This window comes from Eschrichtius robustus, chromosome 20 (genome assembly GCF_028021215.1).
Source record: "Eschrichtius robustus isolate mEscRob2 chromosome 20, mEscRob2.pri, whole genome shotgun sequence".
In the NCBI taxonomy this organism is placed as follows: Eukaryota; Metazoa; Chordata; class Mammalia; order Artiodactyla; family Eschrichtiidae; genus Eschrichtius; species Eschrichtius robustus.
In genome coordinates this window covers 60126779-60270957 of record NC_090843.1, presented here as the reverse complement: position 1 = coordinate 60270957, position 144179 = coordinate 60126779, and the positions used below count along the sequence as shown (strand labels likewise).

At 41.0% G+C, this 144179-nt stretch overlaps 2 protein-coding genes across 3 annotated transcripts; both read left to right on the top strand.

The window, feature by feature from the left end:
• Nucleotides 1-64519: 64519 nt before the first annotated feature.
• On the top strand, nucleotides 64520-90479 carry LOC137755054 (myosin-2). 2 transcript variants are annotated; one of them, XM_068531011.1, is made up of 40 exons: nucleotides 64520-64533; nucleotides 64765-64807; nucleotides 66271-66494; nucleotides 66584-66727; nucleotides 68270-68426; nucleotides 69200-69227; nucleotides 69311-69419; nucleotides 69503-69595; nucleotides 70007-70070; nucleotides 70190-70288; nucleotides 70742-70845; nucleotides 71373-71511; nucleotides 72177-72295; nucleotides 72384-72533; nucleotides 73648-73818; nucleotides 73947-74256; nucleotides 74725-74804; nucleotides 76044-76131; nucleotides 76226-76343; nucleotides 76995-77118; nucleotides 77207-77343; nucleotides 79165-79420; nucleotides 80989-81231; nucleotides 81346-81522; nucleotides 81605-81750; nucleotides 81834-81924; nucleotides 82010-82399; nucleotides 83560-83686; nucleotides 84379-84497; nucleotides 84640-84836; nucleotides 85554-85737; nucleotides 85819-85984; nucleotides 86086-86210; nucleotides 86378-86686; nucleotides 86774-86977; nucleotides 87530-87655; nucleotides 87746-87916; nucleotides 88000-88104; nucleotides 88224-88319; nucleotides 90187-90479. In XM_068531011.1, the coding sequence occupies exons 3-40, from the start codon at nucleotides 66291-66293 to the stop codon at nucleotides 90337-90339; spliced, it is 5823 nt and encodes a 1940-aa protein (XP_068387112.1). In that variant the 5' UTR covers nucleotides 64520-64533; nucleotides 64765-64807; nucleotides 66271-66290; the 3' UTR covers nucleotides 90340-90479. The 2 variants fall into 2 exon arrangements, with proteins under 2 accessions (XP_068387112.1, XP_068387111.1); XM_068531010.1 differs by lacking the exon at nucleotides 64520-64533 and adding an exon at nucleotides 64555-64641.
• A 5576-nt stretch (nucleotides 90480-96055) lies between these two features.
• Nucleotides 96056-116236, top strand: LOC137755056 (myosin-1-like). The gene is given in 39 exon segments (XM_068531012.1): nucleotides 96056-96259; nucleotides 96359-96502; nucleotides 96616-96760; nucleotides 97851-97890; nucleotides 98682-98796; nucleotides 98883-98975; nucleotides 99114-99177; nucleotides 99833-99931; nucleotides 100005-100108; nucleotides 100262-100400; nucleotides 100604-100722; nucleotides 100813-100962; nucleotides 101081-101251; nucleotides 102047-102353; nucleotides 102448-102518; nucleotides 103586-103673; nucleotides 103754-103862; nucleotides 104161-104293; nucleotides 104382-104518; nucleotides 104614-104830; nucleotides 104832-104867; nucleotides 107011-107253; nucleotides 107346-107522; nucleotides 107605-107750; nucleotides 108002-108092; nucleotides 108179-108568; nucleotides 109177-109303; nucleotides 111105-111223; nucleotides 111386-111582; nucleotides 112333-112516; nucleotides 112799-112964; nucleotides 113057-113181; nucleotides 113583-113891; nucleotides 113979-114182; nucleotides 114518-114643; nucleotides 114734-114904; nucleotides 114989-115089; nucleotides 115190-115289; nucleotides 116084-116236. Coding segments are annotated over 39 exon segments (5814 nt in total).
• Nucleotides 116237-144179: the final 27943 nt, after the last annotated feature.

Here is a 144179-nt window from a genome sequence, read left to right as displayed (position 1 = left end):
AAACGAAGGCCCAACACAGCCAAAAATAGATAAATAAATAAAGGAGTTCCTTTAAAAAAAAAAAAAAAAAGTTAGCTAAACGTAAAATACAAGTGCCCCCAGCCACTCCATTCCCCTGTCATTCCTGTGCTGGGGGCAGGGCGGGGGTGGGGGGTGGGGGGTGTGGCTACCATTGTTCAGAGGTTGGAAGCACCCATAACTGAAGGTCATATACTTGCAGCAAGAGTGAGACCTCCTCTTTAGCCTCGGTTTATTCATCTGTAACATGTGAATAATTAGAGCACCCTTCCTAGAGATTACAAACTAGTATGACACAAGTAAAGGGCCGAGCACAATGCCTGTAAACACATACTAAGTGTTTACTAAGTGGGAGCTCTTCAGGGCTAACTGAATTATCTCAGACCATTGGTGGAACCAGACAGGCATGAAGTACATTATTTCTCCTGATTATTATACTCACATCACAGCGGGATTGGGTTCATGTAGGTTAGTAAAATAAGTGCCAAAGCCCATATGCTGAGAGCATCCACTCAGAGGTTGTAAATAAAAGAGGCTCCCAAAGGAATCTTTTTAAGCCAGTGTGCGTTTGATGGCGTTTACTGCCAGAGGGCAGTGCTGGGTGACTTATGGAGGGATTGCTTCCTGGTCCGTCAAATGCTAACCCACCAAGCACAGCGGCCTGGGGAGTGCCTGGATTCTGCTTCTCTTGGGTTGAGCCGGCGTGTCCTCTCTGTCCAGGTCTGAGATCAGCAGAGTACCCTGCTATCAGATCATCCAGAGCTGGATGCACCCAGACTCCGTTCTGGTGGCCACCCCGCAATTCAGGGTCACCTCAGTGCTTTCAAGCTTGGATTCTGTTCTTCCCACACTAGGACTTAACACGCACATTTACTTCTCTCCATTTGCTCATCTGCACCCCTGGCAGATCAGTCCTAAATTACAGCATTTCCCACCAAACCTAGCCTGAAGATATTTCTCAGCATCTCATGTCAGAAAGTCGCTACCAACTGCTCAGACTTGACACCTGAGGCTCGGTCATTCAGCAGATATTTCCTGAGTCTGTTCTGTGCCAGGCACTCTTCTACTTGTCATCCTTTCCCTGCCCAAGCCAGGCCCGATGAAAGGTTGGTTTCCCTGACATAGACTGAATTTTCTTGGGTCTCCAGATTCACTGTGACTCAGAACTGCTGTCAGCAAGGGTGCCCCAAACTTCTGGGCATATCCTGACAATGAGCAAAAGATAAGAAGCCACGAAATCTCAAATTCCTGTGACATACTCCTGGTCAGACTGTCATGCTCCTCTGGTTAAATTCAGAATGGTGACAACTCCCTCCCTGCCACCCTGACTCAAGCCCCAAACAGCCCTGTTAAGAGTCTGACCCAGACCAGAAACAGTGCCCCAAGTTGAACTCCCCCTCCTCATGCCATCCTACTGAAAGATAAAGAAAATACTTACAGAGACTCTACTGCCCAGGACAGTTCAGATGTCAAATATCCTCTCTCCCTGTCAAACATGCAAATGCTCTTGGACTTGGCAGACATGTGCCCCATTGACTTAGGGGCTGCTCTGCCCCACCCTGCCTGGAGGTTTGCGTTCAAGAATGTTTTGATTATGCACGCTCTTAAGGGAAATAAAGGAAGGTGTTCTTTTACAATTAGGCAATTTTAGAGAAAGGGAAGTGGATAAAGTCCTTGACATGAGGGCTACAGGCTATTTGAAGAAAAGGGAGAGGAAAGATACAAGGAATCAAAGGGTTTAACACCGCTGAAACCAGAGAGATCATAAAATACTTGTGGGGGATTTACTGCTAAGGTGGAATTTAGCTGACTGAATGATACAAGATGCTCAAGATAGCAGTGAAAGGAGGGAAGATGTCAGCCTGTTTAATCACTCCAGAAGAAGGAGAGAAGCACACCAGAGAGGTTCACATTGGAGTTATGTTATAAGCCCGGGTCAAGAGAAGGCATGAGACTTTGGGTCTCATCTAGTTTTAGGTACTAATGGTCCAACTTTGCAAAAATGGGAGAATCAGAAATGATGGTTAAAACAAGAGTTAAAAGTCACAAGACAAGGTATTCAAGAAGTCGCCTAATGGCCTGGGCAACAGAGAGAGTCATGTACATCTTAATGGGCCATGGAATGCAAAGGCAAGCAGCCTCCCTGCCTCGGTATTTCTTGAGGTCATCGTAAGCATACTGTCAATGACAATAAGCCTAAATTATCAGGAAAAGGTAAAATACTGTTAACTCTGCTCAGTTTAAGAGGACAGGAACAAAAGACCACATATTATGTGATTTCACTTATGTGAAATGTCCAATAGGCAAATCCATAGAGACAGAACTAGATTAGCAGGAGCTTAATGGGTATGGAGTTTCTTTCTGGGGTGTTGAAATGTTCTAAAATTAGACTGTGGTGATGGTTGCACATCTCTGTGAATATGCTAAATACCACTGAACTTTTAACGTTCAGTGAATGTTGTGGTATGTGAAATGTATCTCAATAAAGCTGTTTAAAAAGAGTATAGGGAGGTATGTAATACAACTTATAAATATTCCATTAGTAATTGCTCCAAACTTCAACAATATAAAGGAATTAGAACCGTTTACCAGGAGAATTCACAGTGTGGAAAATTTCATTCTCAGGCAATGCTGGAAAAATGAGGTATTTCTATGTAGGCAACAGAATTGAATTCAGTAAAGAGACTGGAGAAAGAAAGTACAAAATTTACCCTCTAAGAGGATTAAGACTCTTAGAGGAGGGACTCAGGAGATCATACGATCATTCAGATACAATGTCTTATTTAATGAATAAAGAAGTCTAAAATAGGACAAAATGTTAAAAATAAAAAATGATATCTCTTCCTACCCCAGTTCATCAGTACTCTTCCCTGAAGTAATCACTGCTTCCAGTTTCTTACCTATCCTTCCGTAAATGTTCTATTCATGTGCAAGTACCTACACACACACACACCCCCCACACCACACACGCACACCCTATAGTGCAATTAGACTGTGAGTGCAGGAAGAAAAATGGAAATTAATTTTAAGAAAGAGCTTCCTTAATACAAGAGCAAGTCCTTAAAGTTACTCTACCATGTCTGTGTGGTGGAAGCACTTGCTTTCATTCAAGCACACTAACAACCAGGGGCGGCCAGTGGTGGAGCCTGACAGATACGTGCCTGAAATCCAGGATTGGCAACTGACCGGCATGTGAGTGACTCTGAGTGACACTCACACAGCTCGTCAAACTGAAACCGAGCAGGACCCTGCGGGGCCTTCCCAGGGACAGACTCCCCCATGTCCCCCACCTCTTGTTTGTAGAAAAGCTTTAGCCTCCTAGACCTTCCCTGACTCTGAAAGAATAAATTTAATCAGAGAAGTGAAAAGAGCAGAAACAAAGGAAAGCAGTCAAGCAAGACAAAACAATAATAGTTTAGCCATATAACAAAGCCAAGGACCTTTAGTTCCTCCTCAAGGGCTGTAGATAACATCCTGAGCCGTGTCCCTGAGCTGTTTTGCAGATACTGAAACCCCCACCAGGTGGAAGAAGTTCACCGCGTGCCGACCACCAGCACGTAGACCCCAGACCGGCTGCAACCAGAAGACTGAGATTCCCAAAACATCTTCCTGTTACCTCATCATCAACCAGTGAGAGAATTATGCACAAGCCGGTCACACACCTGCAACCCTCTCCCCCACACTGTCTTTAAAAACCCTTCCGTGAAAGCCTTCGGGGAGCTCGGGTCTTTTGAGCGTGAGCTGCCCATTCTCCTTGCTCGGCACCCTGCACTTTCCTTCAGCACAACCCAGTGTCAGTAGACTGGCTTTGCTGCATGTCAGGAGAGCAGACCCAAGTTCTTTTCAGTAACAGGATCAAAGGCAAACAAACATGTGTAAACATACCCAGAGTTCAGTTTGGACCTGCAGCAGCATGTTTCATACTTTTCTCTAGAAAATTCCGGCACCTATGAACACAAATACATCTTTGTTCTTCTGGAAGCTCCCAAATTATACTATTGGTGGTGGGAGAGGGAGGTGGCATGTAGGGGACCATGGCTGACACACATGTATGGAAGCTCACATTTGTGTGAGAAAAATGAAGCCTTGGCATGAGGCACAGGGAAGGTGGCTAATTCTGCATATTGAGGCCAAATGGTGGTACTACAGCAATCAAGAACATCACAGCAACATGACTATTGGGTACATTTGTAGGGAAAAGGCAAAATGATCAGAAAGCTCAGTGTAAAGGCTGGCCTACAATCAACTATCACCTGAAATATTGGTCTAGCAGGTAATATGCAGCTTAGCACAGTAACAAGGCTATTGCCTTATAATTTGGCATCAAGATACAAGGAGGACAGGCCAGGTTGCAAAGTTCCCTTGAAGACTCTTCACCCTTAAAAGTATTTTTAGTCGTGGTAATTGTAGGAGGTGGATGAAGCACTGCAGTCCTCAAACTAAGACAGCTCTCAAAACGTAAGGTCAGCAGATGCCACCCCCGTAAATCAAGCCTGCGAGAAGGACGGGATTAGCTGTCTCAGGACAGCTTTCCAGAAGTAACCTGTCTTGCAGAGTGATCTGAGCAACCTTACTGAGGAGATTAGAGAGCCTGTCCCAAGTATGTCATGAGCAAGCAGCCCAACTCAACGCAAAACAATCCGACCCTCGGGAGATGGTGTTGTGGTAACGAACGAGTGTAAACGGCGGGGTGGGGGGCTCTGCGTGAGTATTCGAAAAGGGAAAATAGAAGAAGAAAACCTATCAGTGTGTCACCAGCAGGTCCAACAGGCACTCTGATTCTGGATGATTGATCCTGACCCTTTACATAAAAATAGCCTTAAAGAAATGGAGGCCAGGCCATTGGATCATCAGAACTGGATAGAAAAGGCACATAAGAAGGTCCAACTTTTGTTCTGTGCTCACCAAGTAACCTTCTGATCCCATTCACCAGGAAGAGACCACACTGGGACCAAGACTGGTTCCACTTCTTGGATCCAGGAGAGATCCCTTGAGAAACTGATAAACTGGAATTCTGGTACAAAAATCATCTCTTGTGAGTTTGGTTACTCATCTCTGACCATGTGATTAATCCTAGATGCCCTGATAAAGTCACGTTCCTGAACCTCGATTTGTCACTCCTTCATACAACATCTACTAACCACCTCCTCCACACCAACTGCTGTGGTAGGAACTGGTGAAACCCAGAGAAAGGAAAGAAAAGAAAGCAGCATTGCCCTGCTCTCAGGGACCTTCCAGCCCAGTGGTGACCCAGGCCTGGACAGCGGTTAAAAATCACTCTTGAAAAAAAAAAAAAAAAAAAAATCACTCTTGTTGTGGCTGAGCCTGAGGGGACAATGAGCGCCCTCTACTGTTACTGAATCAGCACTTACTCTGCATTTATTTTCTATCCATGGGATCAGAAAATCAATTAATCCTAGACCTGGGAGGAACCTCATACATCATCATATGTAGTGGGTCTCAGTCTTGCCTGCCTACAACTACCTGGAGAACCTCATAGACAACACTGAGCTAGAGATGCTAACTGAGTGGGTCTGGAGAGGACGCCAGGATCAGTGCTCAAAAAATCTGCCCAGGGGTTTCAAAGGTAAAGACCGGGCTGAGAATCACAAATTAGTCCAACCCCCATATTTTCCTGCTGGGTAAAAAGAGACTCAAAGAACTGAAGAGACAGGCCCAAATCAACACGCACACGAGTGTGATGCCCATGGAAATTCAGGGGCTTATAGCCCTTACTCCAGACTACTATTTGGCCAGGCGATGTCTCTTAAATCTAGTTACCTGTGTATGCTCTGCACAGCATTTGCGACAGACACGTGCACTTTTATGTACTTAATATTTTTCTTTAAAACTAACGATTTTTAAATTTAAATGCTTATTTTAGCCTTGTCCTCAGCAATAAAATTTGTGAAATATGCCTGGAAATTAATAATTATAATGCAACATATTTAGCCATAGGCCACCTGAGTCCACGCTGCAGCACACCTAGGGCAGGTGGCACTCTTTGGGACCCAGAGGGCTGAGGTATTGGCGGCACTGGGAAGCCTCGGGAAGGTCTGGAACAGGTGCTGTACACCTTCACAGCAGGTGCTCACACGGGGTGGGGGCTGAAGAAACCTCAGGTGAGCAAAGGTACCAGGCAGCAGCTGGTCCTCGTGGGTCTGTCAGCCCTTGGTGCACTCAGATTGGGAGGCCTGATTCATGACAAGGTTGGTATGAGGCAGGAAGGGGGCAACGACCAGAGGATTTATTTTACCTCTCCTGGAAAGGCCACAGGTCACTTGGAACCAACAGGCTATTAAAATGAAGCTGCCTATCCATCACCTGGAATCTGCTGATGCCCACACTCTGAAATTGATCTAGAAGGAGGGGAAAATACCATCATGGGATGCCAGTCAAGTAACAGCACAGGGCCATCCTTCAGTCTGGTTCATAACAACTCAGGATTTTAAATTCATCATCCTACTTACCAAGACTTATCTTCCTTTTGAATAAGCTCATTGATCTTGGTGTCTTGTTTAATATATTCCAAATTGATGTGCAATAGTCTGGGAGAAAAGAAAGAAAAAGTAACTTATTCACCAGTCTCCTCTTCAGTTCAGCTTCAGGATGAGTTAGTTATTTGAGGTTTTTGTTTTTCGTTTTTGGGGGTTTTGTTGGCCACATGGCTTGTGGGATCTTAGCTCCCTGACCAGGGATTGAACCCAGGCCCTCGGCAGTGAGACAGCGTGTAGTCCTAACCACTGGACCACCAGGGAATTCCCAGTTCTTTGAGTTCTGACTGACATATTGTTCATAATCAGGACTTTGATATAGAGGTTTCCCAGTTTTCAAATTTGGGAGAGAAGTGGTGAATGGAAGTGGAGAATTCATCCTCAGCTGAGATGAGATGACCCATAATCATTATTAAAACCAACCTTCCAGAAGAAAACCTAAGACTTTGCACATTTCTCTCTTTGTCTCTCCCTCTTAAATTCTGAAAGGCGTTTCAAGGACCCATCGGTTCCACAGCTAGGACAACCCAGGGATGCACTCTGATTCAAGTGCACAAGAAGACACAGACAAGGATGTTCATTGCAGCATTTTTTACAATGGGAAAAATCAGAAATGTCTTGAATCAATAAGAAAATGGACAAATAAATTGCAGTAGTCATACAATGGAATAGCTATACAGCAATGAAAGTGAAGGAACCATATATTAACTTGGACAAATCTGAAAAAAAAAGTTGATGAAAAACAGCAGAAAGTAATTATGTATACAGCACCAAAATATTTTGGTTTAATTTTAAAATATAAAATAATGGTGCATATTGTTTATGGATACACACATAAAATAAAAGTTTAAAACACTGGACAGGAAGATACAGACCAACTTCAGGGAAATAGCTGCTGCTGAGATGAAGGCAGGGGATAAATAACTGTAGTATTTTTTTATTATTATTACTGTAATTTTTTTTTGGCTGCATTGGGTCTTCGTTGCTGTGCACAGGCTTTCTCTAATTGTGGCGAGCAGGGGCTACTCTTCGCTATGGTGCGCGTGCTTCTCATTGCGGTGGCTTCTCTTGCTGCGGGGCACGGTCTCTAGGTGTGCGGGCTTCAGTAGTTGCGGCACACGGGCTCAGTAATTGTGGCTCTCGGGCTCTGGAGCGCAGGCTCAGTAGTTGTGGCACACGGGCTTAGCTGCTCCACGGCATGTGGGACCTTCCCAGACCAGGGATCTAACTCGTGTCCCCGGCACTGGCAGGCAGATTCCCAACCACTACACCAGCAGGGAAGTCCCCACTGTAATTATTTTTAAGGATCTGAAGGAAATATGGAAAGATATTTGTTAAATCTAAATGATGGATCATGGATATTTGTTATTTTCCAGACTTTTCTGTCAGCTTGAAACTTCATAGTTGAAAAAAAGTTATTTAAGCTATTGAAGCTCTGAAGTAAATGCACACATATGAATTCATACAGTGAACATCTGCTCATGAAAGAAAGGCCTATATGGCCCATAGAAGGGACAAATGCCAAACTCAAGTTTTGTCAGGGGGGCTGACATATAAAATTGGCAGAAAGGGGTCTCCCTGGTGGCGCAGTGGTTAAGAATCCGCCTGCCAATGCAGGGGACACGAGTTCGAGCCCTGGTCCGGGAAGATCCCACATGCCGCGGAGCAACTAAGCCCGTGCGCCACAACTACTGAACCTGCGCTCTAGAGCCCGAGAGCCACAACTGCTGAGCCCACGTGCCACAACTACTGAAGCCCCCACACGTAGATCCCGTGCTCCGCAACGAGAGAAGCCACCGCAATGAGAAGCCCGCGCACCACAACAAAGAGTAGCCCCTGCTTGCCGCAACTAAAGAAAGCCCGCGCGCAGCAACGAAGACCCAACGCAGCCAAAAATAAATAAAGTAAATAAATTTATAAAAAAAAAAAAAATTGGCCGAAAGGATTTGCTAAATAGTTAAGAAAATACCATTTAATTAACAAAATGTTATACAGTTAAAAAGAGTGAGTGAATTAAAAGGTTTTCACTTAATGAAGCAGGCTTTTAAAAAAAAAACACATGGCAAAATTTTTAAAATTATTTTGAGTTTACTTTAAAAAAAATGACAAAAGTAATATACACTCATTTTAACAGGTCGACCGATATAGAGACAGTTTAAAAAGTTGGTAAGTCCCATCTCTTTTTCCAATTCCACCTCCGTCTCACACATTAACCAAGGTTAAAATTTTGATTTATCGCCCCTTTCTCTATAAAACCTTACAAATTATTTTGTGAATTTTTTCAAACCAATTCAACGTTTATAATGGGAAATAATTAATTTTTATCACTGCCAATGCCATCCATAATCATTTTAGAAGAATACAGGAAGTGCAAAAGACCAGAAATGAGGTAAAATAAAAACATTGAAATGGGTGTGCATTTTAACTCACTGCTTGAAAAAATCTTAATACATCTTTAAATTCTGAATCAAAGGTTTAGGACAAACTCCACTTGCCAGCTCAAAGATGGCCAGCTTCGTTTACAATAGTCGCTTGCCATGAGGGGACCTTAATGATGACGGCCAGAGTGGTTTCCACTTCAGGCATTGATTTGGGTTGGTAAACCACCAGTCATACCCTCAGATTCAAGGCAGGGCACCACCCTTGTCCCCCGAAGTCCAGCAGGGGGTGTGGTAAGAGGACGTTTCACTCTCCTCCCCCAGGCTGCTTGACCGCCGTGGCTCAGCTGGCCCTGCTTCCCTCCTCCTTCCTCGCTCCCACCCTCTTGCCACTGCCCTTCTTTCTCCTCTGTCCTCCTCTCCACCAGCTCCCTTGCCCTACTCCTTCCCTTTCTCCAACTGCCCAAGTGTCCATGTCACTCACGTCTTGGGTAACTGGAGCCCTTCAGCTGTCTAGGTCCCTGTTTGGAAGGACATCTCAGTGTTGCCCGGGGCTCCGGGGGCAGCCAACTTCCCACAGAGTTTCATGTCAGTGCAGGAGGCTGACTTAGATTTCCTTATAAGAACTTTACAAGAGCAATTAAAATAAGTTATCTTAGGTGCTGGAAAAAACTCTGCAGAATTGCCCCAGTCCATTTCTGAGCCTTCTATTTCAAAATAAAACTTTCCCCTTTCACAGTTTGGGGGCCTCATCATGGAGTCCTGGAGGATGTGCAGGAAAAAGCTCCAAGGAAAAGATTCAAAGGTACAATTCTCTCTCCAAGAAGAGGAAGGCCCAAAGACACTGTGAGATGGTAGACACAGATTTAGGAAACAGGGGAAAAGTATGGACATTTTAGGTAAGAACAATCATTAACCTCTGTTGGTGATGAGCGTCAGAGATTGGGGGTGGGACTTGCCTGGGTAAGTGGAAGGTCCTTTCTCTTCTCTCTCTTTCCTTCCTTCCATAATATCTTTCTTTCTTTTCTACTTCTACTCAATCTTAAATGTTCTTCTCCAAAACGGGTTATCTGAAAATAGACTGGCATCACCAGCCTTGCCCCAAGTGACTGGAATAGGCTTTCCTGGGACAATTTCTGGGGTAAAAAGTCAACAACTCCCATAGAAGGTATAACACCAAGAGTGAACCCTAAAGTAAACTATGGAATCTGGGTGATAATGACATGTCACTGTAGGTTCACTGACTGTCACAAAGGTACCCTCTAGTGGGGCGGCTGTGTGTGTTTGAGGGGTAGGGAGTATATGGGCATTCTCTGTGCTTTCTGCCCAATTTGCTATGAACATAAAATTGCTCCAAAAAAAAGTCTATTAAAAAATTGTTTAAGGTAACAATCACTGCCAGGAAGCAGAAATGCATCCCGTACCCCACTGTACAACACAGCTGATTAAACAAACAAAGAAGAAAGGGGAGAGAAACAAGGGTGTTTTCAAGAGAGTCCCCAGGGTCTAATATCCGCAGGCACCTAGTTATCGTGTAGGGTCAAGGAGCCGTGGAGGGAGGACACATTCCCTTGCTTGGTGCCAGGCACCCTTGGCATTATCATTTTACACAGGGAGAGGCAAGAATGTCTTCATAATCCAAGGCTTGGGCTCCCCCTCCTTGATCCCCACAGGGAGAGAAATCTGAGGACACAATGAGCCTGCTCAGTGTCGTCCTGACACTGCAAGTCTGGCTGAGAGATGGGGCCGAAGCTGTAAATCCCCGTGGGGTTCTTCTCAGAAACCAAGTGGTGGGGTCATCTAACTTCAATTGATCTACCCGACCCCAGGCTTCTGTACTGACCCGATCAAGGAAACGTTATCATCAATCATGTGTTACTCACCAGGTAGTATATTAATCTTGGATTATCATGAACTCAACATTTGCTGAGTACACACAGTGCCCCAGTCAACGACATTTGTTGATCGTGTCACATATATTCTCTAACTCGCTCCTTATGTTCCTTGTTAAGAAGGTGCTTCTCTTACCCCTCTTTTACAGATAATGAAACTGAGGTTTAGGGAGCGTTAACAGTTTTCTAAAACCACAGTTATAGTGAGTTTTGGAGCCAAGAAGAAAAAAAACTCGTCTGACACACACCAAAGCCCATGCTCTTACCTCTTCAGTCCTGCTCTCTGGGTCTCAGTAATATTATGGGTAAAAATGTGTGGGAGATCCCTTCAGGTTTTACTAGCAGTTTACCTGTTTCATAGTGTCCAGAACTGGACTAAGTGAAGACCCTTTGTCTTTCGCCTCTACATGGTAGATCCAGTGCTACCGTGTTTCTGTCTAAGGTCAAACTGTACCCCAGGCATTGTCCTCTTAGATAGTAATTGTGAGGTGGTAAAAGGGACCCTGCCATTCTATCCTGTCTCTTCTTCCCACCCTCATCAGTTATATATTAGTATACATACAATATGAAACTCTGACCACTATACCAGGTCAGCGTTGGACCTGACATTTCAAGTTGAATGGTGAAAACAACTAGGTTGTGGGCTGAGAAATACTCAGCCCAGGTCATCTGTTGCTGTGCAAAAATAAAGCTGAGCCCTGAGTTTAGCTTGGCTCGTGAATCACAGGATAGGCTGTGAGCCTACAGATGGCCTCTGCACTTGTATTCAGGTCTGGCCGGCCATCGGCAGTGGTAGTAGCAGCAGAATGGGTTTGCAAACAGGATTGGGCTAAGAATTTTTTCTAAAAAATATCACTCCAAAGGTACCTACTTTTGCTGTTTAGAAAACATTTGACCCCTTGGTAGGGTGAACTGGTGTGTCTTCATACATTGGAAGAAAAGCATCAAAGTGCTTCACCCACTTCCCTATTTGAACAAGTGGCCACTATTTCTACTATTTTATAATCCTATACAATAATACTGAAAAGTAGAACACTGAAAGAATAAATTACACTTAGCATTTCAAAGATGTTTAGAGTAGTTTACACTCCTTACCCTTACACCGAATGCTGACGTAGGCCTATAGTTTCAACTGTTGTGGTTGCTACTGTTGTTTGAGAGAGAAGGTATCGTGGAGGCTCATTATTAACAAAGCTTTTGATTATATTCTTTATTAGACCAGATGCTCTTGGAAACTGATCTTACTACAGTATTGCTTCTATGAACGGATGGTCTCCTCAATATGCTAAAAACAACACTCCACTAGGGATTACTTTGAATGACTGTAGCAGAGGCTTCTCCTTGAGAGAATGCAAGACAAGGGCCAGAAAGGAGCCTTGGAATGACTACAACAATAAACTGAGCAGCATGGAAGGTAAGAGTGCCCTGCTAACATGATGGAATGCTTTATGCACATTCCAAAATCTTAAAAGAGGTGCCAGCTTTGGAATCCTACAGGGGCGAGTGCAGGGACTGGTCACAGCACACTCCCACTGCCACTGGGGTAAAACTTCATATATGGTGACTTCTGGCTGCGCACCGGCTGAGCCATACTGTAGGAATCGCCTGAATTTACTGAGCAGCTTCCAAAAGTCCCAAACATTTGGTGGATGAGATCTCACTCATGCGGACAATGTTCCTCCAAAAAGGAAGTAAGTGCCCTGTTCTTATTTCACTGAGTGCACAGTGACACTAAACCACCCAGACATCTTTAGCTAAAGAGAGATGGCTCAGCACGGACCCACATTTAGGAGTGAAGGAGATCTTTGGTCCATTCTGGCTTTGATGCAAAGTTGCCATCAGACCAGAGATAAGTCATTCAGTTACTCAATGAGCAGCCATCCATTCCTCCATCAGTTTGAGTGTGTGGTATGTGCCAATCGCTGTCCTGGTCATGGAAAGTGAGACAGGTGTGGAATCTACCCTCATGGAGATGACAGTCTAGCAGCTGATTGCCTTACTATGTGCTAGATGTTGCAGGGAAATGCAGTCCTCTTATAAAAGTCCTTTTTTTAAAAGGAAACCTATGATCACCCACATGCTAAGCTCCTTCCTGCCTCAAGGCCTTGGCACCTACTGTTCCTTCAACCTAACACCCTTTCTCTGGTTCTTGCATGGCTGGTACCTTTGATCATGCAGACTTCAACTCAAATGCTTTCTCCTCACAGAAACCCTCCCAAGCATCTTACCGAACAACACACATTTGTCAAGCAGCAGCTACAACACAACAAACATTCCACAGAGAAGCCCCTTGTGAGTAGAAAAGAGGAAGTTTTGTAAACACTCAAAGGAGAATGAGAATGGTCATCTGGGTTCATCTGCAAACGCTCCCTGAAAAACTTAGATTGGGATCTGGGTAACGATGAGTAAAGAAAAGATAGACGTGTCTGGGGCCATATGAGGGCGGGTCAGAAGGCCATGAGCAAAGACTCAGAAGCAGGAAGGGGTTTTTTAAAGAGTGGCTGGCTGCGCTCTAGAGCCCACGAGCCACAACTACTGAAGCCCATGCTCCGCAACAAGAGAAGCCACTGCAATGAGAAGCCCGCACACCGCAACGAAGCGTAGCCCCTGCTCACCGCAACTAGAGAAAGCCCGCGCGCAGCAACGAAGACCCAATGCAGCCAAAAATAAAGTAAATTTAAAAAAGAAAAAGAAAAACAAACAAACAAACTAACTCACTCATATAAAAAGAGATCAGGGGCTTCCCTGGTGGTGCAGTGGTTGAGAATCTGCCTGCCAATGCAGGGGACACGGGTTCGAGCCCTGGTCTGGGAAGATCCCACATGCCGCGGAGCGACTAGGCCCGTGAGCCACAACTACTGAGCCTGCGCGTCCGGAGCCTGTGCTCCGCAACAAGAGAGGCCGTGATAGTGAGAGGCCCGTGCACTGCGATGAAGAGCGGCCCCCGCTTGCCACAACTAGAGAAAGCCCTCGCACAGAAACGAAGACCCAACACAGCCAAAAATAAATAAATAAATAAATAAATAAATAATAATTAAAAAAAAAGAAAAGAAAAAGAGATCAGATTTGTGGTTCCCAGAGGCAGAGGTTGGAGGAAGGGGCAATTGGATGAAGGCAGTCAAAAGGCACAAACTTCCAGGTATAAGATAAATAAGTACTAGAGATGTAAAGTACAACATGATAAATATAATCCATGCTGCTGTATGTTATATATGAAAGTTGTTAAGAGAGTAAATCCTAAGAGTTCTCCACAAGAAAAAGAATTTCTTTCTGTTTATTTCATTTTGCATCTATATGAGATGATGTTCACTAAACTTATTGTGATAATCACTTCATGATGTATATACATCAAATCATTATGCTGTACTCCTTAAACTTATACAGTACTGTATGTCAATTATATCTCAATAAAAGTGAAAGAAAAAATAAAGCAAAAAAAAAAAAAAAAAAGACTGGCTGGACCCAAGAGTTCATGGAAACAAGCAGCGAGCCTGAGAAGACAGGTCAGACCAGCCCATGGAGAGGCTTCAATGCCAGGTGCAGAAAACATTCTCCAAGAGGAGAAGGGACTCAAGAATATTCAGCTGCATCCCTACTGAATAAAGCCCACAGTGCGTTGCTGTTGTTGTTGTTGTCGTTTTAAAGGAGTGACCTTTAAAAAGTCACATTTCTTAGAGAAGTCTACACAGTGTTTAGGCCTCTCGTTTCCTACTTAGAATGCAGGTAAATCAATGAGAAGCTAAGGAAAGGATGAATAAATCCAGCCACAGCTGGCTTCTCCAGGGCTCTCCCGAACCTGCCGCAGTGTGTGGAGCGGTAGGGATCTGCGCTGAGCAAAGAGAATGTTCAAAGTGCTTCCCCAGAGAACCCATGTGGAAGGCATTCATGGTAAAGGCACATTTAGGGTCAGACTCAGTACATAAGGACTCTAAACCTACCGGCAGCTCCTGGACTTAACAAGAAGTAGGAGACCAGGGAGCTTTCTTATCTGAGAACTGACTCTGCCATTTAACACAGTTTAAAGGACACTAAAAAAAGGGCAAATAAAAACCTTCTTTCTGAGAGGAACCAAGATGGCGGAGTAGACGGATGTGCTCTCACTCCCTCTTGTGAGAACACCAGAATCACAACTAGCTGCTGGACAATCAACGACAGGAAGACACCGGAACTCACCAAAAAAGATAACCCACATACAAAGACAAAGGAGAAGCCACAATGAGACGGTAGGAGGGGCGCAATCACAGTAAAATCAAATCCCATAACCGCTGGGTGGGTGACTCACAGATTGGAGAACACTTACACCACAGAAGTCCACCACTGGAGTGAAGGTTCTGAGACCCACGTCAGGCTTCCCAACCTGGGGATCCAGCAACGGGAGGAGGAATTCCTAGAGAATCAGACATAGAAGCCTAGTGGGAATTGACTGCAGGACTTCGACACGACTGGGAGAAACAGAGACTCCACTCTTGGAGGGCACACACAAAGTAGTGTGCGCAGCGGGACCCAGGGGAAGGAGCAGTGACCCCAGGGCAGACTGAACCAGACGAACCTGCTAGTGTTGGAGGGTCTCCTGCAGAGGCGGGGGCGGGGGGGCTGTGGCTCACCGTGGGGACAAGGACACTGAAAGCAGAAGTTCTGGGAAGTACTCCTTGGCACGAGCCCTCCCAGAGTCTGTCATTAGCCCCACCAAAGAGCCCAGGTAGGCTCCAGTGTTGGGTCACCTCAGGCCAGCCAACCAACAGTGAGGGAACCCAGCCCCACCCATCAGCAGACAAGCGGATTAAAGTTTTACTGAGCTCTGCCCACCAGAGCAACAGCCAGCTCTACCCACCACCAGTCCCGCCCATCAGGCCTCTTAGATAGCCTCATCCACCAGAGGGCAGAGAGCAGAAGCAAGAAGAACTACAATCCTGCAGCCTGTGGAACAAAACCACAGTCACAGAAAGATAGAGAAGGTGAAAAGGCAGAGGGCTATGTACCAGATGAAGGAACAAGATAAAACCCCAGAAAAACAACTAAATGAAGTGGAGATAGGCAACCTTCCAGAAAAAGAATTCAGAATAATGATAGTGAAGATGATCCAGGACCTCGGAAAAAGAACGGAGGCAAAGATCGAGAAGATGCAAGAAATGTTTAACAAAGACCTAGAAGAATTAAAGAACAAACAAACAGAGATGAACAAGACAATAACTGAAATGAAAACTACACTAGAAGGAATCAATAGCAGAATAACTGAGGCAGAAGAACGGATAAGTGACCTAGAAGACGGAATGGTGGAATTCACTGCTGCGGAACAGAATAAAGAAAAAAGAATGAGAAGAAATGAAGACAGCCTAAGAGACCTTTGGGACAACATTAAATGCAACAACATTCGCATTATAGGGGTCCCAGAAGGAGAAGAGAGAGAGAAGGGACCAGAGAAAATATCTGAAGAGATTATAGTCGAAAACTTCCCTAACATGGGAAAGGAAATAGCCACCCAAGTCCAGGAAGCGCAGAGAGTCCCATACAGGATAAACCCAAGGAGCAACACGCCGAGACACATAGTAATCAAATTGGCAAAAATTAAAGACAAAGAAAAATTATTGAAAGCAGCAAGGGAAAAACGACAAATAACATACAAGGGAACTCCCATAAGGTTAACAGCTGATTTCTCAGCAGAAACTCTGCAAGCCAGAAGGGAGTGGCATGATATACTTAAAGTGATGAAAGGGAAGAACCTACAACCAAGATTACTCTACCCGGCAAGGATCTCATTCAGATTCGATGGAGAAATCAAAAGCTTTACAGACAAGCAAAAGCTAAGAGAATTCAGCACCACCAAACCAGCTCTACCACAAATGCTAAAGGAACTTCTCTAAGTGGGAAACACAAGAGAAGAAAAGGACCTACAAAAACAAACCTAAAACAATTAAGAAAATGGTCATAGGAACATACATATCAATAATTACCTTAAATGTGAATGGATTAAATGCTCCAACCAAAAGACACAGGCTTGCTGAATGGACACAAAAACGAGACCCATATATATGCTGTCTACAAGAGACCCACTTCAGACTTAGGGACACATACAGACTGAAAGTGAGGGGATGGAAAAAGACATTCCATGCAAATGGAAATCAAAAGAAAGCTGGAGTAGCAATACTCATATCAGATAAAATAGACTTTAAAATAAAGAATGTTACAAGAGACAAGGAAGGACACTACATAATGATCAAGGGATCAATCCAAGAAGAAGATATAAGAATTATAAATATATATGCACCCAACATAGGAGCACCTCGATACATAAGGCAACTGCTAACAGCTATAAAAGAGGAAATCGACAGTAACACAAAAATAGTGGGGGACTTTAACACCTCACTTACACCAATGGACAGATCATCCAAACAGAAAATTATTAAGGAAACAGAAGCTTTAAATGACACAATAGACCAGATAGATTTAATTGATATTTATAGGACATTCCATCCAAAAACAGCAGATTACACGTTCTTCTCAAGTGCGCACGGAACATTCTCCAGGATAGATCACATCTTGGGTGACAAATCAAGCCTCAGTAAATTTAAGAAAATTGAGATCATATCAAGCATCTTTTCTGACCACAATGCTATGAGATTAGAAATCAATTACAGGGAAAAAAACGTAAAAAACACAAACACATGGAGGCCAAACAATACGTTACTAAATAACCGAGATCACTGAAGAAATCAAAGAGGAAATCAAAAAATACCTAGAGACAAATGACAATGAAAACACGACGATCCAAAACCTATGGGATGCAGCAAAAGCAGTTCTAAGAGGGAAGTTTATAGCAATACAAGCCTACCTCAAGAAACAAGAAAAATCTCAAATAAACAATCTAACCTTACACCTAAAGGAACTAGAGAAAGAAGAACAAACAAAACCCAAAGTTAGTAGAAGGAAAGAAATCATAAAGATCAGAGCAGAAATAAATGAAATAGAAACAAAGAAAACAATAGCAAAGATCAATAAAACTAAAAGCTGGTTCTTTGAGAAGATAAACAAAATTGATAAACCATTAGCCAGGCTCATCAAGAAAAAGAGGGAGAGGACTCAAATCAGTAAAATTAGAAATGAAAAAGGAGAAGTTACAACAGACACTGCAGAAATGCAAAGCATCCTAAGAGACTACTACAAACAACTCTATGACAATAAAATGGACAACCTGGGAGAAATGGACAAATTCTTAGAAAGGTATAACCTTCCAAGACTGAACCAGGAAGAAATAGAAAATATGAACAGACCAATCACAAGTAATGAAATTGATACTGTAATTAAAAATCTTCCAACAAACAAAAGTCCGGGACCAGATGGCTTCACAGGTGAATTCTATCAAACATTTAGAGAAGAGCTAACACCTATCCTTCTCAAACTCTTCCAAAAAACTGCAGAGGAAGGAACACTCCCAAACTCATTTTATGAGGCCACCATCACCCTGATACCAAAACCAGACAAAGATACTACAAAAAAAGAAAATTACAGACCAATATCACTGATGAATATAGACGCAAAAATCCTCAACAAAATACTAGCAAACAGAATCCAACAACACATTCAAAGGATCATACACCATGATCAAGTGGGATTTATCCCAGGGATGCAAGGATTCTTCAATATACGCAAATCAATCAATGTGATACACCATATTAACAAATTGAAGAATAAAAACTATATGACCATCTCAATAGATGCAGAAAAAGCTTTTGACAAAATTCAACACCCATTTATGATAAAAAAAACTCTCCAGAAAGTGGGCACAGAGGGAACCTACCTCAACATAATAAACGCCATATACGACAAACCCACAGCAAACATCATTCTCAATGGTGAAAAACTGAAAGCATTTCCTCTAAGATCAGGAACGAGACAAGGATGTCCACTCTCACCAGTATTATTCAACATAGTTTTGGAAGTCCTAGCCACGGCAATCAGAGAAGAAAAAGAAATAAAAAGAATCCAGATTGGAAAAGAAGAAGTAAAACTGTCACTGTTTGCAGATGACATGATACTATATGTAGAGAGTCCTAAAGATGCCACCAGAAAACTACTAGAGCTAATCAATGAATTTGGTAAAGTTGCAGGATACAAAATTAATGCACAGAAATCTCTTGCATTCCTATACACTAATGATGAAAAATCTGAAAGAGAAATTAAGGATACACTCCCATTTACCATTGTAACAAAAACAGTAAAATACCTAGGAATAAACCTACCTAGGGAAACAAAAGACCTGTATGCAGAAAACTATAAGACACTGATGAAAGAAATTAAAGATGATACCAACAGATGGAGAGATATATCATGTTCTTGGACTGGAAGAATCAATATTGTGAAAATGACTATACTACCCAAAGCAATCTACAGATTCAATGCAATCCCTATCAAATTACCAATGGCATTTTTTATGGAACTAGAACAAATCATCTTAAAATTTGTATGGAGACAGAAAAGACCCCGAATAGCCAAAGCAGTCTTGAGGGAAAAAAAACAGAGCTGGAGGAATCAGACTCCCTGACTTCAGACTCTACTACAAAGCTACAGTAATCAAGACAATATGGTACTGGCACAGAAACAGAAACATAGATCAATGGGACAAGATAGAAAGCCCAGAGATAAACCCACACACCTATGGTCAACTAATCTATGACAAAGGAGGCAAAGATAAACAATGGAGAAAAGACAGTCTCCTCAATAAGTGGTGCTGGGAAAACTGGACAGCTACATGTAAAAGAATGAAATTAGAACACTCCCTAACACCATACACAAAAATAAACTCAAAATGGATTCGAGACCTAAATGTAAGACTGGACACTATAAAACTCTTAGAGGAAAACATAGGAAGAACACTCTTTGACATAAATCACAGCAAGATCTTTTTTGATCCACCTTCTAGAGTAATGGAAATAAAAACAAAAATAAACAAATGGGACCTAATGAAACTTCAAAGCTTTTGCACAGCAAAGGAAACCATAAACAAGACGAAAAGACAACCCTCAGAACGGGAGAAAATATTTGCAAATGAATCAACGGACAAAGGATTAATCTCCATAATATATAAACAGCTCATGCAGTTCAATATTAAAGAAACAAACACCCCAATCCAAAAATGGGCAGAAGACCTAAATAGACATTTCTCCAAAGAAGACATAGAGATGGCCAAGAAGCACATGAAAAGCTGCTCAACATCACTAATCATTAGAGAAATGCAAATCAAAACTACAATGAGGTATCACCTCACACCACTTAGAATAGGCATCATCAGAAAATCTACAAACAACAAATGCTGGAGAGGGTGTAGAGAAAAGGGAACCCTCTTGCACAATGTAAATTGACACAGCCACTACGGAGAACAGTATGGAGGTTCCTTAACAAACTAAAAATAGAATTACCATATGATCCAGCAATCCCACTACTGGGCATATACCCAAAGAAAACCATAATTCAAAAAGACACATGCACCCCGATGTTCATTGCAGCACTATTTACAATAGCCAGGTCATGGAAGCAATCTAAATGCCCATCGACAGACGAATGGATAAAGAAGATGTGGTACATATATACAATGGAGTATTACTCAGCCATAAAAAAGAACGAAATTGAGTCATTTGTTGAGACGTGGATGGATCTAGAGACTGTCATACAGAGTGAAGTAAGTCAGAAAGAGAAAAACAAATATCGTATATTAACACATGTATGTGGAACCTAGAAAAATGGTACAGATGAACCGGTTTGCAGGGCAGAAGTTGAGACACAGATGTAGAGAACAAACGTATGGACACCACGGGGGCAAAACCACGGTGGGGTGGGGATGGTGGTGTGCTGAATTGGGCGATAGGGATTGACATGTATACAGTGATGTGTATAAAATTGATGACTAATAAGAACCTGCAGTATAAACAAACAAACAAAAAAAAACAACTAATACTAAACTTTCTTTGGGTTATTTGTATGGAAATATGTTAATATAAATGTTTCAGACATTATATGAAATTTCTAAAAATCTTATATGTTCTGGTATAATGTTATAAGTCATAATTCTAGTTATTACTTCAAAATGTATATCTCAGGGACTTCCCTGGTGGCGCAGTGGTTAAGAATCCACCTGCCAATGCAGGGGACACCGTTCGAGCCCTGATCCCACATGCCGTGGAGCAACTAAGCCCATGCACCACAACTACTGAGCCTGCGCTCTAGAGTCCGCGAGCCACAACTACTGAGGCCGTGCGCCACAACTACTGAAGCCCGCGTGCCTAGAGCCCATGCTCCGCAACAAGAGAAGCCACCGCAATGAGAAGCCCGCGCACCGCAACGAAGAGTAACCCCTGCTCGCCGCAACCAGAGAAAGTCCGCGCGCAGCAACGAAGACCCAATGCAGCCAAAAATAAATTAATTAATTAATTTAAAAAAATGTATATCTCAGAAATGACTAAAAAAAAAAAAAAAACCTTCCTTCTGCAACCATTTTGAAATAGTGGAAGGAAAACTGATTAAAATTTTAGAAAGAGTGAAAAGATACCCTTTTCCCGACCCTTTCTCCTTTTAAAGCATTGAAGCAAAAAACAAAATCTATTTTTACAGGCAAGTGGAAAACACTGTAAAAGGGTCTGTGTGCATGTAATGGCAGAATGACACGGCAGGACTTATAAAAAGAACCTGATGATCTAAAAGAGCAAATGCAGAGCACTTGAAGCTTCCCTGACACAGATCAGCTTCTGTCTGTGGCTCGGCAAACCATATGCTATATCCACTCACTCCTCAAGGATCACCTGCTCCTTTCCAACTATTAAGACGTCAGCGAAAATCTACCTTCTGGGGAAATTTAATCTGCCGAAGAAGGGCTGCTGACACTCATAAAAATAGCTGTCAGATGTTATGACTCCTCTGGGACACGGATGCCAAAGAGGGGTCATGGAGCCCAGAGCAGAAAGCAAAGTAGGATCCTCAAAGATCATGCAGGCCAGAAACCCTCAGCCTGAGGTCCAGAAGGCCTGAGCGGTCTATGAGTGGGCTTCAGGGTATCTAGAAATTCCCTGAAATTAAACAAAAACTTTTGTACCTTTGTGGAAGTCAGGGGGAAAACTTTCATCAAATTCTCAGAAGTCATGACCAAAAAAGATTAAGAACCCCAAATTAGTATATTATTGCCACAGATATTTTTTTCACTCTCAAAAATTTTGGGGGCTTCCCTGGTGGCGCAGTGGTTGAGAATCTGCCTGCCAATGCAGGGGACACGGGTTCGAGCCCCGGTCTGGGAAGATCCCACATGCCGCGGAGGAACTAGGCCCGTGAGCCACAATTACTGGGCCCGCGCGTCTGGAGCCTGTGCTCCGCAACAGGAGAGGCCGCGATAATGAGAGGCCCGCACACCGCGATGAAGAGTGGCCCCCACTTGCCGCAACTAGAGAAAGCCCTTGCACAGAAACGAAGACCCAACACAGCCATGAATAAATGGATAAATAAATAAATAAATAAAAATTTTTTTAAAAAATTGTTTTTCATTGGTCAAGAAACATTTGCATACATAAATCTTAAAAGAAATTTTCTTTTTAATATATTATTTTATTTATTTATTTTTGGCTGTGTTGGGTCTTCGTTGCTGCGCGCGGGCTTTCTCTAGTTTCAGCGAGCAGGGGCTTCTCATTGCGATGGCTTCTCTTGTTGCAGACCACAGGCTCTAGGTGCGCGGGCTTCAGCAGTTGTGGTATGCAGTCTCAGTAGTTGTGGCTCACAGGCTCTAGAGTGCAGGCTCAGTAGTTGTGGCGCACAGGCTTAGTTGCTCCATGGCGTGTGGGATCTTCCAGGACCAGGGCTCGAACCCGTGTCCCCTGCACTGGCAGGCCATTCTTAACCACTGTGCCACCACGGAAGCCCAGAAATTTTAAAATTACAGATAAGTTGGAAGTCTCTTTCACACTTCCATTCTAGATCTGTTCCCCTTACTTTTGCCCCCTACGGAGGAAATAACTGTCCTACTTTTCTATGCACTTTCGTAATTATGCACTCACAGAGTAGATTTAGAGCATGTGGGTATGTTTTTCCTAACTTAAATGGTACCATATTTTATATATATTTCTGCAACTTGCCTTTGTGTTTCACAATGTCTCAGGGTGAGTTCCACATGTGTACATACAGAGCCACCCCATTCTTTTTACCTGCTGCATAGTATTCCACAGTAGCTGTGCTGGGGTACTTAGACATTCCTCTACTGATGAAAGTTTAAGTTGTTTCCAGCTTTCTCCCATTGCCAGCAACAGCACTATGAATATCTTTGTATGTGTCTGTTTATGCACTGATTCAAGTGTTTCTCTAGCAGAGAGGCTGGGAAGAGGAATTGCTTGGTCGTGAGATACGCATATTTTAAGTTTTAAATTCAACTGCCAACCCCCCTCCCAAATATGTTATATTGGTTTATGCTTCTAGTGGAATATGAGAATATGTTTCCTGGCTCCTACTGCCACACTAGATTTTTATCAATATTTTAAATTTTTACTAATTTGAAAGACAAAAAGTGTATCTCCTTGTTGTTTTCATTTCTACTTCCCTAATTGTGAGGTTGAGTGCTTTTTCATTTGTTTATTCACTATACGTATTTCCTTTTCAGTGAAACGTCTGTTGCAAGGGCAGTGGTTCTCACATCTTACTATACATCAGAATCATGCGGAGGGTTTAAAACACGATTGCCCCACCCCAGAGTTTCTGATTCAGTGAGTCTGGGGTGGGGCCTGTGAATGTGCATTTCTAAGACGTTCCCAGGTGATGCTAATGCTGCTGGTCTGGGGACCAGACTTTAAAATCATCAAACTAGAGAAACTGCCTGGGCCTTGTACTTCTCTTTTGTTCAGTCTCAACCCTGGTTGCACATTAGAATCATCTGGAAAGCTTTATAAAAGTCCTGGCTCCTGAGTCCCACTCCAGACTACTTAGGTTAGAATGGTCTCCCCATCTGTTTTTTCTTTTTTTGTTGTTGTTTTTTTAAAAATTATTTATTTGTTTGTTTATTTATTTATTGGCCATACCACGCAGCTTGCAGGATGCTCCCTGACCAGGGATCGAACCTGGGCCTCGGCAGTGTAAGCCTGGAGTCCTAACCTTTAGGCCACCAGGGAACTCGCCCATCTGTATTTTTTAAAGATTGCCAGGCAGGTCTGATGTTCAGCCAGGAGTGAGGACCACTGCTGGCTGACACTAGTGCTCTGAAGGAGGACAAGGTCCTTCATTCTATTTCTCCGCAAAGAGCATAGATCCTAGTGATACAATGCTTTGCCTGAGGCCGTCTCAAAACGTTCTTGCCCTGTGTGGCAGTGAACTCTAAGGGGTTCCAGAAAGGAAAAGAGAAAGATCTCTTTGGGTGGGGTGATCAGGAAACTCATCAAAGACTTTGAAGGAAAAGCAGAGTGTTGCTAGGTAGAGGGGACAGAAGTGTTTCTGCTAAGTACGGAGTGAGCAACGGCAAAGTCACTGAAGTACTGAGCAATGAGTAGACCAGATGGATGACCTGCGACATTCATGAAGGGGGTGATGAGAAGCAGAGCTGGGAAGGCAGAGCATGGGAGTGGCTTATGCAGGGCCTTGAAGACTGGGGAGGGAGTTTGAGTGATTGGATTTTCGGTAGGAGTTGCTTTGTTTCCTGAAATCGAAGAGAAAAATGATTAAACTGTATTGTTTTCATTTTATTATTTGCTTTTTAAATGTTTTAATTTAGTTTTTTGATGGGCATAATTATAGGGCACAAAATACAAAAGGTATTGCAGTAAAAAGTCTCCTCCCATCAGTGTCCCCCAGCTGCCTGGCTTTGCTTTCTGGAGCACTCACTCAGTGCTACTAGCTGCTTTGCCTATCCTTCAAGTGAACATATATATATATATATATATATATATATATACATGCAGTTCATTCTCATCATTCGTGGTAGTTATGTACTAAAAAGTTGCTGCTGTGAACACTGAATTAGTGAATACTGAATGATTGCTCCCAGGGGAAATACAGGGTTTTGTTCCTGCAAGCTTCTGGTCACATTTTCATCAACTGATCAATACATAGCATTGTTTTATGCGTGTTTTTGTTTAAAGACACCTTATCTAATATACACTGTTGATTCATTAACCTTGAAATCACAGCTAAGAGCTCTACAACTGATGCCTGAAGGAAGCTTATCTAACATACATATTTTCTCCATAAGGCACATCACAGCCTTCTTGCACTTTGGAACATGACACAGAATGCTATCATTATGCTTGGGGGCCATTTTAAACAGCAAAATCACCAACAAAGCCGTAAAAATGCAAAAACTATGTCACCAAATAGACCCTGAAAAAGACACTTACTTACAGTATGAGCTGAAGCAAGAAAGCAGGGCATCACCTTGCTCTCCTCCCTCAGCTGAGAATGTGCAAGTTTGGTGACTCAAATTTTTCACTACCCTGAGCATGTCCACAAATGACCACAAAAGTTCATGAGTACTGATTTGGGGGGTGGGGTACAAATAAATTTTAGCAACTGGGCAAACTAGCAAATATAGAATCATCAAAAAATGAGGACCAACCGTACATACCATCCATTAGAGGGATGTAATTTTTCCCTATTTTCACGCAAATGATGAAAGCCACAATTTAAAAAGACGGATAAGTGCGGCGAGGGTGAAGAGACGCGGTTGGGAGCAGTCCGCAACTTCGAGGCACAGAGCTCTGGGAAGGAAGACAATGACATTAGTGTTCACAGCTGGGGCACCAGGAGGCTTGGCCATACAACCAGGATGGGAGGATGGGGCAGTGGTGGTCACAGGGTCTCCTTCCACACAAGCAGCTTGGGAAGGAGTGGGAGTGGGATCTTGGAGAAATGAAAACCAAGATGGGTCTTGGGCAGATGGCAGGCAAGGAGCAAAAGCAGCAGGCAGGTAAATAAAGTAGGGAGTAGCTGTGAACCTGGAAGAACTGGAGGGGTCTGGGGTGGAACAAAGGGACTAGAGGGATGATCTTTGTGACCCAACTAACATCGAAGAAGAAAGCCAGGGCTGGTGAGAAGACAACAGAAGAAACTGCCTCTGAGTCGTCACTTACGTGAATTCCAGTGGCCAGCGCAGCTCTGTTTTAAGAAGGCCAAAGTCCTAGAGGCCATTTTAGGGGCTGTTGCTATTACCAGCCGACCCTACAGCTCTGTCAAAGAGAGGATATTTGGACTGGACATAGAATCTTAGAGTCGGGGAGGATTTTAGAATAATGATTGAGTTCAATTCTAATCCACCACAGTGCTCTTTCTACATTAAAAACAGCTGGGAATGAGTTAGCTCTCTGACTTTATCTCCCTGTAGAGACTGAATATTTGTACCCCCTCCAAAATTCTTATGTTGAAAACTAATCCCCTTGTGATAAAACGTGATAGTATTTGGAGGAAGGGCCTTTGGGGGGTGAGTAGGTCATGAGGGTGGAACCCTCATGAATGGGATTAGTGCCCTAATAAGAGAGACCCCAGAGAGCTTTCTCACCCCCTCTGCCATGTGAGGCCACAGAGAGAAGACAGCTGTCTATGAGCCAGGCAATGGGTTCTCACCAGACACTGAATCTGCTGGTGATTTGATCTTGGACCTCTAGCCTCCAGAGCTATGAGAAATAAATTTCTGTTGTCTATAAGCCACCTGTTTATGGTGTTTTGTTATGGCAGCCTGAACTAAGAAATTATGAGGGTTACCAGGAGTCCAGGGCTATGGTCAAGGAGGACGAGACCAAGGGTTACCATGCTTGTAAAGCTCTGAAAGAGTCACCATTCTGCTCTTGAGAATCACTTGCTCTGCATATCCAAGCAATGCCCTGACCTGGTTTACAGCTGTCTCCCAGAATCTCCAAATTCCAAAGGCTGTAGAGGTTCCCACAGATCTTCTGCAAGAAACTGCTATACAGACTATACCTGCATGTCAAACGTAGAAAGAACATCCATGAACGCTGATGTTATCAGATTGCAAGCCTATTAGCTAAGTGACCTCATCCTCCGAATTCAACCTTCCGGATATTTCCGGGAATTATGCAGAAGCCTCACTGTCTGATACACTGTGGCTATGATCTCAGCAGAACTCTTAAGAACAGACACTACCTTTGTTGTGAATATTTACCTTGGCATAGAGCAGCGGTTCTCAACTGGGGGCGATTTTGCCCCCCCAGGGGACATTTGGAAATGGCTGGGGACATTTTTGGCTGTCACATCTCAGAAGAGGGTAAATGCTACTGGTATCTAGTGGGAGAAAGGCCAGGGAGGCTGCTGAACGTACTACAGTGCACACACAGGTGTGCCTCCACAACAAAGAGTGACCGTGTCAACAGGGCAGAGGCTGAGAAACCCTGGAGTACGGAGATCAAAGTTGCTTTCTTTATCCCACCTTAGCATCTTGTTCAAAATACACTTAAGATATTGAAATGTATTTCACGTGTTACTTCAAGTCAATCGGCTGACAACCCATCAAACGCATGACTTCCAGCTCAGGGTTTGATATGTGATTGACAATCAAAAATTCAGACATAAGAATTAATTTTAGAGATTCATACTCCCTGTTATGCTGTATAGCATTTCATTTTTGAGGCTTGCACTGCTGACTCAATAGATTTCCTTATTTTATCACTGTGTCCTCAAAATTGTCATTTAACAATGACACTGAATGAAGATGACTTCAGCTTATTTGATGTAATCTGCAATTTCATAGGCTATCCCTCTGCCCCAAAGCCCTGCAGAGACAAGACTGGCTCCTACTCTTACATGTTTAATCTCAGGACAGCTTCAGGTGGATAAGTAAAAGGGTATAAGGTATACATTAATATGTGTATATAAGAAATAGTATGTTAGGAGATAAAACCATTGTAGAAAATCCCATTCTTATTTCCTCATGAGACTCCAGAATTTGGGGAATGATTTTCTGTGCCCTAACTGTGAACTGGGTGAACATCCTACTATGCATCCTGGACGTTGGGCTAGGAAGCACACTTTACTGTGCATGTGAATCACCTGGGGACCTTGCTAAAATGCAGATTCTGATTCAGCAGGGCCAAAAGCATGTCTAACAAGCTCCCAGGTGATGTGGATACTGCTGGTCTGTGGACCACCTTTGAGTAGCACCAGAATATAGAGGATTCTAAGTAGCACTTTAATAGAATCTATCACTATTTAAAAGCCACAAGATCATCACTTCTAGTGTTTAGAAATTATTTCTATGGGCTTCCCTGGTGGCGCAGTGGTTAAGAATCCGCCTGCCAATGCAGGGGACACGGGTTCGAGCCCTGGTCCGGGAAGATCCCACATGCCATGGAGCAACTAAGCCCGGGCGCTGCAACTACTGAGCCTGCGCTCTAGAGCCCGTGAGCCACAACTACTGAGCCCGAGTGCCACAACTACTGAAGCCCATGTGCCTAGAGCCCGTGCTAGGCAACAAAAGAAGCCACTGCAATGAGAGGTCCGCGCACCGCAACGAAGCTCGCCGCAACCAGAGAAAAGCCCGGGCGCAGCAACGAAGACCCAACACAGCCAAAAATAAAACAAATAAAATAAAAATAAATAAATTTATTAAAAAAAAAAAGAAAAGAAATTATTTCTATTCACTCACTTCCTTCATTATGCAATGAGATCGAAATCTTTGGGTCTTTGCTACTTTGAGGGTCTAGAAAAAGGGAACTTTTGTATCAACTGAAAAGTAATAGAGAATGGTTGTAGATAATCATTAGGCACCTACTCTGACTTGAAAGATGGTCCTTGTTCAAAATTAATGTCAAATATTTACTCTTTAAGATATACTATTCATAGAAAAAGAGATCAGATTTGTGGTTACCAGAGGCAGGGGAGGGGGAATGGAATGAAGGTGGTCAAAAACTACAAATTCCAGTTATAAGATAAATAAGTACTAGGGATGTAATGTACAACATGATGAATAAAATTAACACTGCAGTGTGTTATATATGAAATTTGTTAGGAGAGCAAATTCTAAGAGTTCTCATCACAAGGAAAAATTTCTTTTTCTTTTTTTTGTCTCTATATGAGAGGATGGATGTGCACGAAAGTTACTGTGGTAACCACTTCATGGTGTATGTAAGTCAAGTCATTATATTGTGCACCTAAAACTTATACAGTGCTGTATGTCAATTATACCTCAGTAAAACTGGAAGGAAAAAAAAAGAAGATGCAATAGCATTCTATAGCTGAACAGTGAAAGCCCACTGGATCAAGAATCAGTAGAACCAGGTACCAATCCTGTCGCTGGAGAGTCAGGAAGCCTCTGTAGATCCCAACGTGACATGTGTGAGGTCCTTCTACATAGTGAAAGACCACAACTTCAATGTAAAGAAAACTTATTATTATTATTTAAACTATGCATATACCTTGTATATGCTTTTATATGTATGATACGCTTCATCTTACTAACAATTATTTAAACAGTTAAATGGTGTCACTGTTGGTAAGTTAGAAGTTGGTGTTCTGTTTTTAGGTTAATATCTTATTTAATCTGTATATAGGGCCAGTCACAATTTCCTAAAGAACAAGGATGTTGATGTCTGCCAAATAAGCACCTCATGGCATGAACCCCTAAAGAGGCTTTTAATTACCAGTATAAATATATATATTAAAAATAAGGCAAATTGTGTGCTTGTAAATGTAGAATACAAATCATAATCTGCTGGAGACATGGAATCAAAGATTTCATAGCAGAACTGAAAGGAATTCCAGTCTTCCTTAGTAGTTATACCTCTGTGGGGTCCCAAGGTAGTATATAGATCAGTCTGACACCCAGAATTTTTGGAAACTTTTCTTGCAATGTGACACTGCTGACATCCTGGGAACAGGCGATGGACGTCTCAAGTACACATTGAAGGAGTAAATTTCGACGGAGGCTTATATAGGTTTTGAGGCAGCTCGTCATTGCACAAGCCATTCCCAGTGATATCTTCTCCCGTCACCACAGCAGACCACTTCCTACAACAAAGAGCTCAGGGGTGCTAGAAGAGAAAGAGACGCTGAGCGTGCAAATGCAGCCCCCCCCACCCCCCGTTCCTGGTTTGGAAGTGCTCATCTTTGGGTTCCTATATGATGACTCTCTTCTTGAATTCTTGGTACCCTGTTGCTTGTGGCTCCTGCCTTTGAGCACGGAGAGGTCTCATCTCTCCAGTACACAGCATTAGGCAAGTATCACAGGTCAATGAAGGTTAAGAATTGCAAATCTCTTTCCCCAGTCACAACAGGGAGCCTATTATTAGAGGAAACCCTGGGTGTTAGTATGATGAAAACACTACCCAGGAGACTACAGGGAAAGGGAACACGGACAAAGGTGAGCTTGAAACGGTGGCAGAACTCAGACCTCCACCCCCTTAACTGGAAGCCAGGATAGGCCATTGCATTTCCACTGGAGAATTCCTCATTGGATGCTTCTTGCCATCAGGCAAGTTTTGCTTGGGGTGGGGGGTGGTGTAGCTAGGAAAGAGCTAAATTTGTCCATCCTTATGATCATACTTGAGGTACTCACGCTCAAACAGATATTATCGAAAACTACCGAGTCCTAACCATATGTGGAATGCCTTGGTACAGCTGCTTTTAGTTAAAACTAAGGGTGATGGTGGGTAGAAGAAGAGGATAAATGTTGATCACATGGCCACTTTAAGAAGTCAGACAGAAACGAAAGAGTCATAAACCACTGGGAAGTGACTTCTTTCCTATCATTGTGAGATTAAAAACATTCACACTTCTCTGTGAGTTTCATGTCAAAAAGAAACTGATTTACCCAACTGACTTGAAAACTTATGTCCACACAAAAGCCTGCACATAAATGTTTATAAGAGCTGTATGAAATCACCAAAAAACTGGAAGCAGCCAAATTGTCTTTCAATAAGTGAATGGATAAACAAACTGTGTGGTACATCCATGAAATGGAATAATATTGAGTGATAAAAACAAATGAGCTATCAAACCACAAAGACATGAAGGAACCTTAAATGCATATTGCTATGGGAAAAAAAAAAGTTCGAAAAGGCTACATACTGTAAGATTCCAATTACGTATATGGAATTCTGTAAAAGGCAAAACTATAGAAACAGTAAAAAGATCAGTGGTTGCCAGGAGCTCAGGGAAAGGGAGAATCATGAGTAGGTGAATCACAGGGGATGTTTAAGCCAGTGAAACAATTCTTCTTTTCCCACAGTATCTGTTATATACTTTTTTTTTTTAGTTTTACTTCAAGAGTTTTTATTTACAGTTATTACAAAATATTAGCTATATTCCCTGTGCTGCATAATACATCCTTGTAGCCTATTTTACACCCAATAGTTTGTATGTCCCACTCTCCCACCTCTATATTGGCCCCCCTCCCCACTGGTAACCACTAGTTTGTTCTCTGTATCTGTGACTCTGCTTCTTTTTTGCTATATTCACTGGTTTGTTGCAATTTTTAGATTCATATAAGTGATATCATACAATATTTGTCTTTCTCTGTCTGACTTATTCAGTGAAACTATTCTTTATGATACTCTACTTGTTCGACATTATGCATGTGTCAGAACCCATAGAACTTATAGCACAAAGAGTGAACTTTGATGTATGCAATTTGAAAAAAAACATTTAGGAGGTCAGGGGATCCCAGTAAGGAATGCAGACTGTAAGAGGCTATAACTATATTTCAAATGTATGAAACAATCTCACTGAAGGGAGTCAGGCTAAAAAATGCTGACCTAAGTAACTTGGAAATGAATGGAGTCTACAAGACCAAAAGCAAAAGGACCCGAACATAAGCACAGTGCTCTAGTTGATACAATTGTTTCATGGGGGTACAGGGTGATAATTCTGATACTGCTATACATGTACATGGAAGTTGAACAATTAGGTAAATGGCCAATGTTGGAAGCCAGGTTTCTCCGCTTGGATTGACAGTTTACAGATAAGCAAAGGAAGGAGGCTAGAATGAGCCCTGTGGTAAAGTTCATCAGGATGAACTCATGTTTAGCTCAATAGTTGGATGGTTACATATAGATATGTGTATATGCACAGGTTAGTAGTTACACATATATTTCCTTGCTCTCTCAGCTGCAAAGGCCTAAAAGAAATGACACCCTAGTAGCAACAAGCACACCTTAAGCCTACATATTTGATTCTAATACCATTCTCCAATAAAAGGAACCAGGATTTATCGGGGAAAGAGCAGAATGAAGAATTAGGAGGGAAATACAGGATGAGCCTGGAGCATCTCGTGGTGCTAAAAAGTAAAGAAGTGATAAAACAAACAAATAAAACACACACACACACACACACACACACACACACTACACCCACACACATACACAATAATGGGAATATGTCAAAGGTACACAGAAGACAACTAAAAGAGCTCCCAATGGCCAAATTTGGAACAATATGACCAAAAGGAAAGTATAATTGGATTATAACTCAAGGTGTAAAATAAGTATCTATGAATCTATATTGATATAAATAGATGATTGATTAAATTAATAAAGGGGGAGAAGAGGCAGATTTCCTAAGCAGAAGAATTCCAAGTAAATTATAATAGATACTCTGCCCTCAAGAAGGGGGAGTATAACTCCCCACTCCTTGAGCGTGGGTTGCCCGTGGTGACTTCTTTCCAAAGAATACAGCACAGAAAGGGAAAAAAAAGAGTAAGTTTAGAGTGAAGAACCTGGCTAATACTATCTAAGTCAGGTGATCAAAGTCAATGTTCACAGAAAATGGCATTCTACCTCTGTGATCGTAATCCCCAAACCAATAACCCACCTAATCATAGAAAAACACCAGACACTAGAGGACTATCCTATAAAACACCAGAACAGTACTCCTCAAAACTGTCAAGGTCATCAAAAGCAAGGGAAGTCTGAGAAACTGCCACAGCCAAGAGGAGCCTGAAGAGTCATGGGCAACTCAATGAAATGTGGTGTGCTGGATGGGATCCTGGAACAGGAAAGGAATATTAGGTGAAAAAATAAAATCCGTTAGATATTTTAAAGACATAAAAAGTTGGGGGGGGGAGGGGGCGGAAAAGGAACTGTTACCATAGAATAAACTGACAATGGGGCCTTCGGCTCCATTTATATGAGTCCAAATTTCCAATACATTTCTTCACATTCCTCCTTTAGTCCATTAGAAAGGTGTAGAGATGGAAGCAGGATTTAGCTAATTGTAAGCAGTGAAGTGGCTAATCTCCTTCAATCCTGTCTCCCCAAACGAGAAGGCTGTAGAAGGCAATACCATGGTCCTGACAGGCCTAGAGCTGCCAATCCAAAGCTGTATTCTTCTAAGTTTCTAAGTTGGACTACATGAGAGTCATATGAGTCTCAGTGGCCACGACAGGCTGCCAAGACTGGCTTATCCACTGCAGTGAGGGTGCTGAGGGAGTGCATTTGTAAACCCAGCACCCAGCATCTCAGCAAGTTTTATGATGATGTCAAGTTTCCACATTTTCAGCAATTCTTTTGAAATAAGTCCTTAAATTTTCTCATGAACACGCAAAGGAAAACGAGCGGCAGTTTTATTTTCTGTAACATGTATCTTTAACCAACAGGTGTGGCTATATTTATTAGGCTTTATGATTTCTTCTATAAAGGACTTGGGAGTGTGGCCCTATACATTTCAAATTCCTGTAAGAGTATATCCCCAGGTGTTTTATTGAAATGGACAGAATAGAAAATAAAAATGAACATGAGGCAAAGGACTAAAATAGCAAAGGGGAAGGAAATCATGCTTTCCAACCTTTCAAAATAAGTAACAATTGGGTTCATGGCAGGATTTTTTTTTTTTTTTTAATTTTATTTATTTATTTATTTATGGCTGTGTTGGGTCTTCGTTTCTGCGCGAGGGCTTTCCCCAGCTGCGGCAAGCGGGGGCCCCTCTTCATCGCAGTGCGCGGGCCTCTCACTATCGTGGCCTCATCCCGTTGCGGAGCACAGGCTCCAGACGCGCAGGCTCAGCAATTGTGGCTCACGGGCTCAGTCGCTCCGCGGCACGTGGGATCCTCCCAGACCAGGGCTCGAACCCGTGTCCCCTGCATTGGCAGGCAGATTCTCAACCACTGCGCCACCAGGGAAGCCTCATGGCAGGATTTTTAAGTCTCTTACATTATTAATTCAGGAAAAGAACATTTTAAATGTTCTTTTCACTAAGTATGTGTCTTCATTAAAAAACAAAATTCAACCAAGTAAATTTAAAGATCTAATTGGCTTTATTCAAGAGTCCTGAATAGGGTAGCACCCCATCTAACAAAGAGAAGGGTACTCCAGGAGCTGTACAAAATGGAAGCCTTTTATAGGCCGAAGGAAGGAGGGACAAAGAGATTAAAGGCAAGGTCATCTTCCCTTAGGGGAAGGCAGGGGGTGTTCTCTAGCAGATTACCTCACTAGTGTTGATCAGGAAATTCCAGGTTGACTGGTTTAAAATTCTACTCCTGGCTGAAACTGCAATTATTATAGGTTAGGTATTAAGTCTTGGTGGGGCTTAGCGTGACTCCATTTGGGGCCTGATGCTTCTTTTTAACACTTCAAACTCCTTGACACGAAACTTCATCATGCTCATTGCAAAAATATATTCTTTTGAAATATTTTGTCTCATTTAAGGAGTGAACTTTGCTGAGTTTGTGTTAAAACTAACAAGGAATCAAGTAAAATGTTTTTAAATGGAACAGCTGGCAATTTCTTTGCTATTCAGTTTTCGAGCATAGTTAAAAGCCACCTGTGGCCATAAGCATCTTGTTTGTGGAACACTCTGAATGGTGAACAGTGTTTGCATGGCTCTTCAACGGTTCTTTCCCTGTCTACAACCCCAGGGGTTGTCAGCGGCATTTGGGATGAAGCCTAAATCACTACTAAACAAAACCCTCTACTCTTCAAGGCTAGAGTAGTGTAAAATAGTCACACCTCCTGCAATTACAACTGGAAAAGTCCAAGGATCCAATTGTGAAATGCCCTGGGAACTACAGAGCGCTCTTTGGGCATTTATAACAGGTATCTTTAAACTCATTCTAAAACTCATCCATCATTCCTTTAGTCACTTAAAAAAAATTACAAGCACCTATTATGTTCCGGGTACTGTTTTAAGGGCTGGAGGGGAACAAGACAAAAATATATGCCTTCACAGAGGTAAGAAGACTTATAAATTTATCTTATACTTTTTAACACTGATTAGTATTTCATTGAATGGGTATTCATGACATAATCATTCAGTCTGCCATTGATAGGTATATAGGTTTTTTCCACTTTTTTTTTTTTTTTTTTTTCTGTTACAAACATTGCTACAATGAGTCTTGGGTGTGTATATATTGATGCACCTGTATGACTAAGCATACAAGTTAAATTTCTAGAAGCAGAACTGCTTGGCCAAAGGATTTGTGCATTTTAAGTGTTAATAGATACTCCCAAGTTGCCCTCTTAGAGATACCGCCCCAGTTTATACCACCAGCAACACGAGTTGAGAACCCCTCACCACAGGCATATTTAAAAGGCAGAAGAATGGGCCACAGAGGACTAGAGCTGCACCAAGACCAGCAAGATCACCTAATCCAACCCCTCAGCAAATGAAAATGCTTTTTCTGGGTGAGCAGCCACCCTGTTTATTTCAAGGTTGCTCTGTGACAAATGTATCCCCAGCTCAAATTTACAAGTTCCAGATGAAGGTGGCTTGTCTTTCAACACGAGTCATCTTTCATTGGGTTGATCATGAACCTCCCAAGGGCAACATGCTACTTAGCACTCTAGGCTCTGGATGTGCCTGGGCATCATAAAGCCCCAGAAGAAATAAGGACAGATAGTATTTCATTATTAGCAGACATATTTCATGTCTTATATTGAGGCATTTCTCCCGCATATGAACATATTTCATTCTTTCAGGGAGGTAACAGTGGGGACATTTCATATCTTAATTCTTTGGCTAAACACTTTTATTTTGAGGAATTGATTAATAAAGAAGAAATCTCTGCATAAGGCATGGTTATTTCTATTAAGGTAGGTGTCTGACACAATTATTACTAGATGTTAGCAAACTATTTAATACCAATATTCTTACGTGCTACTTCTGGAACACTTGACAAATGAAAAGATTTCTTTAAGCTGATCAAAAAAAAAAAAAAAAATAGACTCACTTTGCTTTGGATGAGATAGAGTCCCTTAATTTTTCTTAATAGAGTAAATGTTTATTCACAAGTCAGGAAGTCAAGCTCTTGCCTTTCCCGAAGCTCAGTAAACTGACAGATGCTCTGTATCCAAGTACCTTTCTAGATATTCTAGCTTTCCATGGGAGCTATTTCAAGGCCATAATTCTACAGGCAGGTAGAATGCTGGTGAGTGTGCTGGAAACTAATTTCTCTGCCCCCTTCCCCCTTTTCTCCCTGCCCTGCCATCCTTGGCTTCAGCTCCCCTTCCATCCCTCCTTCTACAGTATCATGAGGTCTTCTCTCATATTCCAGGGAACACCTCTCATCTTACTTCACTCTCTCTAATTTTGTCCTGTCCTCCCCCTCCCCCTCCCCTTTCCACCCTCCAAGCCCTACTCTCCCACCACCAGTGTCCTCGCTCCTAAAACCTGCACTGGTCCTCAATTCCTACAGCCCCCCCCCCCTAACTTCTCACCCTGCTGCCTTAACTCCTCCCTCTATATTTCACTTGGTCTCCAATCACCAGTCACCCTCACACTCTTCCATTAACAGGAGCACATTTGTGTCTTTCTTGACCTCAACTTGTCAGTTACCTACAATTCTGAGCTTCCAAATCACTGTTTTTGTTTCACAGAGTGTTGATACAATCCCACTATTACTGTGGGCGCAAACTTTCCCCCTTGAAAGGCTGTATTTTCAGTAGTCCATTTTGACAGAAAGTGGCAGAGTGTCAAGGACCATCTATTACATTTCAATTACTTTAAGTGGAAATTTAAATGAAGCCAAAAAGTCATAAACCTGAAGTGTTGAATTTAAACCACATTGGGAAGGAAAAAGGAAAAGCTAGTGGTAACTACCCTTGATAGAAAAAACTCACTTTTTTGAGAATCAAAGAGCAAGGTCTTCCCAATTTCCAAGTTCCTTTCTTATATTCAAGTTCCTTTCTTATCAAAAGTTAAACGCTTAGAAAGTCACAGCTACTGGCATAGGTATTTCTTGAGAAGTAGAAATTGTAACCATGGTGCTCATACTGCAATGAGATAGTTACTTAAGTAACTTAAGTAGACATATCACATATTCACAAATGGTGCAGTTGCTATGGAAAACAGTATGGAGGTTCCTCAAAAAATGAAGTCAGGACCTCAAAGATGTATTTACACTCGCATGTTCACTGCAGTGTTATTCACAATAGCCAAGATGTAGAAACAACCTAAATGTACATCAATGGATAAATGGATAAAGAAAATGTGTTTTATTCATACAGCGGAATATTAGTCAGCCTTAAAAAAGAAGGAAACTGTGACACATACTACAACATGGATAAACCTTGAGGACATAATGCTGAGTGAAATAAGTCGCAAAAGGATAAATATTGCATGATTCCTCTTGTATGATGAACCTAAAGTAGTCAAACTCATACAAGCAGAAAGCAAAATGGTGGTTGCCAGGGGGCTGCGAGGAGGGGGATATGGGGAGCTACTATTCAACAGGTACAACGTTTCAGTCATGCAAGATGAATACGTTCTAGAGATCTGCTGTACACCATCGTGTCTATAGCTAACAGTACTGTACTGTACACTGAAAAAATTATTAAGAGGCTACCCTCATGTGAAATGTTCTAACTACCAAAAACGAAAAAAACTGACACTCACCAGACTTCTTTGGCTACTGCTGGAAGTCAAACAAACAAATGTCGATGTTTGCTCTTTTTCTGATAACTAGATGTGCTAGGATGAGGATGTGCACTTACGAATAAATGTACGTATACAAACAGCTGGCCTAGCCCCAGGAGCCAGTGCACCGTTAGAGGAAAGGGAACAGGAAAGCACCAGCCAATGGCAACTGCCTCCTAGTCCCCAGTCCCAGCAGAGGCCAGGCAGGGTTAAGGGAGCCCAGGACACTGGGGAAGTGTCCTGTCTACCTCAGTTTGGCCATATGGTCCCCTGGTTTAACAAAGACTTCAGCAGAAACAACTCCCATGACCTTTCAGCCTCCTATCTCTTCCCTTCCAATCCTGCCCTTTCCCATTCCAACCCTCAACTGCTTTTTCTACCTTACCCCAGAAAAAAAGAAAAAAACTATAAAACTGTAGCTATCCACCGATGTTTTAAAAGACAGGTACCCTACCCATAAGCACACGCCCCACCCTCCATTTACATAAGCATACATATGCTGATTGGAATGAATGAAGACAGATGGATATCAGATCTGCATAGATACAAAACAAAAAAGGAAAGAATTAGAACAATAAAAATGAATATACTGATGCTCTATAAAAATATAAAACTAGATACTGGGAACTAGATACTATTGACATTATTACTACTATAAAATGAGGTGAAAAGAAAACTGGTTTCTCCAATAATAATCACCTTTAGAAAATAATCACCTTACAAAGCTATTAATAGGTACACTTCGCTCACAGAGCACATTTATAAAGCAGGATCCTAAATCAAATTATTAAGGTCGAGTCCCCACTTTTTGGCCAACATTTTGCTTCTTTGCTCATTCATCATTCCTTAATAAAAACTCACTTCCTTTACGCCTCACCAATCTACCAGTTCATTTGACAGATTCTGCTGATGTACCAAAAGAAGAAAATTATGTCTATGAGCAATGCAGATTTTTGCTTAAAGATGTGGTTTTTAGGAGCAAAGCGTTTCTGAAATCAGAGTTTTCCAGCCGTGAAATACTCACGGAACCAAGTTAACAGTTTACTCTAAAACTGCCATTACGTTATATCAAAGGCAGCCTACTCCTATTTGTTTTCTGTTTTCGTAGCCTCAGGTCTAAGCTAGGTTTAAACACTAACAGATTAACACAGAGGAGGGGACGTGGGGTGCAGGTGATGTTCTGTTTTTACCTGGGTGCTCACCACCTGGTGTATTCAGTTTGTAAAATTTCATCAAGCTATTATCTTATGATATGTTTAGTTTTTTGTATCTGTGTTATACTTCAATATAAATTATATACAAATACAATATAATACAAATATACAAAAGTTTTGTACACAAATACAAAAGTTTTGTATTTGTATTATACTGAGTTTTTAAAAGTAAACATGCTATCTTCATATAAAGATACAGGAGACCTAGACAGCTCCATGGATATGATTTACCAGCAGCCTATCTGGTCAAACTATTGTAATGGAGGTTGCTTTTTTTTTTTTTTTTTTTTTTGGCCGCGTGGCGCGGCATGCAGGATCTTAGTTCCCTGACCAGGGATCGAAGCCGTGCCCACCCCTGCAGTGGAAGCATGGAGTCCTAACCACTGGACTGCCAGGGAATTCCCATGGTTGCTGCTTGAAACCAAGAAAGGGTAAGTTCAGGAACCCAATCTTATGCCCTGGAAGTCCATTTTTATTTGTGGGGGCATGTCCAAGCATAATAAACAACAATATATTTTTTCCCCCAGAGATACAATTGGCATATAACATTGTGTAAGTTTAAGGTATACAATGTGTTGATTTGTTACATTTATGTACCCTAAAATGATTACTTCCATAACCTTAGCTAACCTCTCCATCCTGTCACATTATTACCATTTCTTTTCTGTGGGGAGAACATACAAAATCTACTCCCTTAGCAATTTTCAAGTAGATGATACAGAATCATTAACTATAATCTGTACATTAGATCCCCAGAACTTATTCATCTTACAACTGGACGTTTAGACCCTTTGAAGAATATCCATTTAATAATAATCCAACAGCTGGGTTTTGCTCTCATGTTGCGTGGGGGTAGGGCTATGGTTAGACCTTGCAGAAGAAAACTGCTCTGTTACCACAGCAATCCCCAGGAGACTATGCTCAGCCATAACCACCAGCTGTGCCCATCCAGCTATCACGCAGTTCAAGTTCACGGACGTCAGAGTTAGTTGCTACAACCTATTTACAAAGCCACACACCTGCTGTCTCTCTCTGTCTAAATCCCCTCCCTTCCCCTCCTCCCCCAGGATACCTCAACTGGACCTCTAGACCCCATTTCACCACTGGTTCTTCCCTTCTGCCTTCAAACAAGCACATATACCCATATTGACTCTACTGACCTTTCAATTGTCTCTGCCCTTATACTTTTGATTGCTTGCCTCTGAATCAGCCAATCTCTTTTGACCCAGCCCAATATTCTCCGGTTTCTGTTTGGGTATCTAGACAGTTCCAGGGAAGGTGATTCCCCTCCTGCTACCTCCAGGGATGGATGGGGCACATGGCCTGAGCCAAAGTTGAAGCCATGATCAAGTTTTTGTTGTTGTTGATGTACAACTGAAAGAATTTTGAAAAACTATGTGTCCCCTCACACATTTTTAGGTTGACATCTAAAATCTTTCATTATCAGTTTTAGATGATTGCAAAAGAAATCTTTTTTTTTTTTTTTTGGCCACACCCCACGACGTGGGGAACTTCCCCGACTAGGAATCGAACCCGTGCCCCTGTAGTGGAAGCACAGAGTCTTAACCACTGGACCACCGGGGAAGTCCCAAAGATTTTTTTTGGGGGGGGGGGGGTCATGTCGTGTGGCATGCGGGATCTTAGTTCCCCAACCAGGGATTGAACCTCTGCCCCCTGCATTGGAAGCCCAGAGTCTTAACCACTGGACCACGGGGAATTCCCCTCGAAAGAAATACTCTTGTGTAACTTTTGACATTTTAAAATAAAATTGTTAATTCATTCTTTTATGTGTACACAACAGAATCTAAATACAATGGCAAGTGGTTTCCAACATCTAAAATAGATGAATGAGCTCTTCTATAACAGGCCAAATTTTCCACTGTTCTTTTTATCACTTAAAAATTGTATTTCTATCCTATTTCTTCCCCAGAATTTGATCACAATGTAATGTTCTTTTTGCTATTATTAAGTAAACTATATTATTCATCTGTGCAATAAAATATGCCTATTATTTGAGATTTGTTGTGACTGTAAGGTTTTTCTGCATTGCTATTAATACAATTATTGTTAGTAAAAATTTGATCAAAAAATCTAAGTATGTGAAAGGTTTTGATAAATAATGACCAAACATAAATAGTAAAGTTGTATTGGAAAGGTATTTTTTAATGAGATGGATGTGGCTTTTTTATATTTTAATGAGTTCATAAATCCATGGGTAAGTATTACTAATTTTGAGAAATAGTTTCCAGAATTAAATCTTTTGTTATTTTTTTTTTCTTTTTATGCAAGTGCTGAAGCTTCATTCATATAAACAGAAGAAAAGGAATTTCATCATAGAAATTAATATTTTATTATTGTGTGCACAAGTTATATGCCTAAAATCACACAGTGGTCTATAAAAAACTATTTTTAACGATCGGTTGGTAGGTCAGTTAGAGTTTTTCTTTGATTTTGTTGGAAACAAAGACTTGGAAACACACGTCCTGCTAATAGGCGTGTTTCCGAGTTAGACTCATTTACTCTCTCAATTTTGGGGAATTATACCAAAAAGGCTTTACCTAGAGAGCAAGTGACTATTAATTATACTAGTTATTCTTTCTCCGAAAGATACTTTATTTAAACCTGATATACCCAGAAAGGGTGTGGAAAATAGTGCTAATTTCAATAAACCATTACCAATATATTTTTTAAATAAAATATTTATCACATGCCTTAAATTTATTTCATAGAAACCTTGAAACAGCAGATTTTACTCACTGAATTTATAGGAAATGTCTGTCATATAATCATGTTGCTTCCTGAGCCAAGGTCATAAGTTCCTCTGGGCACTTAAGGTCATAGTGAATTCACCAGATTCCCCTTTTCCCACACAAGCTGTAGGTCACTCTTCCTCCACAAGGTCCCTCTATTAAAGAAAATATTTGTAAAAGGGGCCCAACCCCTTTTCCCCATGCCGTCTCCACCATTTCCCACTGACGGACCTGAAATGCGTCCTTTTAAATCCTTCTTGCGATTGGCACGGTCACTCCACTCTCATGCGTTAATCTTTCCTTAGACCCTCTCAACTGTTCCACCTTCTGATTGAATCGAATCGAATCTACCTTCTAAAATCTAATATTTTAGATCCTATGACCACTGTACTTATCTAATTAGAGCTGACTGACCTTTTAAGCATTTTTTCCCCCAAAGGGGAATCCTTGATGAATTACACTTCTTTTGAATATCTGATCTTTACAAGAAGCTCTAAGTTTGGGTTCCACACATTTAAGAGTTTGTATTATCAGATTAATCAGTAGGAAGAGTTAATTATGGGGCTGCCCTGGCAGTCCAGTGGTCCAGACTTCCAGTGTAGGCGGCTCAGGTTTGATCCCTGGTTGGGGAACTAAGATCCCACATGCTGTGCGGTGCAGCCAAAAATAGTAATAATAATAATAATAATAATAATAATTGTCCCACTGTTTTCAATAGAACATAAGGGAGAGAAGGAATCGTTTTCTTCACATATACAAAGACCATTCAGTCATGAACAATTTAACTAAGAGGAAAACATCAACTTGGGTTTGAAATACGTCATTTCTCTCATTCCTGAAACACAAAGGCCTAGTTCCCTGAGATCAAAACTCAGAATGCCATTTTTCTTGATATTGGTCTATTTTATCTTCCATCTTTGTCACCTGCATGGGCTTTTTGTTGTTGTCGCTTGTTTTTTATCAAAGCACCAGCCCGTAGACTAATATGAAGCTTCAAATTCCTATACTGTCTCTAATCTCAACATAAACCTAAGATTTCAAAGGGTGAGTCAGTGCTTCCCTAGCTCTTGATTTTATTAGTTTTGATTGCCAGAGATTAGCCAGAGGAAGATTATTGTGAAATTTCCTTCGAAGGTCAACTCATTTCTTGGGTGACCTGCTCAAAAGAAGACATATGGATCATTCAAATCCAATAGCTCCCAGAGGAAAGAACTTTTCCATAAAATAGCCTGGTTTTTCAGCAACTATCACACGAACTTTTCCAAGGGAGTAAACCCAATTTACTAAGACTTCTGACAATTTTGAAGGAACATTTGCCAATGATATAAACTGACATAACTGGACATAAAAGAATGTCTTCTGAAAGTTATCAGATATGCATACAGATGGTTGAGGTACACAGGTGAGAAGATGACAAGGTGATATAAAAGTGCTCTAATAGTAATCCTGACAAATAGGAAAAATTCTTGAATTCATTCCCCACCCCAGCTAAGGTCTAAATTTTGCTCCTATGACACAATACATTATTTCACAAAATAATAATTTTTAAAATTTTTATAAAAAGCAGAATGATCTCTCGAATCAACAAATGTGCTGCATCTGAATTCCCAGGTTCATACTGACTGCCAAGGGGACCGCTCTGAGCGCCTCTGAGCTAGCTCTAGACTGTAACTGAGTCAGATACTGCAATGCAAGACTTTCTTTGGTAAGACAGGTATAAGTAGTTACTGGGCTTTCAAGCTATGGATTTAGGTACCAAAGATGAATCAGGAAATGAAGAACATAAACTTTAAAATTCTGCAACTAGGAACCAGAGGAACGGTGACGTTTGTTGTTAGTAATGGGCAGTTTTACCAAAAAGAAGGTGAAGATGATGATCTCAGTTTTAACGTGAGATGGGTATCCTGGCAAAGTCTACACATAACTGGGAGTCCAGGAAGGAAGAGGAGGTAGAGTGGACACAAGTTTTTTGTCTGCCCTGAAGCTCTTTAGGCAACTAACCCTCCCCCATTCCTAATCCCCATGATTCAGAAACTAACTCAACTCCCAGGATTCAGGAGTCCACCATCCCCTCGGTCACAAGTGACTGGGGTAGGGATAGGGTTGCCAAGTTTAGCAAATAAAAATATACAATGCTCACTTAAGTCTGAATTTCAGAAAAATAAAAGATTAATCGTTTGGTAGAAGCATGTCTCAAATATTACAGAGGACTTTTAAAATACTTTTTAAATGATTCTTTGTTTATCTGAAATTAAGTTTTAACTGAGAGTCTTATATTTTATCTGGTAACCTTACCTAAGGAAGAAAAGGTGACATGAGCCAGCCGATCAAAATTGGTACTGGGACTCCTGGGCAAAGGTTTTCTTTCTCCTCCGAGCTCTCTAACCAGAAGGACAATAAAAAGCTAGCACTGTCTCTGGCTACATTTCCCACCACAGAGTGGGAGACTGTCTAGGTATGAAGCCAATACAGAGAAAAGCATAGCCAAGAAAGCAAGAGAAAGGGACATTCCTGGAGGTATCATTTGAATCCCAAAACTGAGCCATGCCTGAAGTCAGATTCACTCCCTTAAATTTCTGAATAATACAGACCAACACATTTTTCTGTGTGTGTTGGCATAAATTAATGCCAAATTAGATTTGCATTTCTTCTATAACTTGACAGCTAAGAGTCCCAACTGAACAAGGCTGGAGGTTTTCACAGGCATCTATGTTGATGGGACCTGCCAGTTACGGCAGGTTCTTGAACTGAAGGACCCCCTTGAGCTTCTAGATCTGGGATAGTCATATTTTGGGAAGCTTATGGTTGATCTTGTTATAGCAGGAAAACTACATGTTTCAGGCAGGCTTCTTGTGAATTTCATGGCCCTTTTATCCCTGAGCATCTGTTTCTCCTCCCTGACTTTATAGCCCTGCTCTGTCTTGACCTCCAGCTTTTGGAGACTTGCCGGCTTCCAACTTCTGACCTGGCTTTGATTTGCTCTTTCATCTTGACCTTCTGCCTCAGTATTCTCTGCATAGAAACTGTCTTTTCAACTTGCTTCAGACGCCTCTGTCTATTTTTTTCCTTGGTTCTCCTTATCCTGGATCATTGCTGCTTTTTATAAATCCACCATTGCCCATAATCTGATTCTGTGAAGAATACTAGCCCTAATTCAGGGACAGAAAAAGATTCTAGAGGTCCAAGCACTGAAAAAATTAAATGTCCCTTCTATATAATTCAAGATAAAAGGGGAAAGAGAGGCCACCTAATACAAGTCTACTCCTTTTTAAGAAGTTCTGTTTTGTTTTGTTTTAAAGATCTTTATTTTATTGTGGTTTTTTTTTTTTTTTTTTTTCTTTCTCTTGGCCGTGTCGCACAGCTTGTGGGATCTTAGCTCCCCGATCAGGGATTGAACCTGGGCCATGGCAGTGAGCACACTGAGTCTTAACCACTGAACCGCCAAGGAATTCCCAAGAAGTATTTTTAAAGGAAGGATTCACACAGAACTTTTTGAATCCCAGTCTTTACAAGCTGGGCAGCATTGAGCAAGTTACTGAACCTTTCTATGTTCCAGGATCATAGAGCAAAAGTGAAGAAAATAATTCTCCCCCTGCATAGTGAGGATGAGGGGAAATATTGGCCATGAAGAGCCTACTCTCTGGTAGCCATTCAGTAAATGTTAGTTTGACTTCAGTTTCACAACTTGCTTCAGCTCTAATGGTTTTCCTTCATTTAAGTGATTGTTCCTAGCAAAATGTATAGATGAGAAAGAACTCAATACCCAGGAGAGATTAAGAATTCCTACAATTCATTAAGAAAATACCAAATCACTCAATTTTAAAAAACAGATGAAAGATCTGAACGAGAACTTCCCAAGAGAAGATATCCAAGTGGTCAAGAAGCACGTGAAAATACACTCAACTTCATTAGCCATCAGGGAAGTGCAAATTAAAACCACAATGAGATACTTCTTTACACCTTCTATTTAGTTAAAATTTAAAAGACTAACAATTTCTAGTGTTTGGGGGATATGGAGAAATTGGAGCTCTTATACCTTGCAGGTAAGAGTATAAAAAGGTAAAACCACTTTGAAAAGCTGTTTGGTATTTTATTATGAAGTTAAACATACACCACCCTACAATCTAGTAATTCCACTCTAGGTATTTACACAAAAGAAACAAAAATTCAACTCTGTACAGAGATTTGTAGACATATGCTCATAGAAACTTTTACTATAGCAGTAAAAAAAAAAAAAAAAAAAAAAAAAAAAAGAGACAACCCAAATGTCCACCAACAGAATAGATAAGCATTATATTTTTACAAAGATGGATAAATCTCAAAAGCATTATGCTGAATTAAGAAGCCAGACACAAGAGTACAAACTGAAGGATTCCATTTATATTAAGTTCCAGAACGAACAAAACTAATTTGTGGTGAAAAAAGAAATCAGAAAGTGGCCACCTTTGTGATTGGGACTGACTGGGAAGGCACACAAGGAAACTTCCTGAGATGGTGAAAAAGTGTTACATCTTAATCTCCATGTTAGTTACATAGGTGAAATTCCATTGATCCAATTATGCCTCAATTTTTATAAAGTTTAAATACTATGATATAAAACTCAAAATTTACTTGTGTAAATCTTAAGTACCATATTTCATCAATACTAAGATACATTTCCCCACATTTCAACATTTCTGAAGTCAGGATGTGCCTTAGACTCAATGGCACAGCATAGTTTATTGGCAGCACGTTTTCTTTCCTAGAAATGTATAAAACAATGGTACACCTTAGATTCATTGAAAATTGGTAGCTTCTTTCTAATTTTTTTTTTTTATTTTGCAAAACTCTTGCTAAAGTCATCAAAATTAAACTTTTCTTACAGACTCACTACTTTGGTAGTGCACGTACTTACTTTAGTCTATTCAGTAATCTAGAAATGCCCCAATTTTATGTCCTATGGAATGACATTCTTTAAATGTCACCTACTTCTTCAAGTAGTTTGAGGACAAGTTACAGTGGTTGCCTGGCTCCAGCCTCCACTAACAAACTCAGCCATGTCCCAGCCTGAAGGCCTCATCAAGCCAAGGGCAGTAACACATGATCATGGCCATGGCTCAGCAAGCTCAGCTACTCCTGCTGCCAACTCCACTCTGTCCTCGTCCAGTCCTAATGACTAGTTTCACAGAATGGAGAGAGGTACCAAGTGAAATTTTTCTCTTCCCAAATTCGTGTGAAAGACACTGTATGATGGCTTACTTAACAACTATGCCCCACCTTATTATTCCACGTAATCCTCTATTACAGAGGTTGGGAAGCCAGACACTTGCTTTTCCAACTTCCTTTGTTACTTGTGGTAGCCACGTGACATAGTTCTGGCCAATGAAACACATTCGGAAGTCTGCTGGTGCAAGTGAGGGAAGGAGGGGTCTGGGAAAGCTGATTTCTTGCTACTCTGCCTCCCAGTGCCTGGCCTTGAATTTTGATGTGATGGCTGAAGCCAGAGAAGCTCTCTTGCAACTGTTAAACAGCAAGATAAAGAACCACATGCCAAGGAGGGCAGAGTGGGAAAACAGAAACAGCTTCAAAGTTATAGTTACATTTTTAAGAAATGTTAATGATATTGTGGCTATTTTTCTAGAAGTCCTTATCTTTTAGTGATCCATACTGAAATATTTATACATTAATACTGTGATGTCTATAACTTGCTACAAAACAGCCCAGTGGGGGCTGCTGGGAAAGTGAGTGTAGGTATAGATGAAACAAGATCAATCATAAATAGATAACTATTGAAGACAGACATACATGCATCTTCTCTCTACTTCTGTGTATGTTTCAAATTCTCCATAATAAAAAGACTGAAAGATTTGGCAGACACTACTTCTGTGATCAAGTTCAACACTATCAGTTGACAATCACAAGGCTAACATCACCAGGGATTAATCATGTTGATATCATGTACCCCCCGATCTGATGCAGTGAGAAGGGCACTCCACCTCAGTGGTATCGCCCCCCAAAACCAACAATTCCAGGCTCAGTATGAGAAAACACCAGCCAAACCATATTGAGGAACATTCTGCAAACTGACTAGTACTCTTCAAAAGGTGTCAAGGTCATGAAAAACAAGTGAAGACTTAGAAAGAGACAAGAGGATCCTAAGGAGACATGAAGCCTAAATGCAATGTGGTACCCTGGATTGGATTCTGGAACAGGACTAACACATTACTGGGAAAACTGACGAAATTCCAAATTCCAAAAAAGCCTGTAGTTTAGTTAATAGTAATGTACCGACTTCTTACTTTTGACAAATGTTCTTTAGTTACACGAGACATTAATGTTATGAGAAACTGGGGGAAGCGTATATGAGAACTCTTCGTACTTTCTTTGTGATTTTCCCGTGAATCTAAAATTATTCCAAAGTAAAAGGTTTATTTTTAAAAAAGTCTAAAGGAGTTTGGAGTCCCAGTGGTATTACTGAAGCAGTGAACCAACACCAGCAATGGCCTACCTCCAGATTTCTTGTTATGTGAGAAAAAGAAAACACATTTTAAAAAGTAAATGTCACTTAACTACTCTGTTACTTGAGCTGAATAAATATGAACTGATAAAACGTGTTTGTTTGTCTGATGCGATTAGCTCTTGAACCCCACAGTTGAGAACAATGGCATTAAGTACCTCACAGCAACTGGGGCCAGTTCCTGACCCTCAGCGATGGCCAGCATCTGTCATTTCAGCAGAATTCACAGGACCAACACCCAACTCCACTCCCATCCCTAGTTTACATAAGGGAAGGACAGGAAGTGAGAGGGAAGGAGTTGTCTCTGGGAACCTGCCTAAAGAAAACAACTAGTAAGACCCTTTATTAAGTAGTTATGACACAAGATCAACACACAAAAAACAACAGCTTTCTTTTCAACTACATTCATCAACTATAAATGAATTAGTAAATATAATGGAAAACAAATCTCACTCAAGTAGCAACAAAAACTCCAAAATATCTAGGAATAAAACTACTAAAAATGAGCAAGATGCATATGAATAAAACTATAAAACTTCATAGGACATAAAAGACTTGAATCATTTAAAAAACACTATCATGTTCCTGGATATAAAGATGCTACATTGTAACGATCTCAGTGCTTCCTAAATTAATCTATAAATTAAATACATTGCCAATCAAAGTTCCAATGTAAAACCTAAATCATATACACTACACAAAAAGGATCTGTATCCAGAATATATAAAGAACTCTCAAAACTCAATAGTAAGGGGAAAAAAACCCATTTTTAAAATGAGCAGAAGATTTGAACACTTTCACCAAAGAGGATATGAGGATGGCCAACACGCACAAGAAAAGATGTTCAACATCATTAATCATTAGAGAAATGCAAACTAAAACCATGATGAGATACCAGTACACACTGATCAGAATGACTAAAATGAAAAGTACTGACAACACCAACTGCTGACAAGGATACGGAAGAACTTGTACTCTCATACATCGCTGGTGGGTATGCAAAATAGGACTGCCGCTGGGGAAAAGAGTTTGGCAGTTTTTACAATTAAACAGAAACTCAGCATGCAACCCAGCAATCCCACATCTTGGTATTTAGCCAAGGAAAGTGAAAATTTATGTTCACACAAAAATCTGTACATGAATGTCTAAGATAGCTCTCTTTATAGTGTCCCCAAACTGCAAACAACCTAAATGTCCTTCAGCAGAGGAGAATGAATAAGCTGGGGTACATCCATGCCATGGAATACTACTTAACAATAACTCAGGAACTTGGGTGAATCTCAAAGGCACTATGCTGAGTGAGAGATCAGTCTCAGAAGGCTACATTCTATATGATTCCATGTATATAACATCCTCAAAAAGACAAAATTATCGTGACAGAGAACAGACAGTGGTTGTCAGGGGCTATGGCTGGAGAAGAGTCTGACAATAAAAGGGCTGATAAAACTGTTCTGTATCCTGGCTGTGGTGGTGCCTACACAAGTCTACACACATGTCAACACTCACAGAACTGTACATTCCCCCCAAAGTTAGTTCTACTATATGTTAATTTTTTAAATTTTCCAATGTAATTTTTAAAATGGAACTTGAGAAGCTAACACCAAAGCTCAGCCAGAAGAAAAAAGTGAACGAGGATAATGAAAACATTTTGAGAACAGTGTTTGAAGACCTGCCCCACCAGATTTGAAAACTTCCTATAAGATTATCCTCACTGTATGACATGGAAAGTATGGTTGGTACAGACAAATAGATCTGTAGAAAGACAAATAAATCACCAGAGGAGTCAGCAGCAGGTATACGTGCAAATTTAGCTCAGGATAAATTTAACGTCTTAGACCAACAGGAACAAGATGGTCTATTCAATAAATGGTTGGGAATGAATGGATATCTATTTCTTTCAAAGTACAGTTACATCACATTATGTGTTAAAATAAAATTTAGCTACATTAAATAACTAACTGTATAAAACAAGATTACAAATGTTCTTCAGAAATGTGTGTGTGTGTGTGTGTGTACAAGAATGTCTGCTGGGAGCATCATTTGTAACAGCAAAGAGAAACAGTGAGAAAGAAGACAAAGAAAGAAATATCCATCAGAAGTTAAACGATATACATTCATACTATGGAATAGGTGTATCGACATATACTCTGATATGAAAAGGTTTGGAAAACGTAGAGCAAAATGTACAGGAAGATGTCTTTATATGGAAGCTGCACATCAACTGGTCTGGAGGGCATGCTCCAGCTAATGGGGACAGAAGGGACAGAGGGGAGGAGGTGGCTCACTTTTACTCTGCATCCTTCATTTTAAAAAGTTTATCACTACACAGAACACTGTATTATTTACTGTTAAAAAAACTAACTTCACCAGCACGTAGCTGCAGGAGGAAAGAGGTCTGAGAGAAGAGCCTTGGAAGTCTGGAGGCAGGCTCATCAAGTCTGCGAGAGGCTGTCACAAGAGAAGGGACGTTTGTGCCAAGTGACAGCCAGATCCTTCCTGGCCAGCAGGGCTTTTTGCTCAGGCCAGACCTGTCCCTTGGCCATCCAAGGCCCAGTTCCCCCAGTAAGAAGCAGTTGTCAAGGAATAAGAAGACTCTTCTTGCGAAGATCCAGGGTTAGTAAGTGTTTACTAATTTGCATTTCCCAATACTTTTCACAAGAAAAAGAGAAGCAAGAGAAAGAAAACCAAGGTAGTGTTAAACTGCGAAAAGAATGCTCTATCTTGTGCTCTTAAAGATGAGGACCAGTCATATTCAGTGTTACTAACTGAGGTTTAGAGAGTGAGTAGCAAGTTCTAGACCCACAGAAATCCCTTGATGAGCACTTCCCAAGGGGTTTATAAAAGCAAACCATTAAAGAACATTGGCAGAAATAACTTACACGTGTATATTTAATAGTTTACATATATGTAATATGTATGTATACATGTATATACATAGATACATACGCATGCACACATACGTACATATAGTGTTATACAGTGTTTTGCCATTTACAAAACCCTCTGCACACAACTTTGTATGTGACCCTTAAAGAAGGACAGGTGGGCTTCCCTGGTGGCGCAGTGGTTGAGAATCTGCCTGCCAAAGCAGGGGACACGGGTTCGAGCCCTGCCCTTGGAAGATCCCACATGCCACGGAGCAGCTGGGCCCGTGAGCCACGATTACTGAGCCTGCGCGTCTGGAGCCTGTGCTCCGCAACAAGAGAGGCCGCGATAGTGAGAGGCCCGCACTCCGCGATGAAGAGTGGCCCCCGCTCGCCGCAACTAGAGAAAGCCCTCGCACAGAAACGAAGACCCAACACAGCCAAAAATAAATAAATAATTAAATAATTTAAAAAAAAAAAAAAAAAGAATCACTAAAATCCTATAAAACAAGCAATATCATTATAAAAAAAAAAAAAAAAAAAAAAAGAAGGACAGGTGTTATTATCCTGACTTGACAGATGAGAAACTAGAAGCTTGAAGAGCTTCATGATCTGACAGCTCTCTCACCAGGTCTCACGGCCGTCACAGGTGGGTGCCCCGGCATAGGTGAGGCACCTGCACCACCAGACGATGCACCTTACAGAACACACCAGCGGGGACTTTGCAGCTTCTTTGGAAAAACACACAGAAAGGTCCATCTCACCTCAGCAATGGAAAGAAACAGTTTGAAAAACATGGCTCTGAAAAATGCTATTTAGTGATTATGTAACACATATATTTTCTGCAGACACATTAAAAACTCCCTTTGGTAGAATTACTGAAGCCTCAAATAATAAGACTAGAACTTGAAATTACTTCAACAGAATAAACAATAATACTCTCAAGGTAAATTCAGCCCTGCCTTGTGTTTTAAACTTATTCTCAGTCACTTTAATTATATGTGTAAAACACCTTGCTTCAGGAGGGAATTCCTTTAGCTGCCCTCCTAATCTTAAAGTCCTTTAATATTGCTGGAGTAAACTGGAGTCATATTTGGAAGTCATGGTGAGTTTAACTATCACAAGGTCATTGAGTAAAATTTCCTCTGATGACACAGTTTACCACTTGAAGCGAGCTAAATCAGCTTTCTACAAACAATGACAAGAAAAACTTTTTTAGTTCTTTTAAATTGAAGTATAGTTGATTTACAACATTGAGTTAGTTTCTGGTGTACAGCAAAGTGATTCAGCTATATATATATTAATTTTATCAGATTCTTTTCCATTATAGGTTATTACAAGATACTGAGTATAGTTCCCTGTGCTATACAGTAGGTCCCTGTTGTTTATTTTATAGATAGTAGTGTATACCTGCTAATCCCAAAATCCTAATTTATCCCTCCCTCCCCACCCTTTCCCCTTTGGTAACCATAAGTTTGTTTTCTATGTCTGTGAGTCTGTTTCTGTTTTGTAAGTAAGTTCATTTGTATCATTTTTTTAGATTCCACATATAAGTGATATCATATGATGTTTGTCTTTCTCTGTCTGACTTACTTCACTTAGTATGATCATCTCTAGGTCCATCCATGTTGCTGCAAATGGCATAATTTCATTCTTTTTTATGGATAACATTCCATTGTATATATAATTCTTTTTGAATTAGAGTTTTCATCTTTTCCAGATATATGACCAGGAGGGGGATTGCTAGATCATATGGTAGCTCTATTTTTAGTTTTTTAAGGAACCTCCATACTGTTCTCCACAGCGGCTGCAGCAAGAAAAAAAAATTTTTGTAATGTATATAGTTTCTTATAAAAACATTCATAGCTTCACAATTATGAGTCAAAGATCCTTGGAACTAGCAAAACACATTTTAAAATATTACAGGAAATCTCTTTGCTCATCTTAATAAAGAGACTTAGAGAGAAATTAAACTTCAGCGGGACAATGCAGAGGGACTACTGATTTATCTTAAATCTTACGTAAATACGTGCTAATCTTTTCCTTCTGACAGCATGTGATGACCAGGGGAGAGCTCATTTTCTCACAGCTCCCCCATCCCCTTCAAGTTTTTGTTTAAAACTGCCACCCAGGGGCTTCCCTGGTGGCGCAGTGGTTGAGAATCTGCCTGCCAATGCAGGGGACACGGGTTCGAGCCCTGGTCTGGGAAGATCCCACATGCCGCGGAGCGACTAAGCCCGTGAGCCACAACTGCTGAGCCTGCGCATCTGGAGCCTGTGCTCTGCAATGGGAGGGGCCGCGATAGTGAGAGGCCCGCGCACCGCGATGAAGAGTGGCCCCCACTTGCCGCAACTGGAGAAAGCCCTCGCACAGAAATGAAGACCCAACACAGCCATAAATAAAAAAAAAAATAAAATAAAAAATAAAAAATTAAAAAAAAAAAAAACAAAAAACTGCCACCCAGGGTCTGTAGTTTCTGTCTTCAGTTATAATTTCTAGTTAGGGTTGAATTTAAGAAGACAAAGCTTAAAATGTTCTGTTTCCATAACCGCTAATAATTACCATGCATTGTGCTAAGAACCGTATCTGCATTATGTCCTTTAGTCCTCACAGTATTACAGTGAAGGAAGCAACAGAAACTGTCAGAAGTTAATTAAGTAAATGTGGTCAAGGCCACATGGCAGTAAATTTCAGAACCAAGACTTGAACCGCGCAGAGCCATGTGAATCCAGAGCTTGGTGAAAATAAAGACCCAAATGTGGGATCTAACACTTGAAAAGTGGTAACTCACACATTTAACTTTGTATGTGCTTTATAAGCATTTCACTAAAGAAATAGTTATTGTGTCCACCAGGCTCCAGGAAACACCCTAACTGCTGGTCAGATACAGTGGTGGATGAGACTCTTGGAGCTTACATTCTAGTGTAAAGGCACTAGACAATAAACTCACAAACAAGTGAACAGAGAAACAAAAAAAGAAATACACTGGATAAGGGCTCTGTCGAGCACTAATGAGGATGAGGAGGGATTCTAGTTGTATTCCTGCCCCACCTTCTCTCCTGGGTTTGAGCTCTTGGAGAGTAGGAATACATTTCAGATTTCCGTGATTGGTCTTAAACAACGATTTGCACATAGTAGGATCAACACACCAGTGACACACTATTTAAAGAGCAAAGTATAGTCTCTGACAACCTTTTATTTGAATGTAAATGACACCCCTTTGTAGCTTTAGTTTATTCTACCTATATCTGAAGGTGGAATGCAGAAGGATTTTCCTCCTTCATTCTATAGGGTACAAGAGCTCATATCATACTCACTGTTGTCAGAAAGATCAGAAAACCCCAGAGCGTTTGAAACGAGAAGGACCCTATGGGGCCTTCCTGGGGAAAACCCCCCACCCTCTGTCCCTCACCTCTTTTTTGTAGAAAACCTTTAGCCTCCTAGGCCTTTCCTGAGTTCCAGAGAGCAAATTTAATCAGAGAAATGACGAGATGCAAAAACAAAGGAAAGCAGTCAAGTAAGACAAAACAATAATAGTTTAGCCATAAAACAAAGTCAAGGAATCTTAGTTCCTCCTCAAAGGGCTATAGATAAAATCCTGAGCCATATACTTGGGTTGTTTTTACAGAAACCAAACTCCCGCCAGATGAAAACTGATGACCACTAGGCACACAGACCTCAGAAAGGTTGGAACCAGAAGGTTGATTGAGACTCCTGAAACATCACCCTGTTACCTCACCATCAACCAATGAGAGAGTTGTGCATGAGCTGATCGCACACCTGCGACCCCCTCCTTCACACTGTCTTTAAAAACCCTTTCCTGAAAGTCATCAGGGAGTTCAGGTCTTCGAGCATGAGCTGCGCATCCTCCTGGCTTGGCGCCTGCAATAAGTGCTGCCCTTACCTTCATCACAGTCCGGCGTCAGAAGAGTGGCTTTGTTGCACGTCAGGCGATGGACCCAGTTTGGTTTGGTAACAAGCTCAACATGGCAAGTTCTCCTGATAGAAAAAAAATAATGCAAAATTTAATTTGACTTGCTGAACACTTTTACTTTTTAAGTCTTGTTTCTCAAAATTCTCCCACAACCTAAATCAGTAGCTAGAACTATTAGATGAGCCACAGGTGCATCATTTATTAAACAGTTGATGCTGCCCTGCAATAAATGGCAGGGAGAGAATATTCATCTTCCAAAAGGCTTGCTCCACCTAATTTCTATAGAAGTCCCCAGACAATAAGACATACAGCTGTTCATTACTTAATTAGTGGGCTTCAAAAACGTCACATTTCTTTCTTTTATTTGACAAATAATTTTGAGTCCTGACCATATGCCAGGCACTGAGACAGGTATTGGAGAAAGAATGGTGAGCAAAAGTAAACCGTACCCTTCACCTCATGGAGTTTACTGAATAATGGTACTTTTTTCATACAGTTTTCCTGAATTCCACCCCATACTTGCTGAATCAGAATCTCTAGGGCGGTGATTCTCAAGCTTTAGTGCAAATCAAAATCAGACTGCTGTCCCCTCCACCTCCAGAGTTTCTGATTCAGGAGGTTTGGGGTAGGGTTCAAAAATTTGCATTTCTAGCAAATTTCCAGGTGACGCTGATGTTGCTGGTCTGGGGGCCACACTTTGACAACCACTGGCCTAGGGCATAGGACCCAAGCATCTGCACATAATTTTGATGTGTGTCCAGGTTTGAGAACCACTGGAGTACATCTGCCCATCACCAGGTTGGTTGCCGCTGATGAAGGAATTTCAAAAGAAGCACAAGTCCGGTCCCTGCTTCCAAGAAACCTACACTGAGATGGGAGAGATAAAACACAAAGTCGAATTTTATGAACAGCTGCAGTGCCTTGCTGGGTGTTATTGTTATATTTACACAAAAACTCCAGAAATGTGTGTTCTCAGTGGAGGTTGGAATGGGTGAAAAAATCTGCTGGGTCTTGAAAACTAAGTGGTGTTTGGATAGGTAGTCAGAAATTAGCAAGTTAATCATGGAAAATTAACTTAGAGCCCATTTCCTTCAAATATGGTGACAAACCCCACTACTAGTAGCAGTACCTGTGACTTTGTCACCAAAAGAATTCACAGATATTTTCATATCATACTTCAGTGGCTGTAGATATTTCAAAATATTGTTTATAGACATCACCACTTCGAAATTGTAACAGTTACAGATCTGCCTCTAGATCTTATATGATGAAGTGCAAATATATTTGCTTCTTTTAGCAACACAGCTTCCAAAATATTTTGCTAACTATTTCAGTATAACTTCAGTATAAGTTTCTTTCAAAATTTTACGTATTTCACTGTATGCATTTAAAAACATTCTGAGAAGGGGTCTATGGCATAAAAATAGGTGAAGACAGCATTAGCAAGGCTTGGTGGCTGTGAGAACAGAGTACACACAGAAGACAGGGAAGCAGGGTGTGGAGCTGGGGATAAAAGTAAACTAAGTTTGGACTGGTTGGGTGAGGGCTTAAAAACCAAGGAGAGAATCCATAAGGTATGGCGGATTGGTTGTCATTAAGACACGTAATCGTCGGCCTCAGTTCTGACTGAACAGCTGCCCTGGGGCTTCTCAAACTTTAGTAGAGATAAGAATCCAAGGAGAGTTTGTGAAAATATAGATTCCTGGGCCCCACCTGCAGAGATTCTGATTCAGTAGGTCTCAGGGGGGAGGCCCCAAGTCTGCATTTCTAATTAGTTCCCAGGTGACTCTGACCACATACAGCGGTCTGTCCACACAGACTCCACTTTGATTACCTCTGATGTAATTGATGACATACACACAGAAAAATCAAGCTCAGGAACAGCTATGTGTTGTGTAAATACTTTCTGCCATTAGCAGTATGGTGCAAGTACAAAGTGGGAAAGAAAAAAAGTCCCATAGCTAAATCAGTATATGAAAAACTTAGAACAATAAAGTCAGACTTATGCTAAGAGCCTTCATCCATGCCAATGTGCACAGTTACTCTTCAGGAGAAGGACATGGAGGGCAGCGTGTCCCAAGTTTATGTGACCACAAAATCCCTTTCTCTTCAGTCGTGCTGGACCAAGGACACATTTTGAGTAAAGCTGGTCTATGGTACCTTTGGAAGAACTTCCCCACAATACCAGAGATTGTTAAAAGCAGTCCAGGGGCTTCCCTGGTGGCGCAGTGGTTGAGAATCTGCCTGCCAATGCAGGGGACACAGGTTCGAGCCCTGGACTGGGAAGATCCCACATGCCGCGGAGCAACTAGGCCCGTGAGCCACAATTACTGAGCCTGTGCGTCTGGAGCCTGTGCTCCGCAACAAGAGAGGCTGCGATAGTGAGAGGCCCGCGCACCGCTATGAAGAGTGGCCCCCACTTGCCGCAACTAGAGAAAGCCCTCGCACAGAAACGAAGACCCAACACAGCCATAAATAATAAATAAATAAAAATTTAAAAAAAAAAAGCAGTCTGCAGATAAAGAATTTTTGTTCATAAGCCTTTGCCCATGGGTCCTGAGTAGCTCAACAAAAATCACAAGATTCAATTGAAGACAGTTCCTAGAAGCTCAATTTCCTTGTTTCACCTAAATTATTGATTTTCCGAATTCTAAGTTAGAATCATTTGTTCTAGTTAAGACCTCAGGGGAGAAGGCCTATCTAAACACCCAGCTACCCTGTGATGAGTCTTGAACAGCTGTCATTCCTGCCTTTTTCCTGACTGCACAGGGCACCTTTTATTAAGCACATGAATGCATGCTGGGTACATGTAAACACACAATACACCCAAGTGTGTACACACACAGGCATCCAGTCTTCAATCCATTGTTTCTTCACATAATTTTTACTTTCAGGATTGTTCAAAAATGGCCAGCTAACACTTTCCATGAGGATGTGATGTATCTTGGGGGTTTCAATGGTTATTTTTATTCTTATTGCTCAATGGGGAAAAATACAGAACATGCGGCTTCAGTCTCCCATGGGGCAATCAAAACAGAGCAAATGCCTGTGTTCATTGACAGTTTATAAAAGGGACAAAGAATGAGAAAATCCACTCAAACATCTGCCGTCAACTTTTTCAGATAGGCCAGAAGAACAACTGGGTCTCCTCCACAGTATTTGGTCTCTCAGTGCTTGGCCTTTGGCTGCATTCCTTTTGAAGTATGCTTCCCGAGTCCTGCCAAGTGCCGGCTTCTGCACAAGACTAGTGCTTTGGATGACATCATCATCCTTTCCTTCAAATAAAAAAACCTTCCTCGAGACCTAAAAATACTCCTTAGCCTTGGAGCTCAGCCTTGTTTTCATCAACGCCTGTCCACTGGCCCAGTTGCTCAACCAGGACAAGCCAAAAGCAAACAAAAAGCAGCAGTTTTGAGGAAGCTGAATCACATTAGGTTCTCCTTGAAATGTCCAGTTCACGGAAAGAGCAGAAATCTTTCCTCCTCTGACCATGAGAATTCCATTCCCACCCGAAACTCACACTCTTTTTTAAATTTTCTTTTTTGGGGATTTTTTTTTTTTTTTTTTTTTTTTTTGAGGGGGATGATCTTGGTAGGACAGAATAAAAATTATTTTGATTGAGCTTTTTTCCTTGCAACTGGTACAAAGGAAAACAAGATTGGGTTAATTGAATATTTTTTCCATTCCTAAAAACTGACTTTAAAAATCTTTTCACAGTCAAATAAAATAAAACTTTCTCAGAGAAACATTGGGTAGATTTTACTTTAAACCATGTGTGAGATGATTTTAGTACTCAATCGTACAGCATTCTAAATTCATGGAGTATTGTTTTGGTTAATAGCCCCATACTTGGGGGACTAAGTATCTATTTTATTCAAGTCAAACTCTTGTGTCTAGCCTTCAAGGCCCCTTGCCGTCACATGCCGTGAGTGGGTTTGGGAAGACAGCGTAGGAGCTGAGTAGTAGTCACAGCTGTTTCCAGCTTTGAGAGGCCTCAGTGGGCGGAAGGACCGTCCATGGTCAAGGGAGAGGGTGAGGAGTTAGGTGTCCTGACAGTATTAAGCAAGCATGGCCCAGGGAGGAAGAGAGCAAGGGCAGATCAAGGGCAGAAGAGGAGCCCAACAGTGAAAGGCTATTGTGGTGAGTATGGCTATGGGGGATGGAAAGCCAACCACCGTGCAGAACTGAATGAAAAATAAGGAAACGGGGTGGCCGGGGATCAGTGGTCCGGGGACAAAGGCAGGAAGCTCCTGCAGCAGGTGCTCTGGTCAGCCTCGTTTACGGTTTGGGAAAAAGACATTTCATTCTGAATGGGTTAGTCACAGAAACAGCTTCTGACACATCTAGTCTCAGTTTGTCTCCCTCGACGTCTCCCTTACACATCCGTACGGCTGTCATCAGACAAGACAGCTCCCTCTTCCTCAGACAGACTTCAGGCTTCCCCTCTTCCCGCCTTTGTTCTTTCTGTTTCCGTTCTGGCCCCCAGAATTTCTTTCTTCCTGGATCTCCACCTGTCAAATCCTACCCACTCCTTCCTGGACCATCTCAGATGTCAATTCTACGAAGCCTTCCCTCATTCCTCTACCAGATCCCATCCCTGCACTAAAGAAATGTGTGTGTACTGTTACAGTCAGTGCACTAACTTCCAGGTGACTGAGAGAACAGGGGGGCAAAGGGTTGGGGGCAAGGACTATTCCAGCCCATCAACTCTGGGGGTGCACACTTAAAATTGTCTGCATTCCAGAATAACTACTGGTAAATTTATATGAGTATATCACCTTACCTTCCCCAGAACGTTGTAAGATGTCTGGTGAAGGCTAGCAGTTTACTAACTTGCATCCTAATAGTCCACCTAAAGGAGTTAGAGCAGTTCTAGAATGAACAGCAATCAGAGTTACATATATTAGGCATTAAGAGCAATGGAGAGTGGAGCAGGAAATCTTGATCTGAGCTCCACTCTGCTTAGGCAAGCCACTTCACGTACCCTCTGAATCGTGGTTCTTCAAATATAAAATGAGGAGAGTTTATCTGCCCCATCCACATGCCAGAGCTCTGAAAGACAAAAGTAAGATAATGTCCATAAGATGTTTACAGGCTGTAAAATGCTATGAACATAGTGGCATTACCAAAATAATGTTCATTTATTTTTAATCATTTGACTAACATGAATTGATGTCTACTATTTGATAAACAGGAGAATAACTGAGACCCAAACATACTTATTACACCTCTTAATTGCATAATTAAATTAATCTGATACAAGTTGGTAAGTGAATGTTGAGATGTGCAGAAGTGAATACATTTTTCTCTAATTCCACCATTAAGAAACTGTCTTGACTTTCATTCTTTTGTTGTTCTTTTTCCAAACTTCTAGAATGTCCATATACCTATATTACTTTTGTCATTAGGAAAACAAACAAACATTGGTTTAGTCTTAAGGGAGTTAGTTATCCTTCTCTGAAATTTCTCCACGAAGGGTCACCGAACTCCCTTATCCACACACAGATTACATGCTCTGTGCTGGTGGAACTGCTGGGTGTCAGGCACCAAATATAGCCCAGCTTCTTCTCTGCTAAGCGCTTAATAGGATGCTTTACATACAAGCCTTTGGATTCCTGCGTTTTAGCACAGCACAGTTCCCGCAACTTCCTGAACAATTCTACCCACCAGTGCTCACAGATACAAACCTTCCCTCTCCCACACCTATTTTAAATTAGGACTAAGTAATGTATTATTTCAAAACTCAATCCGCAACTACTAAAAAGAGCCATGTAATACATGACAAATCCAAATTATAAACGGCTTTTGAATGATCCTCACCATCTCTCTCAGTAACTCTGAATTATGAGCACTCCCATAGGCCTCTTGAGAGCCATTTTCTTTTTTCTTTATAAAGCAAATTCTCAGGGAATTCTATGACTAGACACTTGGAAGTGCAGATTTCTACTGATGGGACTTTACACGTGTGGGTTGCTAGTACAAAGGGACCAATCTGAACCAGAAAGCCAACACATTCCTAGAAAACAACCTCAACATCCGTAGTTTTCAACATGCTGATTGATGGAGTCTAGTCTACAGAAAAGAGACAGAAGTGGCCACTGAACACTTACCTCGTGGATCTCAACTCCTCTGTCTCTTATCTCTTTAATTCTGTGGTCGCACTTCTTTCAATTACATCTGTTCTTTGTTACGTTTTTTAGAGGGATCCTCTTTTGACAAATCATCACTTTTTATCTCTAAAGCAATTAAACATGCACCCAGCACAAAAATTCAAAAGGTATGAAAGGTATAGTGTGAAACCTCAGTCTCCCTTCGACACTGCTACCAAACGTTAATTTCTCCTCCCCCAGGAAAGCACCAGTTAACCAGTTTCTTGAGCATTCTTTCTTTTCATTTCTACCACCAACTCTCTAGACTGGACTCTCATTTCTTCACAACTATCTTAATGTAACAGTTTGTCTCTTTCCAGGCCAAACTACCCTTCCTCTAGCAGGTAGGATAACTGCAAAAAATGTCTGGGTAAGTCCTGAGCTGGATTTTGATTATACATGAGCTATATGAATGATACAAAAGAGAGGCGGACATTCCATGGTGGCGGTGGGGAGCTTACCTAAGAGCCTGGCATATAGGAATGCTCTGAAAATGTTTACTGGGTAGCTGAAATAATCGATGAAACAAGCATGTCTTGTTTCATACATGAATCAGAAAGGAAACTACTTCACTGCCAACAGAGAGTTCACAATAAGAAGTAACAAAAGATGGGGGCCTGGAAATCACAATTGTTAATATCTCTGGAATTAATAATGGGTGCCAGACACTGTTCTAAGTTTTAAGTCATTGTATTATTTATTCTTCAAACACCTTTATGAGGTATCACTTCATTATCCTTTTATAGATCAGGAAATGGAGTCTACTGGGGAGGTTTAGTAAATACCCAAGGATACCCAGCTTGTGTGTGTTCAAGTCAAATCCAGATTACAATTTGTTGCTGGGAACAAGAATGATTAAGTTAAAGAAACTTGGAACATCGGGAATTTGTAAGCTGGAATCGGGGGGCACTTTCTATATGTTTGCACCATTCTAGGTGTTGATGAAGATCAAACAGATGCCTAAAATATGGCTCCTTCCCTGCAAATAACTTGTACGCTGTACTTTTAAACCTGCAATCGCATTGTTTAGAAGGTGACCCAAGCTACTTCATTATGCCTTTTTAGTTTCCCAGCTAGATTATAACCTTCTGAAGACAGTCAGTGGCTGCCATTCCCTTTGGACCATCTTTTAAGTATTCACTCTTGAATTCCTTCTATTCCTGAGTTGTCACTATTCCTAAATGTGACACATATCCCAAGGGGTAAGCAACAGAAAGTCAAAAGCTCCTGACTCATTAGAACAGTGGCCAAAATACTGGTGAAATCAAGAAAAATTCCAGAAGAATATGTGTGTCTTTGACTTGTTTGCAGAATGGAAAAGCAGATTATCCTGGCTGACATATTCCCTAAGCCCTAGTTCGCAGAGAACATCTACCAGGGACAAGTCATGAGCCACACAGCAAAGGGAACAATCAGAAGTATTCCTCAACCAATGGCAATGAGGCTTTGCATTTTCTTCTTTACATTAAAATACATATGTTAGACGCTTCTGTAAGTAAATATGGTATTTGCCAAAGGAGTTTACAAACCGAGGAAGCAGAATATATAACCATGACATGACTTAAAAGTGGAGGGCATTTTGTAAAGAACGTAAGACGGGAAATATTTAATAAAGCATAGAGAAAATGCCCACAGGCATCAGCAATAGAACAAGACATATCAAAATATTGGTCTGAGCAGTAAAAATGGCTGCTTAGCATGGGGAAATAGAACCACAGCTCACCTCAAGGCAGAGCTGCCAGCCAGTGAATCTTAGCGTCAAAAAGGTTACCGATGTGCCATGAAATGTTGATCCCGTCAGTCACAGGGTGGCTGATGGGCAGAGAGGCCAGTGCCTTGGGAGGCGCTCTCTAGCTGTGAGAAGTTAGCCAGGGGTTCCTCAGAGGGTAGCCTGGGCTGAGTTAGAGTTTGACAGCGTACTCTACAATCCTCAAAGCAGGCAAGCACAGTGGTGGCATTAACCATGTGCTGAGTGGAACCTTGCAAGAAGGCATGTACTTCAGAAGCCAGCTGAGAGTGTGATGCTGCCAGCTGTAGGCAAGAGACCCCTGGAGTTTCTGGGAGGGCTGATGTCCCAGGATGCCTGGAACAAGGCATGCAGCCAGAGCGCAGTCAGCCCACGCAGGCGTATAGGAAGGCCAAGTGGATTGTCTTCGTGGAAACAGCTCAGAGTGGCAGCTCCAAATTTTGGACTTTGACTCTATCAGACACTTCTGTGTATTTGTGGTCGATGTGCCCTTTCAGTAGTGACCAGCCTAGATGCAGGATGACTCCTCTAACGCGTGGACGTTTTAAAGATTAGGGCTTCATCATCTTTTGAAATATTTGATATGAAAAAGAGTTCAAGGGGATTCAAAGTTTATTCTCATTATCCTACAAACTTCAGCATTATATTTGTCAATGAAGGAAAAAGAAGAACTATAAATTTTTAAAATACAATTTCAACAGTTGTAAAAAATATATATATGGTTTTACATTTTTGTAGCCTTCTTGGGCAAAGTTTCTCCACAATGGTAATTATCAAGAATGCACATACTCTATGCCCTCATTTAAAAATTTCTGATCAGGAAACGTGTCATTACTTCAAGTATAAAGTCAGATATAAACAAGTCTTGTTCATGGCACCTAGCTGAAATTTCTCCTCAAAAGATTAAAAAAAGAAAATTGGAAGTTTTAGACACATTCAGTATTTAATATATTCCTTAATGCTATGTATATTATATTTATGTTACATAAATAAATATGAAGACATGTTCTCACCACGGCCTTTATTTATATACATAACCAAATCACGCCCACGTTTTTCTAGCACGCTACACGAAGGTTATCATTTTTTTCCCCAGTGTGCTGACGTGAAAAATATTGAAAAGTACTCCCTAAAAGCACCTTTAAATATTCAGCCTTTCTTTTTGCAGGCAAGTCAAATGAGTAGTGGACAGGACATAGTGTGCTGTGTAAGGACCAGCCTGGGCAAAAGCAAAACAGTGAGAGAGGAAGGGTGTTCCCAAAACTACACGAATATCGCAAGGGAGGACTTTCTTTTTAACTCGCTCAAGGCACATAGCTTAATTTTGCAGGGCTGGAAGGAAAAGATCGACAGGTAAAAATTAACCCTCACAAAATTAAAACAAATATTTGTCCTTTATTTCTATCATTTAATCTGTTAAATATGTAAAGTGATGCAACACAACCCCAAAAGGCATGCCCAGCAAGGCCAGGAGGAATTTATGAGGGAAGCCAGGTATTCTGGCTGCCCAGCCACTGCCCTTATCCACCAGCGTGAACCTTCCTTTCAGATCATCTTCTCAAATTATCCATAAGAGAGTTATCCACATACTCAATAAGAAAAATATTTCTAATTATATCCAACCATTCTTAACATGAATGAGATTTATGCGGGGATGCAAGATTGCCAAGACTTTTTTTGCCAAACGATTCCTTTTGACTTAAGAAAGAAGAAGCAGCTGCATAGTTTCCATAGCTATCCATATAAAAGGGCCCTTGGAATGAGGCTGACTCGTCCTGCTTTAAAAAGCTCCAAGGTAAGTGGGAACAGGACCGGCCTTTCAAGAGGGACACTGGCTGGCTACACTGCCCAGTGTCAGCTGCAGCTGCCGGCTGGGGTATTGCTCCTTCCGATACTGCACGCTGTACGTGCATGACTTTTGTTGCCTTCTGTTTACAATAGCAAGTAACGCCACAAACAGGATTTTCGTTTGGCTTTGTTTTCTTTCTGGTTAACTAATCAAGTACTTTTTCCTCTTCTTTTATAGAACTGTCTCACTTCCAGGCTGCATCTTCTCACTTGCTAACAAGGTAAGATTTGGACTAACCAGTCCCTGGAGGAGAAGGCGAGAGAGCCTCTAGGACAGATTTGTGTCATTTAGCAACCTTTGAGAAAGTGCTTGTCTCAGTAAATACCTTAACAGCTGTATTTCAGGAAAGGTGTGGGAGAAGGAGACGGAGGACTTGCCTTTTAGAGCAATGCACCTCGTCTTAGGACTCAGGCACTGGTGGGACGACATTTTTGCAAGAGAATAGTTGTTAATAGAATATTATTTTGTTTCTGTAGGAAAAAAAATCTGCACTAAGATTCCCTGGCTAAAAATCTCAAATTTGATAAAAACGTGTCCTGCTTTTAGAATTCATTTAGCAAACATGATCTCTAACAAATAAGAAGTACCTAGGAAAATGCTTCTTTCACTTCTTTAAAGACTTCTAAAAAGTTACTTTATCCAGTGCTGAGTGTTGTATGAAACCAAAACACTATGAAATTTTTGTCACATAGATAGTAAAGATATTAGTCTGCCCCACTACTACACACTGCATTTCTAAAGAGAGAGACTGGTGGGAAGATGATTAAAATGAGTTTCAAGTAATTTGATCACATAATGACTGAAGTAGCATCCTCTGCTAAACCTTTCATTCTACTGATGCCACCGGCAACCTGCTGACAACACAGAATGGAGCAGCCGGAGCCTGCCTCTTTCGGAAGGAAATGTGGAATAGCAGAGGGAGACTTTAATATGGAAGAATGAGGATAACATCTGCTGTGGCTTTTATCCTCAATTAGTTTAACTGGGTTAAACTGATTAACTGGATTTAATATGCAAAGAAATTATGTTAGAGAAACTCTACTAAGCACCCAGCTTAAAAAAAAAAAAAAAAATAGTAAACAAAATTATAATCCGACCCCCCGCCAAATCCGTTGAACATGAGCACTTCTAGCTGAACATCTCAAGGAGAAAATAAAGTTCTCTTACATTATATGGCAGGAAATGTAATTCTCTTGCATTATAATAAATGACATTTTACAGCTGGTAGCCTCAACTATTTCAATTTGCTTTCTCAGTCATTATTTTAACTTTTCTTTTTCAAAGTGTCTTCACTCTATCTCATGGGTTGTGGATTCAGAAAGGCAATATTATAATCCCTATTCTAAAGATGGAGGAGACACTGAGGCTCAGAAAGATCAAGTGCAACCCAAGATCACAAGCTCCTCAGCAGCATGCGAGGCTACCGCCCAGCCCTCTTACTAGAATGTCATTCTTGAAGGATGAAAGAAGATAAAAAACCACTGTGTACAATGCTGGGTACACAGTGACCCCTGATGCCTTTGAGTCCTTGTAATATGTTTGTTTCAATAACTGTAGCATGGAGTACAGTGCACCTGCCTGATGAAATTTTCAACTGGGCCTATGAGATATCATCAAGATAGGGATTTATGGATATAGATGACAATCCAGAACCTCTACTATGAAATGTTTCATCTCCTTTAGGACCTCTGAGTTCAGCAGCCATGAGTTCAGACCAGGAAATGGCCATTTTTGGGGCGGCTGCTCCTTACCTCCGAAAGTCTGAAAAGGAGCGCATTGAGGCCCAGAATAGGCCCTTTGACGCCAAGATATCTGTCTTTGTGGCCGAGCCCAAGGAAGCCTTTGTCAAAGGGACTATCCAGAGCAGAGAAGGTGGGAAAGTGACAGTGAAGACCGAAGGAGGAGCAGTGAGTAGAGTCCCAGGAGCCAACCACATTCTACTGATGATTTTGTTTGGTCACTCAGTTGACAAACAGTTACCCTTCCTGTTTTCCAGACTCTGACAGTGAAAGATGACCAAGTCTACCCCATGAACCCTCCCAAGTTTGACAAGATCGAGGACATGGCCATGATGACCCACCTGCACGAGCCAGGGGTGCTGTACAACCTCAAAGAGCGTTACACAGCCTGGATGATCTACGTGAGTGCCCCCCCCCACCCCCAAAGTGGGCTCTATCACCGGACCCTGTCAGCTCATTATAGTATAAATGGGTTACAAGTAGTGACTCATTGCGCTTTCACTAGTAACGTAACTAGTTAAAAGGTTCACGATTGCTGTTGTAAGGCACAACCCAACAGCTGGCACTTAATCCTTTGTCTTCTCATCCAAAGCCAGGCAAGGCCATTGTCCACTAGGACTGGGTTTGCCAGAGAGCCCTTGAACAAACACTGGAGCAGCTACTGTTTATATCTCAACCACATGCTTACATCTCCCCTCATCCCCATTCCTGATGCAGAATCATTCAGAAGGAAAATATAAACTCATGTATTAACACTTAAAAATAACGTTTTTAAAGACCAATTTTCACTCCTCCAAAATAACCACAATTTGTATCTCTGTGTTCTGGTCCCTTCCATGTGGAATGCCTCTTTGATGAAGACTTTCCAACTTCCCCAGGCAAAGTTGGATGTTGTGTCCTATTGTTTCTGTCTCTGCAATAACACTGACAATGTTTTTCCACCATCAGTCATTTACGTGTCTGTCTCCTGCATAGACTGGAAGTTCCTCAAGGAACAACATCTCATTTATGTTTCATTCTTAGGGCCTTGTAGAGGCTTTGCACCTAATACAAACTCAGCAGTACTTTCTAATTGAATCTATTATGTTAGGTTGACATTTCTGTATAGGGTTTTCTTGTTTTTTGTTTTCTGTTTTCCGGCCGTACCATACGGCTTGCAGGATCTTAGTTCCCTGACCAGGGATCGAACCCGCGCCCCCTACAACGGGAGCTCAGAGTCCTAAGCACTGAACCGTCAGGGAATTCCCGTCATTTCTGTATAGTTTAGCCGCTGCTGCTATTCAGCTGGACAACACCTACACAAGTGTACCTGGTGTTCAGAGTCAGCATCCGTTCTGATTGGTTGGTACTTATCCTAGACCAGTTGTCAAAGATTTTGGAAATCCGTCTGTTGTAATCATAATGTATTTACATCATTTTGTGTTCTGCATCTTTATAACTCAGTAGTATTTTACAAATATTTCCCCAGTATTGCTGCATACCTTCATGTGTGCCTTTTTAAATGCCTGGATCATAGTATCTTAAGAAGATTTTCCATAGTTCACCTAACTATTCCATGTTGCTGAGTATTTAGGTACCAAATTTATGTTTTTATGAATTTGAATGTCTTAATGCCACAAAGGAAATATATGCCCATTTTCTAAACTACAGTAAAAATGTCTTATACTACATTTAAAAAACCCCAAAACTTTGGAGCTCCTGCTATGTGAAAATCACTGTGACAAATCCCAGGAGGAATAATGAGAAGTCTAAGCTACAGTCCCTTCCCTCAAGGATTCTGCTGTCTTGCTGAACCTTTCAACTAGTTTTCGTGCTGATGCCTTGAAGACATGTAGAGCACTTAATTAAAGTGTTCCTTTTAGTGAAAATTCATTTAATGAGTGAATTGCACAAATCACAGGAAAGGTGTTCGGCTAGTTATTCTTTCTTATTCCCTTGCATAGACCTACTCGGGCCTCTTCTGTGTCACCGTCAACCCCTACAAGTGGCTGCCGGTGTACAACCCCGAGGTGGTGGCTGCCTACCGAGGCAAAAAGCGCCAGGAGGCCCCGCCCCACATCTTCTCCATCTCTGACAACGCCTATCAGTTCATGCTGACTGGTGAGTTGGATGTTTTGTGCATCTTTTTAGAACAGAACCATAGGAGAAAAAGACTCTACCCGTCTCAGCACACTCTTTGAGGTGGTCCCCTAAATGCTATTGCCCTTTGCCCAGAACCGACCTAAACACACTCCAGATTTTAAGGTGTATCTGGTATTGAAACAGTTATACCGTACATCTTAGTCCTAGAATATTGTCTCAGCTAGGTCAATCTAAGGTACAACGGCACCCTGGGGAAAGGGCTGAAAGATTTCCCCTTCAGAGAGAGTAAAACATCAAAATGAACTTTTACTTTCCCTAAAAAATATGACTAAGGCCATGATTATCTCCAAAGCTACCACCTTTACCATATCTACTCCTTCTCACGCACTAAAAATATCTCTAATGCCTATTTTTCATTACTTCTTGTACCTACAATAAACATGCTACTAACTTTTGTCATCTAAATCCACCTGAAAACCCAAAAGTCCACTTCCGGTGAGTATTTAGTGGTGGAGTATAAAAAGAGAAAGTCTGCTGCTTCTTTGCAGCGTTCTGTTTCAATGGTAGTCTGTATACTAATGTGCGGAGGGAGCCACAGGGAGCAGGAGACAGGGGTGCTGGAGAAGGTGCTAGGCCTAGGGCCACCAAGTCCTCGGGATTGCTGGAAAATACTAAGTCCATGCCATTTTATGTACTTTCCATTTACAAATACTGGGTTGGCCAAAATGTTCGTTCAGGTTTTTCCATAAGATGTTAGACAGTATTGACCGTCCTTAATTTCTCTTTTGTAGACCGAGAGAATCAGTCAATCCTGATTACGTAAGTAGATTTGATGCTTTCTTTTCATGACTGCAATAGCTACCAGCTTTGGGACCTCTACTGACTTGGTTTTTATTTGACAGCGGAGAATCCGGGGCTGGGAAGACTGTGAATACGAAGCGTGTGATCCAGTACTTTGCAACAATTGCAGTCACTGGAGAGAAGAAGAAGGAGGAAACTGGCAAAATGCAGGTGGGTCTGACTGGCGTGTCAGAATCAAGACTGGCAGGGCGTGCAGGAAGCCCCAGATGTGAGGACTGTTCTTGCCTTTGCAGGGCACTCTGGAAGATCAAATCATCAGTGCCAACCCCCTGCTGGAGGCCTTTGGCAACGCCAAGACTGTGAGGAATGATAACTCCTCTCGCTTTGTAAGTCTCTTGGACACTATTACAGACACTGCTCACTGGTCAAAATTTATGGGATGTTTGTGAATACATTCTCTGAGTCTTTTTCATTCCATTCCAATTTCATTATATTATACCATGGTTCTTTCCTTTTCCTCTGAGCATGTAATAACATGGATCCAAGTCCTGTCTAAAAAGATATATGACCCTATATCTGAGTTCTTATCTTTCACTATTTACAATTATCCACAATTTTTAAATTTTAAAGATAAAATTATTTTACCTAAAAAATAGGAGATAACACCTTTTTCTACCTGAAACAAACTGTCTCTGAATTGATTTAATATTAAAATGTTAGCACTTCAAGTGTTTTGAGTTTCTCAAAGATTTGATATGATTCAAAAACAAAGTAGTAATGTCAATTTTTCTTTCAAGGGTAAATTCATTAGAATCCACTTTGGCACTACAGGAAAACTGGCCTCTGCTGATATTGAAACATGTAAGTGCTTGGATATACTTTGCAATCATTTCTGTTTCTTATGACCTATAATATTGACTAAAATTTTCATCTCATATGAATTTTTACATTTTTCCTCTTTGTTATTTATTTCCTTCCAGATCTGTTAGAGAAGTCTAGAGTTACTTTCCAGCTTAAAGCTGAAAGGAGCTATCATATTTTTTATCAGATCACATCAAACAAGAAACCAGAACTAATTGGTAAGAAATGTCATAATTCCTTTTCAAAATTACTACACCCGCACCTAGCAATGCCTGGTCCAACTCAGTATTCCACGATGGAATTTTGTCAACTGTACACATTGTCTTGATTTTGAAAACAGCTTTGTAAGTTTGGTAAAAATTTATGTGTGCTCATTATAAAAATTCAAAGGGAAAACTGAAAATAACACCTCCAAATCCTATCACTATGAAAATAATCACTATAAACACTTGGATGAATATCATTCCAGTCATTTTCTGTAGATATATCTTTACAAATAGATACATACATACAGTAACTGGAATCACAGTTACATGCTCTTCCGTAATCTCTTTTTTTCATTGAGCAATAACATATCATGGCTTTTTCCATCCCAGTGCCTTAGAAATCTGTTATTTTAGTGAAGAGGATATTTCATTTCTGCCTACCTTTGCTCTGTTCCATGTACTTAGAAATGCTTCTGATTACCACCAACCCATATGATTTCCCATTCGTCAGTCAAGGGGAGATCAGCGTGCCAAGCATTGATGATCAGGAAGAACTGATGGCCACAGATGTAAGTAGAACACAAGAAAATTAGAATGATTATTCGGGGTCAGAGCAACGGTCCCGCTAGATAAATACTCAGTTTCTCGTAGAAATCACAAAAGAAGATTCAAAGATGGGCATGGATGTGCCACCTGGAGTCAACTGAAAAGACCGGATGTGCCCCCGCAACATCTCACTTTCCCGTGATAGTCTTTTAAAAGAGCTATCCTTTCTGAATTTCCCTAAACCATTTTTTTATAATCTACTTGCATTAAATCCATACCACCTCTCAAAATAATAAGTTTACTATCCTTGTTCTCTATTTTAAGTTTACTTTTTGCATCTTCAGAGGGTATGCACCTGTGATTCCAATGCTCTGTGCCGGCTTCTAGTTGACTAGCTCCCTAGACACCCAATCTAAGGAGTTCCTTGCTCCCATCGGTACTGGCAGTTTCCTCAGTCTGACCAACAAATCAGGAATTATCCAAATGTGAACTACTAATGGTAAACATGTGGATCATAACCTGACAGTTATTCTACTGGTTGTGTTGGCAGAGTGCTATTGATATTTTGGGCTTTACTAATGAAGAGAAGATCTCTATCTACAAGCTCACGGGGGCTGTGATGCATTATGGAAACTTGAAATTCAAGCAAAAGCAGCGTGAGGAGCAAGCGGAGCCAGATGGCACTGAAGGTATCAACTGAGTCATCCACCTGACTTCACGTTTGTTTGAAAATAACACTCTTTTTTTTTTTTTAATTATTTATTTATTTTTGGCTGCATTGGGTCTCCGTTGCTGCGTGCGGGCTTTCTCTAGTTGCAGTGAGCAGGGGCTTCTCATTGCGGTGGCTTCTCTGTTGCAGAGCACGGGCTCTAGGCACGCGGGCTTCAGTAGTTGTGGCACGCAGGCTCAGTAGTTGTGGTTCGCGGGCTTAGTTGCTCCGCGGCATGTGGGATCTTCCCAGACCAGGGATCGAACCTGTGTCCCCTGCACTGGTAGGTGGATTCTTAACTACTGCGCCACCAGGGAAGCCCAAAAATCACATTCTTAACTTGTTACCCTTGAGCTTTCCTGGGAGGACAAATTCATTTCCAAGAATTGCATTTGAAAGTAGACCTAGAGAAGATATGTGCGGCGTGGGTATTAGGCATATGTTCCTACAATTTCTGAAGTTCTTTAGGGAACACAACCCATAACCAAGGTCTTGAACTTAGTGAAAAAAATGGACAAGAATACTCAAAAAGATATTCTGAAAACACTGCACAAAATGCCTGTAGCTTAAAAAAAATTTTTTTTATTTGAGGAAGTGGGTTGCTTTGGGCCATAATAACATCATTCTATCCTTTCTTCCTTTCAGTTGCTGACAAGGCAGCCTACCTCCAGTGTCTGAACTCTGCTGACCTGCTCAAAGCCCTCTGCAACCCCAGGGTCAAGGTCGGCAATGAGTACGTCACCAAAGGCCAGACTGTAGAGCAGGTAGGTGCATAATTCAAATTCACAGCCAGGGATGCAAGCATTTTACGGTCCTCTATGAACCTCAAGGGATACACCTTTGTCTTTCAAGGTGTACAATGCAGTGGGCGCCCTGGCCAGAGCCGTCTATGATAAGATGTTCCTGTGGATGGTCGCCCGCATCAACCAGCAGCTAGACACCAAGCAGCCCAGGCAGTACTTCATCGGGGTCTTGGACATCGCTGGCTTTGAGATCTTTGATGTGAGTTGGTAGTACGTTGCTAAGGGGTTTTTACAGTAAAGCAATGGAAACATCAATAAGAAGAAATCTGTGACTATTATAACCTTTTATTACCCATGTCAAAAAGTTATGCTAAAATTTAGAAGACAGTGATTGGGCAGCTAATCATTTATCGTAGTGGCAATCCCACTTCTATGAGGAATAAGCTACTTAATGAGGACTCTTTAACTTGCTACATGATCCAAAGGGAGTCAGGAATTAGGTTGCTGTAGTGAGGGGTTTAAAAATCCCACAATGCAAAGTGGAGTTAATATAAAAATATCAAAATAAACCTGTGCAGTGCATAATATGCTCTGAATATATGGTAGGGAAACCATTCAGAAACACTTAGGCAGGTAGTAAGAGCTGAGAAAAGGTCAGTAATTCAGAGTCAGCATTAATAAATTCAATGCAAGGAACTCTTCATTCTCATCAATGTGATATGGGATAAAAACTCATATTTGATTATAAAACACATTTTTCCTGCTTATAGTTTTAAAGAAGTTTATCTTTTTCTAATTATAAATGTAAAACTTAGGCATGGCAGAAATTATGGAAAATCAAGGAAAAGGAGTCCATGTTAATTCCACTATTTATATCTAGTTAATGTTAACATTTTGGCTTTTAAAAAAATATGAGTGTGTATTAATATACTGTACATAATATTTGGAATCTTGATTGTTTTCGCTTCACATCGAAGAGTAAGGGTAGCAATTCCTGCTCTCTTGTTGCAGCGCTGACCGTGATGGCTTCCACACGATACACTCCTCCCAGTCAGCTTCTAATGGGTTTCAAATTAGCTGTTAAATGAGTCAATAGAAAATGCAGAAGACGATGGGAATAAACATGGAATGATTAAGTAGGAACTCAGAAAACACCTGAGTCAATTTAAGCAAGTGCAAGAAAAGAGAATTAATAATAACGATGATTTAGGATTTTGTATAAAATGGCAGCAGAGAAAACAGTAGATTTCACAGCCCCCCAAGAATTTTGATACCCATAATCTAAAGGCTAGTCTACATTTTTAAATTAAAAAGCCCTATATCTTAAAATGCTCAATTTGCTAAGAGAAAAGTAAACACATCTGTTTATTTAGTTCAACAGCCTGGAGCAGCTGTGCATCAACTTCACCAACGAGAAACTGCAACAGTTTTTCAACCACCACATGTTCGTGCTGGAGCAGGAGGAGTACAAGAAGGAGGGCATCGAGTGGACGTTCATCGACTTCGGGATGGACCTGGCCGCCTGCATTGAGCTCATCGAGAAGGTCCGTTTCAAGTTTTGGAAACTATGTTTTGTGAGAACTAAATTATTCATTGCACCTTGTTTAATTCTATAGACAAAGAAAAATGCTTATATAGAATTGTAACTTTGTGTTTTGTGGTCTGCTTTCAGCCTATGGGCATCTTCTCCATCCTGGAAGAGGAGTGCATGTTCCCCAAGGCCACAGACACCTCCTTCAAGAACAAGCTGTATGAACAGCATCTTGGAAAGTCTGCCAACTTCCAGAAACCCAAGATGGTTAAAGGCAGGAGCGAGGCCCACTTCTCCCTGGTGCACTACGCCGGCATCGTGGATTACAACATCACTGGCTGGCTGGACAAGAACAAGGACCCCCTGAACGAGACCGTGGTCGGGCTGTACCAGAAGTCTGCACTGAAAACTCTAGCTCACCTCTTCTCTGGGGCTCAAACTGCTGAAGGAGGTAATGCTCAAAAAAATCCCAACATGCTCTCCTGATATTACAAAATGTGATGTTAGATTGAGGCTAGTGATATCATAGCCCAGGCTGAAGTGTTGCAGGGCCAAATCTATTGTGCCTCCAAGTCCTGAGTAAGTAGGCTGCATTGTGATTATACGTTCACGCCAGCACTGACGGAGGCCCTACTGCAAAGAGTCAGAAAGGAACTTTCAACATCTCAACCAATGAAAAGGCTTGGCTTCTATGATTCTCTCCTGCTTTTTCCTCCATATCTGCTGGTTGGTTATTGAGTACCACTGAAAAGTGGATGCAAACTTGGTTGACGTATAAGATTCATTCAGGCTCAAACAGAGAGGTCATCTGTGTTGGAAAAATGTTCCATCTGAGCACAGAAATCAACAAATAGGCAAGAAATAGCCCTGTCAATTCAAAACTATGTTTGAATGACACCTTGTCTTATTTTTTCTCCAGAGGCGAGTGGTGGTGGGATGGCCAAGAGACATGGTAAGAAGAAGGGCTCTTCTTTCCAGACCGTGTCTGCCCTTTTCAGAGTAAGAGAAACTATTTTTGACACTCTCTTGTTATTTTGGGAGTTTGCTTTTAAAAGCACAAAGTCTTCTCTCCACCAGTCATTTAGGAAAGCACTGACCTTAACTAATGGCTTCTGTTCAGCTAGCTTTGAAGAGAAGAGCTTTAAATTACTCGGAAATGATCAGGTCATCTTTCATGCTAAGCCAAATAATAACAAATATTTTATAGGAAATGTTATAAAACGTAATGCTCTGCTATGCATAATCTAGTTGAGTCTTGGAAATAAGCAATGGTGGGCTTCCTTGGTGGCGCAGTGGTTGAGAATCTGCCTGCCGATGCAGGGGACACGGGTTCGAGCCCCGGTCTGGGAAGATCCCACATGCCGCGGAGCAACTGGGCCCGTGAGCCACAACTACTGAGCTCGCGCGTCTGGAGCCTGTGCTCCGCAACAAGAGAGGCCGCGATAGTGAGAGGCCCGCGCACCGCGATGAGGAGTGGCCCCTGCTCACGGCAACTAGAGAGAGCCCTCACACAGAAATGAAGACCCAACACAGCCAAATAAATAAATTAATTAAAACAAACAAACAAACAAACAAACAAACAAAAACCACAGGTGTCCAGCCTGCAAACAGTCATTTGGAAAAAAAAAAAAAAAAAGCAATGGCATGTGCTCAAAGAGACTTAAATCATCAGTAGGACTAATGAAAATCTACCAGCTAAGCTTTAAGGAACCTAATATGGTATCCATGTTCATAATCTAGTCACTTCTCAATTTAACTGGTAGGAAGGATTGTTCCCCGTATAGATAATCTTTATGCCGTAAAAGTTGATAGAGTTGGAAAGGGGAAGCTATATATTATGAGAATAAGTCCAAATGTCATGCAGGCTTGTATTTCCTTCCTGGAGAGCCTCAGAGTTTGGTAGGAGAAAGGGTGACCATCCAGGATGGGAAGGCAATGGCTTTGTAAATGTCCATGAGTGGCCAGGCACAGGGGTGGGAAGGAGGACGGTGCTTGTAAACGCTGAGAAGAATCACCTGACAGCCTGCTTTGTATGTGTAACTCCTGCCAACTCAAGTGGAGAAGGAGGTATTGAGGAGGAAACTGCATCTCAGGAGAAGATGACCAAGGTGGTACCTTAAGTTAAAACGGTCCGGAAGGATCATTCAACTCGGCCACGGACATTGACTTTATAGACATCACCAGATGCTCATAACCATGTCTAAATCTCAGATAACAGGATTTTCCCTGATCCTACAGGAGAATCTGAACAAGTTGATGACCAACCTCAGGAGTACCCATCCTCACTTTGTGCGGTGCATCATCCCCAATGAAACGAAAACTCCTGGTACGAAGTTCTAGAGTGGAAGCACAAAGCATGACTGCCAGACCGCCTTTTAACAAAACTCTGCAGTGAAGTAAACGTGGTGGGTTTTTTTTAGGCGCCATGGACCATGATCTTGTCCTGCACCAGCTGAGGTGCAACGGCGTGCTGGAGGGCATCCGCATCTGCAGGAAGGGGTTCCCAAGCCGAATCCTGTACGCGGACTTCAAACAGAGGTCAGACTCTCCTAATTGCGGTGGTTCCTGGGGTTTAGTATAGATATATTTAGTGCAAGCAGAACAATTTAGTGAGAAACATGCCTTTGCTATTTTCAATTTGCTCCAAAAAGAGGAAAAAATTATAAGCCTCAAAACACCTTTAAAACACAGATATACCACATACTAAGCACTCTAGAGACTTTTCACTGGATTTACCATGCTCCTGGCCTAGCTCATAGATGTCTACATCAACTTCAATAATTATGAGAACAACCATTTTTGAGTGCTTAGTATGCTTGGATTACTTCACTTAATCCTTCCAAAAACCCAGCAGAGGTAAGCACTATCAATAGCAAATGCATCTACCAAGGATAATATGTTACATTTTACTGGTCATCTACACACTAACGTGAACAAAGTTGTAGAATACTTTCCTGAGAACAGGGTCTGACGAGGCAGAAAGGAAAGTTGCAACTGTGCAGGAAGGTAAAATGGAATAAAAATAGACAGTAGATACTAGATTGACCATCTATTGTATACAATGTCCTTCCTGTGAAGAAAGAATCATTGTTTTAAAGCTCTGGGTTTTTTAAATGGATCATTTAACACTTAGCTACTACTAGTCTCATCAGTAAACCAAGTTTTAAAAAACTATATTTACTTTACCAGATACAAGGTATTAAATGCAAGTGCAATCCCTGAAGGACAATTCATTGACAGCAAGAAGGCTTCTGAGAAGCTCCTTGCGTCCATCGACATTGACCACACCCAGTATAAATTTGGTCACACCAAGGTAATAGTCTCCAAGGCCCACCAGACACTATGCCTGTCCCTTTGAAGTCTATGTAAAGTTTCTGATCTGCAACTCTGCCCACACACAGGTCTTTTTCAAAGCTGGCCTTCTGGGGCTCCTAGAGGAGATGCGAGATGACAAGCTGGCCCAGCTGATTACTCGAACCCAGGCCAGGAGCAAAGGGTTCTTGGCAAGAGTGGAGTACCACAGGATGGTGGAGAGGAGGTATACAAACATATTGCTTGTCGAGTCACATCCTTCAGAAGCATATTTGAGGTGGCTTACAGTTAAGGCTCAGATATGATAAGGCCACCAGAGTAAGAAGGGATGAATAAGAGTCTGATGCTGAAGTGGAGATATACATGTACCAGAAAAGTTAAGGTAGGAATCATCACCACGGAATGCATCGAATGCTTGGGCTAAAAATTAAAAAAGAGAGGGAAGCATAATAAAAAAGAGAGAGAGATGTGTAGGTCTTATCTAACAAGAGAAAACATACCACTGAGTAAGCAGAGACAAAGTGTTGCCCTAGCATTTGCTTCTAATATGAATTTACTGGGTAGATCATTAAATAAGATACACTGAACTGCACAGCAGACAGTACTTTCAACAGTGGTTTTACTCAAGATGCAGAAACAACTTCATCTGATCATTTCTATTATTGAATTATTATGATTTGAATTATTAAGGGCAAAAGAGGTGACAAAAATTTTTTCAGTAAGTTAATACAATTTCACCGAGGTACCTGGCACTTTAGTGATCGAATTTGATGCAGGGACAGAGTTCTAAGACTACGAGTCAGGTGTCTCAAACTGCAGAACGCGTATGAACGGGATCCATAGGGAGAAATGCATTTTATACTGCCACCTGTATATCCATGCATACATGTATGTGTGTGTAAATATATAAATAATTTACATGGAACAGATTTTCTATCACCTGTAGTTCTGCTAATATCTTTTACTGTATTCTATTTCATTAAAAATAATAAGTTTGGTCATGAACCTATATATATACTTATATATATAGATATATATAGATATATATTGGGGCAATTAATTGCCCGTGTATGAAGGTAATTAATTTTTAAAAATAATTTAGATTAAAACAAATGTGATGAGATTAGAGTAGAATGCAAAAATCATACAACATTAAAATATAAAACCAGAGATTTTTCAAAGAAATTCTGAGTTTTTAATGAGTCCCTTTATCCCATGCCCCACATCCCTGAGGGGTCTGGTTCCCCCTTCACTGCTCTCAGTGGCATTCACATAGGAAAGTTTGCGAAGCACTAAAGCAGAGCGGTACTTCTCAAAGGGTGGTCCTTGGACCTACACCATCAGCATCTCTTGCGAACTTGTTAAAAATGCAAATTTTAGGCCCCACCTCATATCTGCAGAATCTGAATCTCTGGGGAAAGGGTCCAGGAACCAGTATTTGATGAGATGAGGTCATCAAGACATTAGATGAGGGACTTCCCTGGTGGCGCAGTGGTTAAGAATCCGCCTGCCAATGCAAGGGACACGGGTTCGATCCCTGGTCTGGGAAGATCCCACATGCCGCGGAGCAACTAAGCCCATGCACCACAACTACTGAGCCTGTGCTCTAGAGCCCGCGATCCACAACTACTGAGCCTGCGTGCCACAACTACTGAAGCCCGTGTGCCTAGAGCCTGTGCTCCGCAACAAGAGAAGCCACCGCAATGAGAAGCCTGCGCACCACAACGAAGAGTAGCCCCCGCTTGTCACAACTAGAGAAAGCCCACACGCAGCAACGAAGACTCAACGCAGCCAAAAAAATAAAATAAATTTAAAAAACACGAAGTTAGACGATTCTTATGCACACCAAAGTTTGAGAAGCACCAACGTAGAGAAAGGAATGATTAACGAGTCCTTGACCACCATCCCCAAATATAAGTTCTTTCATCTGTGCTTTTGAAAGTAGGTGAGGAACATGGTGGAGGGCAGAACCTCCAACTCTCACTGCCAAGATTTCATCTCATTTCATCATCCACACGATATCTAATTTGCATCAATTAAATTTCAGGGAGTCTCTCTTCTGCATCCAGTACAACATCCGAGCCTTCATGAACGTCAAGCACTGGCCCTGGATGAAACTCTTCTTCAAGATCAAGCCCCTGCTGAAGAGTGCGGAGACGGAGAAAGAGATGGCCACCATGAAGGAAGAGTTCCAGAAAACCAAAGATGAACTTGCCAAGTCAGAGGCAAAAAGAAAGGAACTGGAGGAAAAATTGGTGACTCTAGTACAAGAGAAGAATGACCTGCAGCTCCAAGTTCAGGCTGTAAGTAGTGGTATCATCCTGTGTCCTGCTAATCAGGACGCAAGCGCTATGACTCTAGCCACAACGAGAGGCAGTGAGTTGGGTAGTCAGTGTGAGAGACACTCACTGGAGGGAGAAGGTTAAAGCACTCTGATGGTACTAATGAAGTCCTTATTCCTTCATCACCCAATAAGTGCCCCCAAACCAGAACCAGGGCAATGAGCTAGAACTGACCATTTTCTTCCATTCTGTACAATTTCATTAAAACTACAGGGTTTACAACTTCTTTTCCCTATGAAGACAGTCCTTGAAAGTGATTTTAACACGAAGCTAGCCCAAATAAAATATTAAGGAGAGGATAGCATGGAGAGAGTGATTTGTTTTCTCTGAAACATCCCTGAACTTCTAGGTGTCTATGGGTCTTAAATCACAGCATGTATAGCTGACAAATGACAGTATTCTACATCAATTTTTATTGAATTATTGTTTGTTATTGATCTCCAAAACTGAGATTTGCTCTTTCCAATCCATCTCCATAGTCAGTGCCGTATCACATCACACCCGGATTGCTGCATCAGTACCTAACTTGCTCTGCCTACCCCCAACTCTCTCCCTCCATCCAGCCTGCTGCTACTCTCAAACCAAGTATTTTAGAATTGCTTCCATCAACTCTGAAATGTAATTTATGAGACTGTCTTTCACTTGGAGTGAACTGAATTGGTCTGGTATAATTTACTCATCACAAAACCATATGTTTTTCCTGCTGATTAAGATTGGTCTCTTCTGTCAAGTTTGGGCGGTGTAATAATTCCTTCTTTTAGATTACAGAAGGGAAAAGAACTGTTTTTCTGTCCCCACCCCTTCCAAATCTATCCTGAATTCTCTTCTCTTGTCCATAGGGAATCACTTAGACTCTGTCCTACACCACTATACTCACCACCTGGCTATCTGCAGCACATTTTATTCTTTTATGTATTCGAAGACTGATATGGAGGCTCACTGATGAATGTATCTATCAATTTCTCTCTCATTTCCTGTCCACCCCCAACCCTCTTAAGTAGAAACATAGGTTGCTAGGAATTTCTTGATCACTTTATGCCTCAAATAGAATTTAGAGCATCTTAACCAGGATCATCCTCCACGACTACAATGGGAAATAATTCAGTAGCGGCTACATCCAGAATTTCTCCTGCTGGAATCCTTTCTCTCCTCCTGATCCTTCTCCCAATAAATTCATTTCTAAAAGACCAAATCCTACCCATTCTCAAAGCCCAACTCAAATGCCACTTCATTCATGAAACCATATCTGATACAACTTCTCTGATCTCTTATGTCACTAATTGGTTTCTGAATTAATGGTAGCTTGTTGGGGTTAAGTTTTCTAATCTACTGTAGAATATACTCTTCTCAAGGAACAGGACAATATCTGATACATTTTGTTTTTCTCACAATGTGGAGCGTCCTGAATCACACACAGCAGGTGGTTCATAAAAGTTTAAGCCAAAGAACCAATAGTGGTGATTTACACCGTTATCATTGTGAAATACTTCATTCTTACTTCCCAATTTTGATTTTGTTTCCAATTCAAGGAAGCTGAAGGCTTGGCTGATGCAGAGGAAAGGTGTGACCAGCTGATCAAAACCAAAATCCACCTCGAGGCCAAAATCAAGGAGGTGACTGAGAGAGCTGAGGATGAGGAAGAGATCAATGCTGAGCTGACGGCCAAGAAGAGGAAACTGGAGGACGAATGTTCGGAACTGAAGAAAGACATAGATGACCTTGAGCTGACACTGGCCAAGGTTGAAAAGGAGAAACATGCCACGGAAAATAAGGTAGGAAACGTATACAAGGAAAGTTTACTTTTTTATTATTATTAGGGGATACAAGCATAAAACTGAAGCCACCAAAATGTAACATGTAATGCAAAGTGTTTTTTACTTCCTAAGGTGAAAAACCTCACAGAAGAGATGGCAAATCTGGATGAAACCATCGCAAAGCTGACCAAGGAGAAGAAGGCCCTCCAGGAGGCCCACCAGCAGACCCTGGATGACCTGCAGGCAGAAGAGGACAAAGTCAACACTCTGACCAAAGCTAAAACCAAGCTAGAGCAGCAAGTGGATGACGTAAGTCTAGGATTATCAAGGAAATTATTTTCTTTGAAAGGAAGCTAAGCAATCCTTTTGACTCAACATTATTTGTATTTAGCTTGAAGGGTCTTTGGAGCAAGAAAAGAAACTTCGCATGGACCTAGAAAGAGCTAAGAGGAAACTTGAAGGTGACCTCAAGTTGTCCCAAGAGTCCATAATGGACATTGAAAATGAAAAACAACAACTTGATGAAAAGCTCAAAAAGTAAGTATGAAAGAATTGCTTATGAACTTGCTTCCAATGTTGCATATGAACTCAACTGTTATCCTTTGCTACTTTTCAAAAAGGAAAGAGTTTGAAATCAGCAATTTGCAAAGCAAGGTTGAAGATGAACAAGCACTTGGCATTCAACTGCAGAAGAAGATCAAAGAGCTGCAAGTAAGTTCATATTTCCATCAGTCTGGCTCAAAGAGGCACAGTTATGACATAAAAAAGCTAAAATTGAGCTTTTCCCCACTGCCAGGCCCGCATCGAGGAGCTGGAGGAGGAGATCGAGGCAGAGCGGGCCTCCCGTGCCAAAGCAGAGAAGCAGCGCTCAGACCTCTCCCGGGAGCTGGAGGAGATCAGCGAGCGGCTGGAAGAGGCCGGCGGGGCCACTTCAGCCCAGATTGAGATGAACAAGAAGCGGGAGGCCGAGTTCCAGAAAATGCGCAGGGACCTGGAGGAGGCCACCCTGCAGCACGAGGCCACGGCGGCCGCGCTGAGGAAGAAGCACGCGGACAGTGTGGCCGAGCTGGGGGAGCAGATTGACAACCTGCAGAGGGTCAAGCAGAAGTTGGAGAAGGAGAAGAGTGAGATGAAGATGGAGATTGATGACCTTGCTAGCAACGTAGAAACGATCTCTAAAGCCAAGGTACCGCAGTCTGAGAAATTGTCATTTACAACAATGACCCTTTATGTGCATGTCACAGTTTGCACAGGCCCCTTCACACAAAACATGTCATTTGTTTTTTTGTAGTAATCCAGGAGGTAAGCAAGAAAGATATTAGTATTTGTATTATTTCCACTTAATCATATGAAGAAACTAATATTCAAAGAAGTTAAGCACATCGGCCCCATGACACTACTAACAAATGACAGCACCAGCAGTGAGCATAGGTTGTGAGTGTTCTCTTGTTCTCCAACTGGAGAACACAGGTCTCCAAAATTCTCAATTATCCAATAAGCAAAGTTTCATTGTACATAAAAACAATCAAGTATTTATAAACATGCTTTTAGAAAATGTGCCATTCAATTCTCACAAAATCTTAAATTTAGTACATGATCTTTAAATTTTTTATTATAGGCATACCTCAGAGATACTGCGGGTTTGGTTCCAGACCACCACAATGAAGCAACTATCAAAATAAAGCAAGTCACACAAATGTCTTGGTTTCCCAGTGCATGTAAAAGTTATGTTTACGCTATTCAGTAGCCTATTAAGTGTGCAATAGCATTATGTCTAAAAAAATATACATCCCTTAATTTAAAAATACTTTATTGCTAAAAAAGTGCTAACCATCATCTGAGCCTTCAACGAGTCATAGTAGTAACATCAAAGATCACTGATCACAGATCACCGTAACAAATATAATAATGAAAAAGCTTGAATATTGTGAGAATTACCAAAATGTGATGAGAAACATGAAGTGGGCAAATGCTATTGGGAAAATGGCACTGACAGACTTATTGGACACAGGGTTGCCACAAACCTTCAATTTGTAAAAAAACAAAAAACAAAAACAAACAAACAAACAAAAAAAAACGCAGTATCTGTGAAGAGCAGCAAAATGAGGTATGCCTGGAATACTGAACAAAGCTTCACAATCAGCTTTTTAAAAACCCCAATGTATAGTTTCATCTTAGGACAGCAATCATAAAATATATAGAAAAAATTCTAATACATCGTATTACATATAAGAAAATTTATTTTATATGTCAAAATAAATATTTTTCTGTTTTAGAAGAAACTGCAGCCATAGCAAAATATTATTAAAATGTCTTCATTTGCTTCTTCTACTTTTTCTCTCGCAGGGAAACCTAGAGAAGATGTGCCGCACCCTGGAAGACCAACTGAGCGAGCTGAAATCGAAGGAGGAAGAGCAACAGCGGCTGATCAGTGACCTGACAACCCAGAGGGGACGCCTGCAGACGGAATCTGGTAACTCTCTCCTCTATGAGGCCTAGAAGTGGAGATGATGTGGTCAAAAACAACTGATATGGTGATGTGAGAGCCTAGTAAAAGCAACCGAGAACGTGTGTGATTCAGCGAACAGCTCAGGCTCTCACCCTACATGCAAGGTCACCTGGGGACAATGCAGGAGATGAAGACTTCCATAGGACTGGGCCAAGCTCTGCTCCACAAAGGCCTTGAGGATTTGGTCACATGGAGGGGATGCTTGGGATCAGGAGTCGCTCCAGCATGGGTCCAGGGCTTCTGTTTTAGACCAAGCTTCTTTTTATCTAGATCAGAGTGAACCAAATTCCTGAATAGGGCAATGGATAACCTAGTCCCTCAAAAGTCTTATGAAACAGGGACAATGTAGAATTAGACATTTTAGCTACCTTCTCTGACAGTTATCAACAGGTTTTGCACAATATTATATAACCCTGAAAGAATCAGTTATGGAGAGAACAAAGAGAATTTAAGCTGTATTTATTCATTCAGGTTAATATGTAAGTTTCACCATAAAAATCAGAAATTTGACATTAGCATGAAGGTGTCAACAGAGAATTCAATCATCTGAGTACTCAACTGGAAGGCGGTGTTGAGAGTTTAAACTTATTTCTAATATGGGCTTGCAAAACTTTTTCTTTGCTTTAAAGAGTGGTGCCATTTCTTTTGCCTATCAGGTGAACTTTCACGTCAGCTAGATGAAAAAGAATCTTTGGTGTCTCAGTTATCAAGGGGCAAGCAAGCATTTACTCAACAGACTGAGGAATTAAAGAGGCAACTTGAAGAGGAGATAAAGGTAACTATCGTTGTAAGACTCATTTTTTTCCCCTAACCTGACCCTAATTGGAGTCCATTACACCAACTTTAAAAAGGTTTTGAAACTTAAGAATTAAACAATTAAATATCCAGTAAAAAGAAGGTGTAAACTACCTCCACAGGCCAAGAACGCCCTGGCCCACGCCCTGCAGTCCTCCCGCCACGACTGTGACCTGCTGCGGGAACAGTATGAGGAGGAGCAGGAATCCAAGGCTGAGCTGCAGAGGACGCTGTCCAAGGCCAACAGCGAGGTGGCTCAGTGGAGGACCAAGTACGAGACGGACGCCATCCAGCGCACAGAGGAGCTGGAGGAGGCCAAGTATGTGCGCAGATAGGAGAGAATGTGCAGAGAACGCTGGATGTTGAATCAGAAAGACACAACCTTTGAAGATTCAGTGAATTAGCCCACAAACGTTCATTAGTTAGCTCCTATTTGCCAGGGACTATCAGGCCCTGAGAATAAGACATGAATAAAGCAAACACCATCACGACCCTCCTAGCCTCAAATCTAGTTAAGAAAACAAAGAATAACAAGTAATTATACAGATAATCAGCCTTATTGCTGGTTGTCAAGCACACCAAGCTCATTGCTGCTTCAGGGATTTGCAGTTGTTGGCCCCTCTGTGTCTGGAATACTCTCCCCCCAGATCTCCCTCTGGCTCACTCTGACTTCTTTTAGATCTTGACTCAAACGTTACCTCCTTGGAGAGGACTTCCCTAAGTATCTAGAATAGTTGGCCACGCCGTACTCCATTTTATTTTCCTTCACTGCACTTACATCTGCAATATGTTGTTATGCGTTTTCTCACTTGCTTATTGTTTCTCACTTGTTTGGAAGCTTCATGAGGCAGGGACCTTTTCTGTCCCGTTCACTGCTGTATACTCAGCATCTGGTTCATAAAAGCAGCTCATCAATATTTGTTGAGTGAATGAATGGATATTTTTAATATGAAGTTCCCCATACTTTTCAGCATGGTAATAGTTCATAATTCTTGGTTTGGTTCACTTCTTTCTACAAACATACATAATCTTCAAGGAAGAAGCTGGCCCAGCGGCTGCAGGCTGCTGAGGAACATGTAGAAGCCGTGAACGCCAAATGCGCTTCCCTTGAGAAGACGAAGCAGCGGCTCCAGAATGAGGTCGAGGACCTCATGCTCGATGTGGAGAGGACAAACGCTGCCTGCGCAGCTCTGGACAAAAAGCAAAGGAACTTCGATAAGGTAGTCTCTACAGCAGCCTCTGCTCTCCACCATTGTCCTCTATCCTTTCCAGGAGGTAACCACTCTCGGTGGGTGTTTCAGGTCCTGGCAGAATGGAAACAGAAGTATGAGGAAACTCATGTCGAGCTCGAGGCTGCTCAGAAGGAGGCCCGCTTTCTTGGCACTGAGCTGTTCAAGATGAAGAACGCCTACGAGGAGTCCTTGGATCAGCTAGAAACTTTGAAACGAGAGAACAAAAACTTGCAGCGTGAGTCCCTTTCACTTTCAATAATTTTCATGCCTTGGAGGAACCTTCCTCTTATGTCCTCTGTCTGATCAAACCTCTACCTGTCTTTACCCAAACAACAGAGGAGATTTCTGACCTCACTGAGCAGATTGCAGAAGAAGGGAAACGTATGCATGAACTGGAGAAAATAAAGAAACAAGTGGAACAAGAAAAGTCTGAAATTCAGGCTGCTTTAGAAGAAGCAGAGGTACAAGTCAAAAATGTGCATTGTAAACAGATTCAAAAAAAAAATTAGGACTAGCCACATATATTGAACAGAAAAAGAAACAGCACAAAATTAGTGGAAGGAACATGTGCAGAAAAACTTCTGAATGCTTCCATTCCCTGCTAATGTCACCCCTTGCTGTCATTAAGGCATCTCTTGAACACGAGGAGGGAAAGATCCTGCGCATCCAGCTGGAGTTGAACCAAGTCAAGTCTGAAGTTGACAGGAAAATCGCTGAAAAGGATGAGGAAATTGACCAGCTGAAGAGGAACCACATTAGAGTCGTGGAGACCATGCAGAGCATGCTGGATGCTGAGATCCGGAGCAGAAATGATGCCATCAGGCTCAAGAAGAAGATGGAGGGAGACCTCAACGAAATGGAAATCCAGCTGAACCACGCCAACCGCACGGCTGCTGAGGCCCTGAAGAACTACAGGAACACCCAAGCCATCCTCAAGGTAAATGGGCTCAGGAGATGGTCCCAGGGCAGTCGGGGTGACTGCAGTCCTGAGAACAAGGTGTCTCAATGATCGTTCATTCCACAGGATACCCAGCTCCACCTGGATGATGCTCTCCGGGGCCAAGAGGACCTGAAGGAGCAGCTGGCGATCGTGGAGCGCAGAGCCAACCTGCTGCAGGCCGAGATCGAGGAGCTGCGGACCACCCTGGAGCAGACGGAGAGGAGCAGGAAGATGGCAGAGCAGGAGCTCCTGGACGCCAGCGAGCGCGTCCAGCTCCTGCACACCCAGGTGGGATTCAGCACAAAGAATTCACCTTCAGTAAATGCTTACACCCCAGAAAACATAAGCTTGATTTTTTTTATATGACAGTCAGGTTTTATACTTCTACCAAATTTTCAATGCATTACTGAGAAATCTTTCACTGTTTCATTTTGTACATATTATTATAGATTACTTCCTAAAATATTCTAAGGCTTCCCATATTCTTTTGTGTTAATATCGTTACTGACCCTGGTTATCAATATTGACATATTTATTGTGGAAAAGTGAAATATTCAAACATCTGTTCTAATTTTGTCCCTGTGAGTGGTCTCATTGGTAAATGGTGGTTATAAAATTATAAAGCTATTTGGTCTAATTATGAACTATGTACTTGAAAATGCTAAATATTCTATAACATTTCTATTTTAATTAATTGTATTGCGTAGCAAAATAATATTAAAGGGCATTTGACTTGCAAATTTTTATCTGAAATTATTTTCAAGAAAAATGTTTTTTGAAAAGTACCACTAAGTAGTTTAGTAACATGATTAAAAGAACATATAACTTACTTTTAAACAGAACACCAGCCTGATCAATACAAAGAAGAAGCTGGAGACAGACATCTCCCAAATGCAAGGAGAGATGGAGGACATTATCCAGGAAGCTCGCAACGCAGAAGAGAAGGCCAAGAAGGCCATCACTGATGTGAGCAGAGGGCCACATAGGGGTGGTCAAACTACAGTCTTGATGGGCTACCTCAGCTCTCTCAACTGGTTTTGTTTTACTGCTAATTAGGCGGCCATGATGGCTGAGGAGCTGAAGAAGGAGCAGGACACCAGCGCCCACCTGGAGCGGATGAAGAAGAACCTGGAGCAGACGGTGAAGGACCTGCAGCACCGCCTGGACGAGGCTGAGCAGCTGGCCCTGAAGGGCGGCAAGAAGCACATCCAGAAGCTGGAGGCCAGGGTGGGTCTCTCAATATCTATCTATTTCCATTTGTTCCCAATGCCTTACTGGATCAAAGTTCTTAAGAGCCTACTCATTCGCAGGTGCGTGAGCTGGAAGGAGAGGTTGAGAGTGAGCAAAAGCGTAGTGCGGAAGCTGTCAAGGGCCTGCGCAAATACGAGAGGAGAGTGAAGGAACTCACCTACCAGGTACAGCAACAGTTTTTATCAGCTAAGCACTCCTTGCGTATACAGGAAACAGTCACATGCGATGATACAAGAGTCATGTGCTTTTGAAGTAAGGCCCTGTGGTTTTTATCATCTTTCAGACGGAAGAAGATCGGAAAAATATACTCAGGCTTCAGGACTTGGTAGATAAACTTCAGGCAAAAGTGAAATCTTACAAGAGACAAGCTGAGGAGGCTGTAAGTATCCTTAAGACAGAGGGAAGGGAGAAGTCCTCTGTTAAGAAAAACTAATAAATAAATAATTAGATTTACTATTTACTTCTTGTAGTAAATAAGCTGTTTGCTTCATAGAAGACTGTGTACTTCTTAGAAACGTTTGCACATTTTTTAACTTATTGCTTACTATTTGTAATACTAACAGATTGATTTTTAAAGTTAACATTCAACCCACAAAGAAACCTCAAAAAATTTCAAAGCAGAAATAATACAGGCCACATTCTCTAGCCACAGTGTGATAAAGTTGTAAAGTAATGAGAACATATAAACAAAAATTTCCAAGCACTTAAATGTTAAAAAGCTAACTTTCCTAAAAAACGTTTGGATTAAATTAAATAAAAACATAATTACTGAATAATTTTTAACTGTAAACAAAATTTCAAGGAAGATGAGACATTTATAAGCCTAGAATGTAACCAAAGCCGTCCTTGAAGGACAATTCATTGCTTTATATGCTTTCATCATGAATCAAGAATTTTAAAAAATGAAGAAAACTGACAGTCCAATAAAGAAATCATAAATAATAATAAAATAACAAAAGTAAGAGGTGTTGATAAAGATAAAGGTAGAAATTAATGAATTAGAGTATTCTATTGTCTAATTTGATAATCTCACTAACATCTAGGGAAGTAATAAAATAAATACACTTATAACTAGATTAATCAAGGAAAAAGTGAGAGAAAATACAAACTCACAACAATACAAATGAGAAATGGGACAAACCATACAGGTAGAAAGGTTATTTTTTAAATGGAAAATATAAATCTGTTAAGACAGTTAAAATCTTAAAGAAATATGAGAATATAATTTACTAAGTTGGCTGAATAAGTTATTTCAGAAATACTTCTGAAAATGGACTCAGGTCCAGATATGTCTTTCAAAATTTCAAGGAACAGATAATCCCTGAGCTATGTAAGCCATTCCAGAGCATGGGAAAAGATGAAAAGCTTTCCAAATCATTTTAAGAAGCTTGCATAACCCGCATACCAAAACCTGTCCAAAAGAGAACAGGGGGGAAGACACTGAAGGCAGTTTTATTCATGAGTATAGTTATAGCAACCCTTACTTTTATTAAGGAGACTGTCGGGACTTCCCTGGTGGTCCACTGGTTAAGACTCCGTGCTCCCAATGCAGGGGGCCTGGGTTTGATCCCTGGTCAGGGAACTAGATCCCACATGCGTGCCGCAACTAAGAGTTCACATGCCACAACTAAGGAGCTCGCCTGGTGCAACTAAGACCCGGTGCAACCAAATAAAAATAAATAAATATTAAGGAGACTGTCCATCAGTGATTAAATAGGCTTAATTCCTACAAAGTAAGGATTACTTAATATTAAGGAGTCTGTCAATAGAATCATTACATCCAAAGTAGGAGAAAAAAAGTGATTGTTTTGAAATGTGCCACAATGATATATGATAAAATTCAACATTTATTTCAATATAAAGAAGCTATTAAGAAATTCATCCTTAATGATAAAGAATATCTAACTCGAGCGAATAGTCATCTTCCAGCAAGCATTAACAAGCATGATTTTATCCTTGCCTTCTTCTCTGCTCTTATATTTTTCTTACTCTAATTGTGGTACATATTTTTTTTCCACCTTTTGGTTGCAAAAGTAGAGTTGCGATGATTTATGAGACACGAAGCCCCAAATAAATCATAAAGTTAATTTCAATGATAAGCAAAATTCAGAAGGTGGTAAGACAATAAGGTTTCCCGCTGGGTATTTTAACTTTTCTGCAGATGGCAAGTCCTTTCTTCCCTTAGGCCTACAGAGTCTAGAAAGATGCCCAGTATCGGTGCCTTACAATTCCATTTTTATTCTCAGGAGGAACAATCCAATACAAATCTATCTAAATTCCGCAAGCTCCAGCATGAACTGGAGGAGGCCGAGGAAAGAGCTGACATTGCCGAGTCCCAGGTCAACAAGCTGCGGGTGAAGAGCCGGGAGGTTCACACGAAGATCATAAGTGAAGAGTGACCATGTCCTGACGCTATGGAATGACTGGAGAGAGGCACAAAATGTGAAGTCTTTGGTCATTTCTCTCTGTAATTATTGTCTATCCTGCCCTACTGCAAAAGAAGTAAAGAGCACAGGGCACTGTGCAAGCAATATCCTTAGACTGGTCTTTTCTTTTCTCTCTCTCTCCTGAAGCGATGTCAAAACTTGAATAATCACAAGACTACCAAACAATCACATTTGACCTGCCACTAAGAAGGAATTATGTACTTGCTTTTATTTTAGGTCTATAGTAATACTTTAAGACCATAAAGTTGTCACTGATCAGGGAAGCCTGTTCTGATGCACAGAAATACGGAAGTTATTTTTATTTCTAACCTTTCCCTAATATTGGGGTATAGTAGGATCTTAGAAAGCTCCTGCTTCCCCTAACATGAACCTATTTTCCAGGTCTATACAAAGGATGGCACTAGCTACATTTTCACACAGGGGATGCCTCCTGAACTATATCATTAATTCTCGTTGCTTAATAACTAATACAAATTCAGGGTAGTATTATTAGCACAGGAAGATTTTCATCATTAATACATGTAACATATACAATATATTCATAGTATATGCACTGGATAATAGGTACCACACGAAACAGTGAGATGTGACCTTTCTCCATATGAAAGCTACAAAGTGGCTATAAAGTCTGGAGACAAAGGAACTATTATTCTATATATTATTGCCAATAGGCAAGTATGTTTTCAGACTTCATGGCCCCCTGTAATCATGTAAAGAGCCAAAATAAATGAATAAAAGTATCAATAAAATATGATCCCCAAATAAATTATTCAAATGTACATTAAACCCACATAATGATACGTATGAATTTGGTGCAAAAACTAGCTATGGTAGCAATCTGAGTTACTCAGAGGAGCTTCCTGAGAGAATCAAGATTTTTTAAGCTGGATTTAGTTGTGATGCATAGCCAAAAATATAGCCTTCCTGGACAGCGTAAAGGAAAAACTGAGTGGTGACTTCCCATCTGAATAGAAAGCAAGAGTATATTGATTTAAATGGCCCTGCAAGAGAATGACTTAATTAGATGTGTGGAAGTAGGTTCACAGATAATTTGGATTCACACTGGCCTTAGGAAGGGTGTGGAATTGCTCCTCGCTGCACTGGCCCCCTTCACTGTGTTCCCACGTCACCTGTAAATGCTTAAGTGCCTCAGAACTTGGCAGTAATAACCAAAACCAACATCTATTCTCTACTTATTGGAAAATCTATCCAGAGCAGTCAAAAGGCTGTCTTAAAATTCCCATCAAATCCTATTGAGAGCATTATTAAAATGTTCTCTCTTTCTGAGAACACTGTGACATTTTGCAGATGCCTGATAAAGAAAGTGTCTAAGAAAATAAAATGATGTACCTGTGGTTACAAAGCAGGTTAAGAGTTGGCTAGGAAAGCCCCTCTCAGAAGAGGGGCTGTTTCCTGGAAGACCCTTCCTGATTGCTTTACCTACTGAGGTAGAGGAGTGTTACCAGCAAGCACACTGGACTGCAAATCAGGCGACCAAGGTCTACACTGCTGTGTGATTTGTGAACTCTCTTCTATTCTTTGAATCTCAGTTACTTTATTAGTGAAATGAGGAATATGGATTAGATAGTCCCTTACAGCAATAAAATCCTGTGACCATGACAAACAGTATCTCCAGATATCTGCTTTCATAAGGCAGCCTCTTTCCGTTAAATCAACTGAAATATAGGTACAATAATACATGAATGGTTGCAATACAGGGTATATTAAGCAAATTTTGTCTCAGTCCCAGATAGACAATGCTGACATAAGAGATGCAAGACCACAGAGACAATAAAACAAATATTTTTTTTAAATTAAACAACCGAATAGAAAATAACGTGCAGGTATTGTTTGTAAGCAAAATGTGAAATATATACCATGGATGACTGATGGAGATGCATAATTAGACAGAGAAATACCCTGTTTTCTAGTTTGTTCCTATGTTGAGTTTCACAGAGGAAAAGAGATTTCACAAGCAACTTACATTTAAAAAACAAAAGTGAAAGAAGCAGGACAACCCAGCTCGGCGAAGTCGTGGAATGATTTGACAGTGAATCAGAGGCGACTGACTGAGGGAAACGGAAGAAGCTGTCTATCTTTGGCTGCTCTTCATGAAGCAAGTTTTAAAATTAAATTTCCAAGCATCCTTGAAAAAGTACAATAAATGGGGGGAAAAAATCATGGTTTCTTGGGAGAAACTAACAATCTTTTTCTGACTCTCTGCTAAAGAGCAGAAACTTTCCTCCCTAGTATAATATCTGCAATTGTGCAGGCAGTTGAAAGGACTACACGTGGGCAAATCATTGAAACACAAGAGCAGCAGGCAACAGAGTTCAGGGAATCCAGATCATAGCTGTCTTTGAAACAACACCTTACATTATTCCAAAGGCAGTCACTTCCAGGTTGCCAACAACTCAAATTATTTATAGTAGATTGATTTATACACTTAACCCAATGTGAGAGGAAATATGTCTAATTACATGCAAACATCTTTAATATTAGGGGTATTATACTTGGGAGACCTTCATTGCCAAAAACATGTTTTGCCAAATATGATTTAAGAAAGAGGAGGAGGCTACGTGTTTTCCATATCTGACCCTATAAAAGTACCCTTGGAATGAGTATGATTTGTCTCTCCTCATAAAGCTTCAAGGTAAGCGTGTGTGAGGACAGGGAGCTGTCTGAAGGGCCAGCAGGGATGCCTGGCTGCCCGCACGCATGCCACACATCCTGGCCCGCACTGCCCATGGCAGCCCTTCCAGGGAATTACCAACTTACTACGTGGCAATTTTAATTAGATTTTTGGTGTTCCCAGTCATTTCCGGCTTCTCAATTCAGAATCCTTCATGCTATTATTGGGAACTGTTAGCATTTAATACGAAGAAATTTGCTCTTTTTCTTACAGTTCTGACCCACTTCAAGGTTGCATCTCTAAGGTAAGATACTGATTTTTCTCATTCCTCGCAGGGAGCAGGAAATCTGCAGTGGCTTGGAGAGAGGTCGGGGGCGGGGGGTGGGGGGGGTGGAGGTTATAAAATAAAAGCATTTCAATTTCATGGCTGTTCATGCTTCCCTTGAAAAACTCTGAGGGAGACTTCAGAAACTGGTTCTCATTAATTTATACCTTTTGCAATAAATGAAATGCTTTCTCAGAATCTTTAGGAGTTTTTAGGTACAATTTTTTCCATTTCCAGCATTGCAGTTTGTATTTTAAATAACTGAATTACAACATGCAATACAACATTTCACAGTGTTGCTGTTCATTTACAGAGAAAATGTATTGGGTTGGCCCAAAAGTTCGTTCGTGTTTTTTTCCGTAACATCTTAACGGAAAAGCCTGAACAAACTTTTTGGCCAAACCAATAAATTTCCTATACACAGCTTTTACTCACCACTGTATATAATATAAAAAACCTTGAGATGCTGTCTAAATGGATTAATAGAATGGATTGAATCCTTGCCTTGGAAAAGTGGCTGAAATCTGCATATTGTTTCACACTCTGTAAAATGGACATTTAAAAAAAATATATAATATGAAAAATGTGAGCATTTTTAGCAAGATGAAGGATTTTAATTGTGCTATCCAAATCACTGTAGTTTGAACAGAAAAATGTTGAGAAGATTACCCAAGTGCTTTTGAGTTTTCCTTGAAAAGATATCTTTTTAAACAGTATGGAGGTTCCTTAAAAAACTAAAAATAGAACTACCATATGACCCAGCAATCCCACTACTGGGCATATACCCTAAGAAAACCATAATTCAAAAAGAGATATGTACCACAGTGTTCACTGCAGCACTGTTTACAACAGCCAGGACACGGAAGCAACCTAAGTGTCCATCGACAGATGAATGGATAAAGAAGACGTGGCACATATATACAATGGAGTATTACTCAGCCATAAAAAGAAACGAAATTGAGTTATTTGTAGTGAGGTGGATGGACCTAGAGTCTGTCACACAGAGTGAAGTAAGTCAGAAAGAGAAAAACAAATACCGTATGCTAACACATACATATGGAATCTAAAAAAAACAAAACAAAAAAACAATGGTTCTGAAGAACCTAGGGGCAGGACAGGAATAAAGACGCAGACGTAGAGAATGGACTTGAGGACACAGGGAGGAGGAAGGGTAAGTTGGGACGAAGTGAGAGAGTGGCACGGACATATATACACAACCTAACGTAAAATAGATAGCTGGTGGGAAGCAGCCGCATAGCACAGGGAGACCAGCTCGGTGCTTTGTGACCACCTAGAGGGGTGGGATAGGGAGGGTGGGAGGGAGGGAGATGCAAGAGGGAGGGGATATGGGGATATGTGTATATGTATAGCTGATTGACTTTGTTATACAGCAGAAACTAACACACCATTGTAAAGCAATTATACTCCAATAGAGATGTTTAAAAAAAAGATATCTTGGGGCTTCCCTGGTGGCGCAGTGGTTGAGAATCTGCCTGCTAATGCAGGGGACACGGGTTCAAGCCCTGGTCTGGGAAGATCCCACATGCCACGGAGCGACTAGGCCCGTGAGCCACAACTACTGAGCCTGCGCGTCTGGAGCCTGTACTCCGCAACAAGAGAGGCCACGGTAGTGAAAGGCCCGCGCACCGCAATGAAGAGTGGCCCCCCGCTTGCCGCATCTAGAGAAAGCCCTCGCACAGAAACGAAGACCCAATCGATCAATCAATCAATAAATAAATCTAAAAAAAAAACAAAAAAAACAAAAAAAGATATAAAAAAAAAAAAGATATCTTTATTATAAAATAGGTTATATATGATCATTATTCACAGGATTGACGAATGTTAAAGTGGCAGGAGACAGATCTTGAAAAGAAAAAGTTTTCTGAAAGTTTTATGAGAATACTAGTAATAAAGCAAGAAAACATAGGTAATAAAGGCATTTTATAATGCCTTTGAGAAATACTAAAGAGAGGTGAAGAAACTGAGTTTGTCAAAATTATGACACAGGAACAAGAGAAGTTGATGTAAAATAGGATATTTTTAACTGAACAATGCAAAACAAGGCTCCTCACATGTCTGCTTTCCTTTATTAGGTAGTCCTTGTAAATCCCAAATCTATAATGAAAAGGTTTTCACCAGGTACTAAATAGTTCCTATAACTTTAGCAACGTATTTCTATTGATGTTTTAATTTATAAAGCCAACTTTGGTCCTTCCCCACACCCAGCATGTGTTCTAAGAGGTGTGAAGGGTGCCGTAGAAGGAAAACACTCCCTGTCTGCAAGGTGCTTATAATCCAACTGGAAGATAAGAACTACAAGTGAAAGAGCTGGAGAAATCCTGCAGTCATCTTAGCATGGTGTTCTGTATAAGCTGATGATAGGAGGCTTCTTAGGATTAATATGCAAACGAAACAGAGAAAGGAGCTACAACATCATATAGTAGATGAGCCAGAAACAACGGTCTCTTTCCAAATGCAAGAATAAGTATCTATCACCACTGGCACAGACCATGGAGACTGACATTTCACCTCCAGCCAAGCCACGGAGTTGACCATACCCAACAAGATGCTAGCGCTCAACTTCTCAAGGAATAATGTCGTGGGTTTTTTTTAACATGAATCGAATGGTCCAGTTGCTGGTTTTCTATAATGTCTTTCCTTCCTCTGCCAGGCAGTGTCTTTGATTTGGCTGCCATCAATAAGCCACAGCCATGAGTTCGGACGCTGAGATGGCCATTTCTGGGGAGGCTGGTCCTTACCTCCGAATGCCTGAAAAGCAGCGCACGGAGGCCCAGAATAGGCCTTTTGATGCCAAGAACACAAACTACGTGGTAGACCCTAAGGAGTCCTATGTGAAAGCAACCCTGCAGAGTACAGAAGGAGGGAAGGTGACAGCCAAGACCGAAGCTGGGGATGTGAGTAAAACATCTGGAGGGGATTAGACTGGGCCCCATTGCCAGTTAGGGGAGCTGACACTCCTTTGTCGACCTGGCTTCTCTTACTTGACTTGACAGATAGTAACTGTGAAAGAAGACGAAGACTTCCCCATGAACCCTCCTAAATTTGACAAGATGGAGGACATGGTCATGATGACCCACCTGCACGAGCCAGCAGTGCTGTACAACCTCAAAGAGCGTTACACAGCCTGGATGATCTACGTGAGTTTGTTCTCACGGCCTCTGCTCATGCAGGCGGTTAATATTTTGAAAAATAGTATGTTATGAAGGTCCCCGTGAAATAATTATATTCCTTTTTTTCCTTTACGGTGCAGTCCTACTCAGGCCTCTTCTGTGTCACCGTCAACCCCTACAAGTGGCTGCCAGTGTACAACCCAGAGGTGGTGGTTGCCTACAGAGGCAAAAAGCGCCAGGAGGCCCCACCCCACATCTTCTCCATGTCAGACAATGCCATCAGTTCATGCTGACTGTTGAGTGGCTTGACTGTTTTTCATACAAATTATTTCACCACCTATAATCACAAAATGGAGAAGTTAAAAAGACCTTTAGAAATACTAGTTGCACACAAGAGGTGACTAAAGCACAGAGAGGTACACGTTGTCAAGTGGGGATTAAAACTCAGTTCTCCTGATTCTACCTCCACGATTTTACCAGACTATGCTACTACTCCAACCCTAGTAAGTTCGTTTACAGTCTCCTTGCTTAGACATACATGATTTTAGATATTTAAGTAACAAAAAAGGTTAAATTCACAGCTGAATAGTATTGTCTGAATAGAAATGAAAAATATATGCTCAATCATTTTAGTACCTAAGTTTCCTGTTGATTTTGAATTAGATACTTTAAGAAGTATTGTTACGTCTTTAAAGTCATCAGAACCCATTTCAGAGATAATAGCCTCTCTCTGAATGAAAATGGTATTCGGGGACACTGCATTCAAAAGGAAGTTGTCAGTTTCCCCCTTAAAAGAACTTTATTCTGATTGAGGCACCCTCTCTTACCTGATCTTTCTTTGACCCAATAGCATGCTTTTGGGAGTCTGATCAGAATTAGGGTTGCAGTCTGGGACCCTGAGACAGAGATGTGTGTGTGTGTGTGTGTGCGCACGTGTGCGTGTTTGTGTGTGTGTAATTGATCCATTTAGAAACTAAATCTCAATCTTGGCCTGATTAACACTATTTGGAACTATGAAATATACACAGTCCAAATCCTTAGCATATTGTGCATTTTTCAGTTATATGCATTCATCAGCAAAGAGCAGGCCGCTGGAACCTACAGATGACAACTAGGGAACGTGTCTCTGGAAAGGATTGCTCTTTCTTTTAAACCAGAAGGACACACTTTCTGTGGGGCGTAAGGAGTCTAAAATACGACACATTTTAACGTTTCTCTTCCCCAACTTACGAGACATAATAACAACACCACGTGTTAACTTTACAATAACATACGGAAAAACTCCACTGAATGTGACACTTACACTCAATGCCCTCAGTGTTTCCCTATAGAAAGTTTTGTTTGTGTAACTAGTAGATATGCTGACTGTCCACTGTCTTTCTTCTAGATGGAGAGAATCAGTCTATCTTAATCACGTATGTATTATTATTCTGAGACTTATTCCTATTTTATTTTCACTGGGAAAATCACAATCCAAAAGAAGAAATTAGTTCATGCCCCATACTAAAGCAATGGCATCATCAGCCTGGAACTAAATATTGCTATCACTTATTATAGGGCTCAGATTGCATCCAAATATAAAATAACAATGTCCCAAATTACATCGTTCGCTAGTCCAATCTTAAAAGTTCCAGAGCTTTCCAGGGATTGGGAGATATAAAGCACCATGTCCACACACGGCCAGAGCCCAGTACTGGAGAGTGAGCACACACCTTCTGAAGTCTGGGCACTTTGCGGATGTTACCAGTGGGTCATTTCCAAGGCCTACTTGAGGACTGTCTATTCCTTCAAAGACCTAACTTGGGAATATCTTTAGTCTAAGGAAGCTGAAGAACACTTTAATGTTCTTCAGAGAGTTGCTTTGCTTCAGAGAGTTTCTTACTAATTGTTTCATTTACTACATAGTGCTTGAGGAGCTGCTTCTCGGACCCCTGAAGCCCGGCCTCAGCACCTAGAAGAGAGCCTGACACATTTTAGGCACTCAAGAAATAAGTGCTACATGATTAATGATCGACTGCCTCAGATGCTTATCAGTGCAAAGCAACAGAAATAATATGGGCTAAATGTGGCCTGAAGAGAAAGATCTAGGGCACTCTGACAAAGACATATAAAGACAGGCGCGTAAGACAGTAAATGCTAATGGAGGAAGTAGTTTCCTTTGTCACAGAGCTTAATTTCTCACACATATTTGATCACTGCTTGACAGCGGAGGATCCGGGGCTGGGAAGACAGTGAACACGAAGCGTGTGATCCAGTACTTTGCAACAACTGCAGTCACTGGGGAGAAGAGGAAGGAGAAACCTACTCCTGGCAAAATGCAGGTGGGTCTGATTGCCACGTCAGAATCCAAGCTGCCAAGTAAGAAACTCCCGAGCCCCACATGTGAGGACTGCTCTTGCCTTTGCAGGGGAGTCTGGAAGATCAAATCATGAATGCCAACCCCCCGCTGGAGGCCTATGGCAACGCCAAGACCGTGAAGAATGACAACTCCTCTCGCTTTGTAAGTCTGTGGCTCACAGAAGGGTTTTCTCAGGTGTCCTCTCAAATGCCAGAGAAGGCTGTCTGAGCTATTAATTCAAGCTCTTGTTACTCGTGTGCTAACAGTTTTGTATATAACATCATCTTTTTCACTTGCAAGGGTAAATTCATCAGGATCCACTTCCTTAGCACGGGGAGGCTGGCTTCTGCTGATACTGAAACATGTGAGTAACAGGACCTCCTAAATAGAATCCAAGAATGACAAATGACGGTTGGGAGGAACATCGTACAGCTCCTGCTGAGCCTGGAGCCTGTGAAACACCAGTCACTGCCAAACATGCCTGTGGGTAATGCCAGGCTTAACCAGAGCCCACAGTGCGCTTCACCCACTTCAGTCAGGAGCCAACAGTGCTCTAGAAATTGCCAGGAGTTGCTGGGCTTATCTGAAGGATGCCAGCCTCAGAAGAAATTTCAAATTTTTCTAAGAAAAAACTAAGACTGGGGGTATATAACTTGGGTTTAGTGTATGTGATTTCTTCCTAGTGTGAGCCTTGATAAATGGTGCCCTTAGTAACCCCTCTGTTATAAAGCGAGAAGAGACCCTGAGGAGGAACAGGTTATCAAGAATCAATTATATTTGAAATGTCAAGAATCTTCCGTATGAGAAATGAACATGTGTTGAGCCAGGCAACTTCAGTTGCCTTCTAGAGGTGGCAAGAGCAACCGCAGTGGTAGAGACGTAATATGTGATACCTCACGGGACCATTCAGCTGAAATCTCATGGGGCCAGTGAGATTTAGCTTATGACCCCAAGTTCCAAAATCATTCCAGGCACTTTATCATTTTTCCCTCTAATCCAATGTCTACTTTCCATCGCAGATCTTCTGGAGAAGTCTAGAGTCACTTTCCGGCTAAAGGCAGAAAGAAGCTACCATATATTTTATCAGCTCAGGTCTAACAAGAAGCCAGAACTAGTTGGCATGAAAGAGCTTAAATTTTTACTAGCACACCTTCTAATGTAAAACATACACCCTGAATTCTATGTACCCAGAAATGCTCATGATCACCACCAACCCACATGACTATGCCTTCGTCAGTCAAGGGGAGATCGAAGTCACTAGCATTAATGACGCAGAAGAGCTGTTGGCCACAGACGTAAGTTACACATGCAGTTTTTTAAAAATAAGTCATTGTGCATGGAAATGACGACGACAACCTGCTGTAGGTGTGAATAAGGACACAGTATAAGTTCTTCTAAATAAGTTAGTGTCTTGTGCCCTAATTCTGCCCTCTCATCTCTCCTGGCAGAGCACCACTGACATCGTGGGCTTCTCTTCTGAGGAAAAAGTGTCCATCTTCAAGCTCACGGGGGCAGTAACGCATTACGGGAACATGAAATTCAAGCAAAAGCAGCGTGAGGAGCAAGCAGAGCCAGATGGCACTGAAGGTACCAAATGAACCTCCAACTGGGTTAAACGAGAGAATATAGGCAAATAAGCCCACTCCAAACCCATGTCTCCTTTGCACCTGAGCATCTGATGGCCACATACAAATTTAACCCCACACAGGAATGATTCATTCCTTACTCTGCCCCGAGGAGCTGTGGGGTCATAGTAGGTCACGTTGGATGTCTGAATTGTGTCTCTGCAGTTGCTGAAAAGGCTGCCTCTCTCCAGGGTCTGAACTCTGCTGACCTGCTCCAAGCCCTCTGCTACCCCAGGGTCAAGGTCGGCAATGAGTATGTCACCAAAGGCCAGAGTGTGCAGCAGGTAATGGCACAACCTCTGTGAATCTCACACTTCCCAGGCCTTCAGGACACGTCTTTAATAACAGCAACGATCATTACTCTGTCTATGAAGGTGTACAATGCAGTGGGAGCCCTGGCCAAAGCCGTCTACGAGAAGATGTTCCTGTGGATGGTCACCCGCATCAACCAGCAGCTGGACACCAAGCAGCCCAGGCAGTTCTTCATCGGGGTCTTGGACATCGCTGGCTTTGAGATCTTTCATGTGAGTTGTTGGCATCAATGACAAGCCCCAAAGCACCCTTCCGCTTTGTGTCTGCTTTGCTGAGTCTCCACTGGATTTTCCAAACTCACTCAAACTCTTTGCTATTCGAAATACCCAGTTCAACACCCTGGAGCAGCTGTGCATCAACTTCACCAACGAGAAACTGCAACAGTTTTTCAACCACCACGTGTGCGTGCTGGAGCAGGAGGAGTACAAGAAGGAGGGCATCGAGTGGACGTTCATCGACGTTGGGAAGGACATGGACGCCTGCGCTGACATCCTCGAGAAGGTTCGCTTCCCTTTCTCAGATCACAGATCACACTGCTGACCCGTATTTAAAAGAAAATCATAACACTCGCTGTATACTCTGGTAAGAGATTTCTACTTGTAACTAAAATCAGGAAAATTCCTTTGCCAACTCCAAGGTAGGTATTCTGGGAAAAGGAGACTGAATCTTTTCTAGAGAGTCCAGAACTCTACATTTCCCCACAGTGTGCAATGCAAGCCCGATACTTAAGCCATCTTTCCTTATAAAAGAGCTCTGACGAGAGCATGTTTTACTTCTTATCTCTTTGTCAGCCTTGGAGTCATCACTGCTGGCATTTGAAATTGGAATTTCTAGCGCTTTAAAGAAGAGGCTCTCAGTAGTGTCAAAGACTTGCCACAAGTACTTTTAGTAAAACTGCACATTTCCCTAATCTCACTCCTAGCAATACTTTTGGGAAAGTGTGGGGTGGAGCCTTGGAATATCTGCATTTTTACCAAGTGCTTCTGACACAACCCGTCTGCAAGTCACACCTGGAGAAATATTGCTCTAAGGCCTTTGGGGCAAAGACACAAACTCCACCAGAGCTCCTTCCTTGTTTATCTTACTCTCCATCATATCCCAGAGCCCAACACCACACCCGGATCTTGACAGGTACCCGATAAATATTTGTGATTTAACAACTTCTGACCAAAGAAATGAGTTCTCACTAACTGTAAAGAATGAAATGACGAATTTACTCAAATAGGATCATTGTGTTCCACATTATTTCTACAGGCAGACAAAATTCAAGTGTCATGTTTCTTTTCATTCTCTCAGCCTATGGGCATCTTCTCCATCCTGGAAGAGGAGTGCATGTTCCCCAAGGCCACAGACACCTCCTTCAAGAACAAGCTGTATGAACAGCATCTTGGAAAGTCTCCCTGCTTCCTGAAGCCCAAGGCGGTTAAAGGCAGGGCTGAGGCCCACTCCTCCCTGGTGCACTACGCCGGCACCACGAACTGCAACATCACTGGCTGGCTGCACAAGAACAGGGACCCCCTGAACGAGTCGGTGGCCGGGCTGTACCAGAATTCCACAGTGAAGATTCTGGCTTTCTTTTTCTCTGAGCAAACATCTGAAGCAGGTAATTATCAACAGAATTAATCTTTTACTTAATGTATAAAACTGAGGCAGAGAAAGCCTGTACTATGAGTGCTTGTGATTTCTCTTCCCCTTAGAGGGTGGCGGTGCAAAGAAAGGCGGCAAGAAGAAGGGTTCTTCTTTCCAGACCGTGTCAGCTGTCTTCAGGGTACAATCTTCACTTTCTCTAACTAGGTTCAGGAAGTTGAATTTTACTTTACTATGTGGGGAAGGGTAAATAATCTTGCAAGGATTCTAGAGCTAAATGTGGCTCCAGGAGACAGCTCAGCAGGTAGTGGTAGCATTGACTCTCGCAGGAAGGTGTGGGGTAGCTTGGAAGAGATAGCTCAGTATATAGGAGACACAGGTGCCAGGAGGTCAGAGTCAGTATGAGATGGTAAAATTCAATATTGGGGCCGGGAAATAAGGTCATCTGACACTTAAAAGCTTCTTCTGGGAGAAGATTAAGCAAAACATGAGATTTTCTTTGGGAGCGTCCAAATGGGGTAGGTGCTTAGGTGTATATTGGCATAAAACTGAAATGAGTAGATTCTGAAAGGTGAGGATAGAAAAATAGTGGTAGGATTTGGAGGCTGATCTAAAGAAGAAAATAAGAAATCAGGTGTGATTAAGAAATAGCTTCTTAAGGAAAATTTACTTATCTCTTGACAATCCTATCTGGAATAACTGAAGTTCTAGTTATTCTGAAAAATCAGGATTTCCATAGGGTGGAAAACCTCTCACATTGGCAATATGACTGTCCGTTTTCTGCCAATTCCCAGAACAAGGCATTAAAAGGCCCCTTGCTATGAAACCAGCAGGAAGACACAGCTATGTAATTACAAGGAATAAGCATGTGCTAGAGAAGCAGATACAATTGAAAGTTGGGTAAAGAAAGAAATGGGAGAGCTGGAAGGAGATTTTGAGTTTTTTGTAAATCGCACCACATTATCTAGGCAAAAGATTATGGGTAGAGTATTTCCATATGTTAAAATGCCGTAACTTTATAACATACGCTAGGAAATTCAACAGGAATGAATAACCACTTCAACAGCGAGTTTATAAGGCACAAAGACAGGGAAAATAGAGATATTTCCAGCGATAACCCTCTGCAAATTCAATCTGGATACTAATCATTGAAATTAAGACAGTATCATGGATCATGATAATTATGTCTATAAATATGAATGTACAAGAACAGTGCATGTTTAACCAAATATTCATATGGTTCCACAGGAGAATGTGGGTAAGCTGATGACTGGCCTGAGGAGCACTCACCCCCACTTTATACAGTGCATCGTCCCCAGTGTAACCAAAACCCCTGGTAAGACACTTCTGACATCCAGACAAGCTCTAGTGTGACTGCTCATTAGACTATTATATGGACAATGTATCTCTTTTTAGGGTTCAGGGATAATGAGCTTGTCCTGAACCAGCTGAGGTGTAACGGTGTGCTGGCAGGCATCCGCGTCTTCAGTAAGGGGCTCCCAAGCAGAATCCTGCATGCAGACTTCATATACAGCTCAGACTTTCGCACTGGGAATTATTTTACAAGGTTCTTATTATTTCATTTTTCAATGAAATGATCCTGTCCTTTATAACTTCTATTAAAATTGAAGAGCAACGAATTTAAAAGACTCCGTATCGATATACCAAAAGTTTGACACCCTTTGAATATACAAAGACTAGATAAAGAGATAGATATGATTGCTTGTTTATCTGTGTTAGACTACCCAACAGTTAAGTTGTTTCTATACTGAGGCAGGAAGATTTCTTGTTGCTGACAACAGCTGTATCATTTATTTGTTTGGCTCAAACAGATACAAGATATTAAATGCAAGTGCAATCCCTGAAGGACAATTCACTGACGGCAAGGATGCTTCTGAGAAGCTCCTCGGGTCCCTCGACATTGACCACACCAAGTACAAATGTGGTCTAACCAAGGTAATAGTCTCTAAGGCCCACCAGACACTATGCCTGTCCCTTTGGAGTCTATGTAAAGTTTCTGATCTGCAACTCTGCCCATGCACAGGTCTTTTTCAAAGCTGGCTTTCTGGGGGTACTAGAGGAGATGCGAGAGAACAAGGTGGCCCAGCTGGTTATTCAAACCCAGGCCAGGTGCAGAGGGTTCTTGGCAAGAGTGGAGTACCAGAAGACGGAGGAGCAGAGGTAAAATAGGAAATGTTACTAAACCCCATCAGCCTAGGCCTTTTCATTCTGTTTCCTGTTATACCTGCCTTTGAACATTTCTGTTCCTATCACAGAGAGTCCATCTTCTGTATCCGGTACAATATTCGTGTTTTCATGAATGTGAAAGACTGGCCCTGGATGAAGCTGTATTTCAAAATCAAGGTCCTCCTCAAGAGTGCAAAGACAGAGGAGACGCCCACCCCGAAAGGTGATGAGGAGACCAAAGAAAAGCTGGATCAGTCAAGCGCAAAATTGAAAGAACTTGAAGAGAACATTGAAATTCTGATTTGAGAAAGAGAAAAATGACCTGCAGCTCCAGGTTCAATCTGTGAGTATCAGAAGCCATTGCTTGCAATCTGATGCTAGAATTTCGATTCAGCAGTTGCTAGGGGAGAGTCTAAATTCCACCTTATTAACGGACTGATTATCAAGCTTTCTTACATCACAACTCCTCAGAATGTTCCATAAAATTTCATATACAATATTACTAAAAAGCTCTGTGGTAGGATTCCTTTCTGTTGACAAGGGAAAAATAAAAACATTTTTCCTTTCCCCCTGTTGTTTCTCCTAGCAAAATATGGGCAGTAAATAAAGTGATCTTTGTTCCCTAAGATTCTCCCTGCTGAAAAATGCAAATAAGAGCAGCGAAGAAAGAACAATGTTGACAGTGAAGAGCGAGGAGACTTTATGATGAGAACGTATCAACTCGAAACCCATATTCTGAATTTTAAAATCTATGGTCCCCTAGCAATTTCCCTCTCAACTATGTCTTGAGAAAGTCTCTAGGACCTGAAAGAATAAGATCATTGCAAAGATAATGGCAATGCTTTCTATAAATAGTGTCAATTAGGCAAAGCATGAGAAATAGTACTGATGTTCTTGTTTTGATGCCCCAAGAAATATCCAGAGGCTTGAGAAGAAATATTTGATCAACACCACTGTCTAACCCATTTCTGTGACCCAAATGACAAGAAAATTTCAGCTGCCACCACTGAAATCAACAACAGAAACATTAAAAGCTACTCTCCAGTTCTCTGAATTCAGAAGGGAATCTGCACTGGTTCCAGTGGGCGCACAGGTTTTAGACACATAACTAGAAAAATTAAAGAAAAATGAATTATAAATACCTAGGCTGGCACTGTGACTTCCCTTATGGTTTATGGAGACAAAGGTTTTCCAAATTGAGGAGGGGTTCATCACATCTTCAAGAATCAAGAGATAATTGTATGGAAGTTAATTTCTCTCAGTATAATATGATCCAAGTATAATCAGTATAACTGATCTAAGTATACTCCTCTCAGTATAATATGACTTCTTTTCAACATTACTCTGTCAACTACCCATTTAATAAATATTTCATGAAGTTCCAAGCATTAGGGATACAACTTTGAGCAAGAGACATAGTCCCTGCCCTCAGAGGATTTATATTCCAACTCCTATTTCTTCTCCTGAGAAACACGTTTGCTACTTCTCTTGCACCACCTTCTAAAATGTTCCGTTCCCCTTAGTTCTTCCGCATGCTCCCATTAATTCCACCCACTCTGTCACTGTAGCATGTGTCTTCCCTTTAATTCACTTTTCTGCTAAATACCCAACCATTTTCTTTGCTTTCCATATACTAAACTTTTCTGGAAAATAATATTAAAGAAAGAAAACTAACTGAAATTACATACCAACACATTAAACACAGGTTATCATGCAGGGGAGTAAAAAAATTTCCTTGACCGTCTTGGTTCCTTGGCTGGGTCTGAAAATTAAACTGACAAAGATAGATTGACAGGAGAAAAACAAACAAATTTTATTTAATTTTTATGTGTACAAGGGAGCTTTCACAAGAGAATAAAGACCTAAAGAAGTGACCAGAGCATGGAGCTTTTATACCCTTTAGACAAAGAAATGATAAATGTGTGAAGAATTGACAAGACAAAGGGGTCTGGACTGGGATAGTAAGTGATGAAGAAATAACTAGGAAGATAAGGGTTAGTTTAACAAGGTTCGTTTACACAGCCTTCTCAGTCCTAAATTCCCTACCTCTTGTGATAAGAATGTCTTCTTGCCTCCCAGTACAGGGAGGGGACCTTCCACATGGAAGTTTTATGACCTGTTTCAGGGAAGAAGGGTGAGGGGAATGGGTCAGGGTGGGCTTCCTATTTCTGCTCTTTTCTCAAACTCCTCTAGCTTAAGATATTCATTATGCCAAGGTACCATACTTTGGGATAGTGTATCCTGAACCCCATCATTAATAAGTATAATTTTATTATAAATTCATCAGGAATTATGACCAATTCCTTTTTTAAAAATCTCCAGTGCCATAAGTGGAGTGCCCAATAAATATTTCCTAAATGATGGAAAGCTAATAAAAATTAACCTAAAGCTTTAAAGCACAATTTATTTGTTTGGTTTCAAAACCTTAATAAAATCTGAAAATGTCCACAGAACAAGATCTAAAAGTGTCTACTGTCCCTTCTCAGGAAGCAGATAGATTGGCTGATGCAGAAGATAGATGTAACCAGCTGATCAAAACCAAAATCCAGCTCGAGGCAAAGATCAAGAAAGTGACTGAGAGAGCTGAGAATGAGGAAGAGATCAATGCTGAGCTGACGGCCAGGAAGAGGAAACTGGAGGACGAATGTTCAGAACTGAAGAAAGACATAGAGGACCTTCAGGTGACACTGGTCAAGGTTGAGAAGGAGAAACATGCCGCAGAGAACAAGGTATGAAATGTATTTGTATACAGCATATAGAGACTCTGCCATCTAACTAAGCTGCTTTAGAGCAGAGATAATCTCTTCCTTAACCTTTCTAGGTGAAAAACCTCACAGAAGAGACGGCAGGCCTGGACGAAGTCATAGCTAAGCTGACCAGGGAAAAGAAGGCCCTCCAGGAGGCCCACCAGCGGACCCTGGATGACCTGCAGGCAGAAGAGGACAAAGTGAACACCCTGAACAAAGCTAAAGCCAAGCTACAGCAGCAAGTGCATGACGCAAGTCTAGGATTATCAAGGAAATTATTTTCTTCAAAGGGAAGCTAAGCAATCCTTATGACTCAACATTATGTATATTTAGCTTGAAGGATCTCTGGAACAAGAAAAGAAACTGCGCATGGACTTACAGAGAGCCAAGAGGAAGCTGGAGGGTGACCTAAAATTGGCCCAAGAATCCACAATGGATATAGAAAACGATAAGCAGTAACTTGATGGAAAACTCAAAAAGTGAGTATGAGAGAATTCAATTGTAACCTGCTCGTTGTCTGGATCTCAAAAATATTACTTCACAGCACACAGAAAAAAACAAATAATGACATCTTTAACTTTTGTATTTAATGAAAATGGTACAGTACTGACTTGTAAAACATGCACTTAGCACTTCCTCAACACCAGCAGTACAAAAACGTTCAGTTACACATAGAGAAGAAGACTGGCAAGAGGACAGAGTATGAGCTAATGTGTTGCTCTCCTAACAGGAAAGAGTTTGAAATGAGCCGTCTGCAAAGCAAGATTGAAGATGAACAAGCACTTGGCATTCAACTGCAGAAGAAGATCAAGGAGTTACAGGTAAGTCCATGATTTCCATCAGTCTCATTCAACATGACAAAATACTAACACAAAGGAGCTAACGTTGAGCTTTTCCCCACTGCCAGGCCCACATCGAGGAGCTGGAGGAGGAGATCGAGGCAGAGCGGGCCTCCCGCGCCAAAGCAGAGAAGCAGCGTTCGGACCTCTCCCGGGAGCTGGAGGAGATCAGCGAGCGGCTGGAAGAGGCCGGCGGGGCCACTTCGGTCCAGATTGAGATGAACAAGAAGCAGGAGGCCGAGCTCCAGAAAATGCGCAGGGACCTGGAGGAGGCCACCCTGCAGCATGAGGCCATGGCGGCCACGCTGAGGAAGAAGCACGCGGACAGTGTGGCCGAGCTGGGGGAGCAGATTGACAACCTGCAGAGGGTCAAGCAGAAGCTGGAGAAGGAGAAGAGTGAGCTGAAGATGGAGACTGATGACCTTGCTAGTAACATGCAGAGTGTCTCCAAAACCAAGGTACAATCATGATTTAAGTCTTAAAGAGATTTCTGGAGGACAGGTGTGAGTGAGCCTTTCAAGAATCACTAGTACCTGGCAGGAGGAGACTATGGCAGGAGGCTGGTCGCAGGAAGGGCAACTCCCATGTGATGGGGTCACGTGCACCCTCTTCACAGGAGAATAGCTGTCCCCGAAGGATATGCATCCTGAAAACTCAAGTTCTTTCCAATAAAAAATACAATTCAATGATGTATTTCGAAATTTTTGAAACGCCTCACTTTGATTAGGCTTTTTGTTTTTCCCTTAAGCACAAATACATAATCTGCTTCTCAAAGAAGTTTCATGAGCTGAGTCATCAAGTGTCACTATTCTCATATCACAGATAAGCCAACTGAGTAAAGGCTTAGTTTCACAAAGCAATTTCGTGGCAGTAGGTTTAGACTATGTGTCTTGTTACTCTTTCCATCACAAACTAAGGCCTCAGTTGTTGTGTTTTTTTTTTTTGTAAAGGTAGTGTGTTCTCAAAATAAATGAGTATTGCAGCTCCTATGGAATGCTTAGATTATTGCAAATTTCTATGGTCCAAATACTTGCTTAAGATGCAGTTTACCACTTTTTGAATGCAGGGAAACCTTGAAAAGATGTGCCGCGCTCTAGAAGACCAAGTGAGTGAACTTAAGGCAAAGGGGGAAGAGCAGCAGCGGCTGATCAATGACCTGACGGCTCAGAGAGCACGCCTGCAGACGCAATCAGGTGGGCCATCCACCAGTGTTGACCTTGAATGATACATTTATCTTGGCTATCCAGTTGCTGAAAAACTCTACATTGAGTTACCTGAGCTCACATATGACCTCCCTGGGAGGTGCCGCTCATATGAACACCTTATTGACCACCAGCATGGACTACTTTCTTCCTTTCTGTCTTTTTGGTTTTGGGTTTGTTTTCTTTTAAATAGCGACCCAGGCTCTTTTGTTTTTTAACACTTTAAAGCAGATTTCACTCTCATCTGAAAGTTATCTAATAAAAAAGTGTATCCTGACAGTATTTACTTTTGCTTTTCAAAGTGCTTCCACAAGTTAATTACCTTTTTACCCTCGTTAGTCTGTGTAATGTTATCCCCATTTTAAAGATGTCGGATTATGGTAGTGATGAAATGACCTGTCCAAGAACGCTTACTCCAGTCTTTTCCCTGAAGTCTTGCCGATTGCCGGTAGCACCACAGTTAAGTAGGGAAATATTCAGGACCACAATCCAGCCAGGAGCATTCAAGTGAGGTACATAGACTTTTGATTATCCAAACTGGAGGGTCTCTGCATTTACTCCTCCCCCTATCAACTTGTCCAACTTTCTACCAAAGTTCTCCTCCCCAGGTGAGAGGTAACAAGATGGAAATTGTTTTGTGGGTCATTTGGACCATTAACGTAATAGGTAGATCAAATTGTTGGAGAACCACTTTACTCTTTCATATTCATTCAAATATTGTTCTTTCTAGAACAAAGCTCAAGTAAGGCTTTTATTATTGGTATACAGTTGATAAGTACACTTCATGAAAAAGAAAAACTGTATTCGCAAATAATCAGAATGCTCCCTGTAGTTTCTTCTCCTCATTACATGTTTACTCCTAGTAATTTAGTGGTATAAAAAAAAAAAATTGAAAGCTGTGATTCTTATTAAATGTTAAAGAGATAAGGTTTCCAGGTACCCAGTTCAAAAATGGTGCTGGAAGTGTTTTCTCTCTTTTTAACATAATACAGTTGACCCTTGAACAACACAGGTTTGAACAGTGTGGGTCCACTTACACGTGATTTTTTTTTTCTATAAAAACGCACTACAGTACTAGATGATCCACAGTTGGCTGAATCCATGGATGTGAAAAAGAGGGCTGACTGTAAAGTTATAAGCGGATTTGCGACCGCGCAGAGGGTCGAAACCCCTAACCCCGATTGTTCGAGGGTCAACTATATAGTGTATTTTCTGAATTATGGTGCTTAAAGAATGGGAGACAAATTTAAATGCCACTTAGTTGAAGAACTGATTAGTTATCCACAAACCAACTCGTCCTTGGGGTGGAAAGACACTTGATTGTTTCTTAATATAAAAATTCTTCCAGGATTTTCCTTCGAACATCATTTCAGAGGGAACTGCTCAAAGTCTCCTATTTTCCAAAGAATAAATTCGGTTTCAATCAAGTTTCAGTGAAAGGTAAACTAGTACAACACTGTTGCCTTACACAGAAAACACTGGAATATTTTTTGTTAGTTTGATTCACATTTTTTTTCACATATTTCTTCACCAATTTCTACTGTGATCAAATAGTTTGAAATATCTCCCCAAATCTTTTGTGTTGTTCAGAAGCATGTAATCTGCCTCAATGTCTTCCCTACTTCTCATTTTCACATAGACGTCCTCACCAGGGTTGAAGTGGAAATTGGTGGTTTGCTAAAATCCACACTCTCCATCATGTTTCAGACCCAGCTCCCTTTCCCTGGGTCTAATAATTTAGAGCTTTAATTTCCAAAGTAAGGTTGAGTTTTCTGGCTCTTGATCTTTATAGGTGAATTCTCACGCCAGCTAGATGAAAAGGACTCATTAGTTTCTCAGCTCTCGAGGGGCAAACAAGCATTCACACAACAGACAGAAGAACTGAAAAGGCAGCTTGAAGAGGAGATGAAGGTTAGCCCTACTCACAGCTGTTGTTGTTTCTGTCATTTTCCTTGCTTTTGAGATTGTTTTCTGCTTACTTCTACAGATTTTCTTCTGGCGGCCTACAGGAGCTTAGGGACTAAACATCACTTTAAAGATATAAAATTAAGTCACCAATCTCTATGTTCTCAGGCCAAGAACGCCCTGGCCCACGCCCTGCAGTCCTCCCGCCACGACTGTGACCTGCTGCAGGAACAGTATGAGGAGGAGCAGGAAGCCACGGCTGAGCTGCAGAGGTCGATGTCCAAGGCCAACATTGAGGTGGCCCAGTGGAGGATCAAATATGAGATGGATGCCATCCAGCGCACAGAGGAGCTGGAGGAGGCCAAGTATGTTCTAGAATTACCTAAAATGAAAATAGCTCTGTTAACAATCAAAGTGCACCTGATATTAAATACCACATGGGCAAATGTCCATTGCTCCCCAAATAAAAACCTAGGAAAAATCATGCATGACATAAACCTAAGCAAGAAAAACAAATACTCTAGGTTGTCTAGGGAAAGAAATTAAGTTAGAGGGTAGAAGGAAAAAGGACATAAGGCAAGAGGAAGCTGAATGATTATTTTTTAAAAGGGGAACTTCTGACATCATCCTATCCATACAGGTGTAGGTAGAATAAGAGTCAATTATACTCTCCCGTGCTGCTCCGCCCTCTAAGCCATTAATGGAAAAATCGGTCCAGAGTGATAGATATGTAAGAGAAAAATAATCAGACTTTAAAGCACAGCTCCCCCTTTTGAGACGTAAAAACACGGTTATTTGTAGAGGAAAAAAGAATACAGCGTTAAAGACTAAAAAGTAGACATTAAGCTCTGTAATAAGAAATAACACATATTGTTATTAAAGATCTAAATATTCAATGCAATCAAAAGTTCAAGACTGAACTTAAGAGGGAGACTCTTATTCAACAGAAAGTTTAAGGAAGGGACCTGCTCATTCAAGAGAAAGTTTAAGGAGAGATCTAGTCATTTATTCTGTGACTAATGTAGAGCCAGATAGGAATTATAATGTTTTGGTGGATGCCTTAGAAGAGTTTCTGAGTGACCATTCACTTCTATTGTCCTTATTTCACTTTTTAGGAAGCAGCTGGCCCAGCGTCTGAAAGATGCCGAGGAACACGTAGAAGCTGTGAATGCCAAATGCGCTTCCCTTGAGAAGACCAAGCAGCGGCTCCAGAATGAGGTCGAGGACCTCATGATTGATGTGGAGAGGACAAATGCCGCCTGTGCAGCCCTGGACAAAAAGCAAAGGAACTTCGATAAGGTAATTTCTGCACCAGTTTCTGTCTCAGCATTCAACATGTGATTAAGGATAGCCTCCCACCTTCCATGTGCCTATTCAAACCATCCGAGGGCTCTTCTCAGCAGCTCCTGCTGCATGAGTAGGTGGGGAGGAGGGGGGACTCCTGTGGTTTCTACTCTTCTCATTCATAATTAGTTTTCAGTCCCCGATCATCTCAACTCTGTTTGACAGTTGTCAGAATAAATGGTTTTCATCCCATCAAACTTTCTCCACCCAATTTCTTGACCATTCCTTGCCCCTCAGCTCCTATCAGAATGGAAACAGAAGTATGAAGAAACTCGTGCTGAACTTGAAGCTTCCCAGAAGGAGTCCCGCGCCCTCAGCACAGAGCTGTTCAAGGTTAAGAATGCTTATGAGGAATCCTTAGACCAACTTGAAACCTTGAAGCGGGAAAACAAGAATTTGCAACGTGAGTACATTTTACCTTTTCTTCAACAAAAGATTTGAAAGAATGTTTTCCCTCACTGAATGCATTTTTAAACTTGTATTTTTCACGAACAGAGGAGATTTCTGACCTCACTGAGCAGACTGCAGAAGGAGGGAAACGTATAAATGAACTGGAGAAAATAAAGAAACAAGTGGAACAAGAAAAGTCTGAAATTCAGGCTGCTTTAGAAGAGGCAGAGGTAGACGTTTTATTGTAGACTCTAAAACCATTCTGAGAGGAATTAAGATCTAATACATGCAAGAATAGGTGAATCAAGAGAAAAGAAAAATAATTTTTACTCTGGGTAATAAATATGAGGATGGAACACTGACCATGCATGCAACTAACATAACCGGACATCAGGAACTGTGTGCTAGACACCGAGAAAACAAAGATGAGTAAGTTAAGGGCCCTGCCCCCATGGGCATTAGCTAGCTGGGGAGACAGAATTATACAAAACCAACAACAACACATCGCAGAAATTTCTGTAACAATGGAATAAAGATGCGTTATAGCAGCACAAAGGGAGGAACTATTTCCTATCTCTAGAATACTACGCACTTCCGTTGCCTGCTAATGTCACCCCTTGCTGTCATTAAGGCATCTCTTGAACACGAGGAGGGAAAGATCCTGCGCATCCAGCTGGAGTTGAACCAAGTCAAGTCTGAAGTTGACAGGAAAATCGCTGAAAAGGATCAGGAAATTGACCAGCTGAAGAGGAACCACATTAGAGTCGTGGAGACCATGCAGAGCATGCTGGATGCTGAGATCCGGAGCAGAAATGATGCCATCAGGCTCAAGAAGAAGATGGAGGGAGACCTCAACGAAATGGAAATCCAGCTGAACCATGCCAACCGCACGGCTGCTGAGGCCCTGAAGAACTACAGGAACACCCAAGCCATCCTCAAGGTAAATGGGCTCAGGAGATGGTCCCAGGGCAGTTGGGGTGACTGCAGCCCTGAGAACAAGGTGTCTCAATGATCGTTCATTCCACAGGATACCCAGCTCCACCTGGATGATGCTCTCCGGGGCCAAGAGGACCTGAAGGAGCAGCTGGCCATGGTGGAGCGCAGAGCCAACCTGCTGCAGGCCGAGATCGAGGAGCTGCGGACCACCCTGGAGCAGACGGAGAGGAGCAGGAAGATGGCAGAGCAGGAGCTCCTGGACGCCAGCGAGCGCGTCCAGCTCCTGCACACCCAGGTGAGTATAATATAAAAGTTAAAAATAAAGTGGACTGAAAATGATATTCTTGCTCAAATCTTAGTACTATCTAAAAATTTATGCATAACGTTTTACAGAGGTTACAGTTTAAAATATGTAATATCTTTGGATTAACAATACTTTTGTTTATATGAACTGTGACATTCAGAGTTGACTGTCTTCTAAAAGTATATTGTCAACTCAGATAATTTATAGAACAAGAAAGGATACTAATTAGTTACCTTAATTAATTAGTTTGTGGGTTCATTAGAACATTGGACATTGTAATTTTGCTCTCATGTACTTAGTATTTCTAAATTTGATATTTTAAACAGAACACCAGCCTGATCAACACGAAAAAGAAGCTGGAGACAGACATCTCCCAAATCCAGGGAGAGATGGAGGACATTATCCAGGAAGCTCACAACGCAGAAGAGAAGGCCGAGAAGGCCATCACTGACGTGAGCAGAGGGCCACACGGGGGTGGTCACGCTAGAATCTTGATGGGCTGTCTCAGCTCTCTCTACTGGTTTTGTTTTACTGTTAATTAGGCGGCCATGATGGCCGAGGAGCTGAAGAAGGAGCAGGACACCAGCGCCCACCTGGAGCGGATGAAGAAGAACCTGGAGCAGACGGTGAAGGACCTGCAGCGCCGCCTGGACGAGGCTGAGCAGCTGGCCCTGAAGGGCGGCAAGAAGCACATCCAGAAGCTGGAGGCCAGGGTGGGTCTCACAGCCTGTTCACTTCCCAGCCTGTTCATGCTGCTAGTTACAGCCAAGTGGCTAAACACCTTTGTCCTCTTCCAGGTGAGGGAGCTTGAAAATGAGGTTGAAAATGAACAGAAGCGCAATGTTGAGGTTGTCAAGGGTCTTCGGAAACATGAGAGAAGAGTGAAGGAACTTACTTAGTAGGTGACCAGCCTTTCCATATAATTCAAGCCTACTGCTTTCAAGAAGATAAAAATGAGTTGTTTTCAAACAATGACACTATTTGCTACCTCTTTCATTCCAGACTGAGGAGGACCGCAAGAATGTCCTCAGGCTACAGGACTTGGTGAACAAACTACAAACCAAAGTTAAAGCTTATAAGAGACAAGCTGAAGAGGCTGTAAGTACCTCCCCAGTGAGAGAGAAAGGTTGAGGAGCAGGGCCAGGATTTGTGGAGACTAAAGCTCATAGAATTTAAGAGGCTTTCGTTAAGAGGCAAAGAACACAAAATTGGGAATACAAAATTAGGTTTGAAAATGAGTATTTATTTAGAATGAAAAAAATCTTACCACTAATTATTGGAGCCTTAGAGATTCAGGTTCATTTCTTCTGAGACCTCTAGCAGTTTTCCAGACAAGGTAGTGTAGAAATGCTTCTTGGTTACAACCCACCTCCCTCCCTAACTAGAGCACTCTACTCCCAGCAATTGCCAGCACCCACAGGGGCTGTGCCAACGAGCACTCTGAATCTAAGCCTTATTTAAGTTCATGATGAATCCACCTCAGAACATTTCTTTTCCATTTGGCTGCAGTTATCTTTCTCATCCTGTTAATTCTAAAACCTTCCTTAAGGTTCTCCACACCCAATATTACCACAGTGCCTACTTTTTAAAGTTTGTTTCACAGAAACAAGGTTGATTCAAGTTCCTGCTTTGATATCCCTGTTGTCACTGTAGCATCTTAAGTTTGTCAGGAAGAGAGTCAAGTGAGAGAGAATGAACAGGGGGTTGTAAGCCCACCAACGCAGAGGTGAATATGTGGGATGCCCTGCCCCAAATAGGTACATCACCAAAGAACAGAACCTTTTGCTTTCTCACTCATGAAGCAAATCCTATAGCTGCTCTTAGTAACAAAGGCAGTAAGAATCAGAAAATGTCAAATTTTCTTGTTCTCTCAAATGCATTTCTTTTCTCAGGAGGAACAAGCCAATGTCAACCTTGCCAAATTCCACAAGATCCAGCACGAGCTGGAAGAGGCCGAGGAACGGGCTGACATTGCCGAGTCGCAGGTCAACAAGCGGCGGGTGAAGAGCCGGGAGGTTCACACAGAAGTCATAAGTGAAGAGTAAATTCATCCAAATGCTGAAAGGTGACCAAAGAAAAGGCACAAAATGTGAAGTTCTTTGTCACTGTCATATGTCATTGTAATGTCAAGGAAATAAATCTGCAGAGAATTTTGCAATCTAAAAATACATGTGTCTCTTAATTACAAGCTCAATAGTGCTATTAGAACTAATTCATTTATTCAACATTTGTTATGCTCCTACTGTGTGCAGTCAGAGACAATGACAAAAAACGAATGTGGTCAGGGAACCAACTTTAATAGAAGGCAAATGAAATGAAGTGCTCTAAGAGGATGCAATGGTGGTTAATGGGTCCTCAATTCCATTCAACCAAATTTAATGAGTATCAAGAATGGGTCTGTACAGAAATTGGCACCAAGGATATGACAACCATCCCTGCTTTTGAAGAGCTCAAGCCAGCAAGTGATAGCAATTCAAACAGATGCTGGTACGATACGCGTACTCCGAGAGAAGCGTGAAAACAAAGTGTGGTAATAACGTAGAGTGAGATGTGAACCTGGGGGATCCAGAAAGGTTTCTCAAGGGAGATGGAATTAGCTCCTAAAAGATGAGTAAGTAGTTATCATGTGAAAGAGAAAAGGACATGGTCATTCTAAGAAGAGAAAACAAGCATGAGATTTCAGAGTAGTTGAAGCAGAGGCTCCATGAGCAAAGGGCATCCGAGAAGGCCAGAGATAGAAGCTGAGACCTGACCATGAGGGGTTCAGCCTCACACGCAGGTCTAAGGAATTAGGACACGTATCTAACTGGTCAAATTTCACAAGGAGGAGACTTGACGCAATTCTGGCAGTAGTGTGGAGGATGAAGGAGGATAGGAAAGACCAGAGCCTGGAAATACTATGGAGGCTTTTTAAATGAGATACACTAGAGATGACAGTGACAGAAATGAACAAGAACGCAGAATGAAAGCAGGGTTCCAACACTGGTATAAAGTAAGGCCCAGGAGAGCACTGGGGAAGTTAGACAGTTTGACAGCATTCCCACTTACTTTGTGGTTATAGATTTTTATTTCCGTCTGGGGGGAAATATTTTTCCTCTGAACCACATACCTCTCCAAGAAAAAGGACAGAACTTTTTAGATAAATCTTCCTGTTGACCTAATTTCTACATACAATTCTGCTTACCAAGGAACCTGAATTTTCTCAGTACCATACATATTTTAAGCAGGAACCAGAAAAATAATTTCTTAGTATCAAAAAGAATGTGACTGAAATTTTATCATAGCTATTGCCGAAGTGGGGGATGGGGAGGAGTGATACTTGTTTAAAACTTACAATTTGGCTTCATTGTGTAGATGTTTTAAAAATAAGATCGCTGATCATCTCAACAGATGCAGAGAAAGCTTTCGACAAAATTCAACACCCATTTATGATAAAAGCCCTGCAGAAAGCAGGCATAGAGGGAACTTTCCTCAACATAATAAAGGCCATATATGACAAACCCACAGCCAACATTGTCCTCAATGGTGAAAAACTGAAACCATTTCCACTAAGATCAGGAACAAGACAAGGTTGCCCACTCTCACCACTATTATTCAACATAGCTTTGGAAGTGTTAGCCACAGCAATCAGAGAAGACAAAGAAATAAAAGGAATCCAAATCGGAAAAGAAGAAGTAAAGCTGTCACTGTTTGCAGATGACATGATACTATACATAGAGAATCCTAAAGGTGCTACCAGAAAACTACTAGAGCTAATCAATGAATTTGGTAAAGTAGCAGGATACAAAATAAATGCACAGAAATCTCTTGCATTCCTATACACTAATGATGAAAAATCTGAAAGTGAAATTAAGAAAACACTCCCGTTTACCATTGCAACAAAAAGAATAAAATATCTAGGAATAAACCTACCTAAGGAGACAAAAGACCTGTATGCAGAAAATTATAGGACACTGATGAAAGAAATTAAAGATGATACAAATAGATGGAGAGATATATCATGTTCTTGGATTGGAAGAATCAACATTGTGAAAATGACTCTACTACCCAAAGCAATCTACAGATTCAATGCAATCCCTATCAAACTACCACTGGCATTTTTCACAGAACTAGAACAAAAAATTTCACAATTTGTATGGAGACACAAAAGACCCCGAATAGCCAAAGCAATCTTGAGAACGAAAAATGGAGCTGGAGGAATCAGGCTCCCTGACTTCAGACTATACTACAAAGCTACAGTAATCAAGACAGTTTGGTACTGGCACAAAAACAGAAATATAGATCAATGGAACAGGATAGAAAGCCCAGAGATAAACCCACGCACATATGGTCACCTTATCTTTGATAAAGGAGGCAAGCACATACAGCGGAGAAAAGACAGCCTCTTCAATAAGTGGTGCTGGGAAAATTGGACAGGTACATGTAAAAGTATGAAATTAGAACACTCCCTGACACCATACACAAAAATAAACTCAAAATGGATTAAAGACCTAAGTGTAAGGCCAGACACTATCAAACTGTTAGAGGAAAACATAGGCAGAACACTCTATGACATAAATCACAGCAAGATCCTTTTTGACCCAGCCCCTAGAGAAATGGAAATAAAAACACAAATAAACAAATGGGACCTAATGAAACTTAAAAGCTTTTGCACAGCAAAGGAAACCATAAACAAGACCAAAAGACAACCCTCAGAATGGGAGAAAATATTTGCAAATGAAGCAACTGACAAAGGATTAATCTCCAAGATTTACAAGCAGCTCATGCAGCTCAATAACAAAAAAACAAACAACCCAATCCAAAAATGGGCAGAAGACCTAAATAGACATTTCTCCAAAGAAGATATACAGATGGCCAACAGACACATGAAAGAATGCTCAACATCATTAATCATTAGAGAAATGCAAATCAAAACTACAATGAGGTATCATCTCACACCGGTCAGAATGGCCATCATCAAAAAATCTACAAACAATAAATGCTGGAGAGGGTGTGGAGAAAAGGGAACACTCTTGCACTGTCGGTGGGAATGTAAATTGATACAGCCACTATGGAGAACAGTATGGAGGTTCCTTAAAAAACTAAAAATAGAACTACCATATGACCCAGCAATCCCACTACTGGGCATATACCCTGAAAATCATAAATTCAAAAACCATAATTCAAAAAGAGTCATGTACCACAATGTTCACTGCAGCTCTATTTACAATAGCCAGGACATGGAAGCAACCTAAGTGTCCATCATCGGATGAATGGATAAAGAAGATGTGGCACATATATACAATGGAATATTACTCAGCCATAAAAAGAAATGAAATGGAGGTATTTGTAATGAGGTGGATGGAGTTAGAGTCTGTCATACAGAGTGAAGTAAGTCAGAAAGAGAAAAACAAATACAGTATGCTAACACATATATATGGAACCTAAGGAAAAAAAAAAAAAAAAAAAGGTCATGAAGAACCTAGTGGCAAGACGGGAATAAAGACACAGACCTACTAGAGAATGGACTTGAGGATATGGGGAGGGGGAGGGGTGAGATGTGAAAGGGTGAGAGAGTGTCATGGACATATATACACTACCAAATGTAAAATAGCTAGCTAGTGGGAAGCAGCCGCATAGCACAGGGAGATCAGCTCGGTGCTTTGTGACCACCTAGAGGGGTGGGATAGGGAGGGTGGGAGGGAGGGAGCTGCAAGAGGGAAGAGATATGGGAACATATGTATATGTATAACTGATTCACTTTGTTATAAAGCAAAAACACACCATTGTAAAGCAATTATACTCCAATAAAGATGTTTAAAAATAAATAAATAAGATCGCTGAATATCAATTTATTCTTTTACAGTGGTGGATAGCGCTTTCTAATGAGGAGGCTGCTTTGGGGAATCTCTTTCCCCAGTGTGAGAATCCTAATTAGCAATAAGAAGCCTGCTTCATGAGAAGAGAATTTAAAAGGGGTAGAAAATAATTATAAGGAATATTTTACCTAGGCCACGATGAAGACTAATGAAATATCCTGCCTAGAGTAGGCATTTATTATCAAATTTTAATTAAACTCTGTAGAGTTAACCTATTGACCTCAAAAGCAATGGGCAACTGCTTTATTATTCTGTCTCCTAACTATTTAAATAATTGCTTATGTAGAGAGTTGAGAGTGGATTTCATTATCTAGGGGTCAATTACTCTGGGGTCCCTGATTAAAGCAGCAAGGATTCAGAGTCACAACTATGCTAGTTAATATTCTTCTTCATCTTCCTCACAGATTAAGTGATTCATAGACCTATTTCCTTATATCTTACAAGAAAACCACACATGATCATCTATAAATACTTATAACACTCTTCGTATTTTCTTAAATTGATATGAGGGATCATTGAGATTTGGGAACTGTTTCTAAACTATTGATACTGGATAAGAGAATCTAAACAGGATACAAGCAAGGAGAGAGCAGGAGGCTGTCTCCAAAGCCAAATTTAAATCAGGAAATATAGAGGTAGGTTAAGTCTGATTCCTCCCTGATAAGCAGCACTTAGACTAACTGTATTGGAAAGAAACTGAGACTGGGAGAAGACTGTGAAAAGTTACCAAGGGCCAGGGACATTTTCCCTAACTTACAGATGAACCTATTTAAAATATACACATAGGGAACTAGGCAGAGACGACCATGCCCTAGTGCTTTTGGTATCCAGCCACGTATCATTAAACTAATACAATCTCCTAAGAATTTATACTAAGGCCAGTTTCTTTACCACTCTATGTTCTGAGGCCTTAAAGGCCATGGTCACCGAAAGCAAACTCTGGGACCACTGACATACTGACACTTGGAAATACCATGAATCTTCTTCCCTCGACTCAATTCATAACTGTTCACATAACCAAGAGATACCAAGAACAGAAGAAATCTCAAAACATTACCTCCAAACATTACTCCAAAACATTACCTCCCCTTCTATCAATCTTATATCTAAATAGCTTCCTATTAGAGACTGAACACTTGGCATCTTGGAGGATGTTCACTTTAATCTCTTATTAAATTGAAAATATACTAATTTCAGCTAATACCCTAGCTAGAATTATTGGCTAATCAACTAAGAAAGTTATCTAAAGAAAGAGGTCTCTTGAGATGTGCCTGAAGGAAGGCAACCCTGAGGGAGGGCAAGGGGGAGATAAGAAAATATGTCCACAAAGGCCAGTTATTAACAATTTTGCTGAGGGGTGACTCAGAGCATTAAGACTTCCAGCATCCTTCCTCATGAGCCAAGGGATTATGCGAACCTCCACATCAGTGGTGTTCAAATGTAGCTAGCGTGCATCAGAATCATCTGGAGGACTTGCTAAAACACAGATTTTTGGGTCCCACTTCCAGAGTTCCTAATTCAGTCGGTCTATGTTGGGGCCCAAGAATTTGCATTTCTAACAAGTTCCAGGTGATGCTGATGCTGCCGGTCCAGGGACTACATTCTGAAAACCACAGCTCTATATTATGACCAAGTATGTCACAAAGGAATTACATATGATGTACTATAGCCCCACATTAGAGATGACAATGACAGAAATTAATAAGAACGCAGAATGAAAGCAGGGTTCCAACAGTGGTATAAAGAAAGGCCCAGAAGAGCACTGAGGAAGTTAGACAGTTTCACAGCATTCAAGGAAGATGAGACTTTCATGCTTGCCAGCCAGTAATGGGACCCCACAAATGGTGCCAGTAAAGATGATATAGGGAAGAGAAAAACAAATACTGTACGCTAACACATATATATGGAATCTAAAAAAAAAAAAAAAAAAAGAAAAGAAAATGGTCAGGAGAACCTAGGGGCAAGACGGGAATAAAGATGCAGACCTACTAGAGAATGGACTTGAGGATACGGGGAGGGGGAAGGGTAAGCTGGGACAAAGTGAGACAGTGGCATGGACATATATACACTACCAAACGTAAAATAGATAGCTAGCGGGAAGCAGCCGCATAGCACAGGGAGATCGGCTCGGTGCTTTGTGACCACTTAGAGGGGTGGGATAGGGAGGGTGGGAGGGAGGGAGATGCAAGAGGGAAGAGATATGGGGACATATGTATAACTGATTCACTTTGTTATAAAGCAAAAACTGACACACCATTGTAAAGCAATTATACTCTAATAAAGATGTGAAAAAAACAAAAAACAAAAAACAAAAATACCTGGTTAACTCAGATATGGCTTCACTCAGTGTTTTTTTTAATGTTCTATATAGATAATTTGGAAAATACAGAAAAATAAAAAAATATTTCCTAATCCAATTTCTCAGAAATAACTTGGATTCCATCCAAGTTACTTACAGATTTTAAAAGTACTGGATTCCATACAGTACTGGATTCCACCCAGTACTTTTAAAATCTATAAATAGATTTATAAAATTAAAAACATATTGTAGGGCTTCCCTGGTGGCGCAGTGGTTGAGAATCTGCCTGCCAAGGCAGGGGACACGGGTTCGAGCCCTGGTCTGGGAAGACCCCACATGCCGCGGAGCAACTAGGCCCGTGAGCCACAACTACTGAGCTTGCGCGTCTGGAGCCTGTGCTCCGCAACAAGAGAGGCCGCGATAGTGAGAGGCCCGCGCACCACGATGAAGAGTGGCCCTCGCTTGCCGCAAATGGAGAAAGCCCTCGCGCAGAAACGAAGACCCAACACAGCCAAAAATAATGAATAAATTAATTAATTAATTAAAAAAAACATATTGTATATATGTATATAATTGTGTATACGTCTATATAAGCATGAAGTAAGGTGTGAAGGAAACTGACCAAATTGTTAACACTGACTATATTAATTGGGTCATGGGGTGATACTATCTGACTTACTACAACATGTGATGTGACTTACTACAGCGAGCATGCATTATAGTAGAAAGAAAAAAGAAAATAAATAAAGAATGTTATATGCTGTGTTTTTCAGTTAAGACTGTGTTGTGAACATGTATCCATGCTACTAAATATTTTTCAAAATTTAAAAAAAAAAAAAAAAAAATGACATGGGGATCCCTGACTCTCAACCACCAGGCAACAAAAAGGCACCTCTTGTCCTTCTCACTGTCAGAGGAGGCCTAGTAGAAAGTCAGCATTTTCACCATTGCCCAGTGGTAATGAGGCCACCACCTCCCAACTGTGGGGTCAGAGGAGAACACATGGGAGCCACCCATCCCCACCCAGGCATAATAAGGAGATTTCCTTCTCAGGTGTGAACAGAAGGAAACCTGGACTTGTACCTGGAAGTACTGAAGTGCCACCACCCCCCTTACCTTGACAGAACAATGACACAGGAAACCAGATAAAAGGTTTAAATAGGATCCAAAATCTCAGAACATAATACAAAAATGTCCAGGCTTCAGTTGAAGATCACTCACCATTCAAGAAGATCTCGCACTGAATGAAAAAGGATAACTGAATGGAAAAAGCCAAAATCAAGATGATAGAGATATCAGAATTATCTGACAAAGATTTTAAAAAGCATCTACAATAAAAATGCTTCAAGGAGCAATTATGAACCTGCTTAAAACAAATGTAAAAATATAAAGTCTCAGCAAAGAAACAGAAGATCTAAAAATAACAAATGGAAATTTTAGAAATGAAAAATAAATAACAAATTTTTAAAACTCAATAAATGGGCTCTATGGAAAAATGGAGGGGTCAGAGGAAAGAATCAGTGAACTGGAATATAGAGCAGAAATAACCCAATCTAAACAACCGAAAGAAAATGGATAGGAAAAATGTACAGAGCCTAAGGGCTCTGTGGCTCCATAACAAAAAAATATAACATTCGTGTTATCAGAGTCCTAGATAAAGAGAAGGAAGAGAGTGAAGAAGTACTCAAAGAAATAATGGCTGAAAAGTTCTAAATTTGGCAAGAGACATAACTTACAGATTTAATAAGGAGTTTATCTAAATAGGATAAACTCAGAGAATCCACAGCAAGACATATCATAAACTTCTGAATACTAAAAGCAAAGAAAAATATCTGGAAGCCGCCAGAGATAGAATTTATTCAAATAATCGAGAATTTCTCACCAGAAACCGGGGAGGCCAGAAAGAAGTGATAGGATATTTTTCAGGTGCTGAAAGAAAAGAACTGTCAACTCAGAATTTTGTGCCCAGGAAAAAAAATATGCTTCAGGAATGAAAGGAAAATCAAGGCATTCTCAGATGAGTGAAAACTAAGAAAATTGTCATCAGCATACCTACCCTAGAAGAATGGCTAAAGAAAGTCCTCTAAATAGAAAGGAAACAATAAAGGAAGAAACCCTGGAACATCAAAAAGGAAAGAACACAGGAATCAAAAATAGTAGTAGATACAACAGGCTTTCTCTTCTTAAGTTTTCTAAGTTATGTCTAATGATTGAAGCAAAAATTATATCACTGCCTGATGTGGCTATAAATGTATATAAGAGGAAATATTTAAGACAATTGTATCAATAAATAGGGGAGAGTAAAGGGACTTATAGGGAGGTAAAGTTTCTATATTTCACTTGAACTGGTAACATGACAACAAAAGAAGACAATGGTAAGTTTTCTATATACATACCTAAAGCAACTACAAAAATGACATGCAAAGAAATACACACCTACACTCACACACACACACACACACACACACACACACACACACACACAAATACTATAGGAAGGACCAATTTCTGGCAAGACAGCCTGAGGAGTCCCACTGACCCTTCGCCCAGTGAAACTGGTGAAAATTACTTTAAAAACAACAATACGGAAAGCCTTTGGAAATGGTCCTAAGGGAAAACAGCAAATGAAGAAATGTCTATCAAGGAAATCTCTAAAAATTCTGTAAGAAAGGTAAGGGTCTGTGATTTTTTTTTTTTTTTCTTGCCGCGCGGCATGTGGGATCTTAGTTCCCTGACCCCTGCATTGGAGGTGTGGAGTCTTAACCACTGGACCACCAGGGAAGTCCCTAAGGGTCTGCGATATTTGAATCAAGATCACTTCCTCTCTTCCACCCTCCCAGCTCAGAGAAACAGGGACTCCACTCCCAATTACTAAAGCCAAGAACACAGGCTGCTCCCAGACAGAGCACTTTCTTCCCAGGAAGGACAAGACATCAGTATTTCTCATTCTCCCTCCAGCTACCTGTTTCTGAGGCTAAGTCCTTGGAAAGTGCAGTCATGAGGTGGGGGCTCTCTCCTTCCCAGCCATCCCTCATGGAATAAAGGCTCTTTCATGGATCCAGTGTGCTTAGAGCACTGAGGCCCTGATTAAACCTACATCTGCTTTCTAAGGTGCTGGTTCCACTCCAAGAGGGATAAACCAAGAGGACCTCAGGTACCAGCAAGTGCTCAGCTCCTAGAGTAGGAGTGTCACTAGGAGAGAAGTTTACAGTTGTGCCTACCACCAGCTCCAAAGCCTTGGCTCAGAGACTTTGCCTGAGGGGAGAAGCAGGTCATTAAACAGAGAGCTCCTAATATTTACCCAAAGGAACTGATTTCATTTGCAAAAGAGGGAAGAGAAGTTCAAGCCTAACTTCACTCTCAAGGACAGCAGAAGTTGTGAAAGGAAATTGGGAAAGATGCATGATACAGGTTAACCTGTAGGCCAGCTAGCATTCAGGAGAAACTATGGAATACTACAGTTAGGAGGAGTCCTACAGTAGGTGTAAGAACAAATATCAAACACTGACCTCAGAAGCTGTTTTTTTAAAGGAGCCAGGGTTTTATTGGATTAATCTGTAGAATAATCTACGCCCAAGGGCATTATTAAAAACAATAAAGTAATCAGCCAGAAATTAGTGGAGTTTAACAGCCAGATGTGGTCAGGAAAAGAGAGAAAAAGAGCTTTATCAAAACCACTGCCATCCTAAGGTGACTGTAGGCATACCAAAACTGCACTTCTAAGGGGAGTAACATCAGAGGTTTAAGCCTATGGGTAGGAAATAAACTTCATTAAAATAAGCCAGCCAGTTAAAAACAAATAAATAAGCAAATAAAACTAACACGCCCTGAGAATGGTGGCAGTACCCAGAGTTGCTACAACATATTATCTAAAATGTCTAGTTTCCAACAAAAAATTATGAGGCATACAAAGAAACAATTATGACCTGTACACTGAAAAAAGAAGGTGACACGAACTGCCAGTGACAGTAACCAGACGTTGGATTTAACATAAAAGACATGAAAAGAGCAATTATAAACATGTTCACAGAGATAAAAGAAATCATGATAAAAGGAAGTAAAGGAAGGCATGATGACAATTTCCCATCAAATAGAAACTATCGATAAAAAGATAGACATTATTGGGACTTCCCTGGTGGTCCAGTGGATAAGACTCCAACTCCACGTTCTCAATGCAGGGGGCCCGGGTTCGATCCCTGGTCTGGGAACTAGATCCCACATGCATGCCGCAACTAAGATTCCCTTGCTTCAACTAAGAGTCCACATGCTGCAACTAAGAAGCTTGCATGCTGCAACTAAAACCCAGTGCAGGGGCTTCCCTTGTGGCGCAGTGGTTAAGAATCCTCCTGCCAATGCAGGGGACATGGGTTCAAGCCCTGGTCCAGGAAGATCCCACATGCCGTGGAGCAACTAAGCCCGCGTGCCACAACTACTGAGCCTGTGCTCCAGAACTTGCGAGCCACAGCTCCTTAAGCCCGGGCGCCTAGAGCCCGTGCTCTGCAACAAGAGAAGCCACCGCAGTGAGAAGCCCGTGCACCGCAACAAAGGGTAGCCCGCGCACTGCAACAAAGAGTAGCCCTCGCTCACTGCAACTAGAGAAAGCCCGCGCACAGCAACAAAGACCCAACACAGCCAAAAATAAATAAATTAATTAAAAAAAAGAACCCCGGTGCAGTCAAAATATAAATAAATAAATAATTTTTTTTTTTTTAAGATAGAAATTATTTTAAAGGAACCAAATAGAATTCTGGAATTGAAAAGCACAATAACAAATAAAAATTCATTACAGGGGCTTAACAGTATATTTGAACAGAAAGAAAGCATAAGCAAGCTTGAAGGCAGAGTGATAGAGACTATGCAAACCAAAGAACAGAGGAGAAAAAAATGGGAAAAAAAACCCACCAGAGAACCTCAGAGAAACATGAAAAACCATTAAACACACCAGTATATGTGTAATGGGAGTACCAGAAAGAGAGGAGAGAGAAAAAGACAACCTACCAAATGAAAGAAGATATTTGCAAATCATATGTCCATTAATGGGTTAATATCCAAAATACATAAAGAATTCATATAACTCAACAACCAAAAAATAAACAACCTGATTAAAAAATAGGCAGAGGAGTTAACTAGACATTTTTTCCAAAGATGACATACAGATGGCCAACAGGCACATGAAAAGATTTTCAACATCACTAATTATCAGGGAAATGCAAATCAAAACGACAACGAGACATCACCTTAAGCCTGTTAGAATGGCTATTATCAAAAAGGCAAGAAGTAACAAGTGTTGGTGAAGATGTAAAGAAAAGGGAACCCTCATGCACTGCTGATGGGAATGTAGATTGGTGTAGCCACTATGGAAAACAGTATGGAGATTCCTCAAAAAGTTAAGAATAGAACTACCATATGATCCAGCTATCCCACTTCTGGGTATTTATTCAGAGATTATGAAAACATTAATTAAAAAAGATATATGCACGCCTATGTTCATCACAGCATTATTTACAACAGCCAAGATATGAAAACGACCTAAGTGTCCACTGATGGATGAATGGATAAAGAAGATGTGGTATACATAGAATACTACTCAGCCATAAAAAAGGTGAAATCTTGTCATATACAACAACATGGATGGACCTTGAGGGTATTATGCTAAATGAAATAAATCAGATGGAAAAAGACAAATACTGTATGATTTCACTAATATGTGGACTAAACAAACAAAACAAAACAAAATAAACAAAAGCAAACACAGATACAGAGAACAGAGTAGAGTAGTGGTTACCAGAGGAGAAGGGGGTTGGGGGAGGGAAAAACGGGTAAAGGGGGTCAACTACATGGTGACTAGATAGAAACTAAATCTTTGGTGGTGAGCACACCATAGTGCATACAGAAGTTGAAATGTAATACTGTACACATAAAAGTTATATAATGTTATAAACCAATAAAAAAGCAAACAGTCCAATAAAAATGGGCAAAAGACTTTCACAGACACTTTCAAAAAAAAGATATGTGAAGGTCCAATAACCAAATTAAAAGATGCTCAGTATCACTGGTCTAGAGGATACAGATTAAAACCACAAGGAGCTTCCACTACACGTCCATAAGAATGGCTAAAATTATAAAGACTGACAATGATAAATGTTGACAAGAATGCTGAGCAACTACATTTCTCATATATTGCTAGTGAGGATGTAAAATGGTTCAAGTATTTTTTAATTGTTTGGCCATTTCTTTTAAATTAAATACATACTTTTACACCTTTTGATATAGCTATTTCACTCCTTGGATTTAACCAAAAGAAATAAAAGATATGTCCACAGAAAGAAAGAATATTCATTGGCAAGAGAATAGGTGAAAAAAATATGGTAAATCCTCACGATGGAAAACTACTCACCAATAAAAAGAAATGAACTACATGGAAGAACACAGATGTATCTAAACAACATTCCTCTTTGGCATGAGGCATGAAAAGAGAGTAGTTGTTTCCTTTGGTTGAAGATGAGATAACTACAGTCTCATATCAGAAAGGGAGAGATGCCGGAAGTGGCTATAATTCCTCTGCTTTTCCTCACTCAAGAGAAAGACAGAGAAATCCTTAGGGCAAAGAGAGTCTTGGGTATTGTAAACTAATTTTTGGCAAGGGCTCTCACAGCAGAAGGATCATCAGATACAGTAACCTAATGCTGACTCTGGGCTTAACTGTAAGCACATACCAGCGAGAAGAGCAAGGACAAGGGATATAAGCCAGACCCTGGAAGAGCTTTTGCTCTAAGTTAAAAGAAATGACTTGTCCCACAAGAATTATATAAGAGATATCTGCAGACTTCCCTGGTGGCGCAGTGGTTAGGAATCCGCCTGCCAGTGGAGGGGACACGGGTTCAAGCCTCGGTCCGGGAGGATCCCACACGCTGTGGAGCAGCTGAGCCCATGCTGCGCAACGAGAGAAGCCACCGCAATGGGAAGGCTGCACACCGCAACCAAGAATAGCCCCCGCTTGCCGCAACTAGAGAAAGCCCACATGCAGCAACAAAGACCCAACACAGCCAAAAATAAATAAATAAATGAATAAATTTAAAAAAAAGAGAGATCTGCATTGGAGAAAGATTGGAATATATCAATAAATAAGCTTTAGCAAAATATAGCTCATAGTTTAGTTTTCTTATATATCGCCCATTAAAACTCTTTACTTAATTGTTTGTCATTTTAAATAAGGTTTTCCATTTTCAGGGCTGTATCTCAAAGAAAACAAGTGGAAAATACATTATGTTGATCCAAATCTCAGATTAAAGTGTTAGGTTTCAACCACTCACCACAGAACCAGAGCACCACCACTCAACAGGTGGCCACTTAATTTATTACAAAGTAACTGAAAGGACATTTAAGTTGTTTCTAAAGTTTTGCTATTAGAAGAAATGCTAAATGCATAACCTTGGCATACCTCTTGTCCCCCTGTGCTTCCATAGGAAAGAGAGTAAGAGGGAAATTATTGCAATTTTAAATTTCAAAAGATGTAAAAAATCGCCCTGGAATTTTACACCCTTATCCACAGGATATGACAGCATCCACTCCCCCACACCATCATTTGCTACTATCAATTTTGATGACATATTTAAGATCATTGAAAAATCAAAATGGAGTAACCATGGTTAAGGCATCCAAAATGGAGCCAGGTAGACAGTGTGGATGTGGTTTCAGACACATTCCTACAAAAGAACCTGAATTTTCTCTGAACTGTATCAAACTCAAGGACACCAACAGGCGTTTTCAAAACAATACCTGCTGGCAGCTACTAGCTACAACCTTAGAGTTTCAAAGTACTCTCCCCACCATGTAATCATTTCAGACCCCAACCAATCCTTGCTTAACAAGCACCTTACTTCTTACCTCTCCAATCCTACTTCCTGACAAGCAATTTATGCGACCTTGTGGGGGTTTTGCCTACACGCCTGCCCCACTGTGTAGTCCAGCGGAACACAGTTCAAGTGCTTCTTGGATTTGTGTCTCCCGGGCTACAGCCCTAGTAAACCCCAAGATAATGCCTCCTTATTTCAATCAAGTCTCCATTTCTGAAATTTTGGTTAACAGTTTCTGGTTTTGGTTTTGTTCAACCTGATAGGTGAAATATACCAGCTGTCATTTGGTTTTACACCCCCTGAGGTTGAATATTTTCAAGTTTATGGACCACTTGTATTGCCTCTTCCATTAATTGTCTATTTGTATCTTTTGGCTATTTTTTCTATTTGCTTGTCTCTCCCTTTCCTCTTGATTTTTATGGTTTTGCTTTGTTTCCACGCTTAAGACTTCAATTCATTTAGAACTTATTTTTATAAATGGTGTCAGGCAAGGACCTAATTTAAGTTTTTTTTAAAGTTTCAATGCCATTTATTGAATAGTCCTTTCTTTCCCTCCAAGTGATTTGAAATGCCACCTTTTCATATACTAAATTTCTATACATGCAAGAACCCATTTTTGGACTATATTATGTTCTACTGATCCACTTGTCTTCACCTACACTAACTTCACACTGTTTTCATCACCACATTTCTAAAATATGTTTGATGTCAGGTAGGGTAGCTTGCTACTTCATCGTCTGGTAAAAGTTTATTATTCCTGGAAACTTTCGTTCTTTTACTACGAATTCTAATATTGCAATTTGCCATTGAATTATAGCTCTATCCTTCGCCTATTACTTCCAAGTCTGTTCCCTTTCCACTGAGAAACATTACCTTAATCTCAGGAAATTCAGTTTAGTTTTCGTTGTCTTGGGGTAGGATAAATTTAAAGGATTCCTAAACATCTAAAATTATTTCTATTTCACCAGCAGCAAGCACAGTCAAGTCTACAATTCCCCACTCCCCGCCTCTTTTCTTTTCCAAGAGCTACTGGCTTAGTTTAGGTTCTTAGCTCTTTCCTAAAATAGTACAACAACTGCAGAGGTTCCTTATCTCTGTTGCACTCCTCTAATCCATCTTCCATGATGCTACCACAACTGTGTTTAAAATGCAAGTCTTATAACATCAGTTCCTTGTTTAAAAGACTCCAGTGATATCCCATGACCCATGGTGATAGAGCCCTATCTTTTACATGGTTTTAAATAGAGTGGTAATAGCCAATATTTATCAAATACTTTCTACAATGCCAGATACTATGCTAGATGCTTTACATGTATTTCTCACTGATCCTGTGAGGATTAATTATATTTCTCATTAATCCTGTGAGGTGGTGGGAAATTATTATAATTTTCCTTTAACAGATGAACAAACTGAAACTTACAGAGGTTAGGTGACTTGCCTAAAATCATACAAAAATAACGTCTGGCTAGTTACATGGATATTTAAAACACTGTGCACACCATAAAATGCACACCAGCCAGTTTGCTGCCTCTAAAACTTACCTATTAAAAGAAGTTTGCATAATGAATTTTTAAAGTAGCTACTTGATTTTTTAAAGTTAGACGTAAAATAAAGTACTCAGAAAGGCTGAAAATAAAGGTATGGGAAAAGATAATCCATATATATGCTACCCAAAAGTAAAAGCAACACAGTATAGCGAAGTATTAGCAAAGACACAACTCAAAGCAAAATAATACTAAAAGCAGCAGGGGGCTTCCCTGGTGGCGCAGTGGTTGGGAGTCTGCCTGCCAATGCAGGGGACACGGGTTCGAGCCCTGGTCTGGGAGGATCCAACATGCCGCGGAGCAGCTGGGCCCGTGACCCGTGAGCCACGACTGCTGAGCCTGCTCGTCTGGAGCCCGTGCTCCGCAACGGGAGAGGCCGCGACGGTGAGAGGCCCACGCACCGCGATGAAGAGTGGACCCCGCTCGCTGGAACTGGAGAGGGCCCTCGCACAGAAACAAAGACCCAACACACTCAGAAATAAATAAATTAATTAATTAAAAAAAAAAAAAAAGCAGCAGGGATAGTTCATATTTCATTTTTAAAAGGTACAATCTACCAGAAAGATAAAATTATTGTAAATTTCTCTGGAGTTGGCAACTATCTTTGAATTACACAAACAAAAATCTGAACAATCTGAGAATAATCAGAGTGGAGTATTTTAACTTACACCTATTAGAAAAATCACAGATCAAGCAGACAAAACTAAAATATAGATGATTTGAAAAACAAATAATAAGCTGAATTGTAAAGATAAATAAAATTTTGTAGCCAACAATGAGGGAACATAAATGCTTTTCAAACATCTAATGTACACATTCTCAGTGGAGGTGACATCACTCCTTAGAAAGTAAAAATTAGTACTTAAGGGAGCAAAAATGTCTTAGTATTATAATAGTCTGTGCCGCTCCTCTCCCCCAGGAAAAAAGATCAACCCTATCTGAAAAAAACCTTACTGCTTAATCTCTTTTGTTATGGAGAAATTAAAGTTTAAATTTAAATCCATTTTATTAAAATCTTATTACTTAGTATTCATTTCTTGAAGAGAAATTAAACTTAATAAATTTAATTTAATTTTTCTCTTCAGTGGGCAGTTATGAAAAACAAGGTTAAAAACACTGATCTAAAACATTCACAAAAATTGAGTCATGTAGGGGGAGAAAAAGAATATAACTATATTTGCTTATACATGCATAAAATACCTCTTAAGGGCATACAAGAATCTGATAACTGTTGTTGACTCTGGGGAGGAAAACTCAGTAGTTTTCTCATACTAAATAGTTTCAATTTTAAAACAAGAAAAGTCATTAAGTATTTTCAGCAAAGAGACTAAGGTAATTTAGTAAGGAAAGGATAGTCTTTTTTTTTTTTTTTTTGAAAGGATAGTCTTTCATCAAATGGTACTAAAACAACTGGACATCTATATATAAAAGTAAATGAACCTAGACCCTTACTTCACACCAGACCCAAAAGTTAACTTGAAATGGTATATAAACCTAAATGTAAGAGCTATTAATATAAAATACATACAAAAGAACATACAAGAAAAATATTGTGACTCTGCATTAGGAAATATTTGTAAGATATGACACAAAAAGCATGATGTATAAGAGAAAATATTGATAAATTGGACTTCATCAAAATTTAAAACTTTTGCTCTTCAAAAGGCACCCTTAAGAAAATGAAGGGACTTCCCTGGTGGCACAGTGGATAAGACTGCGCTCCCAATGCAGGGGGCCCAGGTTCGATCCCTGGTCAGAGAACTAGATCCCATATGCATGCCGCAACTAAGACTTCACATGCCACAACTAAGGAGCCCGCCTGCTGCAACTGAGACCAGATGCAAATAAATAAATAAATAAATAGAGGATTAACCAAGATGGCGGAGTAGAAGGACGTGCTCTCACTCCCTCTTGCGAAAGCACCAGAATCACAACTGGCTGCTGGACAATCATTGACAGGAAGACCCTGGACTTCACCAAGGAGGATACCCCACGTCCAAGGACAGAGGAGAAGCCACAGTGAGACAGTAGGAGGGGCGCAATCAGAGTAAAATCAAATCCCATAACTGCTGGGTGGGTGACTCACAGACTGGCGAACACTTATTCCACAGAAGTCCACCCACTGGAGTGAAGGTTCTGAGCCCCACGTCAGGCTTCCCAACCTGGGGGTCCGGCAACGGGAGGAGGAATTCCTAGAGAATCAGACTTTGAAGCCTAGTGGGAATTGATTGCAGGACTTTGACAGGACTGGGGGAAACAGAGACCCCACTCTTGGAGGGCACACACAAAGTAGTGTGCACATCGGGACCCAGGGGAAGGAGCAGTGACCCTGGGGGAGACTGAACCAGACCTACCTGCTGGTGTTGGGGGGTCTCCTGCAGAGGCGGGGGGTGGCTCTGTTTCACCGTGGGGACAAGGACACTGGCAGCGGAGGTTCTCGGAAGTGCTCCTTGGCGTAAGCCCTCCCAGAGTCTGCCATTAACCCCACCAAAGAGCCCAGGTAGGCTCCAGTGTTGGGTTGCCTCAGGCAAAACAACAAACAGGGAGGGAACCCAGCCCCACCCATCAACAGTCAAGTGGATTAAAGTTTTACGGAGCTCTGACCGCCACAGCAACAGTCAGCCCTACCCACCACCAGAGCCTCCCATCAAGCCTCTTAGATAGCCTCAACCACCAGGGGGCAGACAGCAGAAGCAAGAAAAACTACAATCCTGCAGCCTGTGGACCAAAAACCACAGTTACAGAAAGATAGACAAGATGAAAAGGCAGAGGGCTATGTACCAGATGAAAGAACAAGAAAAAACCCCAGAAAAACAACTAAATGAAGTGGAGATAGGCAACCTTCCAGAAAAAGAATTCAGAATAATGATAGTCAAGATGATCCAGGACCTCGGAAAAAGAACGGAGGCAAAGATCGAGAAGATGCAAGAAATGATTAACAAAGACCTAGAAGAATTAAAGAACAAACAAACAGAGATGAACAAGACAATAACTGAAATGAAAACTACACTAGAAGGAATCAATAGCAGAATAACTGAGGCAGAAGAACGGATAAGTGACCTGGAAGACAGAATGGTGGAATTCACTGCTGCGGAACAGACTAAAGAAAAAAGAATGAAAAGGAATGAAGACAGCCTAAGAGACCTCTCGGACAATATTAAACGCAACAACATTCGCATTATAGGGGTCCCAGAAGGGGAAGAGAGAGAGAAAGGACCAGAGTAAATATTTGAAGAGATTATAGTCGAAAACTTCCCTAACACGGGAAAGGAAATAGCCACCCAAGTCCAGGAAGCGCAGAGAGTCCCATACAGGAAAAACCCAAGGAGAAACACGCCGAGACACATAGTAAGCAAAGTGGCAAAAATTAAAGACAAAGAAAAATTATTGAAAGCAGCAAGGGAAAAACGACAAATAACATACAAGGGAACTGCCATAAGGTTAACAGCTGATTTCTCAGCAGAAACTCTGCAAGCCAGAAGGGAGTGGCATGATATACTTAAAGTGATGAAAGGGAAGAACCTACAACCAAGATTACTCTACCCGGCAAGGATCTCATTTAGATTTGATGGAGAAATCAAAAGCTTTACAGACAAGCAAAAGCTAAGAGAATTCAGCACCACCAAACCAGCTCTACAACAAATGCTAAAGGAACTTCTCTAAGTGGGAAACACAAGAGAAGAAAAGGACCTACAAAAACAAACCCAAAACAATTAAGAAAATGGTCATAGGAACATACATATCGATAATTACCTTAAACGTGAATGGATTAAATGCCCCAACCAAAAGACACAGACTGGCTGAGTGGATACAAAAACAAGACCCATATATATGCTGTCTACAAGAGACCCACTTTAGACCTAGGGACACATACAGACTGAAAGTGAGGGGATGGAAAAAGATATTCCATGCAAATGGAAATCAAAAGAAAGCTGGAGTAGCTATACTCATATCAGATAAAATAGACTTTAAAATAAAGAATGTTACAAGAGACAAGGAAGGACACTACATAATGATCAAGGGATCAATCCAAGAAGAAGATATAAGAATTATAAATATATATGCACCCAACACAGGAGCACCTCAATACATAAGGCAACTGCTAACAGCTATAAAAGAGGAAATTGACAGCAACACGATAATAGTGGGGGACTTTCACACCTCACTTACACCAATGGACAGATCATCCAAAATGAAAATAAATAAGGAAACAGAAGCTTTAAATGACACAATAGACCAGATAGATTTAACTGATATTTATAGGACACTCCATCCAAAAACAGCAGATTACACTTTCTTCTCAAGTGCGCACGGAACATTCTCCAGGATAGATCACATCTTGGGTCACAAATCAAGCCTCGGTAAATTTAAGAAAATTGAAATCATATCAAGCATCTTTTCTGACCACAACGCTATGAGATTAGAAATGAATTACAGGGAAAAAAACGTAAAAAAGACAAACACATGGAGGCTAAACAATACATTACTAAATAACCAAGAGATCACTGAAGAAATCAAAGAGGAAATCAAAAAATACCTAGAGACAAATGACAATGAAAACACGACGACCCAAAACCTATGGGATGCAGCAAAAGCAGTTCTAAGAGGGAAGTTTATAGCTATACAAGCCTACTTAAAGAAACAAGAAAAATCTCAAGTAACCAATCTAACCTTACACCTAAAGAAACTAGAGAAAGAAGAACAAACAAAACCCAAAGTTAGCAGAAGGAAAGAAATCATAAAGATCAGAGCAGAAATAAATGAAATAGAAACAAAGAAAACAATAGCAAAGATCAATAAAACTAAAAGTTGGTTCTTTGAGAAGATAAACAAAATTGATAAGCCATTAGCCAGACTCATCAAGAAAAAGACGGAGAGGACCCAAATCAATAAAATCAGAAATGAAAAAGGAGAAGTTACAACAGACACTGCAGAAATACAAAGCATCCTAAGAGACTACTACAAGCAACTTTATGCCAATAAAATGGACAACCTGGAAGAAATGGACAAATTTTTAGAAAGGTATAACCTTCCAAGACTGAACCAGGAAGAAACGGAAAATATGAACAGACCAATCACAAGCAATGAAATTGAAACTGTGATTTAAAATCTTCCAACAAACAAAAGTCCAGGACCAGATGGCTTCACAGGTGAATTCTATCAAACATTTAGAGAAGAGCTAACACCTATCCTTCTCAAACTCTTCCAAAAAATTGCAGAGGAAGGAACACTCCCAAACTCATTCTATGAGGCCACCATCACCCTGATACCAAAACCAGACAAAGATACTGCAAAAAAAGAAAATTACAGACCAATATCACTGATGAATATAGATGCAAAAATCCTCAACAAGATACTAGCAAACAGAATCCAACAACACATTAAAAGGATCATAGGGCTTCCCTGGTGGCGCAGTGGTTAGGAATCTGCCTGCCAATGCAGGGGACACGGGTTCGGGCCCTGGTCTGGGAAGATCCCACATGCCGCGGAGCAGCTGAGCCCGTGAGCCACAATTACTGAGCCTGCGCGTCTGGAGCCTGTGCTCCGCAACAAGAGAGGCCACAATAGTGAGAGGCCCGCGCACCGCGATGAAGAGTGGCCCCCACTTGCCACAACTAGAGAAAGCCCTCGCACAGAAACGAAGACCCAACACAGTCATAAATAAAACAATAAAAAAAAAATAAAAAAAAAAAAAAAGGATCATACACCACGATCAAGTGGGATTTATCCCAGGGATGCAAGGATTCTTCAATATACGCAAATCAATCAATGTGATACACCATATTAACAAATTGAAGAATAAAAACCATATGATCATCTCAATAGATGCAGAAAAAGCTTTTGACAAAATTCAACACCCATTTATGATAAAAACTCTCCAGAAAGTGGGCATAGAGGGAACCTACCTCAACATAATAAAGGCCATATATGACAAACCCACAGCAAACATCATTCTCAACGGTGAAAAACTGAAAGCATTTCCTCTAAGATCAGGAACGAGACAAGGATGTCCACTCTCACCACTATTAATTCAACATAGTTCTGGAAGTCCTAGCCACGGCAATCAGAGAAGAAAAAGAAATAAAAGGAATACAAATTGGAAAAGAAGAAGTAAAACTGTCACTGTTTGCGGATGACATGATACTATACATAGGGAATCCTAAAACTGCCACCAGAAAACTGCTAGAGCTAATTAATGAATATGGTAACGTTGCAGGATACAAAATTAATGCACAGAAATCTCTTGCATTCCTATACACTAATGATGAAAAATCTGAAAGAGAAATTATGGAAACACTCCCATTTACCACTGCAACAAAAAGAATAAAATACCTAGGAATAAACCTACCTAGGGAGACAAAAGACCTGTATGCAGAAAACTATAAGACACTGATGAAAGAAATTAAAGATGATACCAACAGATGGAGAGATATATCATGTTCTTGGACTGGAAGAATCAATATTGTGAAAATGACTATACTACCCAAAGCAATCTACAGATTCAATGCAATCCCTATCAAATTACCAATGGCATTTTTTACGGAGCTAGAACAAATCATCTTAAAATTTGTATGGAGACACAAAAGACCCCGAACAGCCAAAGCAGTCTTGAGGGAAAAAAATGGAGCTGGAGGAATCAGACTCCCTGACTTCAGACTATACTACAAAGCTACAGTAATCAAGACAATATGGTACTGGCACAGAAACAGAAACATAGATCAATGGAACAAGATAGAAAGCCCAGAGACTAACCCACGCACCTATGGTCAACTAATCTATGACAAAGGAGGCACAGATATACAATGGAGAAAAGACAGTCTCTTCAATAAGTGGTGCTGGGAAAACTGGACAGCTACATGTAAAAGAATGAAATTAGAATACTCCCTAACACCATACACAAAAATAAACTCAAAATGGATTAGTGACCTAAATATAAGACTGGACACTATAAAACTCTTAGAGGAAAACATAGGAAGAACACTCTTTGACATAAATCACAGCAAGATCTTTTTTGATCCACCTCCTAGAGTAATGGAAATAAAAACAAAAATAAACAAATGGGACCTAATGAAACTTCAAAGCTTTTGCACAGCAAAGGAAACCATAAACAAGAACAAAAGACAACCCTCAGAATGGGAGACAATATTTGCAAACGAATCAACGGACAAAGGATTAATCTCCAAAATATATAAACAGCTCACTCAGCTCAGTATTAAAGAAACAAACACCCCAATCCAAAAATGGGCAGAAGACCTAAATAGACATTTCTCCAAAGAAGACACACAGATGGCCACGAAGCACATGAAAAGATGCTCAACATCACTAATTATTAGAGAAATGCAAATCAAAACTACAATGAGGTATCACCTCACTCCTGTTAGAATGGGCATCATCAGAAAATCTTCAAACAACAAATGCTGGAGAGGGTGTGGAAAAAAGGGAACCCTCTTGCACTGTTGGTGGGAATGTAAATTGATACAGCCACTATGGAGAACAATATGGAGGTTCCTTAAAAAACTAAAAATAGAATTACCATATGACCCAGCAATCCCACTACTGGGCATATACCCAGAGAAAACCGTAATTCAAAAAGACACATGCACCCGAATGTTCACTGCAGCACTATTTACAATAGCCAGGTCATGGAAGCAACCTAAATGCCCATCGACAGACGAATGGATAAAGAAGTTGTGGTACACATATACAACGGAATATTACTCAGCCATAAAAAGGAATGAAATTGAGTCATTTGTTGAGAAGTGGATGGATCTAGAGACCGTCATACAGCGTGAAGTAAGTCAGAAAGAGAAAAACAAATATCGTGTATTAATGCATGTATGTGGAACCTAGAAAAATGGTACAGATGAGCCGGTTTGTAGGGCAGAAGTTGAGACACAGATGTAGAGAATGGACATATGGACACCAAGGGGGGGAAAACTGCGGTGGGGTGGGGATGGTGGTGTGCTGAATTGGGCGATTGGGATTGACATGTATACACTGATGTGTATAAAATTGATGCCTAATAAGAACCTGCAGTATAAAAAAACAAACAAACAAAACAACTAATACTAAACTTTCATTGGGTTATTTGTATGGAAATATGTTAATATAAACGTTTCAGACATTACATGAAATTTCTAAAAATCTTATATTTGTATTTGTATGGAAATATGTATGGAAATATGTTAATATAAATGTTTCAGACATTACATGAAATTTCTAAAAATCTTGTATGTTCTGGTATAATGTTATAAGTCATAATCCTAGTTATTACTTTAAAATGTATATCTCAGAAATAACTAATTTTCTTGTCAACTGCATTATTATGAACTTCCATCAAATCTTTAACTGTGGTCATTTTTAAGTCTTTTGTCATTTACAGACAGTTCTGGGTGTACTCTGATGCTTTTGCAAATATGTTCTTATAAAAGGGTTTCATCTTCAAGAAATTCATGGAAAAGACTCTGACAAGTACAGGTTTCTGGTAACTGACTGTACTGCTGAACTGAATGAATAAGCATTTTCAGAACTCTAATGAAAAACTGATGAACTCATAAAAGTGCTAACAAAAGATCAAGATGATCAGCTCGGTGCTTTGTGACCACCTAGAGGGGTGGGATGGGGAGGGTGGGAGGGAGGGAGATGCAAGAGGGAAGAGAAATGGGAACATATTGTATATGTATAACTGATTCACTTTGTTATAAAGCAGAATTTAACACACCATTGTAAGGCAATTATACTTCAATAAAGATGTTTAAAAAAAAAAAGATCAAGATGGAAAAAAAAATTAATTACATGGGACTGAGTGAACTGATGAGGATGAGTATAATTTTTGTGACTTTCTGTCTGAATTAAAAAAAAAAAATCCCACAAGGACTCAGAGGCAAAGAATATACAAATCAATTTTCACTGCAAAGTAAAGGAGCTGTTACAGTGGAGGATTACTGGACTGAATGTCAATATTATGACATAGTATGAGTGTGTTTCATGTTTGGTAATTGCAATCATTGTTGCTTTTGTTGTGGTCATCCATGTACAATGCTTGGTGTCAGTCTATTTATCTCTTGTAAAAATAAAATACAGTGTGTGTGTGTGAAAAAAAAAAAAGCAATGGGCTAACACTGATATTCTCCAATGGTTTTACTTCATAACTATTTTAGTCTGTTTTTCTTCATAAACTGTACTCATTCTCTATATGCCACATTTTTCTTCAATGGTAGAGATAAGTACTTATATCAGCAACCTTTAAAATATTACTTACCACTATTATAATGAGCAATGAAAGTGTAAAAAATACATGTGTACATTTATGTGGAATATACTAAGGTATATATACCGTACAAAATAAAACACATATCTGTAAAAAAATAAATAAAGAAATAAATAAATAGAAAAAGAAAAAGACAAGCCACAGACCGAAATAAAATATTTGTTAATCATATATCTGATAAAGGACTTATATCAAAACATATATCTATATATGTATGTATGCATAAAGACCTCTAATAAGTAAATACGAAGATGATCCAATTTTTTTAAATGGGCTAAAGATTTGGATAGACTCTTCACCTACAGAAAATACATGAATGGCAAATAAACACATGAAAAGTAATCAAAATCATTATTCATTAAGGAAATACAAATTAAAACCACAGTAAGATACCACTTTACACTCACTAGAATGGCTATAACCAAAAGGAAGGACAATACAAATGTAGGTGAAAATGTAAAAAAACTGGAAGCCTCATATTATTGGTGGAAATGTAAAATGGTCCAGCCACGGTGGGAAAGAATTTGGCAGTTTCTTAAGAAATTAGCCATATACAATCTAGCAATTCAACTCCTAGTTATCTACCCAAGAGAAATGAAAACAAATGTCCATACAATGACTTGTATGGAATATTATCATTGGCATTATGCATGATAGCCAAAACTAGAAATAATTCAAATGTCCATCAACTTGAATGGATAAAGAAAACGTGGCACATCTATACAATAGACTACTACTTAGCAACAAAAATGAATGAACTACTGATACATGCAACAACATGGATGAACTCAAAAAGCATGCTAAGGGAAAGAAGTCAGACAGGAAAGACTACACACGGTAGGATTCCACTTATATGAAATTTCTAGAAAAGGCAGAACTATAGAGACAGAAAGCATATCAGTTGTTGCCTGGAGTCTGGGCTGGAATGTGATTACAAATGGGCAAAGGGAACTTTTTCAGTTGATGAAAGTGTTATAAAACTGGATTGTGGTTATGGCTGCACATCTGCATAAATTTATTAAAACTCACTGAACTATATACTTAAAATGAATGACTTTTAAGGTATATAAAATTCTACCTGAATGGACCTGTTAAAAGAAGAAGAGGAAGAGAAGGAGGAAGGGGAGGAACAACACCTGACCCATGTACAAAGCCACAAAAGAAGTATCAACTATTTCTAGAACAAGATATCACAGACATGACGGTCACTATTCATCTTGCAAAATATAAATAAAATTTAAACTATAGAAAAAACTGGGAACAACCCCAAATTTTGTCTACAGTAGAATGAATAAATAAATTGTATTATCACACAATGTAATACTGTACAGTAATGAAAATAAAATACAGTTACATGTAACTTCATGGAAAAAAATCTCACAATAATGTTGGGCAAAAGAAGCAAGACACTAAAGAATAAATAAAGTTGTCTTCATATGAAGCTTAAAAACAGGTAAAAAATGTATATGCATGGGGTGGGGGCAAGGAAAATGTATATGCATTGTTTATGGAAGCATACAGAAATAATAAACTATAAAGAAAAGCAGAGAAACTATTATCATAAAAGTAAAAATTGGGAAGAACTTCAAGATGGTGGAGGAGTAAGATGTGGAGATCACCTTCCTCCCCACAAATACATCACAAATACATCTACACGTGGAACACCTCCTACAGAACACCTACTGAACACTGGCAGAAGACCTCAAGACTTCCCCAAACGCAAGAAACTCCCCACGTACCTGGGTAGGGGAAAAGAAAAAAGAAAAAACAGAGACAAAAGAATAGGGACAGGCCCTGCACCTCTGGGAGGGAGCTGTGAAGGAGGAAAAGTTTCCACACACTAGGAAGCCCCTTCACTGGCAGAGATGGGGGGTGGGCGGGGGGTGGGGGGAAGCTTTGGAGCCATGGAGGAGAGCACAGCCACAGGGGTGCAGAGGGCAAAAGTGGAGAGATTCCCGCACAGAGGATCGGTGCTGACCAGCACTCACCAGCCTGAGAGGCTTGTCTGCTCACCTGCCAGGGTGGGCGGGGGCTGGGAGCTGAGGCTCGGGCTTCAGTTGGATCGCAGGGAAAGGACTGGGGTTGGCTGCGTGAACACAGCCTGAAGGGGGCTAGTACGCCACAGCTAGCCAGGAGGGAGTCCAGGAAAAAGTCTGGAACTGCCTAAGAGTCAAGAGACCATTGCTTCAGGGTGCGTGAGGAGAGGGGATTCAGAGCACCGCCTAAACGAGCTTCAGAGACAGGAGCGAGCCGCGACTATCAGCGCGGACACCAGAGACAGGTATGAAATGCTAACACGGCTGCTGCAGCTACCAAGAATCCTGTGTGCAAGCACAGGTCACTATCCATATCCTGCCCCCGGGAGCCTGTGCAGCCCGCCACTGCCAGGGTCCCGTGATCCAGGGACAACTTCCCTGGGAGAACACACAGTGCGTGTCAGGCTGGTGCAACGTCACACCAGCCTCTGCCGCCGCAGGCTCGCCCCACATTCCGTACCCTTCCCTCCCCCCGGCCTGAGTGAGCCAGAGGCCCCTAATCAGCCGCTCCTTTAACCCCCTCTTGTCTGGGCGAAGAAGAGACACCAGAGGGCGACCTACATGCAGAGGTGCGTCCAAATCCAAAGCTGAACCCCAGGAGCTGTGCAAACAAAGAAGAGAAAGGGAAATTTCTCCATGCAGCCTCAGGAGCAGCGGATTAAATCTCCACAGTCAACTTGATGTACCCTGCATCTGTGGAATACCTGAATAGACAACAAATCATCCCAAAACTGAGGTGGTGGACTTTGGGAGCAACCGCAGACTTGGGGTTTGCTGTATGCGACTGACTACTTTCTGATTTATATGTTTATCTTAGTTTAGTTTTTAGTGATTGTTATCATTGGCAGATTTGTTTATTGGTTTGGTTGCTCTTTCTTTCTTCTTTTTTTTTTAATAATATTTAAAAATTTTTTTATTCTAATAACTTTATTTATTTTATTTTATTTTATTTTATTTTATTTTTCTCTTTTTCTTCTCCCTTTTCATCTGAGCCATGTGGCTGACAGGGTCTTGGTGCTCCGGCCAGGTGTCAGGCCTGAACCTCTGAGGTGGGAGAGCCGTGTTCAGGACATTGGACCACCAGAGACCTCCTGGCCCCACGTAACATCAATTGGTGAGAGCTC

Excerpts from the sequence above, each read along its gene's own strand:
- LOC137755054 (XM_068531011.1), top strand. The coding sequence starts at position 66,291 with ATGAGTTCAGACCAGGAAATGGCCATTTTTGGGGCGGCTGCTCCTTAC. Across the intron at positions 68,427-69,199 it reads CTATCAGTTCATGCTGACTG|ACCGAGAGAATCAGTCAATC; the intron begins GTGAGTTGGATG and ends TCTCTTTTGTAG. Across the intron at positions 84,837-85,553 it reads GAGGAGCTGGAGGAGGCCAA|GAAGAAGCTGGCCCAGCGGC; the intron begins GTATGTGCGCAG and ends ATAATCTTCAAG.